The sequence below is a fragment of the Cynocephalus volans genome, chromosome 12 (assembly GCF_027409185.1).
Source record: "Cynocephalus volans isolate mCynVol1 chromosome 12, mCynVol1.pri, whole genome shotgun sequence".
Taxonomy (NCBI): domain Eukaryota; kingdom Metazoa; phylum Chordata; class Mammalia; order Dermoptera; family Cynocephalidae; genus Cynocephalus; species Cynocephalus volans.
The window spans coordinates 62,314,356-62,454,972 of NC_084471.1; the positions used below are offsets into that span (position 1 = coordinate 62,314,356).

Genomic DNA, 140,617 nt, shown 5'->3' on the forward strand with positions numbered 1-140,617 from the left:
AGGACCACTGTAATTCCTGTTTCTGGCAAAAGACTGTCAAAATATGCCTTACAGTTCTCCAGTACCCAGCCACCCACCCACACCCCATTATTCAAAAGAGAAATACGGCCATGTGTTATTAATTTTAGTTAACGAGGCCAGAAGCAGTGTGCATACCACTGCAGAGAGCCTTCAAAGCATTCTACAGACACAAACAAATGAACCTACTTTTTCCAGACAACTCTTAAGTTTGAATCAATAATCCCTCCAGAGGAATCCACGTAGTCTAAGTACTGTACTCTAAAAGTTCCAGGGTAAAAGCATAGTCCAAAGTGCCCCAAAGCAAAAGCATAACAAGAAAGTTCTATGTCATAGAAGGAGTAAGATGAAAAGTGTGAGGTAGAAATTAAAGGGACACCATAATAAATCTATATTGAAGGGAACAGTAGAATTATTGATGCCTGTTCTCTCAGACACTGTCAGTCACATAAAGTCCACCTGTTGTTTTCTAAAACCTGTCATAAGTAAGGCACAAGAGAGATAATGCAAACAAGGAAAAAATTCTACTCTCTTTATTATATAATTATTTTATTTAATAATTTTACCCATGAAGTACATAATTACAAACTCAAATGAAAAACAAATTTTGAGTCTGAAGAGGCTTAAGAAATAACTTCTTTTTGTAATGTCCAGAACTACAAATAAACATCTCCTGGGCCAAAAGTCTCTGGAAACTATTAAGCCTCTGCTTCTTCACTTTCTCCACATTCAAACCGCACAAAGTCTACTACAGCCACCCCCTGGGGCTGCACATATTGTCCCAACGTGATGGAGGGATCCAGCAAGTATGGTTGGGACAGCATCTTGGTTTCTGCCTCTCCCCCAGGCTCATCATCCAGGGAGCCAACAGAGAGAGGGGCCATGCCCACTACATGCTGCCCAAGGCGGCGGCCAAGGTCTTCAAGGTTTGCATTCTGCTCAGATGTCTCGCAGATGACCAGGGCCCCATACTTCCCCAGCACCAGGTTGTGGAGTGAAGGACTGTGCACTGCTCCATGGACATAAGAGCCAACGTAGAATCCAGATGGCACCTTCACCCATGCAGCTCGTTTAAGGATCATGTTTTCTCCCAGCTTCCCTATAAAAAAGCAAAAACAAAAACCCAACACGCCACCAGAATATAATGGCTGTGGTGATACCAAAATATGCACAGAAGAGGCCAAGTTTAGAAGACAGACTTCTGTATTTACTCTGGATTTGCAATAAGGATACCATTTTCAGTTTTTGTTTAAAGAGGAAAAGGGGTGTGTGGGGAGAGGGTAGGGGTGGGGAAAATGGGGAGCACCTTTTTGGAGCACCAACAATGTGCCAAGCACTCTGGTATTTAAAAACATGGGCTATGGTGTCATAAAGGCTCAGGTCTCAGTTCTGACTCTTACTGGCTATGTGACCTTGGTTGGGCAAGTGACTTAATGACATAACCTCATTTACTAATTTATCAAGTCTTAGTTTCCTCATCTATAAAATGGAGATGATACCACCTACCTTTCAAGGTTATCGGGAAAAACAGATAATACATGTAGAAGCAATTGTTATGGTATCTGACACATAGTGAGCACTAAAATGCTAGCTGTTATTATTACATTAATCTTAGGCTTAGAAAGCTCAAGTAACCCACCCAATCATACATGGCAGAGCTGGAATTAAAACTCAGCTCTGACTCCACAGCAATTAAGTGCTTTTTCCCACCAAATTACCATCCCTCCCAAATACCACCTTAATGGACACAGACAACTCCTAATCACCCATTGTATCAGGACAAAGTCCACAACTAAAAGTCCCACAAAACCCAAAACCCCACATGATCTGATAGTTTCAACTTCCTCTCATCAAAATAAAAAGATAACATTTTCAGAGTCGTTTATGAGAAGCAAAAACAAATTCCAGTTTTTCCCCTTTCTCTCAGGATGCCATTCCCTTCTAACAAAAGTCCAAATAAGCCAAAAGGTACGAAGGGGTGGGAGAATAAACAAAGGGGTCTGGATAAATATGCCTGCATTAGTCATAGTTATATCTAAAAGTCATGAAAAGGGAGAATCTAGAAATCAAAACAAATTTTAAAATAGCTCAAAGCATCTACCCAATAGTTAATTCCCAGAAACTGATGAGACTGAAACACCCAGTTCTTCCAGAATTTCTTAATAAGACCATACATAGCTGTCTGCTGGTTTGTCATCCATGACTCACTGAAATATCACAGGTATTACGAGATGACCCAATAAACACAGAATTGATGACTTCAGTGGAAACTTCACATGAGCAGTAAATTCCCAGCAAGCTCCAACCCCAGCCCTACTTCCCTCTCTCCATCAAGCACACATAGGAAGAAAGTTAAATCCCCATTAGTCCAACCATAACGATCCAGATACGGTTCCTATAGCCAGCGGGCTCTAAAAGAACGTACCTTCACAAATTCAGAACCATATATTTTGAAAAGAGAAATCAAATTCCTAAAACTAACAGCCCTATATTTTCCTGGATCCCTTTATAAAGAAGACAAAACGACCCTTAACATAGTATTTTTCCCTATTGCATATACAGATGTAGTCAACTGGAAGTCAAAGGGCCATCTCTGCCTAAAGACACACTTTGTTTTGTCAGCACAGTGATGAAAATCATTTTAATTAGTTGCAAACAGCTAAAAACCTAAAATGTTTGCACATAAATCTAAATTTTTTTTTTATTGGATCATAATTGATTATACATATTTTGGGGGTTCAATGTTGACATATGTTGATCAAATCAATATTACTAGTATATATATTGTTACAAATTGTACTTATTCTTTATGCCCCTTGTCCAATCTCTCCCTATCCTCCTCTCCCTCCCCCCTCCCACCACTGATAACCCTAGATTTCTTCTACACTGGGACTCCATTTCCCCCAATATAACAATTGGCTAGGGCTTGGTAGTGGCACTCCCTTCAGCACAGTATGAGCTCTTCAGGATGCCTGCTGCTCCCTAACATCTAATATACAACCCACTTCTCACATTCATACTGTCTGACCCTTGTAGGCACATGAGCTTACAATTCTTGATTTAGCTTTGAGGAACAGCAAAGATACCAAGAGATCCAATCCTTAATTTCCAGTTTCCAGAATTCTTACAAATACTCACCAACTGCTAAGGCCAACTGATCCTTCAGAGAGCCTTCTTTGTCAGGCCCAGCTGGAAGTCCAGAAAGCTCAGAGGAATTCAGAAAGCCCTAAGTGCACAAAGCAAACAAATATGAACCAGTTCCACACTATCCAAATTATCAAAAGAATAGGCAAAAATAGCCTATTTCTAAGAAAATGACTTAAGACAACTAAGTGTAATTTGGTGATATTTTCCTAAGCCAAGGATATTAAAAATTGGTAACAGTTCCATTTTCACAAATATTTTATTCTATCACTGCACCACCTCCAATTCCATTCCACTCCTCCTCCAGTCTAACTTCTTAAATATAATTTCCTAGAAATCAGAAACAATATTTTCATACAATCATAAAATGTTAAAGCTAGGAGACTTGCAAATTGTTGGTGGGAATGCAAAATGGTGCAAATCCAATGTAGGGGAATTGGACAATATTTAATAAAGCTGCATATACACTTATTTTTTGATCTTACAATCCTACTTCTAGGAATCTACCTTGATGATACACTTCCAACAATACGAAAGTGCATATGCACAAGATTACTCATTGAGCAATTATTTCTAATCATAAAATTTTGTAACACCCTAAATGCCCAAACACAGGCGGAAGGAGACTGGTTGAATAAACAATGGCACATCCACACAACAGAATACTAAGCATCTGGAAAAAAGATTTCCATGAGCTGCTATGGAGTATTTTCAGGATATATTATTAAGCAAAAAAATCAAATTACACATACCACCATTTATGTAAGAAAGAAGTATTTGTATATGCAAGAAGAAATACTGAAAGGATAACCACAATCCAATGAAGTTGGTTATCTACAGGAATGGAATAGAATGCGGTAGAAGGTAGAGAAGAGGGTACCTTTCTTTTTTAGATGTTTTAACTTTTGGAATTTTGTTAATATTCATTTTTGAATACATTAATATTTAACATATTCAAAATAAAATTAAATCAACAAAGATTTAGGGTGAAAACGAAAACTGACTAAACAGAAACATAAGACTCTAACTGTATTTCAAACAAATAACATAACCTCACAAAGGAAAACAAAAAAATCCAAATAATTTTCAGTACAGTCCTTTGACCACATAACTTCAATGTAAAGACAAAAAGAACTACAAAGAAATCTTGAACTTCTTAGTAGGTTTGTTATTTGTGGTGATTGGATGTAGCAACTCTGAAACAATTTTGTATATATTGTAACATCAAGTAAATAAGTAGAAATAAGTAAATATATTAAAGTTATTAGGAGCCGGTGTTCTCAATATGAAAGGAAAATATAAATATAGACTGGTGGAAGGAAAGGAAAAACCTTATGGTGCTGCATTAGAACTTAAAAGATAAGGGCTGGCCCGTGGCTCACTCGGGAGAGTGCGGTGCTGAGAACACCAAGGCCACGGGTTCGGATCTTATATAGGGATGGCCAGTTAGCTCACTGGCTGAGCGTGGTGCTGACAACACCAAGCCAAGGGTTAAGATACCCTTACCGGTCATCTTTTAAAAAAACTTAAAAGAACACACACACACACACACACACACACACACACACACACACACACACACACACACACACACACACACACACACACACACACACACACACACACACACACACACACACACACACACACACACACACACACACACACACACACACACACACACACACACACACACACACACACACACACACACACACACACGTCATCTTTTAAAAAAACTTAAAAGATACACATAGACACACACACACACTCTCTCTCTCACTCATAGCTCTGTCTGCTCAAAGAACAGAGAAACAATGACATCACAGTAGAAATAAGCCTATCTAATGCCCAGATCTTGGTTTCAAAAAACCATTCCCCCACTAAAAAGGACCAGGACTCCTCGGAGAAGTGGACAATTTCATGGTTTGGGCAAGTATGACATAATTCCAGAATATCTTCTTATGCTAAAATGTAAGGAAATACTCAGAAAACAATAAGGACATATCGAAAGGACACTACAGCCCACATGCACAGGCTCAGTTTGCACAGGTCAAATCCACAGATAATTTGGGCATCAAAATGAGTAATGGATTTTATAATGAATCGTAATCTATTGTATAAAATAAGAATCCATGAGTCAATGTTGATACTAAATAAAGGCGGAAGGGAAATGTCTTTCTAACAGTAAAATACCAATTAATAAAACAAAGTTATGCGTCACTTAACAACAGGAATAAATTCTGAGAAATGCATCATCAGGCAATTTCACAAAGTGTACACAAACGTAGATGGTATTGCCATCTACACTCCTGGTATATATGGTATAGCCATTATAATCTTATGGGACCGCCACTGCATATGCAGTCCTTCATTGACTGAAATGTCATTAGATCATGACTGTACACATAAAAGAAATTATAAGAGAAAAATGGGCCGACCTGTGGCTCACTTGGGAGAGTGTGGTGCTGATAACACCAAGGCCACGGGTTCGGATCCCTACATAAGTGTTTTAGTCCGTTTAGTGTTGCTAAAACAGAATTACCTGAGACTGGGTAATTTATAAAGAAGAGAGGTTTATTTGGCTTACAATTCTGGGACAGCTGCGTCTGGCACGGGCCTCAAGCTGCTTCTACTCATGGCAGAAAATGGCAGGCAGCTGGTGGGTACAAGCAGATCACATGGCCAGAGGAAGCGAGAGAGAGAGACAAGGTGCCAGGGTCTTTTTAAGCAACGAGCTCTCGTGGGAACTAATAGAGCGAGAACTCATTCATTAATCTCCCCTCCCCCAGGAAGAGCATTAATCCATCCATAAGGGATCTGCCCCCATGACTCAATCAGTTTCCAGCACTGCCACGCTGGGGATCAAATTTCCACATGAATTTTGGAGGGGACAACACATCCAAACTCCATCAATAGGGATGGTCGGTTAGCTCAATTAGGAGAGCATGGTGCTGACAACACCAAGTCAAGGGTTAAGATCCCCTTACCAGCCATCTTTTTATAAAAAAAAAAAAGAGAGAGAGAAAAACAACCATTACGCAACAATCACGGTAATAGCTGATCCTGATAAGAATCACCAATGAATGCTAAAACTTGCAGAGAATCATCAATGGATTCTAAAAGTAGGCAAAAGTTTTGGGGGGAACTGGATGTTTACAGAGCCACAAAGAATCTCCCACACAGATTAATTGCTAATTACAAACAGGAACATGGCAACTTCACAGTGAAGAAACCTGGCAAATATTACCTTAACGAAGAGATCAAAATTAGCATCATCAATAATGGGACCAACAGTCATCATGTGCCTCCTCATGTGATGTTCTGAGAAAAATACTATTTAATATTCCTATAAAAAATACTGAGCCTTGGGCCGAGCCCGTGGCGCACTCGGTAGAGTGCTGCGCTGGGAGCGCGGCGACGCTCCCGCCGCGGGTTCGGATCCTATATAGGAATGGCCGGTGCACTCACTGGCTGAGTGCCGGTCACGAAAAAAAAAAAAAAAAATACTGAGCCTAATTATGAAGAAACCTCAGATAAACTCAAGCTGAAGGATGTTCTACAAAACTGCCTTGTACTCTTCCAAAATGCCAATGTAATGAAACACAAAAAAAGGCTGAGGAACAAAGAAAAAAGGCTAAACAGACATGACAACTAAATGCAACACATGACACTAGATTGGATCCTGGATCAGAAGGAAAATTGCTAGCTGGCAAAATATGAATACTCATATATACTGAGTATTATATAAATAAAAATATAAAAATATTGTATCAAATGTTAAAATTCCTAAATGTAGTCACTATACCATGGTTATTTAAGAGAATATCCTTGTTTTTAGGAGATACATGCTGAAGGAATAAACAGTCCTGATGTCCACAACATACAAAATGATTTTAAAAAAAAATAGGAGTGATAATATGTACATAAAAAGTGGTAAAGCAAATGCAGCAAAATGTTAACAAATGGTGAATCTGGATGAAGAGTACACTGGAATTTATTGCAGAATACTAGCAACTTTTCTGTAAGTTTGAATTTTTTACAAAATAAAAGTTAAAAATTTTAAACTAAAAACCAAAAGGGATAAAAATAAATAAACAAAGCTAAAAGGGACCAAAGTCCCTTGTTACAGATAATGAAACAGAGGCCCAAGAAAGTAAGTGAATGGCTCAGGGTTACAAATGCAGTCACTGGCAAAATCAAGATTAGAATTTCTAGTTCAAGTGACTCTTCTACTCAACACAATTCTAAAAAATAATCAACACAGTTTCCACATAATATGACTATTAAATGCCAGTAATAATTAACATTTACCATGGGATCTCAAGAAGATAAACGAGAAAAAAGATGGGAATAAGCACAAAAAAAAAAGGGAGTGATTGGTTCATTTTTGCCTTGATAATAAGGCTGAATCAAAGGCAAACATATAATTCCTTCTTTGATCCTCCTATGGACAAAATATGCTTATTCTCCTAAGTTACCTTCTCCAATTTTTCTATTCAGAAATCTTTTCCTCAGGCCATTCCAGATTTCTGAACAGGAAGCCTTAGTTGGCTTCACTTGGTTTGGCTGACTCCAGCCCACTGGCATTCATTCAACAAAGATTTATTAAACCCCAACTAAAAGCTGAGCCCAATTCTCTTTCACCAGAACTATAATAGTGAAAAGACAGATTCCGTGCCTCATGAAGCTTACATTCTATTGGGGAAGACACACAATACACAAATAAGTAACAATGTAATATATAACCACTATAATAAAAAAAAATTAAATGAAGCAGAATAAGGGGATAAAACAACAGGAGAAAGGGTACTCCTCCAAGGAGACAACACTTAAGCAGAGATGTGAAGTAACAGAATGAAACATGAGAATGACTGGAAAAAAGGAACAGCAAAGACCCTAAGGGGTGACAAATTCAGCACGCTGGAGATACCCCCAAACTCACTTTACTGTACGTGGAGAGTTGATCCTTTAAGCTCTGACAATGCAACATGGTTCCCAGGGCTACTTGCTGAACCAATTGTTGAAATTTTAAATTTCTGGAAACAAAATCTGTCTCACAGTTTACCTGTGGGAACAAATTGATGCTGCAGTTTACTGACAGTTTCCAAAAGTGCCTTAGGTTGGAGAATAAACCAAAATATCAACAGAACAAGCTGAGGACTGAACACAAAAAAATGACCCTAGTATTTTATTTTATTTATTTATTTATTTATTTTTATTTTGTTTATTTTTTTTTATTAAAGATGACCGGTAAGGGGATCTTAACCCTTGACTTGGTGTTGTCAGCACCACGCTCAGCCAGTGAGCGAACCGGCCATCCCTATATGGGATCCGAACCCGGGGCCTTGGTGTTATCAGCACCGCACTCTCCCGAGTGAGCCACGGCCCGGCCCGACCCTAGTATTTTAAAGCTACAGTTCCTCTCCTATCTTGAGGCCAGAAACTGAATTAAATGATTCCTGCTGTGCCAGTGAGTTAGCAATAGCCTTCACATTCGGAAGATGGTTCCATAATGTCCTGAAGGACTTACAAGTTTACCACTTGCCCTGTGGCTGCACACAATAATCACCTCATTCTCCAGCATCCTCCAACTCCAAACCACTTTTCTTATCACCTTGCTTATTTACTTCTCTCACTCTAACCCACATCTGATTCTTCACAAATTATGGCCTCCAAACCTCCTCTAAAACAGCTACTCTCTGTCCACCAATTAATTAATTCATTACTAGCTTTAAAATCTAACTGTTGCAAGAAACAATCATGACAAGATGTAAGGCTGCGCTAGACCCAGTTAGGAGTAATATTCTAGACTGCTAGGCCATTTCTCATCAACATGCCTGTGCATTTCTATATTTAAATGAATTTACAGCTAATAACTGAGGTTTGACAAGTTTACCTCCAACTACCCTTTATGGTTCTCAAACAGACCTCTTCCTTAAGAATGCAAAGGGTTGGGCCGGCCCTGGCTCACTTGGGAGAGTGTGGTGCTGATAACACCAAGGCCACAGTTTTGGATCCCTATATAGGGATAGCTAGTTGGCTCACTTGGAAGAGGGTGGTGCTGACAACAAGGGTTGTCAACAAGTCAAGGGTTAAGATCCCCTTACCGGTCACCTTTAAAAAAAAAAAAAAAGAATGCAAAAGGTCTACCACAGGCCTTACACTCAAGAAACAGCTGTTCCTGGTATCTGGAATTTCCAACAACTCACCTCTACTAATACAGTTGTGTTTCCTTCCTGCAGCAGCCCAATCAGGCCTTCTTTAGTCTTTCTCCCATGGAGCTTGGCAGCCTTGCTCCAGCCCTCCTGCTGGGCCTCCTTGTGGAGCCAGATCTCTGCCTAGAAATTGAAAAGAAAAAGAGCAGATAACAAAGTCACAGAATTTAGAACTGAATGGGGCTCCAAGATATGTTTAGGTTCCCTGATTCTTTCTGCTTTCCCTAAATTCTATAGTAGAAACTAAAGTAATATATCATTTACTGGCGGTCTTACCACTAAATGCCAAATACCATACATTGTAACTGGTGGTTTGGAAAAGTTTAGTCTTCACAATAACCCATGGAGCAGACAGTATTTTTCATTATAGAGACAAGAATGACACAATTTTGAAAGATTAAGATGTCCAAGGTCACAGGGTTGGTGTGAGAGCACCACGATTAGAGTCCTGGTGGGTCTGACTCCAAAACTCACACAAACCCTTTCAGCTCTAAGCAACAGGAAACGTCATAGCCGTCTTGCATGGTACACGGTTTGTAAACCTTGGGATCCTGAATCAACTGCTTCCAAATAAGACAACGTCAAAGGCTAAAGTTGTCATTTAAGCCAGAATCCCATCTAAGGCTCTGCCATTATAGATCACTGGGCAGCAGGTCTGACTTCTACGCTCCCCAGAATGGCCTCCCCAAGAGTCTGGTGTCTGGCCCTAGTACCCCGCCCTGCACCCCCTCCCCACCTGTTTGAGATCCCCGCCACAAGTCTCCAGAGCTTTCTTGCAGTTTACAAAGGAGTAGCCTGTTTTCCGCCGCAGCTTCATGAGGAGCTCCTTCCTGGAGGCCGAGGAAGACAGCCAGGGACCAACGTGAAAAGTGTGCCAAGGTCTGGGAGACAGAAGCAGAAAGGACCCCACCTGGAGGGAGTAAGAAGAGAAAGGGATGAGAAGCAGGAAGCAGCGACGAACTCCGGGGGGCGGAGAGCACATGGGCAGGGAGGTGATCTCAGGGTTTTGGAGGTATGGAAAGCAGGGCAAGGAGGCCGGACTGCGAAGCGACACTGCAGTCGGGGAAGGATGGGAAGGAGTGGAACGGGGGTCGGGGGAGGGAAGGAAAGGGTGCGCTCCAACGCACGGGACAGCTGCAAGGAAGGCAGGTCGGTGCTGTGGCCAGGACTCTCACCGGGCGGCTCCCGGTCCCCGCGACCAGGCAGAGGCGAAGTGACCGCAACAGCGACATCTCTCCCGCCGCCGTACACGCCAGCCGGCTGGCGAACCGGGGAGGCTACAGGCCTACGGCGTAGCGGAAGGGCCAAAACTCTCCCCGGAACGCGCCAAACAGGATAGCACCACCTGCTGGCCGAAGGGACATAGTCGCCTCCCCTATTTGGCTTATGAGACTACATTTCGCACGGGAATCACCCGCCTCAGGTACAATAACGGAAACCAATAGATGAAGTTGTCACAAAATACCAATACAAGACATGTAGGTAACACTTTATGTTTTTTATTTCCAATGCGCTTTCATATTCATTATTCATTAACGACTTGGGACAAACTTGTGAGGGAGATGGGTGGGTTCAGAAATTTGCCCAAGGTTACCTAAGGAGGTAGAAGTGGAGTCCCTTCAACAAACTGAGTAAATATTTGTTGAATGAACAAAGTATTTGTTGAACACCTACTGTGTGCCAGGAACTGTGCTAGGCTTCAGGGAATTAGAGTTGAGTAAACCACAGCCCTATCCGCCAAGGTAATCTAGTGTGAGAAAACAAAGATAAGACAAAAGTCCACATGAGACAGAGTAAGGTCCTGTAAGCTGAACAAACAGGGTCTCGGGGAGAAAGAAAGCACATCCAAACAACAGGCTCAGGAAAAGCTTTTTTCAGGCAAGAAGTAAAGAGTAATGAATATTTTGACAGGTAGCAATAGCCCTTCCAGACAGGGGATCTTCAGAAAGAATGGATGAAGAAGTAAGAAATCTTGGTGTGGGTTTAGAGAAGAAAGAGTAGACCTTCTGTAATTTGACCAGTGGTCCAATACATGTAGGAAAGGAGTAGGAAATGAAGTAGAAAGGTAATTTGGGATCATATGAGGATATACTGAGTACCAAACAGAGGAGCTTATTCTTGTTTATATAGGCAGTGAAGCTAATCAGAGCTGATTTTGGAAGATCACAGAGTGTGCAGAATTGAAGGAAAGAGAATGGCAGCAAAGAGTCCAGAGGAGGTGACTATGTGCCTAAGCAATAAGTAAAGAGAGCCCCAACTAGAAGTGCCACAGTGTGAAGAGAAAATAGGTGAAGGCAAAACACATTAGGAAGGAAGGACTGATGGAGCTTGAAAAACTAAAGAAAAAGCAAAGATGAGAAGAGCCTAGTAGTCAGTCCAGTATTCTTTTTGCATGGCATATATTTTGTCATCAGGGCTCCAATTCCAAAAAGGATGAAGAAGCTATAGTCCAAAGGACAGCTCTGCTGCCCATCCCCAGCTTCAAGGCTGGGAGGAGGACTTGACCCAGTTAGAGCCAGGGTCCTACCAGACTCTTGTCTCTAGAAGCAAGACACAGTGGCATGGGCTGCTTCCTCTTCAGCCCCCCTGGCAAAAACTGAGTACTTTGGATGCAGAAAAGATCTTTAATGCTCATTTCTTTCCCTTTAAAAAATTCCATAGAATTTGGTTTTTTAAAAAAATCTATTCTGTATCTATTCTGTATAAACAGACAACAGCAGGACTGGAAGTGATCAGTGACAGTCTCTGCAGCCACTGCTCCCATATTCCATTTACCTCCCTTACCCCTAAAAATCCTGGATGCCCTCCCATCCCCCTCCCCTGAGAGCAGGAGCTGGGAGCTTCCATCATGCTCTAACACTAGCGCTGCTAGGGCTCTAGGATTCCTAGCAAGCAGGCACCTCTCTGCATCTGCCCAAAAGTATCTGGGGGAACAAAGAGGAAGAGAAGGAGGAAAGAGAGGGATACCAGGGAAATCCATACTTTTTAGTCCTCACATTTATGGCTCTGGAGATATGGCTTTGGAGATATGCAGTTCCTTCATTGGGACAAGAGGTTGAGAAGAACAGAAGGAGTGATGTCAAGAAGGTCTTGGTTCCCTGTGCCTGGCCCTATAGATGTTGACGTTCTTATCCTCATCCCGCTGGGCCAGCTCCAGTTGGAAATGCTGGGGCAGGAAGTGCTGAAAGAAGCTCTCTGTCCCGTGCTCTTTTCTCATCTTGGAGGCCAGATAGATGGTGCCATGGGGCCCGCACAGATGTTGAAGGGTCCCCAGCAGCAGTGGGAAGGTGGACTCCAGATACACGATATCAGCCCCCAGCACCAGGTCATAGTCTCCAGGGAAGACATGCTGGTCAATCCCCCAAGACAAGGCACGGACCTGGGCCCGGCCTCCAGCTGGCACATTGGCCTGAACGTTGCCCTGGATCTGTTCTAGGGCCAGGGGTAGGTCAGTGATGGTAACATCCCCCCCTGAGAGAGAGGAAGGAGGAGAAATGCAAGTCAGAGGGACCAACCAAGGGCTCTTGGCTCCTGCCTGGAATGTCCAGAAACCTCAGGACCTAGAGGACAATGTCTTGACAGCCTGAGACCCACACACTGGTTTTTAGTTGCCCTACCCTCCATCTCACCCACTGCTATTCTCATTACTCTACATTCTACAAAATTAACATTCTCTCTGAGCTAATATTCAACCTCTCTTCTGCCAACACACAACAATCAGATGTCAGCAGAAGGCTGGGCAAGACTAAGCTGGAGATGGTCTATGCACCCACCCCCACTGACACATGCCTACCTTCAGGGGTCTGGAAAGCTTCCCAGAAGACATGACCTCAACTGAGCTCTAAAGGACAAGTTAAGAGTTAGTCAGGTGGAGCTTTCCAAGAAGAGCACAGTAAGTACAGAGGCCTGACAGTGACAGAGCATGGCATATTCAAGGTAGAAAAGTGTCGAGACATGAGAAAAGAGGAAAGTGATTATGACGTGCTAAGGGGATTCAGCTTTGATCCTGAGGGTGATAGGTTTTAAGGGTCAAGGCAGGGGTGAAGATAATTAGATTAGCATTTCAGAAGGCTTCACTCATGCAATAAATATGTATTGAGCACCTACTAAGTGCTGGGGATACAGCAATGAGCAAGACAAAACCTCATACTTCCTTGAGTTTCATTCTAGAGACAAAGACACACTAGGTACTGCAAAAGTAACTGTTTAATCATAATAATGTTGACTATTATAGAAAGAGAAACAGGAAGTACTAAGAATTCATTCATTCATTAATATTTATTGTGTACCTATATGCCAGGTGCTGAGAATACAGCAGTGAACCAAGCAGATGAGAATCCACACCCACTCACCCCCATGGAGCTTATAGTCCAGTGGCAAGAAACAGATGACAACAACAAACAAATAAAATACACGTACATTTAGATGGTAATAAGTTCAAAGGTGAACACTAAGCAGGGAAGAGGGCTAAGAGTTGCCTGAGGGATTGGGCAGGGAATTAGTTTTAAATGGGTGGTTGGGGAAAGCCTCACTAAGCAGATTATGTTTGGACAAAGACATGAAGGAAGGGTCAGCCCGTGGCTCACTCAGGAGAGTGCGGTGCTGATAACACCAAGGCACCAAGGCCGCAGGTTCAGATCCTATACAGGGATGGCGAACCCTATACAGGGATGGCCGGTTAGCTCACTGACTAAGTGTGGTGCTGACAACACCAAGCTAAGGGTTAAGATCCCCTTACCAGTCATCTTTAAAAAAGAAAAAAAAAAAAAGACATGAAGGAAGCTGTGGAGCAAACCACGTGGATCTCTCAGGCTAAAGTCTACCAAATGACAGAGCAGCAAGTATAAAGACATTGAGGCAGGAGTGTTTCCAACAAGTCTGAGGAACAGCAGGAAGGCCAGAGGCTGGAGCAGTGTGAGTGAGGGGGATAATATTAAGGATTTGGATCAAAATCAACACCTTGTAAGGAGACAGAGAAATCGGGCTTTTAGTTTGAGTGATATGGGAAGCTATGGGAGAAATATAAATGGAAGAATGGCATACACTGACTTATGCTTTAAGAGCAGCACTCTGGCTGCTGTGATGAGAAAAGAGTGCAGAAGGGCAAGGTGAGAAGCAAAGAGACCAGTTAGGAGGTGGCTGCAGTAACTCAGGTAAGAGATGATGATGGTTTGAACCAGGGCAGTAGCAATGGCTAAGAAGTGGCTAAATCCTGAATATATTTTGAAGGTAGAGTCAACAGTTTTTGCCAACAGATTGGATATGAAATATTAGAGAGAGAGAGAAGCTCAGGTGGTTCCCGGATGTTTGGCTGGCCAACTGGGAGACCAAATTGCCATTTGTTTAGATGAGGAAGGTTGCCGGAGGAGCAGGTTTAGACAGGAAGAACATGAGTTCATTTCTGGACACATTAAATTTGAGGTCTCCATCACACAACCACATGAAGATATTGAGTAAGCATTAGGTTATGCAAATAAGTCTGGAGATAGAAATGGGAGAGTCACCAAAAAAACAGGAAAAAAAACTAAAAAAAGAGAAAAATGAAACAGAAAAAAAAATTTTAACTAAAAAAAAAAAGGAAAGAAACCGGAGAGTCACAGAGTCATCAGCATAAAATTGGCATTTAAAGCCATGAGGTGATGGGATTGCTCAGGACTAAGTGTAAGCAGAAAAAGGAAGGGGTCAAAGGGACTGCTCCTGAGTCCTAGGACACTCAAAATTTCAGTTGTGAAGATGAAAAGGAACCAACAAAAGAGAATGAAAAAAAGTGCCAGTCAGGTAAGCAGAAACCAGAAGTCTGGTGCCCTGGAAACCAAAGGAAGTGTTTCAAAGAGGAAGGAGTCTCAGTGTCAAATGCAAAGTCACCTAAGGTGGGCTGAGAACTGACTCCTGTGTTTAACAACATGGATTTGGAAATGACCTCACAACCTTAACTACAACAACTGGAAAGAAGGGGGGGGCATGGTGGAGCAAAAGTCTGATTGGAATGGATTGAGGAAAGAGTAGGAGGAGAGGAAATAGAGACGGTGAGTATTAACTCTTTTGAGGAGTTTTGCTTTAAAGTGGAGCAGAAATGGGGTGATACCAGGAGACATAGTATCAAGAGTTTTTTCTGAGACAGGACAAATTATAGCATATCTATATGCATATTTATATCCTGTATATATACGGAATGATCCAGAGAGAAGGAAAAATTGATAATGCAGGAGAGAAGGGAGTGGGGGTGGGGGATTGCTGAAACAATATCTTTGAGGTGGGAAGGCCTGGGGTCTTGTGACAGACAAGTGGAGGGCTTGACCTTAGCTGGCACAGTGTTCATCCATGGTAACAGGAGGGAAAGCAGTGCATACAGACACAGATGCAATTACATGGGTAGATGTTGTGATAGGAACATGGGAGAAAATAGAAGCAGAAGAGATAAGAAACAGAGTCATCAGCTGAGGGTGAAGATAGTGGAGGAGGCACTTGGAGGTTTGAAGAACAAGAAAATAAGAAAATGATGTTTAGGAGAATAGAGGAATAAGTGGACAAAGGAAGTGTAATAGGCTGGCTGGGTGGCCCTTAGGACCCACCTGAGGTCAGTGATAGCGAACTTAAAATGAGACCGATCAGCATAGTTGTACATACACTAGGAGGGCCTAAGGAGGCCTTCCCTTGGAAGTGATGTTAAGCCTGAGTAATGACGGATGTATATACATTAACCAGGTGGTAAAAGGGTTTCAGGGATTGTCTGGTTAGCTCAGTTGGTTAGAGCACAGCCTTATAACACCAAGGTCATAGGTTCAGATCCTGCACAGGCCTGCCACCAAGCAAAAAAGGGCAGGCAGGGGGCAGGGTTTCAGACAGAAAGTATAGGGCTGGCTGGTTAGCTAAACTGGTTAGAGCATTGTGCTGATAACACCATCTTGTACCGGCGATCCTCCAAAAAAAAGAAAGAAACGAAAAAGAAAGTACAGCCTGTGTGAAGTCCCTATGAAAGGGAACATCAAAAGAGGCTTGAAGAAGTGACAGAAGGGCAATAGGCAGCACAAGGAGGACAGGAGGAGAAGAGGCTCAGAAAGAGGCTGAAGAGGGAGGCCATGCTCAAGGTGTTGGTTCTATCCTGAATGCAATGAGAAGTTACTGAAAGATATGGGGCGAGTGGGTGTGATTACAGTTGCATTTTGAAAAGATCACTCTGACCACTGGGTGGAGTGCACAGAGGTCTAGGTGGGGGCAAGGAGTCAACACACGAAGACCATTTTGACTAACTGTAGCAATTCAGGCAAGTGATGGTTGTGGCTTGGACTGGGGTGCTGTCAGTGGAGATGGAAAAACATGAGAAGATTTAAGAGATTTTTTAGGGAGTAAAATCAACAGGGCTTGAATAATGGACATGGGGTTGAGAAACAGGGACATATCAAAGGCAATGTCTAAGTTTCCCAATGGGTGGATGGTGGTTTGATTCACTGCGATGGGGGAGCCTGAGGAAGAAACAGGTTTGGTCAGGGAAGACCATTAGATCTAGTGTGGGCATGCCAAACTTCCCTATTGGGAAGCTTGAAGCCTCTTCTGAAAATCCAGGCAAGAGCGGCAGTGGCCCAACCTAGGAGTAGACAATTGGAGAAGTATTAAGGACCTACAGGACTGGCTAATTGCTGGGATGTGAGAGGATAGAGCGAGGGACAAGATAACACCCAGATTTCTGACTTGGCAGCTGAATAGGGAGCAAAGGGGGAGAAAGCAATCTGGGAGCAAGTGAAGGCAATTGTTCCCATCCATATTACATGCCTTTTCACCCCTTTTTGGCATAACTGCCTACCTCTCATCCACCCATCCTTCATGGAAAAACTGCTGTTGACACCCCCTTCATTCTTTCTGTGTCTGCTGTGTTCACGCTGTTCACATCCTTCTCACCTGACAGAACTTCACCTTGATGGATTCCAGGGAGTCAAGGTAGACACGGCCAGCGCATGTCCACTGGCTCTACGCACACCTCACCATAGTTCTTATACTGTAACATCTTCTCCTGCCTCCCCCACTAGACCATAAGCTCCTTGGGGAGGGAAAATCTGTCTTATTCATTGTTGAATCCCCAATACCTAGCATGATTCTTGGCACATAGGGGACTTGGAATACATGTTGGTTGAATGAATAGCAGAATGAATGCCTGCCTCTGGGAAGACTTCCCTTAATGTGACGTAGTTCTGTCCTTATGAACAGGATATTTGCATTACTAGGGAGATGACTTAGTAAGAGTTTTTAAATGAGTGTTTTCAGTGTGGGATTTTGTCTACCCATTAGATTATAAGTTAAGAAACTGTTTCCATTGTAGTTTTTGATTCTTGACAAAACTAAAGCAAAATTTTCTTCACCTTTTTCTTTCCCAAGTATGTGTTACCTAATTCCTACCCCTGCTTCCCACAAAACACACTCTAACCCTCAGAAACTCAGTAGCTTGTTTCTCCTAGCAATAAAATCCCAAAGAATCTAAAATATATTCATAGTGAAGTTATAAAGCACTCATGAGGTTTAATACCCAAAGGTCGCCTCCTCTGCAGGGCACCCTAATGTATGCATTTTCACAGAAGACCGTGTTTAAAGCAAAGTGGATTTTAGGTGACAGTGTTCTCCACAAAAATCACAAAAAGCAAAAAGGTATGGGCCGGCCCGTGGCTCACTCCGGAGAGTGCGGTGCTGAGAACACCAAGGCCCCGGGTTCGGATCCCATATACGGATGGCCGGTTCGCTCACTGGCTGAGCTTGGTGCTCACAACACCAAGTCAAGGGTTAAGATCCCCTTACCGGTCATCTTTAAAAAAAAAAAAAAAAAAAAAAAGCAAAAAGGTAGAAACAACTCCCTCCACAAGGCCTGCCGATTTTTATTTCTTGCCCCTAAATCAACCATCCTGGGTGCTTTGAAAGCCAATTAGCGCTGTCTGGCGCACAGAAGCAGCCTCAAAAACAAACAAAAAAAGTCTGTTAAAAGGAAGGGTCTGGGCTGGGCCCAAAGCACGCCCCTCTCCCAAGAGTCCACGAAGTGGCCCTTTCTCCAGACCGCCGTCCCCTCACCCGCTCCCACCGCAAAGCCAGCTCACGCACCCTGCAGCGCTGCCAAGATCCCCACGATGCCCGTCCCCGCGCCCAGTTCGATCACCTTCTTGCCTCGGAAATCCACATTTTGTCTCTCGAAGTAGTTGCACAGGCTCAGAGCCTACGGAAGAAAAGAAAGAATAAAGACTGTGGCGGGGATGGCTCCATATGGGAGAGGCGGAGTCCGTGGTCTCGATCTCCCACGGACCCTCGCCCGGTGCACCCCACTCCTCACCGCGTCCCACACGCGCGCTGCCACCCCGAGACGGGACCCGAAGTTCTGCGTGATGATCAGCACATGCCCACAGAAGCAGAACCGGCTCCTCTCCGAGTAAGAGTCTGCGAAAAGCCCGACCTCCCGCGGGAACACCGATTCGGGCTCTGATTCAGGATCTGGGCCAGGGTCTGCCATCTGGCCGAGAGAGTGGCGGGACACCACGGCCCGCGCTCGGATCCGGGATCTGTGGTGGGGTAGAGGCTGGGGGCCGCGGGCCGTCTCGGCTTCCCGATGGCACCGAGCCCCGCCCCCCGCCCCCCCGAGTTTGCCCTCCTTCCTCCAGTTGGACTTCCTGGAGGTGGAATGAGGAGCTGCCCCTCCCGCCCGCGTCCCTAGCACACACCCGGCAGGATCCACGCGGGACCACACAGGTCAGATCGGGCAGACTGGTACGTGGGAGAGGGAGGAAGAACGAGGATTCATTCTACTGTAGGAGGCGGGATCCCCAGATCCCTCTCACCTATGGGCTGCACAGGTGCCTGCGACCAGTATGGTAACCCAGACCAGGCAAGAAGCCCGCTGAGGGAAGAGGTCGTGTGCCTAGATCTGACCTCGCCACCCCAGCTAGGGACTAGCACTGCGGAGACGCCCTCCTGCCTAGCCCCTCACGGTTCTCCCCGCCCAACCCAGCCATATTTATTCTTGGGTCTTTAAGGGGCGGGATCTGCTCGCCACGTGCACGACTGCGTCATTATTGTGCGCCTCCGGTCTCCACGTGGGGTTGGGTGAAGAAAGCCGGGACTGGGGGTCATGGCGGGCGCCGAGAGTGGGAACGCGACTGGAGCTGAGGCCCCGCAGCCCCAGAAGCGCTACTACCGGCAACGTGCTCACTCCAACCCCATGGCGGACCATACGCTGCGCTAGTGAGTGAGCGGGGCAGGGGGAGGAAAGGAGGGCGGGATTCTCACTGTGCTGGGATGGTTGGGAGGATTTGGGATAGACCAGGGAGGATTGGCTGGGTGACGTCAGTTTGGGGCTGGGTCCGGGACATTTGACAGAGGGCGGAGTTGGACAGTTTGTAGGGGGCATGGCGTTCTGGCCTTGGTTTGGGGAGCGGTGCCAAGTCTGGGAAGAGAAAGAAGTTGTTACTGATAGAGGCGGAGTGTGTTTACCATATTTCGGTTTTGTTTGTGGGATCTAATAAGAAAATAAACATGTACGCAATCCTGCCCTCGCCTTAGTCCATCCTCTCCCCCACAGAGCGCATAAACAGAGTAGGATCCCAGTGCCTCAGGCAGCCAGTCTCTGAGAGAAGGGGAAGTTGTGCCCCAGAAAGAAGACTTCTTGGCCAGAGTCACATTAACCCACAGAATCAGGGGCCTCGTGATGGGCCTGTGATTCACACTGAGAGTAAAGGGTGGTTTCCATTGTGCCTCCTAGAGGTCACAGGGCCCACTATTACAGAATTTTTAAGAAATCCTCCTCCCATCTACCTCCCACTCTCACCCACCCCCGAACACGCAGTACCACTTCTGCAGTTCAACCTCATGTTTCTTATGTCTTCTTTCCCATAGCCCTGTGAAGCCGGAGGAGATGGACTGGTCTGAGCTATACCCAGAGTTCTTCACTCCACTCACTCAAAATGGTAGCCATGATGATCCAAAGGATAAGAAAGAAAAGAGAGCTCAGGCTCAAGTGGAGTTTGCAGACATAGGCTGTGGCTATGGTGGACTGTTAGGTAACACTCTGGCATTTTCTCTGAGGGGAGGAGGGGCCTAGGTTCTGCCACCTCAGCAGGTTTGGTGCGGGCCATAGTTGGCCTTTCCCCTTCAGACCAAACACTCATGATGTCAGCGTGGAGAGCCTCCACCTTCCCTCTACTCTGGGTCTGTGGCCTTTGCTCTGGAGAAGGGAGGGGGCTGCCTCAAATGCCTCTTAGTACCTAGGTTGTCCTGTCTGGCCCCAGTCCCTAAGTGAGCCATTTCACCTACCAGGTGCTGGGTCAGTGAGCTGGTCAGCACAAGGGTCAGAGATTAGCCACTGTGCCAGTGATCCTGAACTGTCTTTCTCAGGGATTCCACCACCTCGCCTCTCCCTCCCTGCCCCCTCACAAGAACTCATTCCTTCTGCTTTACTCTATTGTTTTTTGAATTCCTCTGGTCTATATTGCCCCAACCTTGCATGCCAAGCCACTTCACTATTTTTAGATCTTCCTATACAGATAACAGTCTGACAGAGAGGAAGAGCATGGTATTTGGAGGAAAAAACTTTGATTCAAATTCCAGCTCTACCCCTTCTTAGCCCTGTGATCTTGGGCATTTCTGACCCTGTTTCCTCACCATCACAATTTACCACAGAGTGTTATAAGGATTAAATGAGACAATGTGTGAAAACTCTAAAGCAATTGCAAATATACATGTATGCTCAGCCCTCCCATTCCAGTCCTGGTGACAGTTTTCATATCTCCCCCATGGTCTTCAACAAAGAACTGTATCCGTATAGGTGTCTTTGTCCTGACTTGCCACTCCTGACGTTGATAGTTGCAGATTGAGGCTTCCTTTCCTGTGTTGACCCCTTTGCACTTCCTGCAAGTATGAGGTTGATGAATCTATTGCTATTTCTGTGTCCAGTGGAACTGTCACCGCTGTTCCCAGACACGCTGATTCTGGGTCTGGAGATCCGGGTGAAGGTCTCAGACTATGTACAAGACAGGATTCGGGCCCTACGCGCAGCTCCTGGAGGTGGCTTCCAGAACATCGCCTGTCTTCGTAGTAATGCCATGAAGCACCTTCCTAACTTCTTCCACAAGGGCCAGGTGGGGAGGGGCCCTGGTGGGTTAGGCTGGTAGGCAGGCGGGGCATGGAGGCCAGGCTCTCACAGCCCTGTCTATGCCTGTCTGTCTCACAGCTGACAAAGATGTTCTTCCTCTTCCCTGATCCACATTTCAAGCGGACAAAGCACAAGTGGCGAATCATCAGTCCCACACTGCTGGCAGAATATGCCTACGTGCTGAGAGTTGGGGTGAGTCAAGTGTGGGAGGGAAGTCGGGGTGAATCGCTTACTCAGGGACCCTTTGCTAAGAATTCAGAGGGGGTGCATTTAGGACACCATTCCCATCATCTTGCTGCTCAATTGCATGCAGCCCTCTGTCTGGGGTGACTTTTGCCTATGCAGGGGCTGGTATATACCATAACTGATGTGCTGGAGCTACACAACTGGATGTGCACCCATTTTGAAGGGCACCCCCTGTTTGAGCGTGTGCCTCTAGAGGAGCTGGTAAGTAGGGGGCATAAGGGAAATTGCCAAGGTGCAGGCCTTTTCCACAGTGGTTCTGTATTCTTTGAACTCAGCTCAGTGCCAGGAGGATGGGGTGAGAGTCTAGGGGACAGGGACAGTCTGAATGATGGACAAGGATTTATTGGACCCTTTCTTCTCCCAGAGTGAAGACCCCATTGTGGAACATCTAGGCACCTCAACGGAGGAGGGAAAGAAAGTGCTACGCAATGGAGGAAAGAATTTCCCAGCCATCTTTCGAAGAATACAGGATCCCACCTTCCAGGCAGTGACCCCCAATCCTACCCTGCCTGGCCACTGACTGCTTACCCTGCCTTAGCTGGACCCCACCTTCCAGGGATTGCAAAGAAGATCAGACCCCCCTTGGGCTTCCCAGCCAAGACTGCTAGGGCTGAGAGGCAGTGATCTCTCAAAGAAGTTGGGGCACTGCCTAGGGCAGAACCCTGATGTTCACAACTACCCCCGGCTCCTCTAACCTTCCTGTCCCTCCACTGCCAGCAAAAAGCAAAAGAAGCTGACTAGGAAGGTGAAAGGACCTTGGACCAGAGGGGATCTTTGGAAGGGTGTGGGGTCTTGCTCTTCCTTAGCACACCCTTTTCCTGTGGGATCTCTCTTCAGCTGAAGTGAGGAGTGCAGTGCTCCCCTGTCTGTTTAAACTGCCTGCGAGACTCAAGTCACCCGTTCACTTGTGTTTACCCTGTGGTCCTGGGATAATGTGTATGTGTGTGCACGTGCCCATGCTACTGTTTCTCAGCAAAGCCTGGAGTGTGTATCACGTGCCTTCTCCCATCCTCCCATCCACCCCCTGTCTGAGCCCTGACCTGGGGAATCTGTGCTCACTTTACAATTGCTGTCTCTGGAGAGTCCCTGGAAGGGTATGGGGGTGGAAACCCTCCCTTTTCATGTTGACCTTTGATTCTAGAACTTCAGAGCTGTCTGGCACGAGCCAGATAGGGGTGGGATTGGGAGGGGAGAGTGATGAGGAGCAGAGAGCAAAACTGGAGGATTCTGAGGCTAAAAGTAGGAAGGGGCTGCTGACCAGAAAGCCTCCCAGAGGAGACTAGTCAAGGCCAGTCCTTAGTTCCTGCTCCTCAAGCCCCCAATTCCCATGGCTTGACCTAAGAGACCCCCTTCCCTGGAGTCATTTAACATATTAACCCACCTGCCGTCTGCCCAGCATGTGTTAGGTACAGGAGGAAGGGGAGATGTGCCTAGGGCAGGAAAATTCTCACGAGAAAATGCAGCCCAGTGAGCCAAGAGGTGCAGTTACAGCTGCACCTCTTCCCTGATTCTCTCCATGCTTCCCTTCCGGGAGGATCTGGAAGATGGGGAATTCCTGAGGATGGCCTGAAGGGGCTTGGTTCCCTGGGGAAATGGTGGGACTACCAGGAACTGACTTGGTCACCTAGTCCATACTAAATAACCTTTCCCAGGAAGAGATCTTTAGGCTGCTGGACTAGGGCACTAACCCAGGAGGGGAAACTGAGACAAGCCTCCCCTCCCATGTGGGTCATTGCAACATGAGACCTAGGGGAACCCAGACGTCAGCCCCAGCTCCGCCTACTGTTTCTGGGTGCTAATCTCCAGCACAGACCACTCAGAAGGGATTGGCTGAGGAGCTTGGTGAAGGGGCGTCGCCACCGCCTCAAGGGTTAAATAGGGGTTCAGACATGCAGGCAAGGTGCTCCAGAGAAGTGCTCTCTTTAGCAGGCTCTCTGAACCAGGCCATGACCCAGACCCTCAAGCTCCTTTCCAGAGTTTTCCATCATGTACGCTGGGCTCCTGAACTGGGAACCTCACTGGGCTCCCAAGGCTCCAACTCAGCACCCCGGAGTTTAACAGACATCCCAGGCCCCTCCACGCCCAGATTCCTGGCCGAACTTTTCTGCAAGGGGGGACTGTCGAGGCTACATGAGCTGCAGGTAGGAGGGGATGTGGTTCCCGGGACTGAGAGCAGGGGAAACGCTTCGATAATGCCAGAGAGGAAAGATTAGTACAGAACATAGGCGGGAGGTCCAGTGAGAATCGATGCCAATGAATTATGAAAAAGGCAAGTTAGGACTGGGGGTGGTGACTCGACACCCAGCCAAGGAGAGCACTCAGCACTTTCTTGCTGTGCAGATGTCGGGAGATCGTGGAGGTCCAGGAGGAGTGCTTGGAGGCAGAAGCGCATGGTAGCTTCAGCTGGCTTTCGGCTTAAAGCTACACAAGCTCTTTTTCATTCACTGGGGCTGCCACTGAGAAGGATAGTCTAGATGTGGAACCACTGGAGACATCTGCGACTTGGCTCCACCCAGGTGGTTACCAAGACCCCAAAGGTCCATTTGTTCACTGCTCAATAGCCAATAATTGAAAGACAAGAGTTAGTGTAAGATAGCCTTTAGTCAGGAAGCTCGCAGCCTGAGCAAATGGTGGACTTAAATCTCAAAGACCGTCTCTGCCTCTCCCAGATTTGCCAAAGGGTTTCATAGGGGTCTGTGGTAGAAAGCTGATTCATGGTAACCAAGCTGGGACGTGCAGACATGCTTGAGTTTTCAGACAATCATCAAGGAACCTCCCAGGTGGGAGTTGAGCAGGGTCATACTTTGTTCTCCGTGGGTTCAGTTCCTGTTATTCTCAAATAAGATCAGGGTAGTAAGTTAATAAAGAATGGCCATCTGGGCTGATAATTTTTTTTCTAATTATTTGCATACCATGTGAGTGCAAGAGTTACTGTGTTCTGGCAATTAGCTGCAGGCTAGGTGGTCGGGGTTACAGGAGAGAACGAGTTTTTAAATTCAAAGGTTTAAGAAAACAGAGTCACTTCGGTTCAGGCTGTTACAAGATGACCAAAGAGAGGTCCTGAATGTCTGCTTTGTGCAAAATTCCTCCTTTTTGCCCATCACTCTTAAACTTTCTAGGGATGGGAAATGCGAACAAGATGAGTTAGCATCAGGGCCATACACTAGCTGGGCACTCAAAAAAAAGCAGAAGCTCTCCTATTCCAACGCCAAAAGCGTTGGCACAAGCCAAGCTTAGAGTCCCTGGCCAGGTCCCCAAGTGTCCACTGCGCCCGTTCTCCTAGGTGCAGGGCGCCGCGCGCTTCGGCCCTGTGTGGTTGGCCAGCTTCGGGAGGGTTCGCACAGTGTATGTGGCCGCCCCTACACTCGTCGAGCAGCTGCTGCGGCAGGAGGGGCCCCGGCCCGAGCGCTGCAGCTTCTCGCCCTGGGCTGAGCACCGTCGCCGCCACCAGCGGGCTTGTGGACTGCTCACCGCGTGAGTCCTCCCGGCCCCCAAACCGGACGACCCCCAGCGACCCTCCACTTCGGCTGGTCCCGAAACAATCTGGCTGAGGTCGTGGAGGTCGGCCGTTTCCTCCAACCTTCTGGGGTCTCAGGGCTCCCAACCCAGTCAGTTTAACCCAAACTCGAGTTGAGCGCCGCCCTCGCCCCCCACCCACCTCCTTATCCTCTGAGGCCAGAATCCTGGGAACCGAGGGAACTGGCGGAATGGACTAAGGTACCAGGATCTGGATGGAATGTGAGATTCTGTGACTCAGGGGAACCCAGGCGCCCCCAGGGCAGGAAATAAGTACAAGGAAGGGGGATGAAAGGCGCAGGCGGGGGCAGGTTTCTAGACCCCGAGCAAACAGTGGCAGTCCCTCTCCTAGCCACCCCAGCCGAACGCGCTCTTTCTCCCCAGCAGCCAGCCCCGCTGTCTCCACACACACTCCCCATCTCCCTGATGCGTCCTCTCCCCGCACCCCCGCAGGGAAGGTGAGGAATGGCAGAAGCTCCGCAGTCTCCTGGCCCCGCTCCTCCTCCGGCCTCAAGCGGCCGCCGGCTATGCTGCGACCCTGGACAACGTAGTCCGGGACCTTGTGCGGCGACTGAGGCGCCAGCGGGGACGTGGCACCGGGCCACCCGCGCTGGTTCGGGACGTGGCGGGAGAGTTTTACAAGTTTGGATTAGAAAGTGAGTCCCAAGACAAGAGTTAGGGGAAGGCATAGGAAGCACCTACCCGGGGTGCCCGGGTGCCCTGACAGCGCCCCCTCCTGGTCAGGCATAGCCGCCGTGCTGCTGGGTTCGCGTCTGGGATGCTTGGAGGCCGAAGTGCCACCCGACACAGAGACCTTCATCCGAGCCGTGGGCTCGGTGTTTGTGTCCACGCTGTTGACCATGGCGATGCCCAACTGGCTACACCGCCTTGTGCCCGGGCCCTGGGTCCGCCTCTGCCGAGACTGGGACCAGATGTTTGCATTTGGTAAGGCACAGAAACGAGGTGGGAATGGTGGAGCCTAAAGCTGTCTAGGGGTAGTGAGGCATTCACGTGCCTTCTCCCCATCCAGCCCAGCAGCACGTGGAGAGGCGAGAGGCCGAGGTAGCCATGAGAAACCGGGGAAAGCCTGAGAAGGACATGGAATCTGGGGTGCACCTGACCTACTTCCTGTTCCGGGAACAGCTGACTGCCCAGTCCATCCTGGGGAATGTGACAGAGCTGCTACTGGCTGGAGTGGACACGGTGAGATTCTCCCTCTATGTGGTGAGCCCCACCTCCAGAGCTTAGCCTCCCTGGTCTGGGGGGGCCACTTTCCTGCTGCAGAGGATCCACTCTGGCCATGCAGACCAGCCGGGTTCACCTCCTTGGACCCAGACTGTCCCATATTCTGGCCCCACACCCAACACCTCTGTTGCTTTCACTTGCCCCTCAGGTGTCCAACACGCTCTCCTGGACTCTGTATGAGCTCTCCCGGCATCCTGAAGTCCAGACGGCACTCTACTCCGAGATCACAGCTGCCCTGGGCCCTGGTTCCTGTGTACACCCCCCAGCCTCTGCTCTGTCCCAGCTGCCCCTGCTGAAGGCTGTGGTCAAGGAAGTGCTAAGGTGAGGGGGAAAGGAGAGGAGGAACTAGAGAAAATCCTGGGGAAGTGGATGGAAGCAGGGAGAGAGGACAGAAAAGAACAGTACTCTACTCCCAGCCAAAAATGGGTTTGGAAGTTCCAGATGATGAGAAAGAGGCTACAGCCCCCAGCCTCACCTTGCTGTCTCCATCTTGTGCTTTGCAACCTAGACTGTACCCTGTGGTACCTGGAAATTCCCGTGTCCCAGACAAAGACATTCATGTGGGTGACTATATTATCCCCCAAAATGTGAGTAGAGCCTATGGGCCCCTTTTGCTGAGCCATTCCTCACTCTCTTGAGCCCCAGCCCTGTACTCAAACCCTTGCCCTGGCCCAAATGCCTCTCTCTAGGATGTGATGCGGCAATGGAAAAGTTCCAAATGTAGCCCTGCTAACTTTCCTGTCGCCAGTCAGGGCCTGCCTTTGTCCCAGTCAATATATCCTCTTCTGCATGTCCCCACCACCACCCCAGGCCCAAACTAACAAGTTTGTGTTCCTCCCCCACCAGACGCTGGTCACTCTGTGTCACTATGCCACATCAAGGGACCCTGCCCAGTTCCCAGAGCCAAATTCTTTTCGTCCAGCTCGCTGGCTGGGGGAGGGTCCAGCACCCCACCCATTTGCATCTCTTCCCTTTGGCTTTGGCAAGCGCAGCTGCATGGGGAGACGCCTGGCAGAGCTTGAACTGCAAATGGCTTTGGCCCAGGTGAGTTATCTAGACCTTATACCTACCCCAGACTGGAGAGCCCTAACCCTCTAATGCTGGGAGCTCTTGTTTTCTGACAAGCATAGGAAAACATATGAGACCTGGTATACCTAATTCTCTGAAATATGACAATCCCATTACAGGCCTATAGTGTAAGTGAGGATATTCAGACTATCTTTTCCCCTACCGTAATCCCTTACCCTCATTAACCAAGAAGCTCCCTACTGGCCACCCCAACACTGACCATTCTAACACTAATAATACCCTTCACCAATCAATCTCACCATTGTAGACCCCTCCCACAGTGATAGCCTTCTTCCTCCCTTTCCAGATCTTGACCCATTTTGAGGTGCAGCCTGAACCAGGTGCTGCCCCAGTCAGACCCATGACCCGGACTGTCCTGGTACCTGAGAGGAGCATCAACCTACAGTTTGTGGACAGATAGTCATGTGGAAGGAGGCTGTTATTATTACCCTTTCTCTCATTGTAGGAGTTTATTAGGCACAAGATCAAAAGATACATCTACTCTGAGGCCTATCTGGCCAAACTGGACAGGATGACCATAGCAAAGTGCTTGAGGCAGCCTGACAAATGTTTGAAGTATGCACTTAGCCTGACTCTATAGGCCCCGATTGAACCATGGTCCCGCCACCTGCTCAGCCCTGCTCCTGGTCATATACACATTCTTCAAAGGTCAGCTCAGATTTTAACTAACAATGCTGGGGGGGCTGAGGAAAGACTCAACCACTGCTTCCTCAGTGTTCATTGATGCTGCTGGCTAAGCATTTACCATGGGATGAGCTAAGTAATGGTGCATCTGGTCTACACCTGGTTGGTCCTTCCTCTTTGCATGTGAGCTCTTTGAGAGGAATGATGAGGCCCTATTTGGTCTTTATATTCCCTGCCAAGGCCTATCCCTGAGTAGGTGAAACCATACACATTCTCAGATTGAATCCAGACCATGTGGCAGAAAGGATAAGCAGTTTACCAGGCTCCATCTACCCCCTTCCTTCTTCATCTTGCCCCTAGAAAGGTGAATCTGCCCTAGCCTGGTTTATGATTTTTTCTTCCTCTCTCTTTTGCTCAGACTTTTCTGAGGGATGGTTTATGATTTTTTAAAAACTCTTCTTGGTTCTCTGGTCACTATTAAGTGGATTTGTCTCACCACTTAGTTCTCAGGCAGAGACATCTTTGGGACTGCCCCTGTCCAGGCCTCTGCCTTCATTTTGATATAGAAATTTAAAAATATTTAGGTTTAGGGCCAGCCCGTGGCTCACTCGGGAGAGTGCGGTGCTGATAATACCAAGGCCACGGGTTCGGATCCTACATAGGGATGGCCAGTTAGCTCACTGGCTGAGCGTGGTGCTGACAACACCAAGCCAAGGGTTGAGATCCCCTTACCAAGTCATCCTTTAAAAAAATATATATATATATAATATATTCTTTAGTTTTGAAATAAAACATTCAATGTTCCACTGTGACTTTTGACTTCTCTCCCACTCCCACTTCCTACAAGACCCCATCTCTCACCTTGGTTTCTCAGGTCCTGGAAGTGACCCCCATAACAATGGGAGGTTTGGATTCCTGGAGGAATGGTTTGCAACACAAACCCAGACATGTTTCTGTCTGTAGTGGGAACAGCCAATTCTAGTCTGGCTCCCTGTAAGAGGTTAAGGGAGTGGTGGTGAAAAGGAACTGCAGGGGCTAAGTCGTAAGATGGGTCAGGGAGCTAGGGATTTGCAGAGATGGGTGGAGGCTGTTGACTCTTTGGTAAGAGAAGTACTTTTGGAACCTGGACTGCCAGGATTGAAGGAAGTCCTAGAATGGCCTCTTTGCCTTCTCTGGAAAAGTTCCTCCAAGATAATTTCCTTCAGAGAAAGACAAGGATATAGTCAGAGAAGTGGAGTAAGACAGAATGAAAGCTGAGTGTGGGGGTGGCCAGAAGCCCTGGGGCACTGAGGCGGGAGAAGGAGGGTGGGCAGAGGGAGCCTCTGTTTCCCTGAGTCAGCACTCTTTGGCCCCCCCAGAGGCTGGGCACAGCTCTCGCCTTGTGATGTATACAGATTAACTCATCTTCCATCCAAATAAATCTCTCAGGACACTCCATGCAGCTCCCTCTGCATCCCAAATTACTCTCCCCACGTCAGGACTTGCCCTCCTTCCCCAGCCCCTGACCCCCACCCCATTCCAATTAGTTGGGTGTAGATGGAGATTTCACTTCACACTTCTTCCTCCTCTGCACCTCCTCAGCCCCATGACCTAGACATGGTTCCCTGACCACACAAACTCCATTAGCCACCAGGCTTTCTGGGGGTGGGAGGATCTAATCATGCAAGATCTACAGAAGGGCAGGTCATAACCAAAGCATTGTGCAGAGACCAAAGTTTTTGTGCATTTACTGCCCCTCTTTTCAACTCCCTCTCTGCTGTACACTCAGTCTCCACCCCTGCTTCCCATCACTAAGCTCAATTTGATCCTAAATGATCTGATTTTTAGCAAATTTGAGCTTTGAGCTTTGAGGGAGAATAAAGCCCCGTTTGCTGTCAGAGCCCTTCTCCTGGAACAGTGATGAGAATTCTACTCACTCACACTCCCCACTTGAGGAGGGCAGCAGTTCCTATGATCCCTTTCCTGGACAGGATCTCTTTAAGTTGGAAAAGGGAAGGAGAGGAGAACCTACTGACTGCCTGGTTTTAGGATCCAGAGTGGAAATAAAGACAGTGTGTTCATGTGTCTCTGTTCTTGGATATGTCTAAGCTTCCATTTGGAGCCACCACAGGGGAAAGCCCAGGCTTGGCACATAAAGCTCCACCTGTGTCATGTCTACCTGAGCCCTATCCACCAGTATAAGTATTAATAGTCACTCTGAGGTGCTGTCTCCCATCTGGTCCCCATCAGCTCTTCTGTGAACAGCAAATTAGTAAAAGTCTGGCCTTTCGGTCTCACCAGGTGGGGAGTATAGAGGGTTATCTCTCTGGGGAAAGTTTCCCACTGGGAAGATGGAGGGCTCAGCCTCAGCTCCCTATCCACTGTGATCCCCTCAGAAGTTGGAAGTGATATGTGTCCACACTTCAAGGTGACTCAGATCCCAGTGGTGCTTTGGTTCCTACACCCCCGGGAGAATCTGGGTGCCAGCACCATGGATAGCAGCCAAGATCCCTTTTGGAGTGGGGCAGAGGATCAAGGTTTCCTGGGCAAGGATATCTGGACCTTCAAAAGAGAAGCATTTTGTCCTAAACATCCCCAGAGAGGAGGCAGAGCAGAACCTTCCCTGAGAGAAGGACCAATAATAAGAAAGGCCTCTGGATCTGACTTTAGCAATGTATGAAGGAATTATTTTAATTGCTGATGAATAGTTCACTTAAAAGACACCATCATTCATATAATACACAGCCCCAAGGCCTCAGGAGAAAGGGACTAGGTTTCAGGCTAACCCACATTTTAACCAGTCCTTCCCAAATCTTTTCTCTATAAACAACAGTCCTCTATGCACTGCCTCCAAGCACAATACTGTCCAGTTAATACCACTAGGTGGGCACAACAGGATCAGACCTTTGCAGGTCTATTCTTGAACCGCCATAGGAAATAACTTAAAATGGGGTTGGAGACTCAAACCATTAGGGGATTCCCTCCATCACTCCAAATGAGTCCAAATTCACTTCACACCACTTTTCTGGGTGAGCACAGTACCTGGGAAGAACTAATAGAACCCAGATGATCTCCAGAACAAGACAGATGGCTCCAACCTTCCCCAGCTCCCAGCCCCAATGTTTAGAGGATTGGAGAAGTTCTCATTTTTACAAACAACCACCATCCTTCACATTTGCAATGTCAATTTCTCCTCATATTTCCATATCTATTATGTTACTCAACATAAAATTGCAAGGTTTTGTGCAACTCCAGATGAAAAACACATATTAAAAGTTGTTATAGGGCCGACCCCGTGGTGCACTCGGGAGAATGCGGCGCTGGGAGCACAGCAGCGCTCCCGCCGCGGGTTCAGATCCTATATAGGGATGGCCGGTGCGCTCACTGGCTGAGCGCGGTGCGGCCGGTCACAAAAAAAGACCAAAAAAAAAAAAAAAAAAGAGTTGTTATACCAGCTACTATTTGAAATAAATGGACTATCAACTAGTCTACAAATCTTTTTCATGCCATTATTGATTTTCTTTGCAATGGCATCCAAACTGTCTCTTGTTAATCCTCATTCCAACCCTATGAGGTAGACAGGACAACCATAGCGGAGAGGTTTTTCTTCCTAAATCACAAATCACAGGAGGCAGGTCCACCCCTTAGATAACTCTGTGCACTGCCACCTAGCAGGCAGAGTGAGTTATTCACCAGCAAGTGGGAGTCACATCTCCAATTCAGAACACACTGCTGCATCTGGGATTTGCAACCTGTGTGGAGAAACCTCCCCACACCTCCCAACCTTCCAGAAAAGCCCCAGATGAGAAAGGAGTCTCCACGTGCATATAAATGATTCTTTATGCCCTTCCCCCATGCAATAGGGGGTGGAGCAGGAGGAAGTCCCCCGCCCTCATGCAGGGAAACGGGAGGTCAATGTATAATAGTCTTATTGCCAGATGCCCTGTGGCCATGGGTGGGGAATGGGGGTCTACAGACCCTTTGTTCTGGCATTGGTCCCACTTCACCAAGTCACCATGGTGGAGCTGGGGGGCTGGAGGCCCTAGGAGCTGAGGTAAAGACGGTTCTCTCCAGGGAAGAAAAGCTGCTCTCCCCACCTGCCCACTGGCCATCTCAAGATGAGTGTGAGGAGTTGTCAGTGGGGGCTGGAACATCATCCAGGTGTCTCCACCCAGTGGGCAGTAGAGGCCAGACAATGACTCCAGCTTGAGGCTGCCCACAGAGATCCTCAGTGGTGGGGGAAGTGTGCCCCAAACACCTTGTCCAGGTGGTACCTCCAGCAGCCAGGAGAGCTCATCTCTGGCTAATGCACTGACTCAAGATCCCTGCTCCTGGAGTCCAGTTCAGACCGTGGTGACCCTCATGACAACCTCTCGACCAGAATGGGAACTGGAACGGGCATCTGGTGGCCTCAGCTGTCCAAGGAGATGCAGGATTGTGTAACCACAGCGCTGAGGCAAGAGCGTCCGCATGCGCTGGGCGGCTGGGGGACGGCTGGTGGTTGCAGAGGGGGGGCCCGTCCGTGAGGTCCTGGGGCCTGGCTTCCCTGCCACCCCTCCCCCTGCATCTCCTCCTATGTCCTTGGTCTTGTCATAATTCAGGACCTTCCACTGCTGGTTCACTGCCTGCCAGCGCTTGAAAATGCGGTAGACAGAGGAGCCTTCATGGACGATGAGGCCTGAGCAAGAAGGATAAGAAAGCCAGGGTCAACGTCTGCCCAGACCTAGGACAGAAGTACTTAAGCTAGCATTTCTGCAGAGTGAGGAGATACAGCTACAAAGGGCCCTGGAAAAGCAGGGAAGGGAAGGGCACCGGGATGGCCCCAAAGACCCCCAGGAAGTATGGCCATGAAACTGAAAGGATGGGCAGGGAAGCTAAGTGCATAAGTAAGAAGAAGATGATGAGCACATAAGTAGGAGAAAGGTGCCCTCACCTATGCAGACAACATCCATGAAGCCGTACATGCCATAGCAGATCTGAAAGAGCAGATCCTGCCGTTGCCACTTGGCTGAAGGGCTGAGTGAGGACCAGATGAGCCAGGAGATGCTGGCGACGAGGAAGAGGGAGCCCAGAACTATGGCAGCAATCTGGACCTTCTCGATGACCGTCAGGGAGATGGCCTGCCACTGTGTGGGAGAAAGGGCTCCAAAAAGTCACATAAGGGATGGAGAGCTAGGTGACGGGTGGCCCTGAAGAGAAGAATGCTCCAGGAGCCTTCCCTAAACCCTTCAAGCAGGATTAACATCTTCTCTGTGCCCTGATCAAACGTAGAATGTGTCACCTGTCTGACACTGTCTTACTGTAGAAAGGCAGGCCAGGCATGTGCTCTAAAGCCAAAACACCTAGGTTTGAATCCTAGATCTTTTTTTTTTTTTTTTTTAAAGATGGCCGGTAAGGGGATCTTAACCCTTGACTTGGTGTTGTCAGCACCACGCTCTCCCAGATGAGCTAACCAGCCATCCCTGTATAGGGATCCGAACCCTTGGCCTTCGTGTTATCAGCTCCACACTCTCCCAAGTGAGCCATTGGTCGGCCCCTTGAATCCTAGTTCTTAACTCCATCACTTACTGGCTGAGTAACCTTGGGCAAGTGTTTCAGTCTCTTCATGCATCAGTGTCCTGATCTGTAAAACTGGGATAATAATGGTTTCTAACTAACAGGATTATTATTAAAAGAGTTAATACACACCAAAACTTGACACACAGAAAACACGTTTGCTATCAACATTCTCATTTTTTCCCTTTTTGTTGTCTCAATGCCTAGAACAATGCCTGGAATACAAGTGGCATCCAATAAATGTGTTTGTGAATAAATGAAGGAAGGAAGGAAGGTTTACAGACACACAGGAGACTGTGGTAATGGTGCGGAAGGGTGGCTTGGGGAAAAGAGGAAATGAGAAGAAACAGCCTCCCTGGAGAGTCCCTGATTCCGTTGGTTGAAAGTCTCTCGCTCAGTCTAAGAGTCCTCTCTTTGCATCTCACCTGCAGTGGGTTCTTGGTGCTGATTGCCAGGACCTGGTACTTGAAGTAGCAGAGCTCACAGCTCCAGGAACCCCTCTCGCTGATCCAGCGGATGAGGCAGGGCTGGTGTGTGCAGCGCACCGAGCCGTCGCAGCGGCAGGGGCTCAGAAGCTCCCCCTAGAGGAAGAGTGGGGAGGGGTCCTGTCAGCCATCACCACCCAGACCCCACTCTGCCGCGCTCCGGGATAGAGAAACCTCCTCTTCAGGTCATTCTCCCACCTTTAAAAACTCAGGCCTTTCGCCCCAAACAGGGCAAGAGACTACGGCTGCAGCAGAAAAGAAAGAAGTTAGAGCTCATGGGAAAGTTCTCATACCAAAGAGATGGATGGAAAGGGCTGGGGGCAGAAGGAATGGGTCTTCTTTTTTCTTAGAATTTGGGAAGGGTGGTTTCTAAGACTTTCCAGAGGGAAGTCTTCCCCTTAGGATCTGGAAGAGTCAGAGCTTCTGAGCCATGCCTTCCTTCCCTCACTCCATCACTGTAAAGTATTTCAGACATCTAGTGCAGACTGGGATTGGGTTACCGGTAAGGAAGAAATCCTGAGGGTGAGAGTGGAGGAAGTTCCCCTCTAATTAAGGAATCATTCCTCACTGCAGAGAGACACCCCCTGGCACTAACCCGGAGACCGCATTGGCCATAAAATTTTAACAAAGAATACTCTTTGGAATGAGATGGAAAGTTGTGGAACTGGAAGTGAAGAAAAGTGCCCCACGGGGAGAAATACTGAGTTAGGCAAGGACGCCGGCTGGGCCCCTCCCTTCAAGGTGAGAACAGAAGCATTCTTCTTTCTGCCCACCTCCAAGAGAATAGGTCTCCTCAGCCTACGGTGACCCTGGGTTGAGAGGAGCAGGAGAGAAGGCTGTCCCCGTCAATGGGTGACAGGGATTGTTATCCCTCCGAGGAAAAAACTCCACCTCTTCCTGGGGACCCCTTATCCTCCCAACCCATACACGCGCTCCCGGAGTCTCCAACCAGCCCCCAAGCCTCACACCGTTCCGACTCCGGCTCCTGGGTCCCGCCCAGCCGCCTCAGGCCCCGCCCCCTGGTCACCGTCTCCCCGGACGCCCCAGGTGCGCGCCCCCACCCCTCCCCGCCCGGCCAGGTGCCCAGGCCTGACCTGCTCCGGGCCCTGAAAACAGATCCGGCACTGGGGTGTTCGGAGCCCGCTGTCCAGGCTGCTGCTGAGCGACAGGGCGTCCAGTGCGCCCGGGGGCGGCGGCGGTGGCGCGGGCGGCGGCGGCGGTCCGGCCCGCGGCTCCTTGTCGCCGGCCAGGCCACGGGCCCGCGGCTCCGACCCGTAGTACTCCTCCTCGTCGCCGTCGCTGTCCCGGGTGGAGCAGCCGGCGAAGGGCGTCCAGCCGCAGCCGCCTCCCCCGCCCCCCCGGGGCTGCGGCTCGGCCTGGGGCCGCCCCCCGCCCGTCAGCACCAGCAGCTTCAGCTCGTTCAGGAACATGCGGAGCCGAGACTTGAGCATCGTCCGGGCGCCGGGGGGCGGGGGGCAGCGTGCGAGGGGGGCTCTAGGGCGGCGGGGGGAAGGGAGAGGACAAGGCCGGGAAGGGGCGCGCGCTGGAAAGCCGAGCCGGGGTCTTCGAGGCCTGAGAGCGCTGTTCACTGCTGCCACCGCCGGGGTTTCGGGGTTCGCGGGGCCAAGGAGGCTGGCGGCCCGGGGGCGACGGGGTGGGCAGCCATGGCCGGGGCAAGGGGCGGGGAGGGGGGCTCAGGGTGCCGCGCCCCGCGGGTCCGGGTCCGGAGCGGGCTGGGCCCCCGGGGTTACGCGCCCGGGTCCTCCTGCGGCGGGGCCGTCCCCCATGGCCGTGTTCCCGGCTCCAGTCCCGCTCCGGCTCCCGGATCCAGCTCGGCTCGGCCCGTGCGCTCGGCGGTAGAAAATGGCAGCTCCTTCCGGCGGCGGCGGCGGCGGAGACCCTCCCGGAGCGGCGGGCGGGCGGGGCGGGAGCCGGGGAGCCGGTGAGGGATGGAGGGAGGGGCGGGGCGGGGAGGGGGTGAGGAGAAGGGGCCGCGGCTGCGCATCCCCGCCCTGCCCCGCACGAGCAGGTGTCCCCAGGGGCGGGGGCGAGTGTGCGATCCGGGGAGGGTGGAGGGAGGGGCGTGGCTAAGGAAGAGGAGTATGCACACGGGTAGGAGAATAGGTGTGTGGATGCGGGTGGGAGTAAACGGGGGAGGATGGAAAGTGAGTGGTCAAAGGACGCAGGTGTACCAGGGAGGGAGAGGTTTGTGCAAAATGGGCGAGTGCAAAGAAAGTTGTTCAAGGGCCCGAGGTGTGAGGGAGATGAGTGGGCAAGGGATGGACTCAAGCAATAAACACTTTTGCACAACAGACTAAAATGTGCTCGATGTGGGACTGTGAAAGAGAGGCGAGTGTGTAAGGAATGGAATCAGATTGTACAAGAAACAGAAGCGCATGATTTTAATGTATGAGGGAGATGAGTGAGCAAGGGAGACAGGAGTGCTAAAGGGATGGGAGTGTCTTTCCTGGTACTCTCCTGCCCTTACCTGCACTACACTGAAATGAACACCACAGACACATGTTTAGCTCTTTTATGGGAGCCTTGACCCTGAGAACCAGTTCTAACCTCCCCATCTCATTTTTTTCTGCCTTACACTTACATCCTCCCTCTCTTCCCCTTTGCAAAGCTGAGGGAAAAGGAATTCCAGAAGAGCCCATTGGGTCAGACACGCTGAGGAAAAATTAATTAGTAAAAGAGTAATTAACAGGAAAAGGGAGGAGATGGAGCCTGGGACAGACTGCCAAGTTAAGGCTCCTCAATAGAAAGTGATAGAAGAGAGACAGCAACAGTCTCATAAAGCATTCAAATGTTTCGGATGAACAAATGAATGAATCAGGAAAAGGGGCTGGGACCCAAGTAGACATAAATTATGGCTTCTGTTCTAAAGACAGTAAGCTGTGGTGGGCTTATGTGGAAGGCAAGGTTTACATAGAGACTGCTGGCATAGAAAAGGAGTTTGACAAACTCACAGACACTTATCTTGGCCTTCCCGAGGGCTTACAATCCAACAAGCCCTAGCAAGGAAGCCAATGAAACATTCACCTCTCGAGCCCCTTAGCCAGTTCAGACTTGGAGATTTTTCTTACTAGTGTCTCAGCTGCTCTTGCCAGTAAGGGCCCAGAGCTACAAGTATCAGGATGGAAAAAGGAAGAATTTGTACTGACATGTCTTCCATTTTGCCCTGGATCATGGTTTATAGTGACCTTCAAGTCTGAACTCTTATATTCTCAGCCAGATGGCTAATGGGAATAGAAGTTAGGATGGAAGGAATGGCAAATAAGGTAATAAAATGATTTCGGATTTTAGACAGTTTTTCACAAATGAGATACTGATCCCTTCCCTCTCTTACTCCCATACCCTGAAAGGGCTGAGAGATAAAGAAGTTGGAGCCAAAAAGACAAGAGAAGCCAGAGAAATTACCTGTCTGTGGGCAGTGTTCTGGGCAGGGATAAAGGATAAGAGCTAAAAAAAAAAAAAAAAAAAAAGCTGTATTGGGGGGAAAGAGGGAAGTGCAATGACCCCAGATGAGGAGTTATAAGATTTACAAAAGGGCACAAGTCATTCTCATGCAACGCAGTGGTCAGGGGTGGTGGCAGTGGTGGTAAGTTCTTTGCACATGCTCACTCCTATTATCTATCTGTCCACATATGACAGGAATACTATCACATACACACACACACACACACACACACACACACACACACATCACAGAATCATTGAATCTTAGTGCTGAAAAGAACCTTAAAGATCAAGTATTCCTGTCATCAATAACTTCTCTGCCAGATGGCATCTGGTCCCAGGGACGTTCGGCAGTTGGGAAGAAGGGAGGGCATTACTCCGGTTCCTCCTGTTGGATTTACTGCCTTCTGTCTGTCCTTTAAATCCTAGTTTTGCACTCAGATGTCGTCTACTCCTTTTATAAAACCACACTTTTGGCTGCATCTTTATGGGAAGTAGATAGCTTTATCACTACTTTAAAGGTCTAGTGACTGAGACACCAAAACAAAACAAAACAAAAACCCCACTGGAAAAAAAAACACCGGAAACAAGCAGTAATATTTTGTTGAATGAATGAGTGAAACAAAGACACAAATGAGAACATGTTTTCCGATGTTGGTGGAGCGAAAAGGTGACAGCACCATTTCTCAGACGCCGACCCCCCTGCCCCCAATACGGAGTCTGAGAGACACGCAGTGAGACTGGAGATGCGCTCAGGCTCGGCTTTCAGCTGGGAGCTGGGATCTGGGTGGCCCAGGTTGCCATGGCATCGCCTTGGGCTCCACCCTCTCTCGCCCCCCTTGAAGCCAGGATTAAGGCAGCTGATCACGTGCCCCGCCGCGTAACCACACCTCTGCTCCTCAGAGCAATGTCAATCGGTCACGTGTGATAGCAACAGATCACGTGGCTGCCGTTGCTCCTCTGCCCTCCTCCCCTCACCGCTACCCTCCCAGTCAAAGCCGCTCCCGGCCGCCCCTCTGCGCAAGGGTGGCGGTCACGTGCCCCGAACGTCCGGCGTTAGCCCCGCCCCCCCAGTTTCCGCGCGCCTCTTTGGCAGCTGGTCACATGGTGAGGGTGGGGGTGAGGGGGCCTCTCTAGCCTGCGGCCTGTGTCTGTGGTCGGACCCGTAGCGTCCAGCTGCACGGGACCGAGGCTGGGTGTATGGCGCCACCCGAACCGGCTCCGGGGCCCCGATAACGGCCCGCCCCCGCAGCTCCCGGTCTGGTGTGAGGTAAGTGCAGCCCCTTCCCAGGAATGGGGTCCAGTCCCCGCCCCCCACGGCTTCCCACGTGTGCGTTTCGCTGATTAGTTATGGAAGGGTCGCTCAAGGGCGGGAAGTGGGGCCTTTGTGGTGGAGGGGGAGGTGGAATTTTAGAGACTGGGGTGTAGGATCTTATATGCAAGGCGTGTGTCATGTGTGATCTCCTTTGTGCAGGGCGCGATAGAGCCAAAGGAAAAGGCATTTTTTTATTCTAGGGCTTCACGTGGCTGGAGAAGTTGGTATTAGAGTCATTGTGTTAGCTGAGGGGCCGACCCCGTGGAAGGTTGGAGAGAGAAAGGGATGCTGGTGGTGGTGTCTTTGTGCTGTCTTTTGTGGGAGTGACTTTGTTGCTGCAGGCTCATACCATCGTAACTCTGGAAAGGAATTTTGGTGGTAGGAGTCTCTGTGATTGTAGGGTCTCCCCTGATCTAAGAATGGCTACCTCTCGATATGAGCCAGTGGCTGAAATTGGCGTCGGTGCCTATGGGACGGTATACAAGGCCCGTGATCCCCACAGTGGCCACTTTGTGGCCCTCAAGAGTGTGCGAGTCCCCAGTGGAGGAGGAGCTGGAGGGGGCCTTCCCATCAGCACAGTTCGTGAAGTGGCCTTGTTGAGGCGGCTGGAGGCTTTTGAGCATCCCAATGTTGTCAGGTGAGAAAGTAGAAGGTCGGGAGTAGAAAGTAATGGGGAAAAGACAATCTGTAGGTGGGGTGTGGGGACTCTGAGAAAATATGGGAGGCCATGTTGGGCCAAAGAGCATTGACTAGTGAGTGACCATTTATTCTGTCCAGGCTGATGGATGTCTGTGCCACATCCCGAACTGACCGGGAGATTAAGGTGACCCTGGTATTTGAGCATGTGGACCAAGACCTAAGGACATATCTGGACAAGGCACCCCCACCAGGATTGCCAGTGGAGACCATCAAGGTGAGTCGGGTGGGTAGACATTGAGAGGTGGATTGGGACCTTTGTAGTAGAACCTTTTGGGATTTCCATATGGTACCTAGCTTCCAGTATGTCTGTACTTCTCCCTTCCAAACCAGGATCTGATGCGCCAGTTTCTAAGAGGCCTAGATTTCCTTCATGCCAACTGCATCGTTCATCGGGACCTGAAGCCAGAGAACATTCTGGTGACAAGTGGTGGGACAGTCAAGCTGGCTGACTTTGGCCTGGCCAGAATCTACAGCTACCAGATGGCACTCACACCCGTGGTCAGTTTGGTAGCTAAAATGGGTTCTGGTTGAGGGTAGGAGAATGAGTGTGTATATCAACTGAGTGGTCATGTGCTTCTTCAGTCTAGCAGTTGTGCTTCATGGTAACCCATAGGGCCCTCACTCTTATTCCCTATAGGTTGTTACACTCTGGTACCGAGCTCCTGAAGTTCTTCTGCAGTCTACATACGCAACACCTGTGGACATGTGGAGCGTTGGCTGTATCTTTGCAGAGATGTTTCGTCGAAAGTATGGGACACAAGTACCCTGAACCACCTTAAATCCCCAAGTCTCTTATTCATAAACCACATCCATACCTGCCCATTGTTTTACTTGAGTACTACTGACTCCCTTGCCCATAATAGCCAGAAGCTCTGAAATGTCCTGGATGTAGGAACTTCATATTCATTTATTCTTCATATGCTTTATTTTGAGCCACTAAGTTGCAGTCATTCCACTATGGTATCTTTGAAAATGACTCCTTCCTGTGTCCCTTCTCACTTTAGGCCTCTCTTCTGTGGAAACTCTGAAGCTGACCAGTTGGGCAAGATCTTTGAGTAAGTGACCAGCACAGGGGAAAAGAATTTTCCATTCTGAGTTAGTTCTCTTTCTGCTGAGCCCTTGATGGCAACTAGCTCTGTCCCTGGGGATGGGAGCTGGAGACGGACCTTCCTGACCAGAGTTTTTCTGTCCCCCATAGCCTGATTGGGCTGCCTCAAGAGGATGAGTGGCCCCGAGATGTGTCTCTACCCCGAGGGGCCTTTCTCCCCCGAGGGCCCCGCCCAGTGCAGTCGGTGGTGCCCGAGATGGAGGAGTCTGGAGCACAGCTGCTGCTGGTACTAGGCATGGGCATGGGGTGAGACTGGGGTGGAAAATGAAGCAGTACATAAGGGCCCAGACCACTGTGGTTTAATAAGACTTGGTTGGTGGACGTGCTGCAGTTTTTATTGGTGCTGTGAATGACCATCCACAGAGAGGGATATTGAAAATAGAGAGCCCATCCCAGGTATTGTTGGGAGTGGGCAGAATTGGTTTTTTCCCCCATAGTTTTCTGACCTTAGCCTCTCTCCTTAGGAAATGCTGACTTTTAACCCACACAAGAGAATCTCTGCCTTCCGAGCCCTGCAGCACTCTTATCTACATAAGGAAGAAAGTAACCCGGAATGAGCAACGGCTGCCACAGAAGGAAGAGAAGCAGCTGTTTCCCTTCTTCTGGACGCTTGAGTGGAGAGAAGCCCACTGAGAAGGCGATCTCTGCCTTTATTTTTGAGGGTGTGGAGCTTCCTCCAACTTTTTACAGAGAATATTTTGCTGCCTTAATGATATTCCCTTCCCACCCCCCTCCTTTTGAGGGTTATCCTTCTCCTGCCCCCTATTTCTCTACACTAAGGGGTATGTCCCCTCTTATCCCTTTCCTTACCTTGATATTGGGGTCTTTTTTTATACAGGAAAAAAAAAAAAAAGAAAGAAACAAGACAAGATATGGTCTTTTTTTTAATGTTTCTTCCTCAGGCTGGCTTTGCCATTGGGAAATTTGGAAAAACCACTTGGAAGAAGGAACTTCCATGCAGAACCTCCTTAAGGTTCTTTAACTCTCTGTGTTTAGGCAGTCAGTGGAGCCCCTTGACTGGCAAAGATTAGAAAGGAACTTAGGTTGCTTCTTTGAATGTGGAGTTAAAATGGCTTTTATTTTTATATTCACTTAATTTTTTCAAGTGGGGTCCAAGAAAGAGTTCTTGGTGGTTTTCTCCTTGGCTCTGTTCCTGATTTACCCTTGGAGCCAAGCCAGGGTATGTTGAGGTGGTCCAGCATGTAGAAGGGGGAAGAGGGGAATCAGCAAGGAATGACTCCAACTCCTATCCCTTGTACTCCCAGGGGCTTCTCATATCCACTTGGGAGAGGAAAGAAGTTTTTCTTTCTATTCCCTATAGTCTTGCTCCCACCAAAATACGTCGAGGCATAAATCCTAGCTATTCAATGTTTTAGGAGATGTGGCAAAGGGCCTCTCCTTTTTTTCAAACAAAAAAGGGCTATAGACCCTAGGTTTTCCCTAAGAGAGGAAGAAAAGGCTTGGAGCAGAGAGCAGGACAGAAGTCAGAAGGATCCAAAGTCTCATAGAAAGGCACTGGGGTTGGCTCGAGGATCTTTCTGATTTCTAAATCTCATTGCTAGCCAAACACCAAGGATCTGTAGGAACAAAGGGAGAGAAATAAGCATCAATCAATTCTGAATCTCTGGGGTTTAGACTTGTAGAGAAATGGTATGTGAGGGAACTGGAGAATTACCTCTGTAAAGCTAAAGAAGAGTCCAACACCCCCCAGGATTTTCAGGGCTTCATCTGAATGCTTAAGAAACTTCTCTCCACACATCTGACATGTGGGGCTCCGGCTCTTGCAGATCTGAGGATAAAACATTTTGTGTGTGTCTGTGGAGGATTCAAACTTGCTAAGCTGCCCTATCTCAATACCTAAGGTGAATGTCCTTAAGAACTACTTACTAGTATCTTATCAGTATCCAACAGACTGAAGTCCCACTTGGCTGAATTAGCCATCCTCTGCATCCATTCCTCCCTACCCCCACCAATACACATAACCATACAAGAGAGCTGCTAGAGAGAGAGAGGCAATGACATTTAAAGAATCGGCAATTTGGGCATTGTCTTTACCCAGTTTCCTACCTCTCCCCTGCTGCCCCTCTCCTCCCCACTCACTGCAGTGCAGAAAGCGTAATCTTGTTGATACAAGGTTGTGAAGTTGAACAAGCCACAACAATCAAAACTTCTTTCCAGTTCATCCCGGGTCTTGTTGCTCATGACCCACCAAGAAGCATTGATGACGTCTGTCTGGAGGATACAGGCAGAGGGAAATTAATCTTACATCGTCATCTCAGTTCAAGTGACCCAACTTCTCTATTCTAGCAAAGGGAGTCAAAATCACTTGGAAGCATGATGATATGTCACAATTATAGACACATTGATAAATACCCACTTTCTCAGGTTCTCTCTCTAGATCATCCTCATGGAAAGTTAACCAGACATCTCAAAGGAAGCAATTGGCTCAAGAGTGTGGAAGTCGTGTACCTAAGGATGATCTTTGGGTAGTTAGGACCAGACTGAGAGGAGAGAGTTAGAGATGTGGGGGGGGGGGGGGGGAGAGCAATTGAAAGGGCATCCCCTTACCTGTGTGCTTCGGTTAATAGCCAGACATGAGCAAGAGATTCCAAACTGGAAGATGAAGACCAAACCAAGGATGATCATATACTGAGAGGAAGAGTTATAGGAAAAAGTCCTACATTTCCTTATGTTCCATCTATAATAATCATCTGGTCTCATCTATTCATAGAACTTACACAACCATGTCAAGTTGAAAACAACAAAATCATCTGCTCTTGTTTTGTAGATTATAGTATGAGGCAGGGCAAGGAGATATATACCCAAGATCCTTGAGGTCTCTTACCCTTCTAACTTCTTCCTAGACCACTTAGCCCTCTCAAGAGTCCAGGTGCCCCCATCACTTCAGATCAGGATACAAAGAATAACAGGACTTGGTGGTGGTTGACAGCACCCACCAGTCCAGCTACTGCAATGAGGAGAAGGAAGACTCCCACAGCGATGACGCCTCCGATGATGTGGATGCTGGACACCAGACCCAGGCCCTTACCCCAGGCAGCCACTCCAATGAGCAACAAGCCCACCAGCTACAGAAAACAGATCAGGATACATCTCAAAAGAATTCAAGTACGCAGCACGGCCAAAGGCCATTACGAGAGAGCTTGGGCAAAAAAAGGAGAATGGAGTTGTGTGTGAATGAGGAGATGGGTATGGTGTTAGCGGAACCAGCAGCGTCCTTGGGCGCTCCTCCCAAAAGAGTTCAGAGTGGCTGGGATGGGGGTAGGTGGTGGCAGGGATGGTAGTCTCTGAATATAAAAACAGAACCCTTAGCTTAGTCCATCACTTCTTTCTATTTTGGGAGAAACATTCACAGGAGGGATAGGACTTTATGCCCACAGCCTTTAGTTCATCCCTCCTACTCCCAGACAAATTCCCTGATCACCGGAAGTCTCTCGTCTTCCACGGAAGTCCCCAGGAATTCCCTCTTCGCCGGAAGTTCCTGGGAATCTTCCTGGAACCCCCAGTACACCCCTCTCCCCACCGGAAGTCCCCTAGAGATTCTCCCCACTCGCCTTTCCGCCCTGAAGCCTTACCCCCACTTCCAAAACCTCACCATGTAGACCACGTTGAGAGCGCACAGCGCATTCTTGGAGCAGGCAAAGCCGCCGCAAACCATCTCCCCAGCTCTGGGGACCGAAGTGGTCCCAAGGACTTGGGGGGAGGTTATTTGGGACCGTCTTCTAGGACCCCCGACAGCTTCTGTCTCTTTAAATCAAGGCCAGCCAAACCCAAATCTCTACGCCTGCACCGTCCCACCCCTCCCTCTAGATTGGCAAACTCGTGGCTAATCCAGGACGTAGATGGCCTGAATGCCAATCAATCTGCATTACGTCACTGACCCGCCTCCCGGCTCCTCCTTTAGGTTCATCATTGGATGAAACTTAGAACTGGGGGCAGGGTTTCTAGAGCTTCTCATGGAGACCAGAGCCTAAACTTCGAAAGCCCGGATTGAAAGTGGAGCTTGCTGTGGTCAGAGTTGGGAGAGGGCTAATCTGAGGGAGGAGGCTGTGGAGAAACTCAAGTGAAAAGAGAGAAAGAAGGAGACGGGTTTCGGGAGCTGGGAGGAAAGGGCTCCACCCCTCGAAGGAGTGCCCTTCCCCTCCCCTTTCTCCTTGTCCTGCAGTGACCTCATGATGACGCCATTGTTTTGTTGTTATTGCGTCATACTCGGGAACACTGAAAGGAGCCAAATATTGAGCTATTTAGCCCTGCCACAGTGGTCCTGAGGTTGGGCACAGAAACATCTAGCAAATCCTAACACGTTTGTAAATGTGTCTACTAGTATACATGCCCTGTTCCATATCCCCTCCTAACCGGGTGTGAATATGCCAGAAAATTCAGTGTGGAGAACAGCAGCTTGAGGCCAGCACATTTCTGTTTGTGACAAAGCCACAGGTGCACACACAGGTGTGGTCGGCACCTTCAGTGCACATTCCTGATCCAAGGCTTGAAAAAAATGACAAAGGGAGAAGTCTGCTATATGAATAAACATGAGGGGAAGGAGGAGTCTCCACATTTTCACTCTGGGGGTGGGCATAGTGGTTTATCAATAACTGTTAATTATTAAATAAGTGCTTTGACACACCGTCATTTTCATGGAAGTGGGGAAATCCCTCTCTTCCCCAGGAGAAAGAAGCAGCCTTAATAGGAACAAAGAAAACCCTCTGTCAACTCTCAAAATGATTTGTTTGTGTGTACTTAGATCCTATGGCTGCCTTACCAGTATAGTCTTAGTACAAGAATCGGACTGCATGAGTTCCAGCTTTTCCACTTACTGGCTGTGTAACTTTTGGCCAGGTACTTAAACTCTTGGTAAATGTTTCTTCATCTGTAAAATGGGGATTAGTAACAATACACCTACCTCTTGGGTTGTTGTGAGGATTAAAGTAGTTAATCTTTGTAGAATGCTTAAAACAGTACCTGGCACATAGTAAACACTCAATGTTAGTTGTTACTGTTCAGGCCATTTTACAGATTCCAGTGGGTAATCTCAACCGTAATTCCCTTATTTCCAACTATGCAAATATTCACATAGTTATAATCTCCTATCCTTCATAAATTAATAGCAAGAAGATATGCAGGAGAAGAGACATTTGGCAGGACCGGAGAGGTTTGAGTCTTGAAACAAAGTAATTAGGTCAAACTACGCCCCACCTCCCCTCCATCCCCTTCTCACTTCAACCCCCTTCCCATCCCCAACCCCCATCTTCATTCTCTCCTTCCACTCCTCATCCACCACTTCTCTTTCAGGTCTTAAATCAAGGGCAGGACAGTGGTATTAGGGAGAATGGGAACTGGCTGGCAAGCATCTTAATTGTGCGGTGTAGCAAAAAGGGTATCAAAATGATAATCAGAAGACCTAGATCCATGTCTTTGTTTCACCTCTTACTGTCCTCTCTGAGCCTCGGTTTCCTTTTCTTTTCTTTTCTTTTTTTTTTTTTTTTTTTTCTCAGTTTCCTTTTCTGCAGAATAGGGATAAATAATTCTACACCTCGGGCCTGTCATGAAGACAATATATATGAAAGTGTGTGGTAAACTATTAAATGTTATAGACATGTTAATTATTATGAAAGTAATTGAACATAGAACATGGCAGTTTTATCTGGTTATAGGTTACTTTCCTCCTCTATAACTCATTCTCCCCATAACTACCTAGGCCTTCTTTTTTCTTTTTTGGCTGCTGGCCTGTACAGGGATCTGAACCCTTGACCTTGGTGTTATAGCACCACGCTCTAACCAACTGAGCTAACAGGCTAGCGCTATTTGGGTCTTTTAAAGGGTGGTCACAGTGGGCAGCTGACTGAGAAAGGGTTACATTGCAACATGTAAGTATACAGGGCTCTTGCAATGTGTAGAGAGGGTGGTAAGTACACTTGACACTAGAATGCAGGGCTGTGAGGCTGACTGACCTGTGTGGATTCCTGTAAGAGTTTGAAACAACACAAATCTGCAAGTCACCAAAAGTTTGGGATAACACTTGGGATCTGGCTTGCCACATTCTCCCGGAACCAACACCCATCTTAATTAGCCAACTCCCACAGGAGGCCCTGGGACGCTTCTTAATAAGGTCTCTCTATACACCTGGCTGAGGAATCATAGTAGGGGCTGGCTGGCAGGGCTGATGGGCCAACGCTAGAGGGGGTGGGAGGTGCAAGAGGTAGTGCTGTCCCAGGCTGTGGGTTTGAAACTCACCAGTCAGGAAGTGAGACCGACAGACGGAAGGGCGGGCAGGGGCGGGGAGTTCTGGGGCACAGCAGAAGGGGCCTTCTGGAGTTTGGGGGCTGCGGGGCCATGGGCTTCAGGGCCTGAGGTTGCTGTTAGCCTGGCCAGACAAGTCTGGGCAACATGCATGCCCAGAGGCAGTTGACTGTAGCTGCAGTGAGAGCAGAAGTCAGACGACATGAGGTGGCCAAGCAGGCACTAAGCCGTCTCAGAAAGCTGGCAGAAAGAGTGGGCAACCCCGAGCTTCGGGACAGCATCCAGGCCTCACTGAACAGCATACAAGGTAAGAGAAGGGTCAGCTCCAAACTTGAGTGTATCAGGGACCAGCAAGGGCATAGAAGGACTAGCTGTGTCATATATTACTTCCCAATCAAGCTACTTCCTAGTCCCCAAGATGGAGCTGGGGCTCTGGGGAAGAATATATTAGGAGAGGATAGAAAAAAAAACATAGGAGGTGTCAATCTTTCTCTTTCCTCAACTCTGATCCTTCTCCCAAGAGATAAAAATACAGGTCACTGGTGAACTGACCTTCTTGGCAATGGAGAAGTGGATGAGCATGGGGAAGACAGGCTGTGATAAACCCATGGTAGACTTAGTCCCTGCTTGGGGAGTCCAGAGCAGGAAGCAGTCTGGGGCAGGAGGTTCTGGGACTGGATAATGTGTTCATTCCCAGGACCCACTACGGATCAGTGACCACTTGTTCTCCAGCTGTAGAGAGAAACACACCCACCCACATTTAAATACACCATGCAGAGAATCTCAGGCTCGGAAGCAGAGTCTCTTGGAATCCGGGGCACATACTAACACACTTTGCTCTGCACAGCCATACTGCAAAGAAGTCCCCAGCACTATGCTTGGTCCCCTCTCCTCCCCATGCTCCTGTTCCTGCCTTCCCCCCACACACCTTCCGCTCTACCTCCCTAGTGCCATTAGAGCAAGTGATGACAACACAGGGAGGAAGTGCTGCCATGGCAACACCATCGCCACATCCTCCTGCCCACCCCAGCCTTCAGTCCTGTGGTGGGGCCCTGGCAGGAACAGCTTGTCTCCATCCACAGGCCCCACCATTAAGGAACTGGTGGAACTGGAGGTCATTTCCAGCTTGCTCTCATCTATTCACCTCTGAGGTAGCAAAGAGCTAATAAAAGCAGATTTTTCTGCTCATGAAAGGTGCTGGCAGAAGCACATCTTCCATCATATCCTGATATCTTCCAGCCACTTCAGTCCTCTTCATTCCTAGCTGCCTACTTACAGGGGTCAAGAGACCATTCTTTCCATCAAGGACAGCTCCTGCCAGATCTCTCTGATAGTAGAGGCCACCAGCACATAACTCGGGGAAGGAAAAATTTGGTTTGGGTTCCTAGTGGGACAGACAGTCTGATTCCCTTCCCATGCCTCCCCTTTCCCATGCCCTTTGAAGCTACTGCCCTTCTCACCTCCTGTCTCCCACCCTTTGCCAGGAACTACACCTGACACCTTCCCTGACAGCCTTAGTGGTTGAAAAGGCAGGCCTAGGGCGAGTGACCCATGGAAGAGAGAGGTTTTAGGGCAGGTGGAAGAGCTCTGCTTAGCTCTCAAGGAGGAAGTGAGGATGAGTAGAGGTTGGAATCCCTGAGAAGACTCCACTCCTGATAAGCAATTTGTTCTACTCCTTCCCTAAGAGTTAAGATTCTGTTCCCATTGGACATAAAGGAAAACTGAGGCCATCAAAGGAAGGAAGATTAAACCAGAGCCAACAATTTTCCTTCACCCTCTCCTTCAAAAAAAATGACTACTTTAGGGTCTTCTGTTCTGGAGATGGTGTTATCCTGGTTCTGCAGCGAGTGGGGAAGAAGCTGCTGACCACTGGGACAGGACCTCAGAGGGACTAGGCACAGGCCTCTGGGAGAACAAAGGGATCCCCGCATTCTGGTTCACCCCCCCCCCCTTTACCCCTTACCAGGCCGAGCATGCAGCTAGCTCCTGCCTCCAAGAGCCGCCCACGGCGGCAGCACTTATTATAGTCTCTGCTGCGTCAAGAGGGTGGGCCGCCAAATCAGAGGACTGCTGAGACCCCCCCAAGTCCTGGGGCAGGCTTTCCAAGGCTGCAGGGAGACCATCTCCCTCCCATCCCACCAGCACAGCGTCTCAGCCTTCTGTGGTGGGCCTAACAGCTTCACACTTCTCAACGTGGCTAGAGGACAGAGCCCTGAACCATGGCTCCTGGAGGGGTGGGAGACACAGCAGATGGTTTCCATTAACTCTGCCTACCTTCTCTTTAACCTTCTAAAAGAGCCCCACCCTGCAAACCTCAGGAGACTGAATGGGAACCCAAAAAAGGGCGGCTCCAGCTGCCTCGACTGAGGGAGTCCTTATATTCGGGGAGCGGAATCCCCCACACGTGGGTAATCAGGTGTGAGGGTGGTGCCTCCGCTAACCTAACATCCCCTGGCAGGTCCCCCACCCACCATATACACCGATCCCTCCCCTCTCTGGTTATCCCGCTGTTTCTGAGGTACTCTTGGAACTACAGTTGCTATGGAGACTGGATGCATTTTGGTGTGGGGGGGTTGTCAATCTGTAGAGGTATTCCTTCTCCCTCTGCCTCCAGCTGGAACCTTTGACTCACGGGGCAGCCAAGGCTCCTCAAGCTCTCAGATCTGTCCTCTCCCAGGACACACCCCTCTTTCCTACTTTGCTAAGTTCCATGTTTGTCCCCATCCCTGGGGAACACTTTCCAAGTTCACTTTGGGACAGCCGGGCTGAAGTCGTGGCCCTGTCAAATTATTACGTGTGGGGGTGTGGGTGGGAGAGGGAGCTGGGTCATGAGGAAGGGGAAGCATTCAGGTACCTGGGGGAGGGGAGGAGGCCTGGGAAAGGGATTTCAAGGCATCCCTACTTTCCCACTTCAGCTTCCCCAGAATTGACCGTGACCCCGAGTTCGCTCTGTTCGCTGTGGCCTGTCAACCCTCAATAGATCGATTTTAACCCTTTTCCTAAATGTCGCACCCCACAGTCGCGCTCCCTAATCTTGCTGTGCTAGAGGAGGGGGCTAGGTTGTTGGAGGATGTGAGTCCAAGTCCCAGTAAATCCAGCCCAGGATTTGGGAGGGAAATCCAGTCCTGGATTTTGCACCGCCCTCGCAGACAGCGGTGCTGGTGGAGAAGGTGGGGGGAGGTAGGGTGGGGGGGTTGGGGGCCTCCTCCTCCTCAATGTGAGGGGAGCGCCCGGACACAGCGCGCATCCGGACCCAGCCGAGCCCGGCGAGGCCCCCGGACTCTTCGCCCGGATCTCACGCCCCTCCCCTCCCAGACCCCAGACCCTTGGGTTCCCACCCCGCTCCCGTTCCCTCCTTTCTCCCCTGCCGCCTCCTGTATCTCCATCTCCAGCATCCTCCCCGCGCCCCTGCGAATCCCCCCGCACGGCCAGTCCCACTAGCTTCCCACCCTGCTCAAGACCCCCTCTTCGACCGCATCCGCGGCCCCCGTTCCTTGAGTCGCCACTCCCCGCCCCTGCCTCCCCCGCACCAGTTTTTCTTCACCCCAGCCTCCAGTCCCCTTTTTTGCCCCCTTTTCCTCCCTCTCCCCCATTTGCCCCTACTACTGTCCTCCCCACCCTCCCCCGCCCATCTCAGCTTCCCCACCCAGGCTGGGGTGCACGGTCCAGCGCGCCTCCCTGGAGCAGCACCAAGGTCCCAGGGCTCCAAGGGGGTGGGGGCGCAGGGCGGGGAGCATGGGGAGGGGGCGCCCCATGTGATGGGAGGGGGGCGCAGGCGGAGGCGGCGGAGGCGGCGGCGACAGCGGAGCCGGGCCGGGGGCTCAGCGGGGTCTGGGGGCTGGGGGCAGCGAGCAGGGCGGCCCCATGGCCGGGCCCCCCTGAGGCCGTCCGGGGGAGTCCCCTCCCCTCCCCAGCTCGGGGGTCTCTGGGCTCCATGAGCCGGGGCGCGGGCGCGCTTCAGCGCCGGACAACGACCTACCTCATCTCGCTGACCCTGGTAAAGCTCGAGTCGGTGCCTCCGCCGCCGCCTTCTCCGTCTGCGGCCGCAGCTGGCGCCCCGGCGGCCAGAGGCTCTGAGACCGGGGATCCTGGCAGCCCCCGAGGCGCGGAGGAGCCGGGCAAGAAGCGGCACGAGCGTCTCTTCCACCGGCAGGATGCGCTGTGGATCAGCACCAGCAGCGCGGGCGCAGGGGGCGCGGAGCCCCCCGCCCTGTCCCCGGCTCCAGCCAGTCCGGCCCGCCCCGTCTCCCCAGCTCCAGGCCGCCGCCTCTCCCTCTGGGCCGCCCCTCCAGGACCCCAGCTCTCCGGGGGGCTGAGCCCCGACCCCAAGCCCGGGGTCGCCCCCACCTCATCCCGGCGCCCCCTACTCAGCAGCCCTAGCTGGGGGGGCCCGGAACCCGAAGGCCGGGCGGGCGGCGGCGTCCCCGGCTCTTCTTCCCCACACCCTGGCACCGGCAGTCGGAGGCTCAAGGTGGCACCTCCTCCGCCGGCTCCCAAGCCTTGCAAGACCGTGACTACGAGTGGAGCCAAAGCCGGCGGTGGCAAGGGCGCGGGTAGCCGCCTGTCATGGCCGGAAAGCGAGGGCAAGCCCAGGGTCAAGGGGTCAAAGAGCAGCGCTGGAACTGGAGCTTCTGCCTCTGCTGCTGCCGCCACCGCCGGCGTTGCCGGGGGTGGGGGCGCTGCATCCGCGACCTCTGGTGGGGTCGGGGCTGGGGCCGCAGCCCGAGGGAAGCTGTCCCCTCGGAAAGGCAAGAGTAAGACCTTGGACAACAGTGATTTGCACCCAGGACCGCCTGCCGGTTCTCCTCCTCCGCTAACCGTCCCAGCAACCCCAGCTCCAGCCGCTGCTGTCCCCGCCGCCTCCGCGCAGTCCCCCGGGCCTGCACCTCCAATCACTCTGGAGCCTCCAGCTCCGGGGCTGAAAAGAGGCCGGGAGGGGGGCCGAGCTTCGACTCGTGACCGCAAGATGCTCAAGTTTATCAGCGGCATCTTCACCAAAAGCACAGGGGGGCCTCCTGGCTCCGGACCCCTTCCCGGACCCCCAGGCCTGTCTTCTGGCAGCGGGTCCAGGGAGCTGCTGGGCGCAGAGCTCCGCGCCTCCCCTAGTGAGTAGGGTCAGGGCCTAAGAACAGGGAGGGGTGGGCACCTGGAATGCTTAACTTGGGGCGGGGGAGCGATGTGCAGGAAACCAGGGAAGATTTTCTCCTGGGTGGGCAGTTGAACCAGGCTCACTCCTCTGCCAAGGACTGGGGCAAAAGCATAGGATGTCCTGAAGAGGGGTGAGTAGCTACATTGTGCGACATGCGAGATGACTTGATTTCAGGGGGACTTAGAGAGCCTCGGAGCTTTCTGGGAAAATAATGTCCTTGCTCAGAGTGACTGTGGGAAATTGTTCCCAGAGAAGCCCCAGGCCCCACTTTCAGCCTAAGCCGGACTCTGGGAGCATGGAAACACGGCTTTGCCATATCTAGAGGGACGTTGTAGGTAAAGAGGATGCCTCAGTTTCCCCAGAGCACGTGGGGCAGGTGGCATGACAGTGACCTTGCAGGCAGCTCCTCGCCAGGGACAGGTCTTCCCCCAGGCTGAGAGCAGCCTAGGGATGTTTTCCGTGCATTGAAGGCGGCTTGGGCTGTACGCGAGTGCGCGGGGGCTGGAACGTGCTGAATATTTAAAAGTGAAGTGAGAGGGGCGGATAGGAAGCCTCACTTCTCCCACTGCCCACCCCCGCCCAAGAACGGTGCTGAAACCCGTCAGAGGCTCAACCCGGAGTGAACCGGGGGCGAAAATGCCGCAACGGCAATTCTTACCCCCGCAGAGTTGGGAGGCGGTATGGGGAAGGGAGAGTTTTTGCTTTTGTTTTTGTTTTTGTTTTTGTTTTTCCCTGAGGGGTGTCTTTATTTATTTATGTATTTATTTACTGGAGGAGATAGGCAGGGGACTCTTGGTTAGGCTCCCAGTCCCCGAGGGGAGGGTGGGTCCGGGAGCGGGGGCGGCCCCCGGGGTTTGGCTCCGGAGCGGGCGGGAGCAGATGGCTCCGGATCCCAGAGTTCCCGCCACAGCTGCGGCGCTCCGGGAACGTCCGGCAGTGTCAGGCGCGGGGGCTGGAGCCGGCGGGCAGAAGGAGCATCCTTTCCCTCAGGCCTGTGGTTTCTCTCGGCCAGGGGATGGAGCCCTTCCCCACAGCTCTTTCGGAGGGCGCTTGTGGGGGTACGGGAGCGGCAGACATAGGAAAATCCAAGCTCTATCCCTTGGATTGTGGGGAGGGGTCAGGGCCATCGTGCTGTTGACCTTGAAAAAGGGAAGGGAAATCCCTCACCTCATTTCTCTCCTGTGAAATGGAGATTGAGGAAGACCCGCTCCCGTCCACGTCCCAGCACCTCCTCCCAGGGTCTGCCTTGGGAATCCCGTAGGTTAAGGAGGAGCCTCTCTTCTGTTCTTCCAGAGCGGAGAAGCCAACACTGTCAGAACCTTGGTCTCCTGGTCTGGGGCAGAGACCCAGGTTTGGGATGTGTTTTAAGGGAGATGCCAACTGAAGTATTTTTGTCTTGCTAGCTCCGTTGCTAAGCAACCACTGAGCGGCAGCAACAGCTGTGGGGAAAGCGGCTGGGATGGGGAGGACTGGGGACCTCTCGCAAACCTATGTGTTCCACACACCTTTCCAGTGCAGGCAGGGTCCTGGGGGTTAAGAGAAGCCACGAAGGGAGGAAGGGTGCTGTGGGTTGAGAGGGCCTTGGAGCCTCTCCTCTTACTGCCCTTCTCCCATTACAGAGGCCGTGGTCAATAGCCAGGAATGGACTCTGAGCCGCTCCATTCCTGAACTGCGCCTGGTAGGTATCCAGTCCGCTTGCCTGCAGGGAAGGCTAAGTCCCCTCCACTGCTCTCAGCTCTCTCTCTTCACCTCTCCCCTTCCCTCTGTGTCTGTGGCTCTGTCTCTCTCTGTGAGAATGGGAAGTCGTTTTCCACCTCTCCTGAGAGTCTACTTTCACAGCACCCTTCTCACAACTTTTTCTTCTCTAGTCTTTATGATCCCGTCCTCCTTTTCCTGTTTGTCCGTGGTCCTCTTCCAGGCTTCTCATTTCTAGCATCTGCCTTTTGGCCCTGCACGTTCTATTACCTAGAATTGGGTACAACTTTCCAACAAGTGCCTAGGCTGTGACATGCCACACACACACACACACACACACACACACACACACACACACACACACACACACACACACACACACACACACACACACACACACACACACACACACACACCAAGTATGTTTCCTAAACAGCACAACACAAAAAAATTGGTACTGAATTGCTGACATTCTTCAGCTTGTAGTCCACTTCAAGCTTGGGATCATTTCTTACCACATTCATGCTCTGATCCTCCCAAACGTTCTATCCCGACTGGCTATCATCCAGGCCCTGTAGGACTCTACTTGGATGACTGAACTCTTTGGATTCTCTGGAGTGTCCAGAGCCCAGCATCCTGCCTCCTCTTAATTCTCACCATCTCTGCCCCACAACCTTACCTCAGGGTGTGCTGGGTGACACCAGGAGTGGGAAGTCATCGCTCATCCACCGATTCCTGACTGGTTCATACCAGGTGCTGGAGAAGACAGAGAGTAAGTTCCCAGTAGACACAGTAAGCTAAGGATTGGGGTCAGGGATCCAGATGAAAGATCAATATAGGACAAAAGGAGGTATGGAAACTAGGAGGAAGGATGAGGCCACAATAGCTAAAATGGTGTATGGGGAGGTTTGGTGACCTGCCACCTCTGACCTATTATCCCTTCCAACTCTTCTGGACAGGTGAGCAGTACAAGAAAGAGATGTTGGTGGATGGACAGACCCATCTGGTGCTAATCCGAGAGGAAGCTGGGGCACCTGATGCCAAGGTGAGGGGTGGAGCCGTTGGGGTGGGTAGTCTGGCTGGGGTCAGCACTGGCCAAGGAAGAGAGGGCTGTGCTTCCACAGGTCTCCCTCTGGATAGTGTCCAGAGGAGTGGACCTGTCTAACTCTCCACTTGCTTCCTCCCCCTTCCCCCCCCCCCCCCGCAAGTTCTCAGGCTGGGCAGATGCTGTGATCTTCGTCTTCAGCCTGGAGGATGAGAATAGTTTCCAGGCTGTGAGCCGTCTCCATGGGCAGCTGAGCTCCCTTCGGGGGGAGGGACGAGGAGGCCTGGCCCTGGCACTGGTAGGGACACAAGGTAAGGAGGTGTTGGGGAAGCACTGTTTTCAGGGGCAGTCCTGACGAGGCCACTGGGGTATTGCCCAACAGGGGTGAGAGCTTGGTAGGGTATGGGAATGGCCACTTGGATTCTAGTTACCCTCTGGAGGGAGCATGGTCTCCAAATAAGGGAGTCATGAAACCAAACACAAACTTTCCAAGGTCTGAGCAGAGAAAAGGAGACCTCTGGGGAGAAAAGGGCAGCTATAGTAGTCATCTCCATTCCTCTCCTGAGATGTCACCTACTTTGTGTTCTCATACTGCCATTTCCCAGTGCGACCACCATGAAATGCACAGAAAAATCTCAAGTTCTAGTGTGAATAGAAAGCTTTTTCCATCTTCACCTTGGAACAGTTGGGTCAGGCTAACACCTTTTAGAAGAACTTATCTAAAAACAAAGAGAAAACATAAAGGAAATGATGGAGAAAACAAGAGGGCAGAAATCCTTTTAGTTCTCAAAGTAGTGAATCAGAGGCTCTCGGACTCTCCACCAGGGCAAGGAAGAGCTTTTTCTGTACCCACTGTGTCAAGCTGGCAGGACTTTCTGTGTGCATGCCTGTTCTGCAGGTGCCTGCCTCCACCTGTTGCTTGCCTCCTGGTTTCTCACTGCAGAGCAAGCAGTTCACCTGTTACCCATGGACATCTAACCTTTTCCTAGTTCACACACTGGGTGTTCTGCCACTCAGTTCAGTGTTCAATGGATTTTCAGGGCAGGGTGATTTTCACTCATGAGTCTCAGACATTTCAGGCCTTGTCAGGAAGCTCCACTCATCTCTGGAGTATTCTTTGAACACACACAGAACTCACCCAGCCTGCTATGCTGCTGGGCATGTGAGCTGGATCCAGCATTCAGAAAGGGCTTATACCCTCCCATTACACTCCCGCAGCTCCCCAAGCTACTCTCCAAGTCACAGGAGGGGTGTTTTCTCACACCCTGTCCCTAGTGGGCCCAGCCAAGCTTGGAGCACAAGAGAAAGAGAATCATAAAAAGTGGGGAAGGGCCGCTCATTCAATCCTGCCCCCTTTCTGTCCCCTCAGACAGAATCAGTGCTTCTTCTCCCCGGGTGGTGGGTGATGCTCGTGCCAGAGCTCTGTGCTCAGACATGAAACGCTGCAGCTACTATGAGACTTGTGCAACGTATGGACTCAATGTGGATCGGGTCTTCCAGGAGGGTGAGTGTGATGATCCCCAGCATATGTGGGAAGCGAGGAGCTAGGGGCCTGGGATATTCTTATAGGGCGGGCATCCAGGCCTCTCTCTGTGAGTGACAGGAAATTAACCTCTGTGAGATCAGAGATCAGAGAGGCTAGAGAAGGTTTGCTTAATAGTCACAAGGTCTTTTTGGGGTAGAGGAGCTGGCAAGACCACAAATGGCACAAAGGCCACAGTGACAAGGAAGTTGGGGCCCATGTTATCTCCTGTGGATTTCTCAAAGATGGGCATGGGAGCCAACCCGTGGCTCACTTGGGAGAGTGCGGTGCTGATATCACCAAGGCCACAGGTTCAGATCCCTATAACACCAAGTCAAGGGTTAAGATCCCCTTACCAGTCATCTTAAAAAAAAAAAAAAAAAAAAAAAGATGGGCATGGAAGGGTGGTCTCGGGTATCTGACCTACTCATGCCTCCTCCCTCACTCTCTCCCCTAAGTTGCCCAAAAGGTGGTGACCTTGCGCAAACAGCAACAGCTTCTGGCTGCCTGCAAGTCCCTGCCCAGCTCCCCAAGCCACTCAGCTGCTTCCACCCCTGTAGCTGGGCAGGTGAGTTGGGGTTTCAGATCCACAGAGAGGCTGGTAAGATGCAGAGGAGGGTCTGGGGATCCAAGGACAGGTACAGAGTACCCAAGTAGGTTGGGGGAATGGGGGCAGACGGAAATGGTAGTGACACTATTTGTAGAAAGAGCATTGGACTGGAAATCAACCAGGTTTGAGACACTGTTTACAATGTCCTTGAGCAAGTCACCTAACCTCCCAAGGTTATCAGGATGATTGCATGTCATAGTACTTGTGAAGTCAACCTTTGCAAAATTTAAAGCACTGGAACAATTCTAGTGAGGATTTTTATTATTAATGATAATATAAACACATGGTGATGAGATCAAGGAATGTCTCAGACTCCTCATAACTAGATGTAAGTGTGGCTTGATGGGATAGGGGCATCTCAGCTCTGCTGACTCCTCCATATGCCCACAGGCTAGTAACGGGGGCCATACTAGCGACTACTCTTCTTCCCTCCCGTCCTCACCCAATGTTGGTCACCGGGAGCTCCGAGCTGAGGCAGCTGCAGTGGCTGGATTGAGCACTCCAGGGTCCCTGCACCGGGCAGCCAAGCGCAGGACCAGCCTTTTTGCGGTATTAGACATGCTGACCACCCTATCCTCCTGTCCCTTGATACCTGTCTTCCCTAGTCCCTAGAACCCTCTATTGGGCCCTTCATCTGTCTTCCTCATCCTCCCATCAGTGTATCCTTCTATCCATCCTCTAATTGATTCCAATAACCATTCCAGAATCGTCGAGGTAGTGACTCTGAGAAGCGGAGCTTGGACAGTCGGGGAGAGACCACAGGGAGTGGGCGAGCCATCCCCATCAAACAGGTGAGTGGTCCAGGAGCTGGAGGCAGGCTGGTGGCAGCTGATCTTACCTGGCTTTTCTCCCACATGTGTCTTTCCATACTCCAGAGCTTCCTACTAAAGCGAAGTGGCAATTCCTTGAACAAAGAATGGAAGAAGAAATATGTGACCCTGTCCAGTAATGGCTTCCTACTCTACCACCCCAGCATTAACGTGAGTGGCACAGACTGGGCCACACTGACCAGCTTTGGGTTCCCTTCCAGCTCTACCTGTCTGCCTCTGCCTGACAAGCACTAGCAACATTTCTGGGAACTCTAGTCCTACTCTTTTAAGTTTAGCAAGCATGTGTTTAAAGCTCATCATGTGCCCATGCTGGGAGGTAAAGGTAAATACATCTCCCTGGGAACTTGCAGTTTAGTGGGAGAGCAGCCAGGAAGGGCCTCTCCCTGGCCTGCCATTCAGGGAATGCTTTCTGGAGGGGACAATGCTGGGCTGAGTCTGATGGGCCCATCCCCTAGAAGCTCACCCCAACCCAGTCAGGTCCCATGGCCCCCTCTCCAGTTTCTCTCCGTCCCATACTAGTGATTGCTTCCCACCACAACCAAGGACCCCAACCTTCCCTACACTCTCAATCCCTTTCCTGCCTCCAGGATTACATCCATAGTACACATGGCAAGGAGATGGACTTGCTACGAACAACAGTCAAAGTCCCGGGCAAGCGTCCCCCAAGGGCCATCTCTGCTTTTGGCCCGTCAGCCAGCATCAATGGGCTGGTCAAGGACATGAGCACTGTCCAGATGGGTGAAGGCCCTGGTAAGTGGGGCCAAGGCTGGAAAAAAAGGAAGGGCAAGAGGGAAGTGGGGGGTGCCACTGCATAGCTGGAAGGTGAGTGATAAAGAGGGACCATATAAGGAATGGGACTGAGAGACATAGAGGCTTACTGAGGTTTTATCTTCCCTTTCCGACAGAAGCCACTACTCCCATGCCAAGCCCAAGCCCCAGCCCCAGTTCCCTGCAGCCACCACCAGACCAGACATCCAAGCACCTGCTGAAGCCAGACCGGAATTTGGCCCGAGCCCTCAGCACCGGTTAGTGAGGACCACCCTCCATCCACTGTCTTCCAGATCCAAATGGGATGTGGGTGGGAAATGAAATCGGGGCAGAGGCTGGAATACATGCATGAGTGAGCACACGCAGCATCTACTGGGTGCCAGGCACCACGCTCAACCATGCTGTGCCTGTCATAATGATTAAGACAAGTGGGCTCTAGAGCCAAACTGCCTGAGCTCCATTCCTGGCTTGCCTTGTGAGTGAGCAAGTTACTTGACCGCTCCATGCCTCAGTTTCCTCATCTGTAAAATGGAAATAATAGTTTCTACCTCAGAGGGTTGCTCTGAAGCTTAAAAAAACTGAGAACATTGTCCAGCACATAGTCAGCCATCAGTGTTTGGAATGTTTAGCAGTGTGTGTGTGTACCTACTGTATATGTATACATGCACACGTATTTCCAAACATTCCAAACATATGTATAGATACATATTTATATGTATGTTTATATATATGCATGTGTGTGGAATGTTTATGAATATATATTATATATTTTTGAATAGCAAGTGTCATTGTAATTAATGATCCTCACAAAAATCTTGTCAGGTCAAGATTATTATCCCCATTTTAGGGATGAAGAGGCTGAGGCTCAGAAGATTAAGTGGGCTTGATTAAGGTCTCAAGGCTAGTAAGTGGCAGAGCCAGGATCTGAGCACAGGTCTGACTCTAAACCACTCATCTGCCCACCTCCCCAGGAATGACCAAAGGGGACCTCCTGGAGAGGGACAGCCTAGAAGGGGCATCCTAAAATGTCAAAGCTAGTTCAGGGGAGGAGACAGGCTATGGAGAAATCAGGAAATCTGTGGAGAGGCAACTGAGGCAGCTGTGTCCTCCTCCCTAAGATTGTACCCCATCTGGAGATCTGAGCCCCCTGAGTCGGGAACCTCCTCCTTCTCCCATGGTAAAGAAGCAGAGGAGGAAAAAATTGACAACACCATCCAAGACTGAAGGCTCAGCTGGGCAGGCTGAAGGTGAGGCTCTAGTGGGCAGTTCCATTCCTGCCCTGGACCCTTGTCCCCAACATCAGATCCCTGGCCTAGCTCCTGCAGCAGGAGAAAAAGTGCCTGAGCTGAGTGCTTGACTGTCATTACCACTGCACATAATTTAGTGAAAAAATGGATAGACATTCCCTAGTCCCTGTCCTTCCCCTGTTCCCTAGCCAATGCCTTTTTCCCCAGTCGTCTTCAGCCCCTGTTCTTAATGACACCCAGAAGTCTGTAGCTCCTACTCCTTTTCCTAATGACCTTCTAGTTCCTATTCCTGCCCTCGACTCCACATATCACCCCAGTCCTTGCACCCAGAAGCCCACCTGACTCCCAGGGGCTCAGCCCCTGACCTCAGTGTCCTCTATTGACTTCCCAGCTCCCGGACCCTGTGACCACCCAGCCCCTGCTCCCAGTAAATTTTGGTGATTGCAACACTCCCCCAACAACCCTTGACCACAGTGATCCCAATTCAAGTCCCCCAGTGATTGCCAGCCCCCAACCCGAAGGCCCTGGTGACTCTTCTGGCCCCAGGGCCCTCTCATCCCAGCCCTGTGACCTAGCTTCTGTTCCCTACCCCCTTGTTCACTCAGCTCCTAACCCTCCCTCCCCCTTCCAGAGACTGGGTTCTTCTCTGGTCATAACTCACCCCCACCACCCCTGCTCTCTGCCAGGGGGCTCAGACCCAGGTTCCAGATCTGCCTCCTCTCATGGCTCTTGGCTTCCGCTCCACTCTGCTCTGGGGCCACTGACTTTAGTTCTGCTTTCTCTCCCCATCTGTCTGTCCTGCTTTGTCTCTGGCACTCTCTGTCACTATCTCTCTCCATCTCTCCATCCACCTCTCTTTTTCTCCTCCTTTCTTGGTCTCTTTCTCTGTTCTGCAATCCATTCTATCTCTATTACCTCCGCTTCGGGAAACCAGCCAAGCGCAAAATGTGGAAACTAAAATCCTTTGGTAGTTTAAGAAATATTTATAAAGCAGGTAACAAGTGGGGATCCTGGAGGGGCGCTCGGCTGGGGTGCAGAGGGGTGGGGGTGCCCCTGCCTTCCCCTGCATGTGCTCGGGCTTCCCGCTCTACCCCACCCTCTGCTTCCCCTACCCCACTGCCCCACTCCCAGGGGCTTGGGATGGATGTCATGGAGGACGGGTCTGGGGAAGGCAGCCCCTGCCTGAACTCTGTCCCTCATGAACTCATCCCTTCACCCAGAGGAAAACTTCGAGTTCCTGATCGTGTCCAGCACTGGTCAGACATGGCACTTTGAGGCAGCCAGTTTTGAGGAGCGGGATGCCTGGGTCCAGGCCATTGAGAGTCAGATCCTAGCCAGTCTGCAATGCTGTGAGAGCAGCAAGGTCAAGGTAAGGGTTTGGAGGAGGGGTGGGTGGGAGGAGAGCAGAAGTGTCAGAGGAAACAGGGAGAGATGCTCAGAGTCCCTGCTAACCCCAACCCTCCCTGCAGCTGCGCACAGACAGTCAAAGTGAAGCCGTGGCCATCCAGGCCATCCGGAACGCCAAGGGGAACTCTATTTGTGTGGACTGCGGGGCCCCCAGTGAGTGCAAGGGGGCAGCTGAGGGGCCTGGGAGGTGGTATGGCGGGCTAGGTAGGAAGTGTGGTTCGCTGGAGGGGGTAAATGTTGGGGTGTCCATGCTGCCTGGCCAGGAGCCGACCTGTGCACTCTGTCTCCAGACCCCACGTGGGCCAGCTTGAACCTGGGCGCACTCATCTGTATCGAGTGTTCTGGCATCCACCGGAACCTAGGCACACACCTGTCCCGCGTTCGCTCACTCGACTTGGACGACTGGCCGCGGGAGCTGACCCTGGTGCTGACGGCCATTGGCAACGATATGGCCAACCGCGTGTGGGAGAGCGACACGCGAGGCCGCGCCAAGCCCACGCGGGACTCTTCGCGGTAAGTGTGAGGGAACAGAGCGGGGGACGGTGCTGAGTACGTGCGGCTCCTGAGAGGGTCCCTTGTGCAGGGGTAGAGCTCCTGGTTAGAGGTCCCTAGAGCCTTTCCCGTTGGTCCCTGGTCTTACAGGGAGGAGCGTGAGTCGTGGATTCGCGCCAAGTATGAGCAGCTGCTGTTCCTGGCGCCGCTGGGCACCACCGAAGAGCCGCTGGGCCGCCAGCTGTGGGCCGCGGTGCAGGCCCAGGACGTGGCCGCCGTTCTCCTGCTTCTGGCCCACGCGCGACACGGACCGCTGGACACCAGCGTAGAGGACCCGCAGCTCCGCTCCCCACTTCACCTGGCGGCCGAGCTCGCCCACGTCGTCATCACGCAACTGCTGCTGTGGGTACGTGAGTGGGGGTAGGTAAAAGGGTCTTTGAGGCTCCGTCTGGGAAAAAGCCTGGCACGGGAGAGCCCGGTATTCCTACAGGGACCCGGGGAGAGGGCTGGGCATCTCGGGGAGGCGGCGTGCGTGCGGGCGGGGGCCCCGCGGGGACGCGCGGTCACGCAGCTGTTTCCGCCCTCCAGTACGGCGCCGACGTGGCGGCCCGCGACGCGCAGGGTCGCACGGCGCTGTTCTACGCCCGCCAGGCCGGGAGCCAGCTGTGCGCCGACATCCTCCTCCAGCACGGCTGCCCAGGGGAGGGCGGCAGCACAGCCACCCCGCCCGGCACGGCCACCACCCCCAGCATTACCGCCACGCCCAGCCCCCGTCGCCGGAGCAGCGCCGCCAGCGTGGGCCGCGCCGACGCCCCCGTCGCGCTGGTATAGTTGCCCAGCGGGAGAGACACCCCCACCCCCGCGCGGGACGGGCACGACCACACCGGGTGGACCGCTGGACCGATGCACCCACTCACCTCTCTAATGCACACCCTGCCCCACGGGAGCACTTCCTACCCCACGAGGGCACAGCCCGCACGCCTCCCAGAAGACACAAACTCACCTCCCTCTCCCCGACGAGGCATGGAGACCCCAGCTCAACACGCCCCCCTCCACCGCTTCCACGTGCGGATGCTCTGGGTCTATCCGCTGGGTGTTTGCGGAAGGGGAAGCCCCCGCCGCGGTACGGGCTCCTGGGCGCTTGGACATGCCCGCTCGCGCCCCCTAGGGACGGGAAAAAGACCCAGTCCGGTCTGTGCTCAAGGATCCAACCGCGGGAGCCCATACCCAGGCTGGCTCCTGGGGCGACGCCAAGCCAGAGGGAGGGGTTAGTACGTGGGAGTGCTAGCCCTGGGACTTGGGGCCAATATGGGGACCCTACCTCTTCCATGCTGATCTCACTGCCCGGTGAAAGGGGGAAGGACAGCGAGGGGCAGGACCCCTGCTGCCCATGGGGGTGGGGGGGTCCCAAACCCTTTCCGTGAAAGGGACCATGAGGAGTGGAAATCAGGACATCCCCCAACACCTACCCGTAGATGGAAGCTAAAGGTCCAGGGGGAGCCAAGATCCTGGGTCCCTCCTCACTACTATCTTAGGAGGGAGAAGGGATGGAGCAGGAGCAGGCTAAGGGGGGGAGGGCCTTGTAATTTATTACTTTGTTCCGCAACATGGGGGCGGGAGCGGGTAGGGGCGTGGGGAGGGCGTTTTGGGGTAGGGGAAGCCAAGGGTGGGCAGGGGGTGGGGTGGGGTGGGGGTGCTCTCGGGTTTTGTCTGTGACCGTGACTGCGTACCTGTGACTGTGCAGCGCCCGTGGTGATCTGGGGTAGGGGGCACTCCTACAATGGGACCCCTCCCCCATTATTCTTCCTGTCCAGCCCCTCCCTCCCACTGGAGCAACTCCAGACCCGACCCTCAACCTCGTGATCCCTCCCGGCTAGGGCCGAGAGGTAGCTGGGAGGGTTTCCAGGCCCCTACCCCATCCCCAGAAAGGGAGTGGTGGGGTGTACTTACCTGGCCCAGCCCTGCCTCCCTCAATCAATCCAGCCCTTGGGCCATCTGTGTCAGTGGTTTCCGGTCTTTTTTTTTTTTTTTTGCCTAAAATATTTGGCAAAGGACCAGGTAATTGGGGAGGGGAGGGGGGGATGGGGCAGGGGGAAATGCCCTCCCCGCATCTCCTTGGAGGCAGGTGATGTGAATCTTCTTCAATAGCAATTAAAGAGGAAGTGATTTTGTCTAGGGGGTGAGCTGCTGGTCTGTTCTTGAAGAGGCAGGACAGGGTATGGCCTTGGTCAAGGTGGGGAACTGGGGGTGGGAGACGACCAGGCAGAAGCGGCTCCTGCTGGTGCTGTTGGCACGGCAGTACCCATGGGCTTGGAGATGGTGCCATCATGTACAACAGTTGGGGTTCATGTGATGGAAGGAGATGGGCAGGTCAGAGCAATGGTGGGGACCCTGGGAGCAAGAAGTCACTGGCTCCCAAGATGGAGCTCATTCTGGGAAAGAGTTGGGGTGTGGTGCTTAGAGGAGGAGAGGTCAGGCCTCTGGAGAGGGTGAGAAGACGGGGTCACTTTGGTTAAGAGCAGGAACTTTGTTTTTTGTTTTTTTTGTTTTTTATAAAAGATGACCAGTAAGGGGATCTTAACCCTTGACTTGGTGTTGTCAGCACCACTCTCACCCAGTGAGCTAACTGACCATCCGTATATGGGATCCGAACCCATGGCCTTGGTGTTATCAGCACCGCACTCTCCCCAGTGAGCCACAGGCCGGCCCCAAGAGCAGGAACTTTGGAAAGCTGGCCTTCCACTTCATAGCTAGGTGACCTTGGGCAGGTGACCTCAGTGGCATCTGTTTATTTATAATGTGAACAATATCTGTTCAGAGGGCACCTGGTAAATGCTCCAGCCCTGGGGAGGGCTGCCCCAGGCTGGCCTGCTCAACTTGTGCACCAGTACCAGAGTAGAGCTTATAATAGGGGTCCCTCTCCTGGCCCCAGTCAGGGGGTGCTCCAGAGAGGAGTGAAGATCCCGGAAAGATTTCCCAGCCAGCTGCAGAGGTCTCTGTTGTCCACGGACTCCATGCCAGCTGATACAGGCATTTGCCCACCTCTGGGTCAACAGTGCCACCAAGGCCCGGGATCAGCACCACCTCCATGAGCTGCAGTACCACTCAGCTCAGCAGGTAACCAGTCCCACCATTTTTTGTGTAAAGGTGAAAGTGTTTGTCCCACTAGAGGTGCTGGGCAGGGTGGTGTTGCGCCAGTGCAGGTTGGGCACAGCCACCACATATTGCCATCCATCTCAAGGAATCAGTTGGTGGCACCAGCATCTTTAGGTAGAGTTGGCTCCAATCTTCAGCACCCTCCAGCACCAAGACGCTGAGCTGCAGGTGTGCCACCAAGCTGACAAACAAGGTGTGGTTGCAGCACCGTGCCTGGGGCCGATTCACATGGAGGCTACTGCTCTGCAGGGTCCTGTGCTGGGTGACCCAGGGACAGATTCAGGGTGTAGGTGCAGTGACAGGAACAGATGCAAGTGTGTGGTGTGGGCAAAGCGAGAGGAAGGGGGAAGTAGCAAAGAAGACTGGAGGACCTGGCCCTTATCCCCCTCAGCTCAGAGACTCTGGATGCCCTCGCTTCATCTCCACTTTCCTCAGAAGCTTGGAAGTGTGAGGAAATATAGGAAGGAAACAAGGACCCTGGAGAGAATGAAGTTACCTGCAAAGGGAACCGCAGTCCAGTGGGAAGTTCTTTTTATCTCCAACCAGCGAAAAATGGTCAAGGTGTCAGCAAACCCCACAGCAAATCCCAACACCAAGGAATCCACTTGATTCTTTTTTTAATGGGCTGCATTTTTGGTCTTGTGGGAAGATGTAAAGGGAAGATGTGGGTGGTAGTGGAGGGACGACAAAACATCAAGGCCTCCAGATTATGGCAGAATAGGATTCTAGAAGGGGACTTCCTGGTTGGGTAAGAGTGCTGCCCCCTGTGCACCCATGCCACGCTCCCAGCTTGCCTTGGGCTGCCTCACTCAGGTTCCTGTTGCCACCTGCCAGCTCTCTCCCTACCCCCCTGCTTGCCATCTGCCACACACCCTGCTCTCCTCCTCTTGTTTGCCTAAGCACAGCTGGAGCAGACCGACCTTCTCCATGGGAGTTTTGCCAAAAGCCAAAGGAAAGTAAAAAGGAATTTATTATGAAAAGTACAAAATGATTAAATATAGTGAGATTTCCAGAACTCAGTTTTCTGATGATGCTGACTCCATCCCCATCAAAGCAAAAATAACCCTCCTGCCTCAGCCTCTCCCCACTTCCCAATCTAAAACATTCTACTATATCTTCTGATCAGCTTTAGGGATTCCTTCTAAGACACTTTGACTCCAAATAATCTAGTCTCCAGAATTCAGGAGCTGGTTCATAATGATAAAAAGTTAGTGAGCACTTACCATGGGCCAGGTACTGTGCTAAGAGCATGACACACACTGTATCTCATTCAATCCTCACAGCCACGCTACAAGGTCAGTACTATTATCCACAATTTACCAACGAGGAAATAGCATTCGAAAAGTCAAATAACTTGTTCAACGCCACAATGATGGTAGAGGGAGGTTGGGGATCTGAACCCAGCATTCTGATTACAGCTGCCCTCAAGGCAGTTGTTACGCTCTTGTCCAGCTGAAGTCTCCCTCCCTTCAAGATACACAAATGGGTCTGGGGAAGTAGGACTTTATAAGTCTATCCATTTACCTTTCAAAATAAAACAATTTAAGCATAACACTAGTGCACAACTAGCACTAGTCCACATTCAGCAAGAATAGGGTCAGTCTCATACAACTTTCTTCAGCAAGAACTGCATCCCTCACTTTCCACTTCTGGAGACCTGGGAGTTCCACACCCTCTATCCCTTTTCTCATCTTGTGAGCCCGTGGTGTCTTCAGCAGAAAGGCTGTGTACACTTCAGAGCTGGGGAGCCAGAGTTTCTCTGTCCATCTCTGCCTTTAGCGTCCTCTGCACAGGGGGGAGGGAGGGAGGGAGGATGTGGGGGCATCCACACCTGTGCTTGACAATGAGCAAGGGATGGAGACAGCAGGCCTACCTACCCTTGGCACACTAAGAAGCTTGTGTGTGTGAGCAGCAGGCCTCCCTCTGGGCGTGGCCAAAGGTGGAGGTCTTTTCTGGGAAATGTTGAAAAGCCAGGCAGGTATGGGGTGTGGTGGCAAACGGAATCTGGAGCATACTGCAGGGAGAGTTTGGCAGAAGGCAGATCTCTGTCGGGTGGGGGTGTAGCTCCATGGTGTGCATTTTGGCTTTCAGGGTGCAAAGGGGAAAGGACAGAGAAGGAATTGGTGCTAAGGAAGAGAAGGAATAAAAACGGACAGATGATGAGGAGGGATGACAGTACTACAGGTATTTATTTCAGTCCTGATAGTCCAGTGGGCTTTGTTAGCCATCCTGGCCTATTCTTGCACACCCAAGCTCCCACTGATAACACCTGGGAGGTGTGGGATAAAGAAGAGGATCAGTGAATGTGCCCTCCACTCTGAAAAGAACACCAAGCCTCCTCCTTGCCTGAGTCCCCACCCCACCTACCCCCTCTCCCCCCAAAAGGTTGACGGGTTGACAGTCCAGTTCTTTATTTAGAAACCTGATTGTTTGAGAACATGGTGGGTGGTTCCATACCCCACCCTTTTCACTGGAATTGTGTCAGAGGTAATGGGCAACGTTCTCCCATTTCCTCAGTAACAGAGGTGAAGGCTCCTCAACTCAGAAGCACAGATTGTAGGGAACAGTGTGGACAGGCAAAGAGAGAGGAAAATCCCAAGGCAATCCAGGGGAAGGGGGTAAGAGACTCCACACAGCAACAGGGGCAGGGGTGGGGGAGCATGCCTTCTTCTGAGCTACTCCCCTCAAAAGATCCTACTTATTCTTTAGGTAGGGAGGAGGAAAGAATCAACAAGTTAGGGGATGACAGCAGGAAAAGCCAAGGAGGAGAGGAAAGGGATGTGGGGGATGCCTGGGAAAGCCAAATCCGCAGGCCTGGTGAGGTCGGAGGGGGGCTCTCAGCAGCTGCAGCAGCACTCGCCCCATGGCCTCTGTACCCCATGTTGGGCCCATGAAGTCCACAGCTCAGTTCCATTCTGCTGGTTTGCCTTCAGGGGTGCTGGGGGTGGGGAGGCGGGGAGCACTCTGGACTCCTTGGAGGGCCATTGCAGAAGTGGTCTCAGAAGTCAAACTCATCCAGGTCCCCCGTGCCCTCCCCATTTTGAGAGCCCCACACCCGGCGGTAATTGCTCTCCAGATCTTTCTGCCGTTGGCGCTCTTTCTGGGCCTCTTCAGCCCCCTGCACCTAGGGGGAAAGGCGGGGTGAGCTGGAGTTGTTGACTGAGCCAAGGGAAGCACTGGGTGCCTGAGGATCCAGGGAGTCCTGGGGCTGGCAGCCGGGGGAGGGTAGGGCTTGAGGACACACACCCTTTAGGGGCTCTTCCTGAGTGGGAGCTCATGAGCCCCCAGAATACTAGCCTGGCCTTATAGATGAGGAAAGGAAAGCTTGGCAAGTGGCAAGGCTGGGACATGCCTGAGCATGCTGGGCGATAGGGATGGGAGGTCCAGGACCAGGGGCAGGATGCCTCTCACCAAGATATTGAAGAAAATCTCCTTGAGGTTTTTTGTGTCCTCGTCAGTCAGCCAACGTGCATCCTCATCAGTCCCTTCAGCCCCTGGTCGGACGATTTTGATCTCAATTTTTCCTGGAAAGCAGCAGCACAGTAGTAAGAAAGGACCCCTGCCCCCCAAGTCCTCAGCCGAGGTCTCTAGTCCACCGTGACCCAGCCCCTCCGCTTCAAGGCAAGCCCTGCTCTCAGTCCAGCCCCACCCTCCAGGGCCCACCTTCAGCTGTGAGTCCCTCCCTCTCCAGCAGTTCTGTCACCAGCCCCTCGATTTGTTTCAGCTGTGGGTTTTCCCGTTTCATCTCGAGGACAGTCAGATCCTGATTGGGGCCTCTGTGACGGAGCTTGGTGACCCGGACCCGGACTCTGTGCTCAGGATCCTCCTCTTAGAGGTGGGGGACACACAGGGAGACACAAAGCACGGCCATGACTCCAGGGCTGGGGCTATGGTGGTCACCTCTCCCTAAGCAATCAATTGGTTTTGGCTGTCTCAACACGTATATGAGCCAGGGCTCAAAAAAATTAGTGCCTTCACCCCCAATTCCAGTCTAGAGAGTTCCCTCCACTAATTGCAGCCTTCCTTCTTCCCACCCTACCCAATAATTCAGCCCATCACCAGTGTTTTCTGAAGCAAAACTCAGGCCACCTGTACCAACAAAGAAGCTTTGTTTTAAGAAGCAGGTTGGAAAACTGTGGTTTGGTCCTCCACATGTTGGTACTTTAAAGACATTTCAATGTTTATAGAGAGAGTGGGATGGAAGGTCTGAAACTGGAACATTCCACTTGGAATATCTGTTCTCCACACTCATTGGACCCTGTGGAATGGACAAGAGGGGATGCGAAAAGAGGGAATAATTTAGTCTGTCCAGGCCGTTGGCTCACGTATTGCTGGGCTTGCCTGTTCATACCCTGAGAGCTGGGGCCTCTCTCAGTACAAAGTCCTAATTGTTGACAGGTTGCATCCTTCACAGATGTACAATTTTCATCACATAGCCTCATGTCTCATAGTCATTCAATTAATATCTACTGATCACCCACTAGTGTCAGGCAGGGTGGTAGGCACTGGGTGTACAGCAGCAAACGAGAAAACAAGACAGACAGGCTCTAAAAGCTGCTTTCCAAAAGGATGAATAGGAGGACACCATGCGATTGGATGAAGGTGCTGGGAAGAAGGCAAGAACAGTGTTCCAGAAAGAGGAAAGAGAATGAGCTCTCTCAGAAGAGAAAGAAAAGAACTTGGTGCCCTCTGGGAGCAACACCAGCTGAGGCATAAAGACAACTGACTTGGCTGCTCTTTCTTGTCTGACCACTCTCACCTGTTGGTTGGGGTGATGGGGGAGGCTTTTTGGGTACAACCCTCCTTTTCTTGTGCTTCTGCACCAGCTCTGGACTCTGTTTGTCCTCCAGCCTTTTGATCAGCTTGTTCAGAGTGGATGTCAGAGCCAGCATTGCCCGATCACGCTCTGACTCCTTCTTCAGCCCATCTGGGTCCAGCTCCTTCTCTGTCTGGGTAGCCAAGAGCAGGTGGAGAGTGAAGGGTCTGGGGAGTGGAGGTGGCCAGTTGGCCATGGTCTACAGGGCAGTCTCACATCTAAGTCTTGTCCCTCACCTTAATCCTCCTTCCCTGCCATCTCCCTTTTAATTAAGTCAATGGCTACCATTTCAGAGCGCCCTGTCCTGCGCCCCACGCTGCACTAGGTGCTGCCCTCTGTTCTCCTTGAGCCTCTTGGCCTGTCCTACGCCCACAGGAGCTGGCAGCTACAGAAGCAGCAGGAGTGAGTGCTGGCCGTACCTCCTGCCTGATATTCTCCAGCTCCTGCTCCATGCCAGCCTTCACCTCTGAACGGAGCCGCTCACGGTCTGATGGGAGCAGTATTCCTTCCAGCTCCTTCTCAAATTCTCCTAGTAACTGCCGCTCATCCTCATCTTCATCTTCATCTTCATCGTCATCCTCCTCTTCTCCCGCATCACTCTGATGTTCTGTGGCACCCTTTCCCTTCGCCTCTGGTTCCCTTTGAGGGGCTTCTGTGGCATCATCTGCAGGCTGCTCCTGGCCTGCATTTGGCTTCCCCTGGGTGGGTGGGGATTGGGGAAACAGAAGTAGACAGTCAGGGCTTCAGTCAAGACAAACAGCAGCAGGGGTGTGGAGGCAGGGAACTCAGGAGGAGCAGGAGTGAAGGAGGGGTTAGCTCTGTTGGGCCCAGTTCAGGCCTAGGTCAGGGAGGCAGGCTTCACACCCCCTCGAGCAGGACCCATACCTTTTTTGTTCCACCTTTCAGCTCCTCTATCAATCGAATCAAGTCTGCAGGACTCCGAATGACTTTGACCTGCACATTGTTCTGAAAATCTGAGATGAAAGATTAGGTGTGGACCTGTTGTGTTCTAAATTCTCTTTTGATTCCTAAGAAGAGGTGACAAGAGACCAAGGAAAGACATGGTCCCTGCCTCCAGGAGCTACCTGTCTGGTCAGAGAGACAGGAGCAACACACCCCTACAGAGAGCACTGGCCTAGGGTGGACTCACTGGTGGGAGAGATGGATGCTAACAAGCTGCTAGGTCCACCACTCTTCCATGCACTTCTGAGGCAATCACTCCAGTTTCTAGAACCACAGTGGAGCCTCTGGGGCCAAGGGTTCTTCTTTCCTGGATCTTTTTTTTTTTTTAAAGATGACTGGTAAGGGGATCTTAACCCTTGACTTGGTGCTGTCAGCACCATGCTCACCCAGTGAGCAAACCGGCCAACCCTATATGGGATCCGAACACATGGCTTTGGTGTTATCAGCACCACTCTCCCGAGTGAGCCACGGGCCAGCCCCCTTCTTTCTGGATCTTATTCTCCACTTTCCACAAATATAAACTACTTATTATCTACTCATTCCAAGCATTCTACTACAAATTATGGATTCATTCTCATTTCCTCTCACAACAACCCTCTAAGGTAGGGCTTATTACCCGTGTTTTATGGTTAAGGAAACCGAGGTTAAGTGGAATTGTCCAGGATTACAAAGTCGGAAAGTGATGAAGCCACTGTGTTCTGCTGCCTCCCTAAAATTGCATTGTTGTTTACATGGAATATAACTCCTGCAAAAGTGAAATTGCTGCTGGCCCAGCCTCCCACCCAGTATTTACCTGTACCCTCCACCCCCACCCTTGCCAACCCTAAAACACACTCAGGAAAGGAAACATGGAGGGTCGACTCACCCTCGGGAGAGCCTAGAACTGGATCTGCTGCCTCAAGGTTTGAGTCCTGCTCCTGATGAGGAGAAAAGACCAGAGTCAAGTATGAAAGCTTGTGCATGCCACTCATACTCTTAAGGCAGTGGTTCTGGGGATATCCTTGCATCCCTTGATAGATGTAAGCTCCTCATAATGACCTCCCCCGTAATCCAAGGCCCAGATCCAGCATCATCAGGGAAGCGGCTGGGAAGTTGGCTCTCACTTCAGCCTGTGCCTCATCCCCTCCTGGGGCCTGGTCCTCTGGCTCATGAAGCATCTTCCAGAAATCTGATTCCTTACTGTCCTCCTTGGTTGGGCTTGCACCTGGGGTACAGAGAACAGAAGAAATCTGAAAGGAGGGGAAAAACAGATGGGAGCATTTAGGATGGGGCACATTCCCCTCCTCTATTACTAAGGGGTTAGGGTCCTTGGTACTTTCCCCCCCACCCCCACCAGTCAGTAGGACAACAAGATTAGGAGAAGGGAAGAAATGGAGGCAATTTTCATGAAACAGGTGTAACAAGGACCTACCTGCTTTCTTTGGTGGTACCACCCCAGACTTGGTCTCACTCCACATTTGGGGGTCCAGGTCTCGCAGCTCCTCTATGATTTTATCTCCATATTGCTTTGGGTCTACTGAAAAACAGTGTGCAAGCAGGATAGGGACACATTTCTCCGGGGTATGCAATACTTGATCTTCTGCCTGTCGCTCCACATCTCTCCTTCCTCTCCTTGCTCTTCTAATTACTCACCAGCTTGCCTCTGAATGTAGGCCATGTACTCCTCAGGCTGCAGGGAAGGGTGACAGAGAATGGCCTGGGGAGCGGCACTGGGTGGGGGCCGGAGAAGAGGGTGGGGGCAGAGCCGAGGAGTCCGAATGGTTAGCACGTAAGAGCAGGACAAGGGCTCATCCACACGATCAATGTAGTCCCCAGAAATCCCTGCACCCTCATCACAGAGGAACTGCCAGGACAGAAAGGATGAATACATTGTAATTACTACCAATAATTAGCTTTAGTTCTTAGAGCAGCTATCTTTTATTAAGCACTTACTATGTGTCAGGCACTGTGCATACACTGTGTATATGGAACTTTACATAGATTAGCTCATTTAAATATCACAAAAACCCAGGGAGAGAACTATTAGTATCTCAACTTTGTGGTTCAAGAAACTTGGGTTTGGGCTGGCCAGTTAGCTCACTTGATTAGAGCATGGTCACATACTGTCCAGCTGCCAAAAAAAATTTTAAAAGAAACTTAGGTTAGATGCAATTAAGGCACTTGTTCAGGCTGAACAGCTTGTAAGTGGTAAAATAAGGAACCAAACTCAGGCAGCTTAACTGTAGGTAACCAGGTAGTTTTTGTCTCACATTCTTGCTCTTTATAAATATAGTATATATAACTTATATATATTTGCTTTATATATTCTTTTTTATGTGTATATGTATACATATATTTTAAAATATGTGCATATGGTAAAAAAAAAAAAAACTTCAAACACTTGTTCTTATATCATTCAGAAAGAGAGTAAAGATATTGATTAATGATGGCCCTGGATAAATTAAGCATGCACCATTGTAATTTCTAAAGTAACTATTAAAAGTAAAAGAAAAAGAAGCCCTATTTCTGAAATAATAGCATGAGAGATTTTGCAGACCCACTCCCTAATGAAACTCCATAACTGGTGAAAATCTAAAAAACAAAACAAACCATTTAAAGTCTTTGGAAATTTTCCTAAGAGCATACAACAAATGAAGAAACATTTATTCAAGAAAATCTACTAATCTTAAACAGTGAGAGTTTGTGGCACTTGAACCATGACCTGCTCCCTCCCTCTATGTCCCCAACCCCCACCCCACAGCTTAGTTTGACAGAAGCTCCACTCCATGTGAGTGTAGTTAAAAAGGTGGGGTGGTGGGGACTACCTAGTCTCTCAATATCCAGTTGCAGGATATGGTATTTCATAGGCAGGGGCAGCCTGCCAACATTTTTCAGTGCCTCCCCAGCTCCGAGTTGCAGAGACTAAATTCCTGGCAAATATGGTCAAGAGATCAAGGGCTCCCTTCCTCCACCCAGCCCCATTCAAAAGGCAGAGGCCTTACCTCAAGTGCAGCAGGACAAGAATATTGGGGTCTCAGTTGCCCTCACCTGAGCTCCTCATACAGTAGAGGTTTTACAAAAGGAGATGCAAACTGAGAAGACCAGAGGCTATCCTCCCTGCCAAGCTCCCTGCTCATAAAGCAGGAATGTCACTCCAAGAAATGCAAACCACTGTCCCTGACACCAGCACCAAAGCAGGGTCTCAAAGATTTTTCCCAGGGAGAAAGGCAGTCTGTAAGAACAGAGAGCTCCAAAACTCTCTCCAAAGGACTTGACTTTATGTGAAACAGAGTATGAGGAAGTTCAAGCCTAAGAGCACTCTCAAAAAAATGGAGATTTTGGTAGTAAGCAATTAAGAGGAGGCTGGTTGCTTCATTAGAGCAAAAGGCTAAACCACAGGTTAGCTAGTTTTAGCAGAGAGAACCAAGGAAAGACAGCAACTAAGAGTCCTCCTGGGATCAGAACAAACCTAAAAGATTTGCCATAAAAACTATCCCTGCAAAGGAGCCCACGTTTAATTGGATCAGACCAGGGAAAAACTTATGCCCCACATGTCAAAAACAATAAAGCAATCAGCTGGCAATTAGTAGAGCCTAATAGCTGGGTGTGATACGAACAGAGGCAGACAGCTTAACAGATTGGCAAAGGAAGTCAAAGAGGGCCCTGCTGAAACCACTACTGTCCATGGTGACTGTAAGCATTGTCAAGACTGTGTCCTCTGAGCAGAGACAGCAGAGACTTCATGTTGCAAGGGACAGTGACTTCACTAAAGTAGTCCAGCAAAGTTACTAAAGAAACAAGCAAACAACAAAAACAAGTTATGGAGTGAAAGAGCAGGAATCAGTATCCAGAGTTGCTATAGTATATTACCTAAAATGTCCAGTTTTCAACAAAAAGTTATGAAACATGCAAAGAAACAGCAAAGTGCAATGTGTATATAGGAAAAAAAAATGAAGGCAACAGAAACCACATGCGAGAGGGCCCAGATGTTGGATTTCACAAGGACTTAAAAGTAGCCATTATAAATATGTTCAAGATACCTGTTCCCCAATGTTCATTGCAGCACTCTTTACAATAGCCAAGAGTTGGAACCAGCCCAAATGTCCATCATCAGATGAGTGGATACAGAAAATGTGGTACATCTACACAATGGACTACTACTCAGCTATAAAAACGAATGAAATACTGCCATTTGCAACAACATGGATGGACCTTGAGAGAATTATATTAAGTGAAACAAGTCAGGCACAGAAAGAGAAATACCACATGTTCTCACTTATTGGTGGGAGCTAAAAATTAATATATAAATTCACACACACACACACACACACACACACACACACACACACAAAAACCGGGGGGGGGGGGAAGAAGATATAACAACCACAATTACTTGAAGTGGATACGACAAGCTAACAGAAAGGACATTGTTGGGGGGAAGGGGGGGAGGGAGAAGGGAGGGAGGTTTTGGTGATAGGGAGCAATAATCAGCCACAATGTATATCGACAAAATAAAATTTAAAAAAAAAAAAAAAAACAAAGGAGCTAACTCAATAAATACAAAAGAAAATAAATAAATAAATATGTTCAAGGAAGTGGAAATTTAAATCATACAAAGTATGTTCTCTGACCACAATGTAATGAAATTAGAAATGAATACCATAAAGAAATTTTGGAAATTCACAAATATGTAGAAATTAAACACTCCTAAGGAACCAATGAGTCAAAGAAGAAATCACAAGAAAATTAGAGAATACCTTGAAATGAATGAAAATGAAGAAAGATACCAAAACTTATAGAACATAACTGAAGCAGTGCTTAGAGGGAAATTTATAGCTGTAAACATCAAAATTTTTAGAAAAGGAAATGTCAAATCAATAAACTACTCTTCTATCTTAAGAAACTAGGAGAAAAAATAACTAAACCCAGAGCAAGCAGAGGGAAGGAAATAATACAGATTAGAACAGAAATAAATAAAATAGGGAATAAGAAAACAAAAGACAAAAATCAATAAAACAGAGTTAATTTTTTGAAAAGATCAACAAAAGTGACAAAACTTTAGCTAGACTGATCAAGAAAAAATAGAGAATTCTTAAATTAGTGCAATCAGGAATGAAAGAAGGGACACTACTACCAACCTTACAGAAATAAAAATGATAGTAAAGGAATACTATGAACACCCATATATCAACAAATCAGATAACATCAACAAAACAGACAAATTCCTAGAGAGATATAAACTACTAAAACTGATGCAAGAAGAAAAGTAAAGAGATAAAATTAGTAATAAAAAATTACCGACACAGAAAAGTCCAGATGGGTCCATTGGTGAATTCCACTAAATATTTAAAAAATAATAAAACCATTTCTTTTTACGCTCTTCCAAAAAATAGGAGAGGAGGCAACATTCTTCAACTCATTCTTTGAGGCCAGTATGATTACCCTAATGCCAAATCCAGACTAAGACATCACAAGAAAAGAAAACCCCAGACCAAGAGATCAAGGAAATATTCAAGATACCTCTTTTGAATTCAGACCCTCAAATCCTTCACAAAATACTAAACAAATTCAGCAATATATAAAAAGGATTATATACCATGACCAAGAGGGATTTGTTTCAGTAGTACAGGTTGGGTTAACATAAAAAATAAATTGTTACACAGCTTACCAATAGAATAAAGGACAGAACTCACATGATTATCTCAGTGAATACAACAAAAAGCATTTAACAGAATTCAACACACCTTCATGATCAAAACATTTAGCAAATTAGGAATAGAAGGAGACTTCATTAAGTGGATAAAAGGCATCTATGAAAAACTCACAGCTAATATCACACTTAATGGTAAAAACTGAATGCCCTCCCGCTAAGATAAGGAACAAGACAAGTATGTCTGCTTACACCACTTCTATTCAACACTGTACTGGAGATTCTAACCAGTGCAATTAGACAAGAAAATGTAGTAAAAGCCATACAGATTGGAAATAAAAAAGTAAAACTATCTCTATTTGCAGATGACTTGATCTTACATAGAAAATCCTTTAAAATCCACCAAAATAACCATTAGAACTAATAAACAAGTTCAACAAGGTTGCAAGATACAAGAATCAATTGTACTTCTATACACGTGAACAATTCAGAAATGAAAGTAAGAAAATAATTCCATTTGCAGTAGTATCAAAAAGAATTTAATAATTAGGAATAAGTATAGCAAAAGAAGAGCAAAGCTTATACTCAGAAAACTACAAAACACTGCTGAAAGTAATTAAGATGGAAAGATATCCATGCTCAAAGATTAAAAGACATAATATTGTTAAGATGGCAATACTTTTCAAATTGATCTTTAGATTAATCATAATTCCCATTAAAATGCCTGCTGGCTTCTTTGCAGAGATTAATAAAGTGATCTTAAAATTCATATGACAACTCAAAGTACTCTAACTAGTCAAAACAATCTTGAAAAAGAAGAACAAAGTTGGTGGACTCACACTTCCTTATTTCCAAAACTTACTCAAAGCTACAATAATCAAGACAATGTGTAACTGACATAAGGAAAGGCATATAGACCAATGAAACAGAATTGAGAATCTATAAATTAACCTTCACTTTTATAATAATTTGATTTTTGACAAGGTTGCCAAGACAAATCAACAGGAATGGGCTTTTCAACAAATGATGCTGGGTTAACTGGATATCTACATGCAAAGGAATGAAGTTGGACACCTACCTCATACCATATACCAAAATGAGCTCAAATGGATAAAAGACCTAAATGTAAAACTATAAAACTCCTCGATGAAAACATAGGTGTAAGTCTTTGTGGTCTTAGATGAGGCTAAGGGTTATTATATACGATATCAAAAGCAGAAGTAACAAAAGAACAAAATAGACAAATTGGACTTCATCAAAATTGAAACCATCAAGAATGTGACTTTATAATACACAGAATAGGAGAAAATATTTGCAAATCACATATCTCTTAAGGAACTTAAATCGAGAATATATAAAGAATTCTTACATCTCAATAATAAAAAGACAACTCCCAATTTAAAAATTGGCAAAAGATCTGAACAAACATTCTACAGAGAAGATAAACAAATTGTTAATAAGCACATAAAAAGATGCTCCACATCTTTAGCCATCAGAGAAATGCAAATCAAAAACCACAATGAGATGCCACTTTGCACTCACCAGGATGGCTACAATCAACAAGATAATAACAAGTGTTGATCAGGATGTAGAGAAACTGAAATCCTCATATACTACTGGTATTACTGATTGGTAAAATGGTGCTCCTACTTCCTCAAAAGGTAAACAAAGATTCAGCAATTTTACTCCTTGGTATATACCAAAAGAAATGAAAACATATGTTCACACAAAAACTCATTCACAAATGTTAAAAGCTAGAGCAATATTTTCCTTAAGGACACTGTCAGACTGATTAAAAATACTATATGCTGTTTATAGAATACATTTAATACATAAAAATTTAGAAAGAATAATAATAAATGAATAAAAAATAATAAACACATAGTAACTCAATGAAAGGTGTTACAGCTGTATTAATATCACACAAAAGACTTTAAGTAAAAAAAATACTAAAGATAAAGAACTTCTCAATGTTAAAAGATACAATTTGTGAGGAAGATAATTTTAAATTGTATGCAATTCTTCATCTTGCTATTGTATGTCTCTTCTAACTACAGCAGGGATTTTTGTCTGTTTTGTTCACTAAAATATTCGCTGCCTGGCACACAGAAGCATTTAATAAATATTTGTTAAAATAAATAGCCCAAAGATACAAAAAGCAACAATTGGTAGAATAAATTGAAAGACTAATAAAGAATAATACACAAATCCCTAATTACAGCACGACACAAATCAGTAAGGACGTGAAAGATCTGAGTAGCACAATTAACAACCATGACCTAAAATACATACAGAATACACGGGAGCCAATAATAGAGTACAGGTTCTTTTGAGGCACAAAGAAACAGTCACAGAAATTGATGTATACGGGACCATACAACAAGTCTCAACAAATCTAAAAGGAATCAAATTAAATGGTACAATTTCTCTGATCACAGTGTAATTAAGCTAGAAATCGACAATAAAAAGATAACCAGAATAAACCCAAATGTTTGAAAAAAAAGAAACTTTTGAAAAACCCATGGTTCAAAGTAGAAATAATCAACATTTAGAATTGAACGATAATATGCACAAAGGTGGGAGAAGCTACGATGAGAAAGAAAGAACCGCTCTGAACATTTCAAGCCCTGGCTACGTTAAGGCTGGAGCTGGTGAGCACAGGGAGCAAGAGCCGGCAAAAGCCGCAGCTGTGCCTTTCGGATGAAGTTGCTTGGAGGCTGCAGGGGAGAAAAGGGCCTCAGTGGCCCCCAAGGCCAGCAAGACTACGAATAGGGTTCCCGTGGACCCATGTAGGAGTGAGGAGCCAAAACAACTGATAAAAAAGGAGCCACTCAAATGCTGGTGAGTCACCGCAGGGAACCGGCCCATGGCCTGCCCCATGGGAAGTGTTTGTAGCATAGGCAGTAGGGGAGACAGGCCCACCAGGAGAACACTGGGGCGCAGCAAGGACAGCTGATCTGCCCCCCAATCAGCATAGAACCACTCAGTGGAGACTGGTCAGGAATATAGAACTGCAGGGGGTGCAGTTTGCTGAAAAGACTCAGGCCCAGACCAGAATTTCTGTACAACTCAGGTATGCCAGAATTCACAAGTTCTGGAAGTACCTATAAAGTCAACCATTAAAACCTGAGCTGCACAAAAAGCCTTCCCCAGGGAATTAGCAGTAAAGCAACAATTTAGCTCAACCACAGAGCTCAAGTACTGGTCGCCACAGGAAGATCCCCCATTTTAGAAGTAAGCAAAAGACAACAAATTAGTTCCAGTGCAGAGTTTAAGTGGTAGGAACAGTGAATAATCCAACATAGAACTAAAAGAAAAAATAAAATACACACAGACTAGAGACAAAGTTTGATATTAACTAGTAAAGGTCTCTCATCACCAAAGAATATCTATAAAACCTAGAAAGACCAGAAGCCCCCTGGGATACCAAGCCAGGGAGCGGGGAGGACTGGGGGCCTCAGCCACGCACCCCCCCAACACCCACAACCAGCCCAGCAACAACCACCTAGCTGCTGCAGGAAGCACCTAGGGCTCCCAAGCAGGGGCGATGGGGGTCAAGGGCTTCAGCCACACCCCTCCGACATCTCCACCTAACCTAGCAATGACCAAGCCACCAAGTGGAAGCCCCCTGGTCTCCCATGCAGGAATGAAGGGGGTGCCACAGGCCTCAACCCTGCCCCTCCACCTTCCTCCTCCCACCCCACTTCCTTACCCCTTCTTTTACCCCTCCCCCCAGCTGTTCTGCAACATCATAAAATGTAAAAAAAAAAAAAAAGTAATATTAATAAATAAGCTTAAGAAAAAAAAAACTTGTGGAACCAAAAAAAAAAAAAAGAAAGAAAGAAAAGATATCTGAATCGGATCAAGCCCCCAGATCTAACTACCAATTTACAGAAAACAGAGGGGGACAAAGAAATACATTAAATGACACCCTGGAGATATAATCAGCAAAATCAGACTAAAACCAAGCAAACAAGCAGTTTTTTTTCAACACATAAATTACAAGGGCTGGCCCATGGCTCACTCGAGAGAGTGTGGTGCTGCTAACACCAAGGCCACATGTTTGGATCCCATACAGGGATGGCCAGTTAGCTCACTGGGTGAGCGTGATGCTGACAACACCAAGTCAAGGGTTAAGATCCCCTTACCGGTCATCTTTTTTAAAAAATAAATAAATAAAAATAAATAAATTACAAGGAAATAAAAAGAGGGAGGAGCTATCCATAGATTAAAGGAGACTTAAGAGCCATAACAACCAAATGTACTATATGGACCTTATTTAGATCATGATTCAAATAAGCCAACCACATATACTCATATATGAGATATGAGAAAGTCAGGGAAACTTAAAAATATTGAATATTTGATGATCCTAAGAAACTACTGTTAATTTTTTAGTGTGATATGGTATGTAGTTATGTTTTTAAAGGCGCTCTTATCTTTCAAGGGTAAATATAGAATTATTTATGGGTGAAATAATATGATGTCTGTGATTCCCTTACAAAATCATCTCGGAGTAGGGGTGGTAGTAAAGGGAGGTGGGCTAGGGGGCAGATGAAATGGCCTGGCCATATGTGTTGAAGCTAGGTGATACACAGGGGGTCATTGTACAATTCTCTCTGATTTTGTATGTTTTAAATTTTCTATAATTAAAAAGCTTCAAAAAAGATAATCTTTAAATATACATAACTGGCACCGAGCAATTATACTTTTAAGATATATTTACACATGCACATATGTACAATGTAGTAATCTTTTGTAATAACAAAAGATTGGGGGGAAAAACTATTTCAATCAGTACCATAATCGTCAGAAAAAAATGGTACATAAGTATGACAGAATATTATGCAGCTGTAAAAACAAAAAAAAAGAAAGTTCTAGATGTACTGATATTGAAAGATCTCTAAAAATTATCAAGGAAAATAAAAACAATGTAGAGCAGTGTGTTTAATATACTATATATTGTATGTAAATAAAGGAAAAAAGAAGTAAGAATTTCTATTCATCATTGCTTGTAAACATGCAAAGGCAGGCTGAAAGGATATGGGAAAAACCAAGAGCAGGGATTACCTGTGGGGCGGGAGGCAGGAGGGCAGGAGGAGAAATGAGCATATGGGAGACAAGTATGGGAGGAGACTTTTCATTGTACAGATTTTTACACTTTCTGGGTTTTGTATCATGGTGAAGTATTATCTAATAATTAGATATAGAATTTTAAAAAGCCATTAAAAAACTTGTGAGAGATACATAGATGTACTTGGAGAGAAATTTATAAGAGATATATTATAAAAGAGGAAAAGCTGAAAATGAATGAGGTAGGCATTCATTTCAAGAAGTTGAATAAATAACAGCAAAATAAACCCAGAAAGTGAAGGAAGGTAGATAAAGATTAGAGTAGAAATTAATGAAATAGAAAACAAATACAATAGAGAAGCTAAACAGAGCCAAAAGTTGGTTTTCTTGAAGACTAACAAAAGTGATTAACCTCTGATGAGACTGACCAATAACAAATGAGCAAGGCCAAAATAACCCATAAGGAATGAAAAGAGGAGCTTAATTCCATATGCTACAGAGATTAAAAGTATATCATCAACAATTCTATGCCAATAAATCTGAAAAATCAGAAGAAATGAAAAAATTCCTAAAAAATATAACTTACTAAAACTAACCCAAGTAGAAATGGAAAACTTTGAATATTCCTAAAACTACTAAAGAAAATGAGCCTGTAGTTTAAAATCTTCCCACAAAGAAAGCCAAGCCAAGATCATTTTACAGGTGAATTCAAGCAAACATTCAAGGAATAAAAAAATTCCAATCTTACATAGCATTCAGAGTACAGAAAAAGTGAGAGCATTTTTGAACTTACTTTTTGAGGTTTGCATAACCTTGTTAACAAAACATCATAAGGGGAGTACTATGAAGCAAAATTACAGGTCAATATCACTTATGAACATACAAACAAAAGTCTTTTTAAAAAATTAACGAATTGAATCCAGTGAGGTATAAAACGGATAGTCAAGGATAATATACATGACCAAATTTGGGTTCATCTCAGGAATACAAAATTGGTACAGCATTAGAAAACTATAAATCATTTAATTTCAAATTAAACATAGCCTCAAAGCATATGAAAAAAATTAATGAAATTGCCAAATACACCATCACAGCGGGAATTTTAACACACCCCTTTCAGTAATTATCAGTCAAGTTTGACATAAAATTAGTAGAAAATTTGAACAATACAATTAGAGTCTGGAACTGAATAATATGCTTTCAAACACAAACATTCCATTTTTAAAAATTCACCAAAGAAAAATCATTGACACATAGCATAAAATTAGAAATCAATACCAATCATCTAAAAAAAAAAAAAAAAAGCAAAACACATTTAGTTAGAAATAGATTATAAGCATAATTCTAAATAAGTTCTGAAGCAAAGTATAATGAAAATGGAAACACCACATATCAAAACTTGAGGGATCCAACCAAAATAGACTCAGAGTGAAATATATAGCTTTAAATGCTTTAAATGTACAGCTTTAAAAAATCAGGAAAGAAGAAGGACTGAAAATTAGTGAGTTAATCATCCTGCTCAAGAAGTTACAAGAATAGTTGTAACTCATCAGGGACAAAAGGGTGATCTCTGTAATACACAAAGAGCTCTTACACAGTGAGCAGAAAAAGACCAACAAGCCATTAGGAAAATGAGCTAAGAGTTTGGCTGGCTGAAAGAAAAGAGTAAAGAAGGAAAGAGAGACAAACAGCTCTTAAATGTGAGTAAAATTAATTACATATTTTTTTCTTAAGAGAAATGCAAATTAAAACCACACTAAAAAACTATTTTTTATCTGATGCCTAGCTGGTGATTGGCCAAAATCCAAAAGTTAAAAAATATACTGGTTGGCATGGCTGTAGAGAAATCAGCATTCTGATACATCACTAGAGGAAAAGTAATTTACCTACACAGGGTAATTTGGCAGTGCATATCAAAATTACAACCAGGAACTTAATCTACATGTACTCTGTAGATACAAGATTATTCATTTCAGTACTTCTGTGTGAATAAAAGATTTAAAACAACCTAAAAGTCCATCAACAGGGAACTATTTAGATAAATGATGGTACAAGCTGTATAATAGGACGACAGCAACTACATACAAGAACAGGCAAGCTTTTTATACATTAATTTTTTTTTTTTTTTTTTTTTTGTCTTTTTGTGACCGGACGCACCGCACTCAGCCAGCGAGCGAACCGGCCATCCCTATATAGGATCTGAACCCGCGGCAGGAGCACTGCCGCGCTCCCAGCACCGCACTCTCCCGAGTGTGCCACAGGGTCAGCCCTTTTATACATTAATTTGGAAAGAGCTCAAAGATATATGCTTGTAAGTGCATTTTAAAAAAATCTCTGAGAGTATAAAGAGAAACTAATCACGCACCGCGGGACCGAGTGAGCAGCCCGAGGCGACAACGCGGAGGCAGAGAGAGAGTTGCCCGGCCCAGCCCAGCCCCGTGAGTGACCCCCAGCCCGGCCCTGCTGGGGGGGGGGTGGACACCCGCCCCGCTTCCGCCTGCCACACCCGGCCACTCACCGGCCCCAGGGCTGCCTCCATTTTCTCAGTTGGTGGTGGCTCTGGCCCGGCTTAGCCAGGCCTGTCCTCCTCCCCCGGCTCGGCTCCTCACTGAGCCTTCCCACTTGCTTGCCCTGGCGCGGGGCTTCCCGGGGCCTGTGGGCAGGCCTCCCCTCCCACTCCCTCTGCGGTTCTCTGGCGGGGCTGGTGGCATGGGGCGTCCCCAGCCAGTATCGGGAGGGCAAGGAAGTACGGGCTGGGCCGACTGTCACTCCACCACACCCTGGGCTCTGGCCCCCGGTAAACTTCCCGTTACCGGGAGGCAGATACCATCTCTGCGGCCACCAGTTCGGAAAAACGCCTAACCGATTTCTGGTTAGGAATAGTGTGGTCCGAGCATTCCCGAGTTCGCTTGAACCTGCCGGAGAGCTGACTGTGGGTGGGTGTGGGTGGGCACCAGAGTCTATCCGCGCCGGGGGGGGGATTCAAAGGTGAACCGTGTGCTGCAGGCTCCTCTCCCGAGGAGCCTACGCTCTGGTGTGGGAGATAAGACAAGTACACAAATAACCGTGATACCAGGAGGAAGGTGATAACTCCCAAGAAAGATCTACACAGTGCTACAAAGGCACCCAGAGGGACCGGTCGTCTGCGCCTAGCAGAAACCTGTAGACTTCCTGGGCAAGGCGGTGCCGAGCAGGGTCTTGAAGGCCCGGCTGATAGACGAGGGTTGCAGAAGACACGTCCCAGCCCAGCCCAGTGCGCACACAGCAGGGAGACGTCCGGCTAGGGAGGCGGAGACTCGGCAGAAAACACACACCCTGTGGGGCCACCACTGCGTGATGCAGCAGCCCGGGCCAGAGCGCATGGAACAGTGAGAAGTCCTGCACGGGAAGTGGAAGCTCAGCAGAGACCACACACCCTGCAGTACCGCCCCGTGATCCAGCAACCCAGCAGAGTCCAAGCTGACCAGAGAGGTGGCCCCCTGGAGAGGCCCAAGGCAACCACACACACAAGGCACTAGAGGCCACCTGAGCAGTCACGGAGGTAGCCATACCAAACTGGCAACCACAGCAACATCTTAGTCAATAGTCTCAAACCAGTGGACTGAGAAACCCCCTGCCACAATGAATAAACATCAAAAAAAAGATACCAGAAATACAAAAAATCATGAAAGTACACCACCAAAAGTTAATAAATCTCAAACTCTAGATCCTATAGAGCAAGAAGCCCTTGAAATGACTGACAAGGAATTTCGAGTGATAATTCTAAGGAAACTGAATGAGATACAAGAAAACTCAGCTAGACATCATGATGAAACGAGGAAAAGTATACAGGACCTGAAAGGGGAAATGTACAAGGAAATCAATGTCCTGAAAAAAAATGTAGCAGAACTTGCCTAACTGAAGAAGTTATTCAGCGAAATAAAAAACACAACGGAGAGTTTAACCAGCAGGCTTGTCGAAGTTGAAGAGAGAACCTCTGAACTTGAAGATGGGCTGTTTGAAATAACACAAGCAGACAAAAAAAAAAGAAAAAAGAAAGACATTGAAGAAAATCTGAGAGAGAAATCAGACAACCTTAAGCGCTCAAATATCCAAGTCATGGGTATTCCAGAAGGGGAGGAAAACGGAGATTGCATTGAAAACATATTCAACAAAATAGTGGCAGAAAACTTCCCAGGTATAGGAAAAATCACAGATCTTCAGAACCAGGAGCTCAACGATCTCCAAACGTATTCAACCCAAAAAGGCCTTCTCCAAGACATGTTATAGTCAAACTGGCAAAACTCAGAGACAAAGAGAGAATCTTAAAAGCTGCAAGAGAGAAGCGTCAAATCACCTATAAGGGAGCCCCAATCAGGCTAACATCAGACTTTTCATCACAAACCCTAAAAGCTAGAAAGGAATGGGATGATATATTCAAAATACTAAAAGACAAAGATTGCCAGCCAAGAATACTCTACCCTGCAAGACTATGCTTCCGAAATGAAGGGCAAATGGTATATTTCTCAAACAAACAAAAACTGCGGGAGTTCACTACCACACGACCACCCTTACAAGAAATCCTCAAGGGAGTACTGCGTTTGGTTCCTGAAAAATAACTACCACTGCCATAAAAACCCAAGAAAAATCAAAACCCACTAGTATAATAAAAATGGCATTCATGAAGAGAAAACAAACAAAAACACTATCTACAACCTAAGGAACCAACAAACACAGAAACCAAACAGTAAATCAGAAAGCAAGGAACAAAAGACACCTAAGACAACCAAACAACCAAGAAAATGGTAGGAATAAATCAACACCTTTCAATAACAACTCTTAATGTAAAAGGCTTAAATTCCCCAATCAAAAGACACAGACTAGCTGACTGGATTAAAAAGGAGGACCCAACTATATGCTGCCTACAAGAGACCCACCTCACCCATAAAGATTCACACAGACTAAGAGTGAAAGGATGGAAAAAGATTTACCATGCAAACCGAAATGAAAAACGAGCTGGAGTAGCTATTCTTATATCTGACAAAATAGACTTTAAACTAAAAACCATAGAAAGAGACAATGAGGGACACTACTTAATCATAAAAGGACTGATGCATCAAGAAGACATAACAATCATAAATAATGTACGCACCCAATGTTGGAGCAGCCAGATTTATAAAACAAACTCTTTTAGACCTAAAGAAGGAAATAGACACTAATACCATAATAGCAGGGGACCTGAACACCCCACTGTCAATATTAGACAGATCATCTAGGCAAAGAATCAGTAGAGAAACACAGGATCTAAACAAGACTCTAGACCAATTTGAATTGGCAGATATCTACAGAACATTCCATCCAACAACCTCAGAATATTCATTCTTCTCATCAGCACATGGATCATTCTCCAAGATAGATCACATATTAGGTCACAAATCAAGTCTCAATAAATTCAAAAAAATTGGAATTATCCCATGTATTTTCTCAGACCACAATGGATTAAAACTAGAAATTAATAACAAACGAAACTCTGGAAACTATACAAACACATGGAAATTAAACAGCATTCTACTTAATGACATATGGGTCCAAGAAGAAATCAAGCAGGAAATCAAAAAATTTATTGAAACTAATGAAAACAATGATACATCATACCAAAACCTGTGGGATACTGCAAAAGCAGTATTAAGAGGGAAATTTATTGCATTAAATGCTCACCTCAGAAGAATGGAAACATGGCAAGTGAACAACCTAACACTTCACCTTAAAGAACTAGAAAAACAAGAACAATCCAAACCTAAAGTTAGCAGACGGAAAGAAATCATTAAGATCAGAGCAGAACTAATGAAATTGAAACCCAAAAAACAATACAAAAGATCAATGAATCAAAAAGTTGGTTTTTTGAAAAGATAAATAAAACTCATTCTATGAAGCAAACATCATCCTGATACCAAAACCAGGTAAAGATATAACCAAAAAAGAAAACTACAGGCTGATATCCTTGATGAATATAGATGCAAAAATCCCCACTAAAATACTAGCAAACAGAATACAGCAACACATATGTAAAATTATTCACCACGATCAAGTGGGATTCATCCCAGGGATGCAAGGTTGGTTCAACATACGCAAATCAATAAATGTGATACACCATATTAATAAACTCAAACACAAGGACCATATGATTATCTCTATAGATGCTGAAAAAGCATTTGATAAAATTCGGCACTCATTCATGACAAAGATCCTCTATAAGTTAGGTATAGAAGGAAAGTATCTCAACATAATTAAAGCCATATATGACAAACCCACTGCCAATATCATCCTGAATGGGGAAAAGCTGAAAGCTTTTCCTTTAAGAACAGGAACTAGACAAGGATGCCCACTCTCACCACTCCTATTCAACACAGTGTTGGAAGTTCTAGCCAGAGCAATCAGAGAAGAGAAGGAAATAAAGGGCATCCAGATCGGAAAAGATGAAGTCAAACTGTCCCTGTTTGCAGATGACATGATCCTATATATCGAACAGCCTAAAACCTCTACAAAAAAACTCTTGGAATTGATAAATAATTTCAGTACAGCAGCAGGATACAAAATCAACACACAAAAATCAGTAGCATTTCTTTTCTCCAATAGTGAACATGCAGAACAAGAAATCAAGAAAGCCTGCCCATTTACAATAGCCACCAAAAAAATACAATACTTAGGAATTGAGTTAACCAAGGATGTGAAAAATCTCTATAATGAGAATTACAAAACACTGCTGAGAGAAATTAGAGAGGATACAAGAAGATGGAAAGATATCCCATGCTCTTGGATTGGAAGAATCAAAATAGTGAAAATGTCCATACTACCAAAGTAATATACAAATTCAATGCAATCCCCATCAAAATTCCAAAGACATTTTTCTCAGAAATGGAAAGAACTATCCAGACATTTATATGGAATAATAAAAGACCACGTGTAGCCAAAGCAATGCTGAGCAAAAAAAATAAAGCTGGAGGCATAACACTACCTGACTTTAAGCTATACTACAAAGCTATAATAACCAAAACAGTATGGTACTGTCATAAAAACAGACACACTGATCGATGGAATAGAATAGAGAATCCAGAAATCAACCCACACACTTACTGCCATCTGATCTTTGACAAAGGCACCAAGCCTATTCACTGGGGAAGGGACTGCCTCTTCAGCAAATGGTGCTGGGATAACTGGATATCCATATGCAGGAGAATGAAACTAGACCCATACCTCTCACCATATACTAAAATCAACTCAAAATGGATTAAGGATTTAAATATACACCCTGAAACAATAAAACTTCTTAAAGAAAACATAGGAGAAACACTTCAGGAAATAGGACTGGGCACAGACTTCATGAATACGACCCCAAAAGCACGGGCAACCAAAGGAAAAATAAACAAATGGGATTATATCAAACTAAAAAGTTTCTGCACAGCAAAAGAAACAATTAACAGAGTTAAAAGACAACCAACAGAGTGGGAGAAAATATTTGCAAAATATACATCTGACAAAGGATTAATATCCAGAATATATAAGGAACTCAAGCACCTTTACAAGAAAAAAACAAGCAACCCAATTAAAAAATGGGCAAAAGAGCTAAGTAGGCATTTCTCTAAGGAAGATATACAAATGGCCAACAGACATATGAAAAAATGCTCAACATTACTCAGCATCCGGGAAATGCAAATCAAAACCACACTGAGATACCATCTAACCCCAGTTAGGATGGCTAAAATCCAAAAGACTCTGAACGATAAATTCTGGCAAGGTTGCGGAGAAAAAGGAACTCTCATACATTGTTGGTGGGACTGCAAAATGGTGCAGCCTCTATGGAAAATGGTATGGAGGTTCCTCAAACAATTGCAGATAGATCTGCCATATGACCCAGCTATCCCACTGCTGGGAATATACCCAGAGGAATGGAAATCATCAAGTCGAAGGTATACCTGTTCCCCAATGTTCACTGCAGCACTCTTTACAATAGCCAAGAGTTGGAACCAGCCCAAATGTCCATCATTGGATGAGTGGATACGGAAAATGTGGTACATTTACACAATGGAATACTACTCAGCTATAAAAACGAATGAAATACTGCCATTTGCAACAACATGGATGGACCTTGAGAGAATTATATTAAGTGAAACAAGTCAGGCACAGAAAGAGAAATACCACATGTTCTCACTTATTGGTGGGAGCTAAAAATTAATATATAAATTCACACACAGACACACACATAAAAAAACCGGGGGGGGGTGGTGGAGAAGATATAACAACTACAATTACTTGAAGTTGATACAACAAGCAAACAGAAAGGACATTGTTGAGGGGGAAGGAGGAGAGGGAGGAGGGAGGGAGGTTTTGGTAAGGGGCAACAATAATCAGCCACAATGTATATCGACAAAATAAAATTAAAAAATAAAATAAAATAAGATAAAAAATAAAATAAATAAATAAATTTTTTTAAAAAGAGAAACTAATCACACTTACGTTTCTAATAGAGATAGAAGGAGGCTGGTGAGGGACAAGGTATGTTAAGACGTTTCTCTGTATACTTTTAAAGCATTGTTATATTTGAGCTATGTGAATGTAATACTTATTTGAAAAATAAAATATAGAATTTTTTAAGTGCTAAAAAGAATCCAAGAAGTTAGAAAGAGAACAGAATAAACACAATAAAGGAGAAGAGAATAATAAAGATAAAATAATGAAAATGTTAAAGAAATAGTAAACAGACAATAGAATAAACAAAACCAAAAGTTGGCTCTTGGACTAATAAAACAGACAAGCCTCTGACAACACAGATCAACAAAAAAGAGAAAAGGCAAAATTAGGGCTGGCCTGTGGCTCACTTGGGAGAGTGTGGTGCTGATAACACCAAAGCCAAGGGTTTGGATCCCTATATAGGGATGGCTGGTTAGCTCACTTGGGAGAGTGTGATACTGACAACACCGAGTCAAGGGTTAAGATCCCCTTACCAGTCATCTTTAAAAAAAAAAAAAAAGATATTTTCTGATTGATTGTTTCTGGTGTATGGTCACATTATTAGTTTCATGTATTGATCTTATATTCAGCAACTTTGCTGAACTCTTTCATTTCTAGTAGCTTGCAGATTCTCATGGATTTTCTATGTGGATAATCATGTCATCTGCAAAGAGGGACAGTTTTGGTTTCTTCCTGTCTAATACTTACATATTTCATTTTTCTTGTAAATCCAGTGCAATAGAAGTGGTGATGGTGGGCATCCTTGAGTTGTTCTTGACTTTAAAGGGAATGCTCCTGAGGTTTCACTGTTAGCATGATGTTTTCTGCTTTTTTGTAGATACCCTTTATCAGGTGAATGAATTTCCATTCTATTCCTAGTTAGCTGAATATTTTCACCATGGATATGTGTGGAATTTTAATACATGTTTTTTCTCTGTCTATTGAGGTGGTTATATGGTTTTTCATCTTTAAATTTTTTAATATAGTGAATTAAATGGATTCATTTTCTAAGGTTTTTTTTATCCTTGAATTTCTGGGATTATCCATGGGCATGAAGTACTTTTAACATATTGCTATATTCAGTATCCTAATATTTTAATTGACTTTTACAGGTATTTTCATAATTGAATTGGTCTGTAATTTTCTTTTCTTGTATTGTTCTTATCTTGTTTTGGTATCAGGTTATATTAGCTTCATAAAATGCTTTGAGGAGCTTCCCTCTTTTTTTTGTTAGAACACTGTAAAGATTGAACACTTGAGCTAACCGGCCATCCCTATATAGGGATCCAAACCTGTGGCCTTGGTGTTATCAGCTCTCTAAAGTGAGAGAGCTCCCAAGTGAGCCACAGGCCAGCCCAGAAAATATCTTTTTTAAAAGGTGCCATTTATAATGGCATCCAAAACTATATGGTATATATGTATGTATGTTTGAAACATACACACACAAGACAGAAATAAACAAAACCTATAAGGTATCTAGGACTAATTTCACATAAGTTGTATAAGAGCTTTGTAAAGAAAATTAAAACCTTACTAAAGTACAGGACAATAAGTAAATGGAAATAAATATCAAGTTCATGGTGTATGAAGATGCAATATCATAAAATATCAATTCTGTCCAAATTAATCTAAAATTCAATGTAATTCTAATCAAAAGCCCCAAAAAAGTTTTTTTTTTTTTTTAAAAGATGACTGGTAAGGGGATCTCAACCCTTGGCTTGGTGTTGTCAGCACCACGCTCAGCCAGTGAGCCAACCAGCAATCCCTATATAGGATCCAAACCTGTGGCCTTTGTGTTATCAGCACCACACTCTCCCGAGTGAGCCACGGGCCGGCCCCCAAAAAGGTTTTTAATAGAACTTGACCAGTAATAGCCCAGAGAGTTTTGAAGAACAAAGAGGAATGTATCCTATCATGTACCAAGATTTACTAAAATGGTATAGTAATTAAAACAATGTGGTATTAACTTAGGAAGAGACAGCCTTTTGGAACACAGGAGAAACATCTGTTTCTCTAAGAAGAAAATGCACATATATATATGTGCGAACTTGGTAAATGACTGAGGTAGGACTGTAAGTCAGGAGAGAAAGTATGAACTATTCAATAAGTGGTGCTGGGAACACTGGTTATCCAGACGGAAAATCGGTATATTTAGGTCTCAGCCTTATACCATACATTAAGGTAAGTTTTTATTGGATTGTAGTCCCAAGTATGAGAAGCAAAACTCTAAAATATGGACAAAAATAATAATAAGTGAATAGAAAATGGGTAAGGATTAAATAAAAGATATAAGATATATTAGCTATAAAGAAAAAATTGATGAATTGGAATATACTAGAACTTAAAAAAATTTTGTTTAAATTAAAAGTACATTTAAGTCACTATAAACAAAAGAAAAAGATAAGCTATAGGTAGAGAGAATGTAAGTAACAAAGGAATTAAATCTGGAATGTATAAAATTGTGTTCCTAACTCATTCTGTGAGGCCAGCATTACCCTGATACCAAAGCCAGACAAAGATACAAGAGAACTATAAACCAATATCCCTTATGAATATAGATGCAAAATTCCTCAACTGAATAGTAGCCACCCAAATTTAGCAGCATATTAAAAGGACTATACATCATGATTTATGTTGGATTCATTCCAAGAATGCAAGGATGGTCCAACATGTGAAAATCAATCAACATAATATACCACATTAATAGGATGAAGCAAAAAACCCCACATGATCATCTCAATCATGTTAAAAAATACTGAATAAACTAGCAATAGGAGTGAACGTCCTCAACTGTTGATGAATTTCACATAAGGAAAACCACAGCTAACATCATACTCAATGGTTAAACAGTGAAAGCTTTTCCCCTAAGATTAGGAATAAGACAAGGATGCTTCTGCCACTTCTATTCAATATAGTACTGGCAGTTTTAGTTAGAGCAATTAGGAAAGAAAAAGAAATAAAAGGCATCCAAATTGGGAAGGAAGAAGTAAAATTATCTCTGTTCACAGATGACATGATACTATACATAGAAAATCCAAAAGAACACACAAAATTATTAGAGCTAATAAATGAATTTAGCAAAGTTACAGAATATAAAATGAGCACACAAAAATCAGTTTTGTTCCTATACACTTGCAATGAACAACCCAAAAAAGGAAATTAATTTTTTTTCATTTATAATAGCATCAAAAAGAATAAAATACTTAGGATAAATTTAACCAAGGAGGTAAAAGACTTGTACACTGAAAACTATAAAACACTTCTGAAAGAATTAAAGACAATACAATAAATAGAAGACAACCTGTGATCATGGACTGGAAAGCTTAATATTAAGATGACAATACTATACACATTAATCTACAAATTCAATGCAATCCCCATCAAAAACCCCAATGGTGTTTTTTATAGAAATAAAAAGAATCCTAAAATTCACATAGAATTTCAAGTGATCCCAAACAGTCAAAACAATCTTAAAAAAGGAAGAACAAAGTTAGTGGATTCACACTGACTTCAAAACTTAATACAAAGCTACTATAATCAAAACAATGTGGTACTGGCATAAGAATAGACATATAGACCAATGGAATAGAACAGAGAGGCCAGAAATAAACCTTCACATATATGGTCAATTGATTTTGACAAGGGTACCAAGAACATTCAACAGGGAAAGAAGAGTCTTTTCAACAAATGGTGCCAGGAGAAATGGATATCTATATATAAAAGAATGAAGTTGGACCATATATAAAAATTAACTCAAAATGGATCTAAGATCTAAAACTAAGAGCTAAAACTGTAAAACTCTAAGAAGAAAAAACAGATAAAAATCTTCATGACCTTGGATTAGACAATGATTTCTTAAGTATAACACCAAAAGCACAAGCAATACAAGAAAAAATAGATAAATTAGATTTCATCAAAATTAAAAACTTTTATGCATCAAAAGACACTATCAAGAGAGTAAAAAGGCAACCACATGTTACAGGCCAGCAGCTAAAAAAAAAAAAAAAAGGTAACCACAGAATGAGAGAAAATATTTACAAATTATTTATCTGATAAGGGATATATCCAAAATATATTATTTAAAGAATTTCCACAACTCAACAAAACAATCCAATTCAAAAATGGGCGAAAGAACTTGAATAAACATTTCTCCAAAGATATAATAAGCACATGAAAAGAAAAGATGCTCAACATCTTTAGTCATTAGGGAGATGCAAATCAAAATCACAATGAGATACCACTTCACACCCATTAGGATGGCTATTATTAAAAAACAAAAAAAAAAAAACAGAAAGTAAGTGCTGCAGAGGGTGTGGAGAAATTGGAACCCTTGTGCATTATTAGTAGGAATGTAAAATGATACAGCTGCTGTGGAAAACAGTTTGGCAGTTCCTCAAAAAGCTAAACATAGAATTACCATAGGGCATATTCCACTCCTAGGTATAGACCCAAAAGAATTGAAATAGGAAATCAAACAGGTAATTGCACACCAACGTTCATTGCAGCATTATTCACAATAGTCTAAAGGTGGAAACAACCTAAATGACCATCCATTAACAGATGAATAGGTAAACAAAATTTGATATATACATGCAATGGAATATTATTAAACCATAGAAAGGAATAAAATTCTGACATATGCTACAACACGAGTGAACCTTCAAAACATTACACTAAGTGAATAAGTCAAAGAACAAATACTGTGATTCCACTTATGTAAGGTACCTAGAACAGAGGCTGGGAGGAGGGGAAAAGAGGGAGTTATTGCTTAATGAGTAGAGTTTCTGTCTGGGATGATAAAAATGTCCTGGAAATAGATAGTGGTGATGGTTATACAGCATTGGAAATGTACTTAATGCCATTGAATTATACATTTAAAAACTGTTAGAATGGGGCTGGCCAGTTAGCTCAGTTGGTTAGAGCATGGTGTCGTAACAGCAAGGTCAAGGGTATAGATCCCCATACCTGCCAGCCACCAAAAAAATTAAATAAATAAATAAAACAAAACTGTTAGAATTGTAACTTTTATGTTACATATATTTCTGTAATTTAAAAAATAATAAACGAACACCTATATGTCAAAAAGACATTGAATAAATGGGCAATGAACCAAATTCACCAATAAAATATGCATTCCTGTAACCTAATGATTCTAGTTCTAGGTATTTACCTAAAGAAATTTTTGCACATTGACAATGAGACCTACATTGCAGCACTATGTATAAGAGCATTAGAGTTGAATCCAACTGTTTAACAACAGGGGAAAGGGTAAGTAAACAATGAAACATAATGCAGCCATTAAAATCACCAAACTAGATCTCCATATCATGTCATGGAATGGCAAAAACATTGATTAGTGGAAAAGCAAGTTGATACCACTGATATACAATTTTAAAACACAAAAAGCAATATATATCATCTATGATATATGTATCAGTAATAAAAATACAAAACAAGCTTGGGGATGGTTGTGGTTGTTTCTGGAGAGAAGAGAGAGGGAAGAAATGAGAGGGAGGGCTCTAACTATATCATTGACATTTATGCAGCCAACATCATGTCCTTGACTCTCCTTGATATGCCCTTCTTGGGTCCCATGTCACTGTAGTCTCCTCTCTGGCCCTTCTTCTTGGCAAAGCCCACTTCTGCTCATGCTCTCAATGATGGCTTCCTCAAAGTTCTGTCCCACTTTTCTCCCCAGATACTGTTTCTCTGGGGGATTTCATCCATACCCATGGCTTCAATTATAACTGAAACAGTGATGACTTCCAGCCTCTGGCTTCAATTCAGATCTCTCTCTGAGCTCCAGACTCACAGATCCACAGCCTCCTTGGAAATCTCTACTTGGATGTCTGACAGCCACTAAAATCATCATATTCAAAACCAAACTCGTCCTTTTCCTTCACCAAACTTATTCCTTTCTCCTCCCACTGTAACTATCTCAATAACATGAATCACCACCTATCCAGTTGCTCAACACAGAAACCCAGGAATCATTCTTGACTCCTCCCTCTTACTCTATTGATTTTGCCCCCTAAATCTCTCTCCAAAAATTCACATTCTTCATCTCCAGGCCACCTTTATTTCTCACCTGGATTACTGCAGGTAATCCTAATTGATCTCTCAATCATTTGCTATATTACTGCCAGAGTGAGCCTTCAAAACCAAAACTAAATGCCATCATTCTGCTTAAAATACTTCATTGGCTCCCCATTGTCCCTTGGATTGTTCAAACTCAACACAGCTGCAGAGACCTTCGTGACCTGTGACTTGTCCCCTAACAAGTGCCCAGCTTCATCTCCCATACTCCCTGCCCATGCGTCTCACCTCTAACAACTGTGAATATCTAACAATTCCTGGGATAGGCCAACGCCTCTTGCTTCCAGGCCTTTTGCACTTGCTGCATCTTCCATCTGGAAGCCCTCTTCTTCCCATCCCCAGCCCTCTGTATCTGCTAGTCTAACTCCTCATCCTCCAATTGTCAGTTCCAAGGTAACTTTTTCCAAGAAGCCTCCCCTTTACACTGAGTCGGTTAATTCCTTTATTGTGTGCTCCCCTATGGTACGTATTTCACCTGTCATAGAACTTACCCTATTTCTTGTAGCTGTTTATTTAACATCTGTCTCCTGAAAGCAGGACTAGTTCTCTTGGTTACCATTTTATCCTCAGTTTCTATTACAGGACTTGGCACAGGGCATATGTTCCATAGATATGAAGATGATGCAGTCTTTGCCCTCAGTTCTTGGCCTACTGAAGGTACAAACACCCAAAGAAATACTCAGAATACAGTGAAGTAAGTGCTGTAACAGACTGCATATGTGTGTGGATGCTTGTGGGTGGATGTGGATGTGGATGTGAATGCATGCACAGGAATTGCGGAAGGAACACGACTGGCTTTCTAGGTTAGTCCAGAAAGGTGATATTTGAACCAGCTTATTGTTTGTTTCATTCATTCAATAAATAATTTCTGGGCATATACTTGGCGCCAGGCACTGTTCCAGGCAATGGGAACACAACAGATAACAAGACAGACATTGTCCCTGCCTTTCTGAAACTTACTTCAGTGGGGGTAGACAGAGACAGATATTAAACAAATAACTTTAGGTAATGATTCATGCTTTGAAGAATGTAAAACACTGTAGATGTTTACCAGGAGGAGCAACGTGTGTGTGTGTGTGTGTGTGTGTGCGTGTGTGTGTGTGTGTGTGTGTGTGTGCGCGCGCCATTTAAAGATCTGTGGGAAGACTGTTCCAGGCAGAGAGAGAGAGAGAGAGAGAGAGAGAGAGAGAGAGAGAGAGTGTGTGTGTGTGTGTGTGTGTGTGTGTGTGTGTGTGTGTGCGCGCGCCATTTAAAGATCTGTGGGAAGACTGTTCCAGGCAGAGAGAGAGAGAGAGAGAGAGAGAGAGAGAGAGAGAGAGAGAGAGAGTGTGTGTGTGTGTGTGTGTGTGTGTGTGTGTGTGTGTGTGTGTGTGTGTGTGCGCGTGCGCGTGCGCCATTTAAAGATCTGTGGGAAGACTGTTCCAGGCAGAGGGAACAATGAGACCCACTGGTTCAAAGGACAGAAAGAAGGCCAGTGTGACAGAAACACAATGAGCATTTATATCTCCATCCCAGAACTCATCCTTGAATTCCAGAATCACAGAGCCAACTACCAACTGATATAACTACTAGCATCTTGACCTTATGTCCAAAACCAACATTTCCTCCCCCAAATCTGCTTCTTTACACCTCAGTAAATGACAATTCTATTGTTCAAGCTGCTCAAGTTAAAAACCTCAGAGTCATCCTTAATTCTAAACCACATCCAATCCATCAACAAATCTTGTTGGCTCTACCTTCAAAATATATCGAGAATTCGGCTGTTTCTCACCACCTCCACTGCCACCACTCTGGTCTGTGCTGAAACATTTGGATCTTATCCTTTATACAAGGCAAAATCATTGAAGGTTTTCCAAAACTGGGCAGAGAAGAGACATATGCTGACAGTGGTGTGTTAAAATCAACTCACACCAGCTCACAAGAGCCAATTGGTAAGTTTTTGGGAATGTTGCAAGATGGCTAACATCACACTGATAGCTTGACTTAAGCATGGTGAGAATATTTGTACCACAGATACTGCAAACATTACAAATCAGGGCTTCTTCCCCTCCAGGGATCTGGGTATTCAACACTCACCAGAACACAATTGCAGGTGCAAATCTGTATTACAAAAAGATAATTCTGGCAGGTGGCATGTGGTTCTCTACAGGTGCATATATTTGTGAATATATTAGAATCACCTGAGGAACTTTTTCCACTCTACACGTGCCTACCTGCCTGCCTCAATTCAGCAACAGACCACGAGATGAGGAGCACTTGGTAAGAGGCTTTTGGCAGTGATGCAGGTGAGAGATAAAGGTACCAACCACAGGAAAGAAGAGAGTTTTGAGATATCTAGAAGTAGAATGCATGGGCTTTGTTATTTACTCAGAGAGAACTAGGTTCCTTTCCTTCATCTCATTTCTTAGTTAGTAATCATGGACTCATTTCTGTGTCTCTCTTGTTAATATCTATCTTCCCTCTGGACCATGCCTTCCATGAGGGCGGGGGTTGCACGTCTGCTCGCCACTGGATCCCCTGAGCCAAGCCTGATGCCACGGTGCCTAGAACACAGCAAGACCTCACTGAAGAGGCAGTTAAGTGAAAAAAGGAGGGACAATGTGAAGAAGGAAGGAAGAGCAAGAGATGACACTAAGGTTTATAGCTTAGGTGACAGAGAAATGTGGGGAAAAAAATCTAGTTGTGGGTATGAAAAGGAAGATCTGGGAAATGTAGACTTGAAGTACTTCTAAATATCCAGGCAGTGACATCCAGCTGACAGCTGCAAGTATGTTTTAAACTTTGGGTTTAGGATTTGGGAGAGGGTCTCTTGACTATAAGATGCAAACCAATCCTCTTCCCTTATAACCTGAATTGTCATTGAGGGAGTGTCAACTTCCTTTTCTCAAAACTCACCCGGACCTCAGCCTCCCGGGGTCTCCCGTTGAGGTCACACTTGGACCCATTGCCATACGTCTGGCTGTGGTAGCGTTTCAGGCGATGCTGTTTGGAGGCCTGGAGAAGACATCAGGCAGGAGGGAGGGGGAATAAGAAAGATAGCAAGGAGGAAGAATGGCACTGTGCCCCACAGGGACCTTGAGACCTCAGGAATCCAGGACCCAGGAGACCTTGTCCTAATGGCCGCCAAGCGCCAAGAAACACATCAGCTAATCCTGACCCTCCCCTTCTTGGCAGGACCCTCCGTCTGCAGCCAGGACCCCTGCTTCTCCCAATCCCGCACCCCTGCCACCTTGGCTGTTTCATCATCCCAGTCGAAGGCCGATTGGTAGTAGCCAAGATAGAGGACTTCACCTTTGATCTCTGAATCTGCAAGAGAAGCCAGAGTAAAGCACCATTATTCCCTTTTAAGAGTACTAGCAGGGAGCTGGGGAGGCAAGCCACCTTCCATAATATGATGCTGAGGGTTTAGGGAAAATGTAGGAGTGAGTCACCTTCCATGTGGTACTGCTGGATGTGGCGTCCATAACAGAATTCATATGTCCACCAGTCCTTGGTCTGACAATTAAAAAATAAACTATCAGGGGGACGGAGTGCAGATATCTCTTCTTGGAACCAGAGTCTCCTGGCTCTAAGACACATAACCCCTCATCTACTCCTCATCACCCTCCACTTCCACACTCAATCTCCAGACTGTCAGTAAGGAAGGGGAGCTGTTTTCCTTCTGTGACTCAGAGAGAAAATCTCTAAAGAATGTTTTCCACCTGTGGTCTTTCCCTCCTCTCTAGATTTTTGAAAACCTTTCTTTGTCCTCCATAAACATAAGCACTTCTTGAAGCGCTCAGACCAGGGAAACATAGAAAATCCCAAACCAAATATTAATTGAACTTCTACAACATTCCTTGCACTGTTCTGGCCACTGGGGATACAGCTGTGAACAAGATCAATTCTCTGAGTTCATGGAGCTTACATTCTAGTGCTGGGACTCAGATCCAAAATAAACTGATTCCACTAATAAGATGATTTCAGATCATGAAAACTGCCATGATGAGAATAAAATAGGATACTGGGGCAAAGAGTGATAGAGGCACAGGGTGACTTTACCAGGTAAGTTTCTCTAAGGAAGTACCCCTCCTGCCCCACACTGACCCTCTTTAGGCATCTCAATCTTGGTTTAACCCTATTCTGAGATTTTATATCCTAATCCTCCACTACATTCAGCAAAGTGTCATCAGTGGTAGAAGGCATCTTTGCTTCTTTCCTGTCTGTATAATATGTCCACTCCTTCAATGGCCTTCTTAACCCCTACAAGTCCCCTAGATCCCTCAAGTCTCCCAGATCCTACAAGTCCCTCATTCTCCGGCACTCCAGTTCTCAGAAGGGCTGCTAGTTCCCAAGTCCTCATACCATCCATCCCAGTCCCTTTCACCTTCAGCAGGCAGGGAGCATCTCTCATTGGGCTCAACAACTCAGGGATCCCAGGCCCTTGGTAAGCAGGTGCTTCATCCTCCCTTTCACGCTGGAAGTGAATAGCTCCAGCAGGCAGGCGACACTCATAGCGCTGTTTGTACTTAGAGGAGACAATCACCACGTCCGAAGCTTGGCTCTGGGAAAGAAGGGAGGGTTGAGGGGCAGGGAGGCAAAGAGAGGCTGGGATCTGGGAGAACAGCGAGATCCCTCTTCAGACCCTGGGGAAGAGCCCAGCCAACGAATGAGCCACAAGTCGTCCAGCTGTATTTGGTGGGTGAGGGGAAAGGGCTCTCCTACTTCTCCACCGGGGCGGAGTCTGGGTGTTTCGATCGTGAACTGGGACCTGGAGGCTGACAGCAGGAAGCCCCACCCCTCCCAGTCCTTGGGCCCCAGGGAATGGGTCTCAGTCTGTGATCCCTAGGAGTCACCGTAAAAGCCCTACCTTCCCCTCAGGCTCCTGCCCCAGACTGACCTTCCTCTTCTGCCCCGGACCCTCGTCCCCAATACGCCTCCTCACCTGTCCTCCCATGACAGGCAAAGGCAGGATCTGGATGCCATAACGCATCTCACTCAGCTCCTCCAGGTTCAGACTCCCGACACCTCCGGTCAGACTTGCGGGTAACAGGAGCCCCAGAAGCAACAGCCCCAACAGACTGGACAGCACCGTTTCCGCCGCCATCTTTCGTTCCCCTCCTTATCCAAAGAAGCTCCTTCCGCCCTAAACCTGGTAGTGGCCTCACCCGCCCCTTAGCGCCCAGGATCTCATTGGCTGCACGATCTGTCTCTCTCACGTACCCTATTCCCATTTGTAAACGTGACTCCAAAGCCCCCCCGAGAGGTGGATCTCGATGACTAGCAAATCAATCGCTGTCCTTGATTGGAAAGAGAGACCAACCAATCACCGACAAGATCACACCCCCCTCCCACCCCCTTCCCAATTCCAGAGAGGCGTGGTCTATGCGCTAGGCCTTTTTAAGCAGTTTTTCTGTCTCGGCCCAGCTGTCACGCGCACTTTACTACTTTTTGAGACGATTCTTGCATTGCATCGCTCCATTCGTGGGCGAAATATTGAGGCGGATGGAGGTGTTTGTTCGATACCCCTGAAAGTTACTTAATACCTGTTGCAAGATAAACAATTATTACACAGAAACGTTTCTTTTTATATATTTAGAGCAATCAGATAATTTGTGTCAAACGATCCTGCAGTTGTCCTCTAATAGAATTATCTTAAAGTAAAAATGGAGGCTTCCAGTTAAATCCGGGGCGAGGGGGGGCGGTATGCACATATTATTCTTCAGGCCATAAGGTATAAACCTGTAAGAACAAAGAGAATGGCAAAGGAGACAACGACAGCAACATTTTGGAAGCTGGAAGCGACCGGAAGAATGGTAACTGGTTTAGCAAACCTAAGAAAATTGATTCCTAAAGATAAACAAGAGCATGACTATACCTTTGGAAAATCATCTCTGAGGAATCTCACCAGCCCAAAAGAAAAATCCCAAAGATACTCTCATCAGGGTTCTCTTAATGAAATAGACAATTAGAATTAATCCTACAATTAAGCCCTTGGCTTACATGCCCCAGCCCTCAAACGAATTTTTCAATAAGCTTTTTAATGTTCTCACTCTTAGATATAAGCAGACAGCCAAGGATCATTAGACATCTAAGGAAAGTCCTTAGTATACAAGAAAAAAAAAAAAAAAGCAAGAAGAAAAAAAATAGAACAGAAATTGCAACGGAGAAAAAAATTAAAAATCAAAAATTTTTAAAAATCCATCATTAATATCTTCACAGAGAAAATAGAATGCATGCCTAAAATAACAACAGGAAGCTGTTTAAAAGTAACTACTATTAGGGCCGAGCCGTGGCGCACTTGGTAGAGTGCTGCGCTGGCAGCGCGGCGACGCTCCCGCCGCGGGTTCGGATCCTATATAGGACTGACCGGTGCACTCACTGGCTGAGTGCCGGTCACGAAAAAACGACAAAAAAAATAAAAATAAATAAAAGTAACTACTATTAGATAAGCACAAAGAGCTCTTGGAAATCAAAACCATGATAGCAGAAATAAAAATTCAGTAGAAAGACTGGAGGATAAAGTTGAAGACGCTCAAATTTGCTCTACTTTAGGAGAAAACTTTTTTTATTTTTTATTTATTTATTTATTTATTATTTTATTTTGTTGATATACATTGTGGCTGATTATTGTTGCCCATCACCAAAACCTCCCTCCCTCCACCCTCCCCCTCCCCCCCACCGATGTCCCCTCTGTTTGCTTGTTGTATCAACTTCAAGTAATTGTGGTTGTTATATCTTCTTCCCCCCCCCCACCCCCCGGTTTTGTGTGTGTGTGTGTGTGTGTGTGTGTGTGTGTGTGTGTGTGTGTGTGTGTGTGTGAATTTATATATTAATTTTTAGCTCCCACCAATAAGTGAGAACATGTGGTATTTCTCTTTCTGTGCCTGACTTGTTTCACTTAATATAATTCTCTCAAGGTCCATCCATGTTGTTGAAAATGGCAGTATTTCATTCGTTTTTATAGCTGAGTAGTATTCCATTGTGTAGATATACCACATTTTCTGTATCCACTCATCTGATGATGGACATTTGAGCTGGTTCCAACTCTTGGCTATTGTAAAGAGTGCTGCAGTGAACATTGGGGAACAGGTATACCTTCGACTTGATGATTTCCATTCCTCTGGGTATATTCCCAGCAGTGGGATAGCTGGGTCATATGGCAGATCTATCTGCAATTGTTTGAGGAACCTCCATACCATTTTCCATAGAGGCTGCACCATTTTGCAGTCCCACCAACAATGTATGAGAGTTCCTTTTTCTCCGCAACCTCACCAGCATTTATCGTTCAGAGTCTTTTGGATTTTAGCCATCCTAACTGGGGTTAGATGGTATCTCAGTGTGGTTTAGATTTGCATTTCCCTGATGCTGAGTGATGTTGAGCATTTTTTCATATGTCTGTTGGCCATTTGTATATCTTCCTTAGAGAAATGCCTACTTAGCTCTTTTGCCCAATTTTTAATTGGGTTGCTTGTTTTTTTCTTGTAAAGTTGTTTGAGTTCATTATATATTCTGGATATTAATCCTTTGTCAGATGTATATTTTGCAAATATTTTCTCCCACTCTGTTGGTTGTCTTTTAACTCTGTTAATTGTTTCTTTTGCTGTGCAGAAACTTTTTAGTTTGATATAATCCCATTTGTTTATTTTTCCTTTGGTTGCCCATGCTTTTGGGGTCGTATTCATGAAGTCTGTTTCCAGTCCTACTTCCTGAAGTGTTTCTCCTATGTTTTCTTTAAGAAGTTTTATTGTTTCAGGGTGTATATTTAAATCCTTAATCCATTTTGAGTTGATTTTAGTATATGGTGAGAGGTATGGGTCTAGTTTCTACTTTAGGAGAAAATTTTTAAAAATTAGAGAATCAGTCCAGAAGGTCGACCATCTAAATAATGAGAGTTCCAGAAAGAGAACAGAGAGTCAGAAGGAAAGAAATCATCAAAGAAGTTATTTTAAAGTATTTCCCTGAACTAAAGAACTGAGTCTCCAAATTGAAAGGGGACACTTCGTATCTAACACAACAAATCAAACGCACATCAAGATACATCAGTAGAGAATTTTAGAAGAATGGACACAGAGAAACAATCCTAAAAGCTTCCAGAGAGAAGGAACAAGTTGTGCACGATGGATCAAAAATCAGAACAGTACAAGGCTTATCAACTCATCAGCACCTTGGGAGCTAGAAGACAGTAGAAAATGCCTTCAAATTTTCTAGGGAAATTATTTCCAGCCTAGGATTCTACACTCAGCTGAACTATGATTTAATCATGTGTCCAGAATAAAGATTATTTCAAATAGGCAAGGTCTCAAAATATTGTGATACTCCATTCATTATTTTTCAGAAAGACAGGAGAGGATTTATTACACCAAAACAAACCAATAAGTCAAAAAAGAGAAAGCATGGAATCCGAGAAATAGGATCTAGCACAAAAAAAGAGACAAAATTAATCCCCAGGGGCAATGGTGAAGGGAGATACCAAGTTGTAAGCAGGGGTAGAGCTCAGTTCATCAAAATTAGAATTCAGAAGGGTTTGGGAGCAATTTCTACAAGAAACAAAATTGGTAGAATACTTAATGTATTTGAACTTCTGGAGAAGAGATTAGCATAACTGTTGGAATGAGCAGTACTGAAACCATGTTGGGACCTAAAGCTGCCTGGGCTGCAGAATGGGGGAGAATTTTTAAAAGGACCGTTCTTTTCTCTCCACTCTTGCTTCCTATCCCCTGACTTTCTTATCTCGCTCGCTAAGTAGGAAAACAGGCTGAGAAGCTAATTGGTACTTTGCAAAGCTAACAGTTCTTTCTTTGAGATTTGTAGAGTTTTGAGACATGATCAAGGCCAAACGACTGGAAGCTGACCTTGGGCCTGTGGACCTGAACCCCTTCTCCCACCCTTAAATATTAACTGACTAGCTTTTCTGCTTCTGTAATTAGCTTGCGCAAGGTTTTACAAGCCCCTGAGGGTGGGACTTTCTGGTAAGGGCAGATAAAGGACTTCCCAAACCGCCCAAAGTTCAGCCAGTTCCGGGAAGGGCCTAACCACACAAGGGGTGGGCTGCTGGGCAATTCCCCAGTTCCTCGTCTGTATACCACCCCACTGAAAGCCACCAATGAATTTAAAAGTCACCTCAGGTGACCAATAAGCTGTATACAACTCATCCTGTTGCCAAAGTCTGCCTACCAAACTGTATAAAAAGTGCTTGTGTTAAGAGCTCAGGGCCACTTCTGTCCTGAAGACAGAGCGACCCCAGCATGCTGGAAATAAAAAAACCTCTTGCTTGATTGCAACAATCTCTGTCACCTGGTCTTTGCAAGATGAGCCTTCCCAACAAGTAAGATTCGCACTTTCGGGCCAGTCTTACAGGCCAAGTACACTGGCGCAAATCAAAATCTTGCAGGGTCCTGAGATAACAGCGAAGATGAGAACAGAAACTAGATGAGGCTTTGGCGAGACCTTGTACCTGACTCACAGACATGGACCTCTCGTAACTCACATTTCCTGCTCTCCTGCTTTTCACCTCCCACATTCCATTCCCTCAACCCTTCCTTTAAAAAACCCCTCATTAAATGTAAATCTTTGAGATGGGGTAGCTTACCATCTCCTTCAGCTGAATACATCTGCTTTTCTAACACCAACCATTTGACCTCTGAGGTTTTTTTTTTTCTTTCCTTTTCAAAGGGGCAGGCAGCCAGACCTGAATCCGGTAACATAACCAGAGGAGAGTTTGGGGATATATTAGTGATGAGTAGATAGAAGCTAAGTGGGGGGAAAGACACTTATTAATTCTAATGAAAATAAAAAGTGCTGTAAAAGCTAAACAGATTTCTGTTTTCTTCAATATGTTGGGTTATCAATAGATCCTCCCACTAAAAACAAACAAAAAATGCTGGGAAAATGGAAATATTTTCCTAAAAGCATGGTAGAACCAACAAGACAGTAAAGAATTAACAGGCCCTTATTTAAATGAAGTCAGAAACCTAGAGAGGTATTCATAACACTGAAGTCACATTTGCCAGACTTGCAGACTTGAGCTTTGTTTGTTTCTGGAGGAAAGAACTGAAGACCCACCTGAGGTGGAGAGTCTGAAAGGAGATCCTTACTGGAGTGACCCTTTCCTCATCTCCCCGTTCCCAGGGGACTGCGATGAAAGTTGCCTGGGTGTCAAACAAAGCAGGCAGGGTGTGACCACAAGCAGGCCTTTAAAGAAATTTGCAGTCTAATTTCAGACTTGGGTAGTTTAAGCTGGCTGGTTACCCCAGTTGGTTAGAGCATGGTGCTAGCGCCAAGGTCCAAGGTTCATTCCCCAACCACCAAACAAAGAAACAAAAGATTCGGTAGCTTAAAAAAGAACAAAAAACTCAATCTGTAAATTTAATTTAAAGAGATTCTGAAGAGGATAATGTAATACCCCCAGGCACTTGGTAGAAACAAATGCAAATCCACTCTGGAAACCAAAGAACTAGGAATCCTTTCCCAAGGAAAAGTAATAGCTCATAATAAAATAAGTAAGTAAATACACAAGGAGACAAGACACCATGAATGAGGACCAAAAGAAATAACAGCAGAACTGGGCCCAAATGACATCAGATATTGTAATTATCTGACACAGATTATAAAATAATTATGCTTACTCTATTGAAAGAAATAAAAGAGAAACTTGGAAATATATTGGGAAACAGGAAACTCTAAAAAATAATCTAGCATATTTAAAATTAGAGGCTCTAGAAATGAAAAATATAAAGTTTTAAATTAAAAACTGAAGAGATAAAGTAACTAAATAGTTTAAGAAGCAATTATTCTTCATAGAATTCCAGCTAATAAATACAGAAAGAATAATAATTGCCATCATTTTATAATCCTCATAAAATAAATGATCTAGGCAACAGTCATCAACAACCACCAAAAACATTAGTTAACGGGCTTATGGGTGAATCCAGCTGACACTATGTGAATACACTGATAAAACCACATCATGAGAAAAGGAACAACCAGTGCTTTTTGATGTTATTCATAGGAAGTATCCAGCATTATCTCTGAAGGATTCTGGACACACACACACACAAAAAAACAAGACTGTAAATGTAACTACCAGTTTACAGGAAATATGAGAAATTAAAGAATATTTTGTATTCTTTTATATTACTACAGGAATGTAATCAGTAACAAACAGAATCAATGCTCCAGTTTCTTCAACAAATATATAACGGCCGGTAATGCTCAGTTGGTTAAAGCACAGCGCTGATAACACCAGTGTCCAGGGTTCCATTCCCTGCACCAGCGAGCTGCCCAAAAAACAAACAAAAAAATCCATTGCAAGAGGGAAAATGGGTGGCCCGTGACTCACTTGGGAGAGCGTGGTGCTGACAACAGCAAGTCAAGGGTTAAGATCCCCTTACCAGTCATCTTTTTAAAAAAAAGAGGGAAAATGGGGAAGGAGAACTGTTGTTGATTAAAAGGGACCTATGAGACATATCAACCAAATGCAGTGTATAAATCTTCTTTGGGTCCTGAATCAAACTATCTATATAAATACTTTTATGAGTCTATTAGGGAAATCTGGACACTGACTGAATACTAAATGATATTAAGAAAATCCTAATTTTGTTAGATGTAATAATAGTATTACGGTTATGTTTTTAAAAAATGGTCCTTAACACTTAGAGATACATATTCATGTATTTACCAATGTAAAGGTATAATGTCTGGGATTTGCATTAAATTAATCCTGTGGGAGTCTGGAGGGAAATGGTAAGAGTATAGATGAAACAAAATTGAACATATTTTATAATTGTTGAAGTAGAAGGATAGGTACATGCGGGTTCATTACACTTTTGTGTGTGTGTGTGTGTGTGTTTGAAATTTTCCATTTAAATTTTCTTTTAAAAAACTCAAAAAGCAGTTTAGATTTAGGGGATGATAGAATTAATGAACTAGAAGACAGATCATAAGAAATTATCCAGAATGAAACAGAGAGCAACAAAGAGAGGAGTTTGAGAGACAAAATAAGACGTATGAGTAGCAGAGTGAAAAAATCTAACTAACTGGAGTTCTGGAAGGAGAAGAAAGAATGAAGCAAAGGTAATGGTTGAGGATTTTCCGGAACTAATGAAAGATACAAACCAACACAAATTCATGAGGCCCAACAAATTTCAAGCAGGACAGATTAAAAAAAGAAGCCTATAAATACATGGACATACCACAATGTAAACTGAGTAACAGTGAAGGAAAATGGCAGATCTTAAAAGCAGCCAGATTGTGGGTTTCGTGGGTGTATGCTTTTGTCAAAACTCACTGACCTATAACATGTAAGGTCTATACATTTCACTGCATGTAAATTTTACCACAATAAAAAATAAATAAAATTAAAAGCAGCCAGAGAAACAGACTTCCTTCAAAGGAGCAGCAGTTAGACTGACTGAGAACTGACTTCTCAATGGCAGCAACAAAAACCAGAAGACAATAGACGATATCTCTAATGTGATGAAAGAAAACAACTTCCACTGAAAATTTTATGACTAATGAAAATCTATTTCAAGATGAGGGTGAAATGCAAATATTTGCAGACAAAACACAAATACCAAAAAGCAAAAAACAAATAAAACCCAAACCCAGGAGGGTTTGCAGCCAGCAGACTCTCACTAAGAAAACTCTAAAGGATGTGCTTCAGACAAAAAGACAGTGATCCTAGATGGATGGTCAGAAATGGAATAATGAATAAAGAATAACAAAAATGGAGAATAGGTAAAAGTCCTACATGATTATTGAACAGCAACAACCTTAATGTCTTCTGGGTTAAGTAATAACGTAGAATTAAAACACACCAAAACAATAACATATACATTGGGAGGTGGGTAAATAAAGTTAAATTGTTCTAGGCTTCCTGTATTGTCTTCAAGGAGAGTGGGCTGGTTATCAAACTATGTCTTTCAGATTCAAATTCACCCTTCTATACACCACTATGACGTTGGGGCTGGAATTCTACAAACCACATCTAATTTTTTTTCTTTTAAATAGACTTCATTTTTTACAGCAGTTTTATGTTCACAACAAAATTGAGTGGAAAGTACAGAGAGTTCCCAAACACCCAGTACCCCCACACATGCACAGCCTCCCACTATCAACATCCCACACCACAGTGACACATCTGTTACAACTGATGAACCTACATTGATGCATAGTTGTTACCCAAGGTCTGTAGTTTACACTAGGGTTCACTCCTGGTGTTGTACATACTTCCTGTTTTGACAAATGTATAATGACGTGTGTCCACCATTATGGCATCAGATTATAGAATAGTTTCACTGCCCTAAAAATCCTCTGTGCTCCACCTATTCATCCCTCCCTTCCCCTAATCCCTGGCAACCACTAATCTTTTTACTGTCTCCATAGTTTTGCCTTTCCAGAATGTCACATAGTTGGAATCATACAGTATGTAGCCTTTTCAGATTGGCTTCTTTCACTTAGTAATGCATATTACTAAGTTTCCTCCATGTCTTTTCATGCCTTAGTAGCCTATTTCTTAACCCTGAATAATATTCCATGTCTGGACATATCACAGTTTATTTACCCATTTGTTGTTGGAGGAGAGGGTGTGGGGAGGTCAGGTACCTGATCTCAACCCTGTCCCCTACCAGGTTCTTGACTCCACAGCAGGAATGAATTCAAGAGCAGAATCAAGGTAGAAATTGAAAATAAGTTTAATGCCAAGAGTAGGAAATACACACTTCACAGGCCAAGTATGGGCTGGCTCAAGAGTGAGTGGCAGCCCTGCTTTTTCCCGGATTCTACTTTTTAGTTGGCTATCTATACATACTCATGCTATCTATGAATATTCAACTAAAGGGTTAGTTCCCAGTTATGTAACTCTTGCTTCCTCATGCTCTGTTTGTTTCTTTTGTCGCCTGCTCAGTGGTCAAATTCCCACATATACTCTGACTATGCTTAAAATATACTCAGTGCTCTCTGGCGCCTCCAGTGGAGGGTCATTCAAGGCCAAACTCCTTTTTATTGCTCATTCTTGAACACTGAAATTGATCAAGCCTGACTCCTGCATCTCTGTGTCCTCCTGTTGTGCTGAGAAAAGGTGCAACATGCAATAGTAACTGTCTCCTAGCTCAGGGCACAGAGGAGGGGCCTGAACTCCCAGGGAGGGATTTGAGACTCAGGGTAGTAGCCTGAGATCCAGACTCTGAGAAACTGAGCATCTCCTATCTCACATTCACCTACAGATAAACATCTAGGTTGCTTCCAAGTTTTGGCAATTAAGGGTAAAGCTGCTATAAACATCCATGTGCAGGTTTTTGTGTGGATATAAGTCTTCAACTCATTTGTGTACATACCAAGAGGCATGATAGCTGAATCATGTGGTAAGAGTATGTTTAGTATTGTAAGAAATTGACAAACTGTCTTCCAAAATGGCTGTACCATTTGGCATTCCCACCACAATGAATGAAGAGTTACTGTTGGTCTACATCACTGCCAACATTTGGTGTTCTCATTGTCCTGGATTTTGGCCATACTAATAGGTATGTGAAGTTGCAGTTCCCTAAAGACATATGATGTGGAACATCTTTTCATATGTTTGTTTACATGTTTATTTGCCATCTTCATTGGTGAGGTGTCTGTTTAGGTCTTTTGCCCATTTTTAATTGGGTTGTTCATTTTCTTATTGTGAATTTAATTTTATGTGTCAACTTGACTGGGCTAAGGGATGCCCAGATCACTGGTAAACATTATTTCTGGGTGTTTCTGTGAGGGTGTTTCCAAAAGCATTTGAATCAGTAGACTGAGTAAAGAAAACCACCCTCACCAATGGGAGTGGGCATCATCTAATCCATTGATGGCCTGAACTGAACAAAAAGGTAGAGGAAGGGTATATTTTCTCTTTCCTTGAGCTGGGACATCCAACATTTCCTGCCTTGGGATGTCAGTGCTCCTGACTCCTGGGCCTTTGAATTCAGACTGAGACATACATCAATGGCTCTCCTGGTTCACAGGCCTTCAGGTTTGGACTGGACTTATAGCACCAATTTCCTGGACCTCCAGCTTGCAGACAGAAAAGTGTGGGATTTAATAATTGTGTGAACTGTAGAAAAAAAATATAACTTTAACATGCTTAATTTGCTTCTGTATTAAATGCTTGCTAAAGATGGGAAAACATAACTAACACCATTTTAAGTAAGGCAGGCCCAGACACATTAAATTCCAGGAAGGGAGTAAAGCACCACCCGGTTCCAGAAACTGACTGACCAGTTCCTTATCTAAAAGCCACCTGGAAGATAAACGATTGGGAAATACACTATTCCTTATCAGTGTGCCAGCCCGCTAAAGCCCACCAATAAATCCAAAGGTCACCTCTGATAACCTGTAAACAGTAAACAACTCATCCTATTGTGAAAGTCTGTCTAAAAAACTGTATAAAAAGCTCTTGTGTTAAAGGCTCAGGGTCGCTTTTGTCTTGAATGCTGAGTGACCCCAGTATGCTGGAATATACTCCTCTTGCTTGATTGCACCGGTCTCTGTCTCATGGTCTTTGTGAGGTGAGCCATCCGGTTTGTGCACGGTGCACAGATCTTACAGAACCAATACCTTAAAATAAATCTCTTTGTACATATCTCTATATGTGCTTTTGGTCCTGTTTCTTCGGAGAATCCTAATACACTTATTGTTGAGTTTTAAGAGTTCTTTGCATATTTTGGACACCAGTTCATTTTAAGATACCTTCTTTTTTTGGTGGTTGGCTGGTAAGGGGATTCAAACCCTTGACTTTGGTGTTTTCAGCACCGTGCTTTAACCAAGTGAGCTAACTGGCCAGCCCACATAAGTCTTTTGCAACAATTTTCTCCCAGGCTGGGGGTTGTCTCCTCATTCTCTAGACAGTCTTTCACAAGGCAAAAGTTTTTAATTTTAACAAAGTCCAGCTTATCAATTCTTCCTTTCATGGATTGTGCCCTAGTGGTGCATCTAAAAAGTCATTGCCATACCCAAAGTCATCTAGATTTTCTCCTATGTTACATTCTAAGATTTTTATAGTTTTGTATTTTATATTTAGGTCTATGATCTATTTTGAGTTCATTTTTGTAAAGGTTTAAGGTCTGTGTGTAGATTTTTTTTTGCATGTAAATGTCCAGTTGCTCCAGCACCATTTGTAGAAAAGACTATCTTTTTTCCATTGTATTGCCTTTGCTTCTTTGTCAAAGATCAGTTAACTATATTTATGTGGGTCTATTTATGGGTTTTCTATTCTGTTCCATTGGTCTATTTGTCTATTCTTTTGCCAATACCTCACTGTCTTAATTACTGTAGCTTTACAGCAAGTCTTGAAGTCAGGTAGTGTCAGTCCTCCACCTTTTTTCTTCTCCTTCAGTTTTGTGTTGGGTATTCTGGGTCTTTTGCCTCTCCGTATAAATTTTAGAACCAGTTTATGAATATCCACAAACAACTTTCTTGGATTTTTATTAAGTTTGCATTGAATGAATGGATCAAGTTGGATAGAACTGACATCTTGACAATATCAAGTCTTCCTTTCAGTGAACATAGAATATCTCTCCTTTTATTTAGTCCTTGATTGATTTCCTTCATCGGAGTTTTGTAGTTTTCCTGATGTAGATCTTGTATATATATTGTTAGGTTTTTACCTAAGTATTTTACGTAAGTATTTTGGGGGATATTGTCAGGGGTTTTCTTGTTTTGGGTTTTTTGTTTGTTTGTTTGTTTGTTTTGCAGCTGGCCAGTATGGGGATCTGAAACCCGATATTGTGTTTTCAATTACAAATCCTACTTGTTCATTAAAGATATATAGGAAAGCAATTGGCTTTTGTATATTAACCTTGTATCCTGTAATCTTAGCACAATCACTATTAGTTCCAGGAGGGGTTTTTTTTGGCTGATTCTTTTGGATTTTCCACATAGACAATCATATCATCTGTGAACAAAGACAATTTTATTCACATTTCTCTTTTGTCAGCTGTTCTCTCTTAGTATCTATGAACAGGAGTTCTACAGGAAGACTGGAAAGCTGGAAGACGAAAAAGGGACTTTCTTGTTCCTGTTTGCTTACTATGCCTATGAGTGCTCCAGCAGCAGAAGTTAGTTCAGCCTCAAGTTTCTTTCATCTCTCCCAGAACCAGCTTCCCTGTGCCCCGGTGAAGTCCAGCACCAGCCAAAAACCATCCCGTCCTCAGAGGTCTGAGCTTCAGCTCTCCCAAGTCCTTTCTCTGACCTCTAGTTCTGACAACTGGGGCCTCTTTCCTTTGTTCCCCCAGATCCAGAGATGGCAGCTTCTCTCTGTAGATTTTACCTTCATGTGACCTCAGTAACCCTTTTTACTTTTTCATTCCTCCAACACTTACTTAATCAACTCTCTACATTCTCTGTTGAAGCATCTAATGTGGTTTTTGCTTTCTTGAATGAATCCTCAGAGACACAAACAATCCTATTAACTTTATATTTTTATAAGTTAAGTGTTTATGTTATAGGTAAGCTGTAAATATATAGAAATAGCAAATATAATTTCCAAATTAATAAAAAGAAAAAAATGAAATGAGAAAAAATACCAAAGCTACAATGCCACTGACTTCAAGAAAAACTATTACTGTATCTGCCCAAAAGGATCTCATATTGCCAATTAGTCCATGGCATACTATTAATTATAAGATGCATCCCAATTTCAGAGGTGTTAAAGTATGATAAATGTGTGTTAGACTCAATGTATATTTATATGCTGGTCACAAGGAGTAATATCTAAAATGTAAGGATACAAAATGATTACAAATAAAAAGGTAGAAAAGATAAAATGCCTTTACCAACACCCAGTACTTAGTTGGGGCCATGTGATTGAGTTCTGGCCAGTGAAATGTGGGCAGAAGTGGTGACCATCACTTCCATGCCTGGCTCCTAAAATGTCTGTACTTTCTTCCACACTCTCTTTCAGCCCCCATTTGCAGGCTGGATAACAAATCCCAAGGAGACCTTGGCTACCACATGTTGAAGATGGTAGACCTCTGTCAGTTGGGTCCCTGAAGGAATACATGGAGCAGCACATGCTATCACCATCACCTCCAACACATGATGGACTCTACAATGAGCAAGGAACAAAATTTGTTAATTCACTGATTCAGGGAATTGTGGTTAGCATGACTAATCCTAACAAATATAAATATCGATAGGGGAAGTGGAATGTTGCTTAACAAAAACCAAAATGTATGGCACTAGCTTAGCAATCAGGTGGCAGGAAATGAGAAACTTTTTAATGGAGGCTCAAAGGATGGCAATCAGTCTGTGTCAGTAAGCAAGACTGTAAACATAATTTCTGTTAAGAAAACAAACATTTCTAGGTATTTCAAACAGAGGAAATTTAATACAGATAATCATCTGCAAAAGTGTCACAATGAGGGCTGGCCAGTTAGTTCAGTTGGTAAGGGTATGATGCTGAAACACCAAGGTCCAGGGTTCAATCCCTGAACTGGCCAGCTGCCAAAAAAAAAAAGTGTCACAATGGATGGAGTAGCAGAAGGTGGAAGATAAGATTGCCCAAGATTGGTAAAAGCAGAAAGTCACTAACTATAAGGCCAGTGGAGCAAAAAGGGAAATGGTGCTGTCCAGTTGCTGTGCTGCTGAGATTGCTGCTATTGAACCTGAGCTGCCTGAACAGGAACCAAAGATCCCATTGTTACTGCCACCACCACTGCAGCTCCTACCACCATTGTCAGTACCTAACAGGAAACCAGCTGGTTAGGAAGTGTGAGAAATATAATTAAGGGATTCCCACCTGACAGTAGGGAAGATGTACTGAAAGAGTAAGTGTGAAATCGAGAGACCACAGACTCTATCTGGAACATCATGTTACATAATGACAAAATATTTGGAAGCTGGTGCCTGTAATAATTTGAAAGCATACCATATGCTATTGAGCTTGGAGCTTTAGGGAAATGGGTGGGAAAGAACCAAATGACCAGCATGTACTGGCAAATTTTGGCTGCATTAATAAAAAAGAGAAGAGATGAATCCAGGAGAGAATTGGACTTTTCCTGCCAACAAAAACGAAAGGGAATCACGTGTCCAGAAACTTTGGACCTTGAAGTGTTGAAAATTCAAGTGCTTCAAGACCCAAAATAGTGGAAAATAAAATCAAGAACATCTTTGACCAAAAAGGCTAATATCCAGACTTGTGGCGAGGAATTGATTATGTCTTCTCTTAAGAGAGAGCAGCATGGAAATGGAGAAGCAAAGAAATAAGGCAGATTTAAGAACCTGCCTTATAGGTTAGGAAAGAACTCTGGTTATGGTTATTAGCAGTAAATGAAAGTCACTAAAGTATCCCAGAAGCTGGGGGGGGGGGGGGTGTTTGTTTTTAACAACCTTATGTAGGCATAATTGCCTTACAACAAACTACGCATAATTAATGTTTACTGTTTGAGTTTTAGCATATATATACACCTATGAAACCATCACCACAATCAAGGTAATGACAGATCCATAACTCCCAAAATTTCCTCTAAGTTTTTGAAGTATTACGTTGCAAAGAAACCACAAGCCAGTACTAAATATGTCTTTGACAACTGAAATGTAAAACAACCATAATGCTTCTGTGATGGTTAATTTTATGTGTCAACTTAACTGTGCTAAGGCACGCCCAACAGCTGGTAAGATGTTATTCCTGCGTGTGTCTGTGCGAGTGCTTCTGGAAGACACGAGTGTCTGAATTAGTGGGCTGAGTAAAGCGGTGGGCCCTCACCAATGTGGATAAGCGTCATCCGATCCACTGAGGGCCCGTGTAGAACACAAAAGATGGAGGAAAGGGGAAGTTGCTTTCTCTTCTTGAACTGGAATATTCATCTTCTCCAGCCCTGGGATGTCAGTGCTCCTAGTTCTTGGGCCTTCAGACTCAGAAGAGGACTTAACACCAGTGGCTTCCCTAATTCTCAAGACTTTGGGTTTAGACTGGAACTACACCACTAGCTTCCCTAGGCCTCCAGCTTGCAGATGGCAGATCAGGGAACTTCTCAGCCTCCGTAACTGTATGAATAGCCTCATAATCAATCTCGTTCTATATATCTCAATATGTGCTTTTGGTCTGTTTCTCTGGAGAACCCTGACTAACACAGCTTCCAAATTTTCACACACAGGAAGTGGGCTCTACATCCCCTAAGGAGGGACTATTCTCTAATGTTCACTTGAGATATGATCAATGAGCATAGGGAATAAGGAAGCCCCGGCCCACACCAAGATTGAATCCATGGGTCATGGAGAAAATAGACAACAATGTTTATTCAAATAATAGAACCAGAGACTAATCAGAGTACTTCTCCACTACACAAGGAGACTTCACCATGCCTGCCCTGCAAGATGCCAGTGTCATTATGAGTTACTGACTGTAGTGGTCTCCATTCTTGCCTTCTCTGAGTTTGATTTTTATTGCCACTGTTCTGCACCTGCTCTGTCATGTACTGGGTGTGAGGGGGAAGAGAAAGAGAGGAATCACATCTGGAGCTGAAGAATAGAACTTTAAATCACTGATTTTGGTTTGAAAGTGGTGCAAGGACTACACGCAAATTTGAGTTCTCTTCCCTTGGAGTGAGTGTGTTATATACATGTGAGTAAAACTAAAATAGCAGAGACTCTGGAGAAGCCCATATTATGTGTTCACCTTTTCACATTTCACTTCATTTTCCTCCTGATCGTAGAGCTAAACTACATTTCCCAGTCTCTGCTGTGGTTAAATGGAGCCATGGGACTGAGTTTTGTCCAATCGTGGCTGGAGTGATGTACCCCACTTTCAGGCATGCGCTATAAATATCTTTTGTGATCATCCAAGTTGTCTCTTTTCCTCTGTTTATTGACACACGGGTTGACTTTGGGACCACCAATGGAAGACAGAAAAGTTGTCATCTGGGCTCAACCCACCACAAATCACCTGGCTTTAGACTTTGACACAGGAAGAAATTTGTATGTAAGCCTCTGAGAATTAGGGATATTTTTTCCATCATGGCGTTTCCTTTGCTATTATGTAATATTAATATAGGTATGTGCTGCTAGATTATCTACATAAATATCAGACAAAATACGTTAAAGGCAAATGGCACTACTGGAGATAGGATGATTTCCCAATATTAATATGTTCTATTTGCTAGCAAATATATTTTAAGTTTGCATGCATTTAATAATATAACTTAAAAATATATAAGGCAAGGAATAGACATACTACAAAGAAAAGGAGACAAATATATAATCAAAGTGGGTAACTCAAATTGTCAAAAAGTGGGGGGATGATGGCAAAGCATAGAGTTGGTTTTGGTTCTTTCTTTTTTCTTAGATATCAAAGTTAAGTTGTTATTAGTTTTAAGTAATCTGTTATAACTATAATGTGTTTTTTGTAAGCCTCCTGGTAACCATAACACAAAGACTTATAAGAGACATACTGAAAATAAATAGTGAGAAATCAAAATATACTGCTAGAGAAAGATGGCTTCACTACTGAATTCTTTTCTTTTTTAAGATGACTGCTAAGGAGATCTTAACCCTTGGCTTGGTGTTGTCAGCACCACACTCAGCCAGTGAGCGAACTGACCATCCCTATATAGGATCCAAACCCATGGCCTTGGTGTTATCAGCACAGCACTCTCCCAAGTGAGCCACGGGCTGGCCTTTCACTACTGAATTCTTTTTTTTTTTTTTTAAAGATGACCGGTAAGGGGATCTTAACCCTTGACTTGGTGTTGTCAGCACCACGCTCAGCCAGTGAGCAAACCGGCCATCCGTATATGGGATCCGAACCCGGGGCCTTGGTGTTATCAGCACCACACTCTCCCGAGTGAGCCACGGGCCGGCCCACACTACTGAATTCTAACAAACATTTAAAGAATAATGAAAACTAATTCTTCTCAAATTCTTCCAAAAAACCAAAGAGGAGGGCATACTCCCAAACTCATTCTACAAGGCCAAAATTAGTCTTATACCAAAATCAGAAAATGATACAACAACAAAAAGGAAAACTACAAACCAATATCCCTAATGAACACAGGTGTGAAGATTCTCAACAAAATACTAGCAATCAGAACCCCAAAACATTAAAAAGATCATTCACCATGATTAAGTGAGATTCGTCCCAGAGATGCAAGGATGGTTCAACATACACAAATCAATAAACTTGATTCATCACATTAACAGAACAAAGCGGGGAAAAGTGATCATTTCAATAGATGCAGAAAAAGCATTTGATAAAATCCAACACCCCTTCAAGATAAAAATATTCAACAAACTAGATGTAGAAGAAATGTGCCTCAACACAATAAAGGCCATATACAACAAACCCTCAGCTAATATCATACTGAATGGATAAAAATTGGAGGCTTTTCCTCTAAGATCTGAAATGCGAAAAGGATGCTCACTTCCCCCACTTTTATTTAACATAGTACTGGAGGTTCTAGCCAGCACAGAAGGCAAGAGAAAACAATAAAGGTCATCCATATCAGAAAGGAGGAAATCAAACTATCCCTATTTGCAGAAGACATGATCATATACATACAAAACCCTAAAAACTCCACCAAAAAATTAATGGAACTAATAAATGAATTCAGTATACTGGCAGGATACAAAATCAAAACACAAAAATAAATAGCTTTCCTACACACCAATAACAAAATAGCTGGAGAAGAAATCAAGAAAGTAATCCTATTCACAAGAGCTACCCAAAATATGAAATACCTAGGAGTAAATTTAACCAGGGAGGTTAAAGACCTCTACAATGAAAACTATAAAACATTGGTGAAAAAATTTGAAGAATACACACATAATTGGAAAGATACCCCATGTTCATGGGTTGGAAGAATTAACATCATAAAAAATGTCCATATTATCCAAAGCAATCTATGCATTCAGCGCAATCCCTATCAAAATACCAATGGCATTCTTCACAGAAATAGAAAAAACAATCTTAAAATTTATATGGAACTACAAAAGATCCCACATAGCTAAAGCAATCTTGAACAAAAAGAACAAAGTAGGAGGCATCACTCTTCCTGACTTCAAAATATGCTATAAAGTTAAAGTAACCAAACAGCATGATACTGGCATAAAAATAGACAAACCAAAGAATAGAATAGAGAGCCCAGAAACAAATCCACACACTTACAGGCAACTCGTTTTCAACAAAGGTGCCAAGAATATACAGAGGGGAAAGGACAGCCTCTTCAATAAATGGTGCTGGGAAAACTGGATATCCACATGCAGAAAATTGATACTAGACACCTGCTGATGGAGTTTGGATGTGTTGTCCCCTCCAAAACTCATGTGGAAATTTGATCTCCAATGTGGCAGTTTCGGAAACTGATTGAGTCATGGGGACAGATCCTTCACGAATGGATTAATGTTCTCCCTGGGGGAGTGGGGATTAATGAGTGTTGCTATTAGTTCCCACGAGAGCTTGTTGCATATAGGACCCTGGCACCTCCTCTCTCTCTCTTGCTTCCTCTCTCGCATGTGATCTGCTTGTACCTGCCAGGTGCCTGCCACTTTTCCACCATGTGTAGAGGCAGCCTGAGGCCCATGCCAGATGCAGCTGTCCCAGAATCATAAGCCAAATAAACCTCTGTTCTTTATAAATCACCCAGTCTCAGGTATTTCTGTTACTGCAACACAAAACGGACTAAAACACCTGCACTCCCAATCATTGTGCAGTATATGATGTACTGAAATCACACATGTACTCCACAAAAATAAATATAAATAAAATGGAAAAAAGTATTATGTCCTGTGTAAAAAATAAGCAACACCAGATGATAACTTGAATCCACAGGAGCAATGGAAAAGAAATAGAAATGATAAATAACTAGGTTAATACAACAAATGCAATGAATATATACTTGCTCTCCTTTCTTCTTTCAGCCTCCTTAAAAGAATGCAGAATTGCGTGGAGTGCAGTTTGATGAAAAAACTCAGGCTCAGATCAGAGTTTCTACACAACCCAGGTGCACAGGGTCTCTGCAGAGCCAGAAGTACCTATAAGGTCAACCATTAAACCCTGAGCTGCACAAAAAGCCTTCCCTAGGGAAATAGCAGCAAAGCAGCAATTTAGCTCAACCACCCAGCTCAAATACTGGTTCCCACAGGAAGTTCCCCCATTTTAGAAGTAAGCAAAGGACAAAAAATTAGTTCTCGCCCAGGCACACCACCAGACCCTTGGGGTCTGCCTGGGAATCAGAGGCTTGGAGCCAGGGACCAGACCCCCCTCCCACAACCAGGCACACTGTGCCAGTGCATCAGGACCTGCCCAGTGACCCGAGGCATGGAGAAGGGGACTGGACCCCCCCCACACACAACCAGGCACACCGCACCAGTGCCTCAAGACCTGCCTGGGAACCTGAGTCATGGAGAAGGGGACTGGACCCCCCTCCCACAACCAGGCACACCACGAGCGCCAAGGAACATGCCAAAAACATCACTTTCATGTGGGTGGCCTACCACAGCCAACACAATAACCATGGCTGCCACAAAAGCAGTTACACACCACAACCACCACACAGATGGTCCGCCAACCACTGGAGTGCATTGACACAAGGAGAGTCACCAGCAGAGATAAAGAAAGAAGAGGATGTCTTTTCAAAGCCCATTTCGGAGTGACAGAAGAAGCATCTGCTCTATTATAATATTGGGGGACCTGATCACAACTCTCAGTATTAGACAGATCATCTAGGCAACAAATCAACAGAGCAACCATTATTCTTTCAGAAGGAGAGAAGAAATCTAGGATAATTAGGGGGGAGGGGGGAGGAAGAAGGGGAAAAGGAGAAATTTGACAAGGGGCATAAAGAATAATTTTGATTTGTAACAATACATATGCTAGTAATATTGATTTGATCAACATATCTCAATGTTGAACCCCCAAAATACGTGTAATCAATTTTGATTCAATAAATAAAATAAATTAAAATTTAAAAAATAAAAAATAAAATAAAGTGAGATTGAAACTAAAAAAAAAAGATATAAAATTCCATAAATTAATAATCATGATGGTGTATTTTTGGGTCAGTAACATATATGGATGTTGTTATATACATAACAATAATAGCACAAAAGGGGGGAAATTTCATAGAGCTATATGGGATTAACATTTCTGTATCTTGCTGGAATTAAGTTAGTATAAATCTGAAGTATATTTGAATAAGGTAAATTGTATATGGTAATCCCTAGAGCAACTAAGGAAATAACCGAAAAATATAGTGAAAAATAATTAAAGTAATTAAATGTTACATTAGAAAATATTCACTTAATGCAAAATAAAGTCGTAGAAGAATAGAGGAACAAAGAAGACAAAGTAAAAGTGGCAGACACAAATCTAACTATTTCAATAGCAACATTAAATGGGAACAGATTAAACAATCCATCAAAAAGGCAGAGATTGTTAGACTAGATTTAAAAAAAACCAAAATCCAACTATATGTTGCCTATCCCAGAAACACTTTAGATTCAAAGACACAAATAGATTGAAAGTAAAAGTATATAAAGAGATATATCATATGAACAGCAACATAAAAAATCTTAAGTGGCTATATTAAGACCAGACAAAATAGACTTGAAATCAAAATATATTACTAGAGGTAAGGAGGAATATTTTATGATAAAATGGTCAATCCTATGGGAAGATATATACACCTAACAACAGAGCTCCGAAATGAGTGAAGCAAAAACTGACAGAATTGAATGGAGAAAAAGACAACTCAATGATAAGCATTGCAGATTTAAGTATTTGACTTTTTTTTTTTAAAGATGACCAGTAAGGGAATCTTAACCCTTGACTTGGTGTTGTCAGCACCACGCTCACCCAAGTGAACTGACCGACCATCCCTATATAGGGATCTGAACCCATGGTCTAGTGTTATCAGCACTACACTGTCCCAAGTGAGACACAGGCTGGTCCCTAAATACTCAACTTTTAACACTGGGTAAACTAAGGCAGAAGATCATCAAGGAAACAAAAGACTTAAAAACATTATAAACCAACTAGACTTAACAAACGTATATATAACATACCACACAGCAGAATATACATTCTTCTTAAATGCACGTGGAATATTCTCCAAGACAGATCATATGCTAGGCAGTAAAACAGGGCTTAATCAATTTTTTTAAAATTAAAAGAATATTTAATATTTGTAAGAAAATGCTATTGGACCACAGTGGAATGAAATTAGAAATCAATAACATAAAAATTGGGAAAATTCACAAATATGTGGAAATTAAACAACTGTACTAGTCCATTTTGTGTTGTTTATAACAAAATACTTGGAACTGGGTGATTTATAAAGAAAAATAGAATTTATTGCTTACAGTTTCTGAGGCCAGGAAGTCCAAAGTCCATCTGGTGGTGGCAACAGTGACCCAGGGGTCTCACATTGCAAGATGGTGGAAGCAGAGAGAGAGAGAGACAAACTCTCCTTTTAGAGCCCTCAGAACCACACCTCTGACCACCATTTTTTATCCATTCACTACTGCATGATCCTACAATCCAATCACCTCTTCAAGGCTCCACCTTTCAATTACCATAACAGGATTTCCCATCCTCTTAACAGTCACAATGGGGGCTAAGTTTCTAATACATAAACTTGGGGGACACAATTCAAGCTTCAGTGAGTTTTGGGAGGACATAAGTCAGTCCATTACAACAACATACTCATAAATAACCATGGACCAAATAAGAAATCATAATAAAACTAGAAAATACCTTCAGACCAATGAAAATGAAGGCAGAACACACCAAAATTTATGGGATGCAGCTAAAGCAGTGCCTAGAGGGATATTTATAGCTGTAAAAAGAAAGAAAAATCAATAACCTAACCTTCCATCTTAAGAAACTAGAAAAATAAGAGCTAATTAAACCCAAAGCAAGAAAGAAGAAAATAATAAAAACTAGAACAAAAATAAATGAAATAGAGAAAAATAAATTAAACCAGAAGTCGATTCTTTCGGAAAAAACAACAAAATTGAAAAACCTTTGGCTAGACCGACCAAGGGAAAAAAGAGAGAAGACTCAAATTACTACAATCAGGAATGAAAGAGGAAGCATTACAACGGACCTTACAGAAATAAAAAGGACTATAAAGAAATACTACAAACAACTGTATGCCAGCAAATTAGATGACCTAGGTGAAATGCACAAATTCCTAGAAAAACACAAACTACCAAAACTGCCTCAAGAAGAAACAGAAAATCTGTATAGACCTATAATGAGCAAAGAGTTTGAATTATTAATCAAAAACTCTCCATGAAGAAAAGCTCAGGCTATATGGCTTCACTGTTTGGTGAAGTCTACCAAACATTTTTTTAATGATAAAATTAATCATTATTAATTAATTAATTGATACCATTAATACCATTCTTCACAAGCTTTTCCAAAAAATAGAAGGAACACTCCCAAACATACTCTATGAGGCCAGTACTACCCTAATACCAAAACCAGACAAGCAAGCATAAGAAAACCACACACCAATATCTCTTATGAACATAGACCCAAAAATCCTCTACAAAATACTATGAATCCAACAACATATAAGTAGGATTACATGCCATGACCAAGTGGGATTTATCCCAGAAGTGCAAGATTGGGTTAACATAAAAAATAAATGAATGTAATACCGTAGTCTTTCCTTATCCACGGGGGATTCATTCCAAGACCCTCCAGTGGATGTCTGAAGCCAGGGACATGACTGAACCCTGTATGTGCAGTACATCTTATCCATAAAATAAAAGACAAAAACCACATGATCATCTCAACAGACATAGAAAAGACACTTGACAAAATTCAACACCTCTTCACGATCAAAACATTTAACAAACTAAGAATAGAAGACTTAACCTGATAAAAGTCATCAGGCATCTACCAAAAACCTACAAGTAACATCATACTTAATGGTAAAAAACTGGAAGGTTTCCCCAGTAATATGAGGAACATGACAAGAATGTCTGCTCTCACCTCTTCTTTTTGACATTGTACTATACATTCAAACCAGTGTAAGTAGGCAAGAAAATGAAGTAAAAGCCATACAGATTGAAAAGGGAAAATTAAAACTATTTCTATTTGCAGATGACCTGAGCTAATACATAAAAATCCTTTAAAATCCACTAAAAAACTATCAGAACTAATAAACAAGTTCAATAGGGTTGCAGGATACAAAAATCAATTGTACTTCCACATACTTGCAATAAATAATTAAAAAATGAAATTAAGAAAATAATTCCATTTGTAATAGCATCAAAAAGAATAAGATAATTCAGAATACACATAGCAAAAAAAGTACAAAACTTATATCCTGAAAACTACAAAACATTGCTGAAAGAAATTAAAGAAGATGAAAATAAATGGAAAGACATCTATGTTCATGAATTGGAAGCTTCAATATTGTTAAGATGACAATATTCCCCAAATTGATCTTCAGATTCAATGTAATCCCCATCAAAATTCTAGCTGGCTTCTTTTCAGAAATTAAAAAACTGATTCTAAAACTCATATGAAAATTCAAAGGACCCCAAACAATCTTGAGGAAGAAGAGGAAAGTTGGAGGACTCACACTTTCTTGTTTCGAAACTTACTACAAAGCTACAACAATCAAGACAGTGTGGTTCTGACACAGGGGTAGAAATATAGACCATTAAATAAAATTAAGAGTCTATAATTAAATATAATTAATTAAATAAAATATAATTATTTACAATATAATAAATAAATATGCAATATAAATATATATAATACAACAAATAAATATAATTAAATTATCAATTCTTTTCCTACCAGGTTGCCAAAACAACTCAACGGGAAAAGAATAGTTTTCAAAAAACTGTGCTGGGACAACTGGACATCCACATGCCAAAGGATGAAGTTGGACCTCTACTTCCCAACACATGCTAAAATCAACCCAAAAATGAACCAAAGGTCTAAATGTAAAAGCTAACACTATAAAACTCTTAAATATTACATCAAAAGCACAAGTAACAAATGCAAAAGAAAAAAATTAATTGGGCTCCATTAAAGTTAAAAACTTTTGTGCTACAAAGAACACCATCAAAAATATGAAAAGATGCTGCCAGTTAGCTCAGTTGGTTAAACCAGTGCTTGTAACACCAAGGTCCAGGGTTCAATCCCTGTATCAGCCAGCCAAAAAAAAAAAAAGTCGGAAAGACAACCCACAGAATGGAAAGAAATATTTGCAAGTCACATGTCTGATAAGGAACTTCTATTATATAAAGACCTCTTACAACTCAATAATAAAAGGCTCAATTTGTTTTAAATGAACAAAAGACTTGAATAGACATTTCTCAAAAAAAGATAGACAAATTACTGATAAACACATGAAAAGATCATCATTTGTAATCAGGGAAATGCAAATTAAAACCACAATGTAATATCATTTCACCCCCAACAGGACAGCTATGGTCAAAAGGAAAGATACTATCAAGAGTTTGTGAGAATGTTGAAACCCTTATCCAGTACTAGAGGATTTCAAATAGAGTGGCTGCTTTGGAAAACAGTCTGGCAGTTCCTCAAAAGGTTAAAGATAGAGTTGCCATATAACCCAGCAATTCCACTCCTCAGTACACCCAAAAGAAATGAAAATATATGCCCATACAAAACTTTTACACAAATGTTTATTATTATTAGCAGCATTATTCATAATAACCAAAAAGTGGAAACAACCCAAATGTCCATAAAATGGATAAATGAATGAATAAAATATGTGTAACCATTCAATGGAATATTATTCAGCAATAAAATGGAATGAAGCACTGGCGTAAAGTTCACACAGATAATACTTGAAAACATTCTAAGTGAACAAAGCTAGTCTCAAAAACCACATATTGTATGATTCCATTTTTATGAAATGTCTAGAATAGGTAAATCTATAGAGAGAAGGTAGATTACCTAGAGCTGGGGGCAGGGGGGTCACTGAAGATTGGGAAATAGGGAGTGACTACTAACGCATACAGACTTTCTTTTGGGGTGATAAAAATATTCTAAAGCTGATTGTGGTGCACAACTCTGTGAATATACTAAAAACCATTCGAATCTACACTTTAAATGGGTGAATTGTGTGGTATGTAAATTATATCTTGATAATACTGCTATTTTAAAAAAAGAAAAACACTGCCAAACTGCTTAAAATTTTAAAAATGTAACTATATGCTATCTAGAAACATTAAAACACAGGAATACAGAAAGTTGAAAAGAAAAAATAAAAAAGTATTTTTAAAACAATAATAACTCAATATGAGTTGTTATAAAGAAATATTAACATCACACTAATTAGAGTTTACATTAAAAAATTTTAAAGATAAAGATGGTTACTTTAGAATGTTCAAAGATTCCATTTTAAGAAAGATAGAAATTTCAAAATTGCAGTTATTTATCTTGTTTATAGTCCAACTCTCCCAACTAGAGCAGAAATTTTTGTCTGTTTGACTCACTGCTGTATCCCCTAGCAACTAGAATAGTGTCTGGCACATAGAAGACACCCAATAAATATTTGTTGAATAAATGAATAAATAACTCCAAGATACATAACACAGCAAGTGACAGAATAATAAGGTATATACACAAATCCATAATTGTAGTGGGAAACATACGAGTCAGTAAGGATATAAAAGATTTGAATAGCACAATTAACAATCATGACCTAAGAGACATACAGAAAACATGGTAGCCAACAAAAGAGTATACTGTCGTTTCAAACACAAAGAAACCTTCACAGAAATTGACATATACTAGGCCATATGAATTTAAAAGGACTCAAACTAAATGGAACAAGTTCTCTGACCACAATGTAATTAAGCAAGAAATCAGTAATAAAGAGATAACTTGCAAAAATGCAAATGTTTGGAAAAGAAATTTCTGAAAACCCCATGGTTCAAAGTAGAAAACATAATTTAATTAGAACATATATAAAACAATGAAATAATATTCTGTCATCTGGATGTACTACAGTTCATTTATTCATTCACCTACAGGAGGACATCTTGTTTCCTTCCAAGTTTTGGCAATTAAGGATAGAACCTCTATTAACATCTGCATGCAAGTTTTGTGTGGACATCAGTTTCAATTCATTTGAAGCATGATTGCTAGATCATATGGTAAGTGTATGTTTACCATTTTGCATTCCCTCCAGCAATGAATGGGACTTCCTGTTGTTCCACAATCTTGCCAGCATTTGGTATTGTCAGTGTTTTGAATTTTGGTCATTCTAATAAGTGTATAGTGATGTCTCATTGTTTTAATTTGCAGCTCCCTAAGGACATATGATATAGAGCATCTTCTTATATGTTTATTTGTCATCTGTATATTTTCTTTAGTGAGGTGTCTGTTCAAGTCTGGTATTAGTCTTTTTCTGTTGCTTATAACAAAATACTTGGAACTGAGTGATTTATAAACAGAATGAAATTTATTGCTTATAGTTTCCGAGGCTAGGAAGTCCAAAGTCCATCTTGTGGTGGTGACAGTGACTCAGGGGTCTCACATTGCAAGATGATGGAAGCAGTGGGCCAGCCCGTGGCTCACTCGGGAGAGTGTGGTGCTGATAACACCAAGGCCACGGGTTCAGATCCCATATAGGGATGGCCAGTTCACTCACTGGGTGAGCGTGGTGCTGACAATACCAAGTCAAGGGTTAAGATCCCCTTACCGGTCATCTTTAAAAAAAAAAAAAAAAAAAGATGATGGAAGCAGAGAGAGCAGAGCGAGAGACAGACTCTCCTCTTCTTTTAAAGCCCTCAGAACCACACCCCTGACCACCATTTTTAATCCATTCAATGCAGCATGGTCCTACAATCCAATCACCTCTTCCAGGACCCACCTTTAATTACTATAATAGGATTTCCCACCCTCTCAACGGTCACAGTGGGGGCTAAGTTTCTAACACATGAAATTTGGGGGACTCAATTCAAGCTTCGGTGAGTTTTGGGGGGACATAATTCAATCCACTACAGGTCTTTTGCTCATTTTTTAATTGGGTCGTTTGTTTGCTTATTATTGAGTTTTAAGTTTCTTGTATATTTTGGATACCAGTCCTTTACAAGATAAGTCTTTTGTAAATATTTTCTCCCCATCTGTGGCTTGTCTTCTCATTCTCTTGAAGGGCTCAATATTTTTAGGATAGCAATTCTCCCTAGATTGATCTATATAGATTCAGTGCAATCTATATCAAAATCCCGGAAAGATTCTTTGTAGAAATTGACAAGGTTACCCTAAAATTTATGTGGAAATGCAAAGGTCCCATAACAGCCAAAATGATTTTGAAAAAGAAAGTCAAGTGATTTATCCCATGCCATTTCACAACTTAGTATAAAGCCTCAATAATCAAAAGATTATGGTACTGGGGTAAAACTAGTCATATAGATTAACAAAACAGATTTGAGAGTCTAGAAATAAATCATTATAATTATGTCAATTGATTTTCCACAAAAGTGCCAAAGCATATCAGTGGGGGAAAGGATAGTCATCAATACATGGTGCTGGGATATTCATAAGCAAAATTTAGACCCTTGTCACACACAAAAATTAACTCAAAGAAGATCACAGACCTAAATGTAAAGGCTAAAACTATAAAACTTCGGGGCCGGCCCGTGGCTCACTCAGGAGAGTGTGGTGCTGATAACACCAAGGCCACGGGTTCGGATCCCATATACGGATGGCCGGTTCGCTCACTGGCTGAGCGTGGTGCTGACAACACCAAGTCAAGGGTTAAGATCCCCTTACCGGTCATCTTTTAAAAAAATAAATAAATAAAAAATAAAACTATAAAACTTCTAGAAAAAATTCTTCATGTCTTGGGTAAAGAATTCTTTTTTTGTTTGTTTGTTTTTGATGGCTGGCTGGTACAGGGATCAAATCCTGGAGGTAGAATTCTTAGACATGACACCAAAACATAACCCATAAAATTAAAAATAAATTGGAGTATATAAAAATTAAAAATTTTTGTGCAGGACAGTTCTCCAGGTGATCTTAGACTAACCCAGTTCCCCCCTTTTCTTGTTTGTAATTCTCAAGAACAACTGTGGAATGTGCTGGGTATGAAGTATCCTGAGATAGGAAGGAACTGCCTGAAAAAGCCCAGGCCTTATTCCTGTCCCTCCCAGGAGATGTAACATCTTGCTTCAGGAAGGAACTGTCAGGGATAGCCCTGGAAGCAGGATGTCCTTCAAAGCTTTGACTGGTGAGTCACGCGACTGCTGAGGTATATACACCAGGGCAGGCAGCCTTTGGGGTCCCTCAGCTGTGGTGCAAGTGGGACACACAGAGTTAAGACTCCATCTGCCTTGTGCAGCTTTCTTTGAGGCGTGGGAAGCCAGCTCACAATGAATCCTAGGCTTTTTTGCCCCTTGCTGCCTGTCTGTTTAGTAGTAAATCTGTTTTATGTAATTTGTTGCATGTGAGTGTATTCTGTCTCACCAGACTCACAGAAGTTGGTAACCAGTGCACAGTGAACTGCTTCACAAAATTAGCACAGTGAACAGGTTCCTGTCTGACAGAATCTTGGCTTATTGTTGAAGTGAGGAGTGTTGGGAAAATAGAATAGTTTGGCCAGGGCCCTCGCCTTGGTCCGTTGGGTGTGGTTTAGCACATCCATGATAAGCAAATTGTGTGTGCGTGTGTGCAGTTAGTGCGCATATGCACCAATGTATCTTTTTAGTTTTGTTGCTATTCTTGTGTTCTTCAGAGAGAGAGAGAGAGAGACAAAGAGAGAGAGAGAAAGGAGTTTTAGTGAAGCAGGTGGGCAGGCGTTGGCCTTGGGCGTCCACTCCGTGCAGCCATGCTTTCCAACCTATGGCTCCAGGACCTTTTGGCTGGTTACCTAGCTCATAAACCTGCGTGTGAGGGGTCTGGTGACCCAGCCCGGTATGTGAAGGTTCTGGGGACCCAGCCTGGCATATGAAGGGTTTGTGACCCAGTCTGTGAATGGGCTTGAGGGGTCTGTGAGCTCCAGACCAAGCCCTAGTGCAACAGTCGGCCCAGTCGGCAGGATTACCGGCAGGTAAAAGAGCCCGACAACCAGCGTGGTCGAGTAGCTTTACAATTGGAATCAGGAACAGGATTAAGAGCACTACAATTGGCAATATGTTGACAGGGTTCCAGGCCTTAGCCTAGCCAGACAAATTGGCTCAGTCTGCGACAGGATTCTGAGCAGGTACAGGAGCTGAGAGCCCTTGGAGGAGGGAGGAAATGTGGCTACTTTTGAATATGCTCTGCCCTATGGCCACCTTCCTGTTCACCAGGATCTGGTTGCTGCACACTGTACTGCAAGGCAGCATAGACCAGGCACTATGGCAAAAAACCCCTCGGGAGGGGGAGGAAATGTGGCTGTCCTTGAGCATGTGGTGCCCGGTGGCCACTTTTCTGCTGACCGGAGCCTGGCTGCTGCTCACTACACTGCAAACTGACTGAGATTTGCGGCAGAAAGCAGAGTCAATGTCCTGGAGGATGACGTGTAGCGACTGGCCACTCCTGCCTCTCACACCAGGGAAGACGACCAACCCAGTGGTGAGTTGGGGAAAACTGTGTCTCTAGGCACGACCTGTTGTGCATGAGAAATTGAGACAGTAAAGCAGCCGAAACAGGGAGAGCCCCTAGTGGCTGCAACTATGAGATCTAGGGGTGGATGGTGTAACATGCTTTAGAGACTATGTAGTAAATGCATGTTGCATTTGTCTGAAGGCAAAAGGCTCAGAGAGTGCCACTTAAACCTGATGGCTGGCCGGGTGCTGTAAAACCTCAGAAAAGAGTGTCACATGCAGATGGGCAGATGATCCGAGGACGGGTGCCCCTGCAGAATTTCAAGTATGTTTTCACCTGGTGAAAACGTAGAAAAGTTAGTCTCCGTTACTACACGCCTGTCTCTGAGGCAGTGGCTGTAGAAATGGCTGCAGATATGCCCAGGGACAGGGCAGCCACACCTTGATGTACTGGGAAAATGCAGCTGTTTGAACTGTGTGGGCGAATACTGCAAAAAGCTTCCTGAGACTGAGTAGCCAGTGTAAGCAGAGCTGATTGAAGTAATTCAAAAGCCAGAATTTAAAAGAGAAGCAGAGAGCAGGAGAAAAACGCAAGGGTGAAGCAGATAAACTGTTTTGCTAAAGACATTATCTTGGAAGTGAGGCAGCCAGATGCTAAAAACCAGGACAATAGGAAATTGCCCCAAAGGCATTTGAGAAGTCTGGAAGGGAGCCCCACCCATCACAGGCCCTGAGGCCTAGAAGGACTGAGTTGTCCTGGAGGACAGACCTGAGGTGTCATTGCCCTCAGCAAACTGCTCCCTGCATCCTAGCCGCTCTGGCTAGAGCAATCCTGCCTCAGCACCTCCGAAGAAAAAAGGGAAAACCTTCATGGCATTCACGTTGTGTTAAGTTTGCAGACCAGCAGTATGTGAGAGCAGTGGAGGCGTGGCAGCCTCCACCTAGATTTCGGAAGATGTATGAATATGCTGGGGGACTCAGGCGGAGACCTGCTGCAGGGGTGGAGCTGCTGTGGAGGTCATCTACGGAGCTGTCGGAGCAAAGTTGCCCAACGCTTTAGGGGTCCAGGTGCCCAAGTGTGCTTAATATTTGCCCTGTTTGGGTTTTGGATTTGTTTGGGGACTGTTTTTCCTTTCTATTCCTCCCTTCTGGAATGGGAATGTGTACGCAGTGTCTGTCCCACTGTATCTTGGAAGTAGATAAACTTGTTTTTGACTCTTTACAGGTTCACAGCTGGAAGGACTTTTGCCTTTGGTCTGGGAGGAGACTTTGGACTTTGGACTTTTAAGTTGGTGCTGCAGCAAGCTAAAGACTTTTGGGACTGAGATGGAATGTTCAGTATGTAAATGTAAGGGTCATTTATCCTCTAATGCAGAAGGTTCTGAACATGTAGATTGTATGGTGAGGACCCTGAAGGGATGGATTGTTGGGAAAATAGAATAGTTTGGCCAGGGCCCTTGCCTTGAGTCCCGTTGGGTGTGGCTTAGCACATCCATTATAAGCAAATTGTGTGTGTGTGTGTGGAGTTAGTGTGCATGTGTGCCAATGTATCTTTTTATTTTGTTGCTATTCTTGTGTTCTTCAGAGAAAGAGACAGAGGAATTTTAGTGAAGCAGGCAGGTGGGCGTCAGCCTCAGGCGTCCACTCCCCGCAGCCATGCTTTCCAACCTATGGCTCCAGGGACCTTTTGGCTGGTTACCTAGTTCATAGACCTGCGTGAAGGGGTCTGGTGACCCAGCCTGGTATGTGAAGGGTCTGGGGACCCAGCCTGGCATGTGAAGGGTTTGTGACCCAGTCTGTGAATGGGCTTGAGGGGTCTGTGAGCTCCAGACCAAGCCCTAGTGCAACAGTCGGTCCCGTCGGCAGGATTACCGGCAGGTAAAAGAGCCCGACAACTAGCGTGGTCGAGTAGCTTTACAATTGGCATCAGGAACAGGATTAAGAGCGCTACAATTGTGATGTCGACAGGGTTCCAGGCCTTAGCCTAGCCAGACAGAGGAGTGATACCCCCAGTACCCGGCCCAGGGTCGAGGCATCAGCCTGGAGGTGCAGGGGCCAGACATGCAGTTGGATGATTTATGGAGAGGGAAGGATAATAAGTGGGACATAGGTCTCTCTCCTCTCTCTCTCTCTCTCTCTCTCTCTCTCTCTCACATACACACACACATGCACACACACACACACACACACGCACACACACACACACCTGCAGGTATGAATGAGCTGGCTACATGGACAGAGGCAGAGGGAAAGCAATGTGGAAACTGGAGCAAGGCACATGTTCCCTTGGTTGTTGGGCATTTATGTGATTGTTAATTACCTGGGCCTGAGAGCTTGGGAAGTGGGTACTAAGATGGACCCTGAGGCATCTGAGAGGGTGTTGGATGGAGGTGCTCAGATGGTCCCTGAGGCGTCTGAGGGAACCAGCATGAGCAATGTGGGCCTCTGCAGAAAGAGAGACTATCAGGATGGATGTAGAGAAAGGCCATGGAAGTCTTATTCAGCCTGGTTGGTGTGTTTATTTCACAAAGGGACATTGCAGATGCAAAAGTCTCAGGCCAAATGTTGCAGTTAGGAATGGGGACAAGGTCTACAGGTCCTTATTCATGTTAAGATAATAAGGGAAAAGAAGGGAAATTTAGACTTTTCTTGGATATTAGAGCCCACATGACAATATTTCCAGGTCCCCGTAGGGGAAAAAATGAAATTGATGATATGAGGAGGATGAACAGTGACCCATGGTGTTATCCACTTCTGGGTGGGGCCCTTTGGGCCATTTTAAGTGCTGGTGACTGTGGTTCTCACCACTGAGTTTATAGGCATTCACATTTTGGCTGTTTGTGGCATAAAATGTCACTGCTGCCTGAGGGGGCAAGCCCTCTCATAACTAAGAATTCCAGCCATAACAGTGGGACATATCCACTCCTGCCTGCTACCTAAGCTACCCAAGCCCCAACTGGTTATTCAACAAAAGCAGAATTGCATAATAAAAGGAAAATAGGACATTACTTGGTTAATCCAAAACTTGCTACAGATAAAAATGTTACAAACTACCTTGTCACAATGTAACAGCCCAGTTTGGCTAGTCAAAAAAGGCCTTCCCTACTATCACAGGCTGAATGCCAAGGTCACCCGTGCTGAAAACCAAAAAAGTATTCCAGATACAGCCAAACAAAAAATTTTAAACCTAGTGGCACCCATTAATAAAAAGGAGGCTCAAAAGCTGGTAGGCCCCTTTGGGTACCAAAGACAACACGTACCCTTACCTGGGTGTTCTTTTAGCTCCCTTAGTCAAGGTAACCACCAAAGCTACCAACTTTGAATGGGGCCCTTTGCAGCATCAAACCTTGGGAACCATTTGATAAGTGGTGGCCCAGGCACTGCCTTTAAAACCTTTGGAGGCTGCTAGCGCGATGGAGTTACAGCTGTCTACACCCTCTGTATTAGTCAGTTTCTGTTGCTTATAACAAAATACCTGCAACTAGGTGATTTATAAAAAAAAACAAAATTTATTGTTTACAATTTATTTCATTTTATTTTTTTGACTGGTAAGGGGATCATAACCCTCGGGCACGGTGTGGTCTGCACCACGCTCAGCCAGCGAGCGCACCGGCCATCCCTATATAGGATCCGAACCCACGGCCTCAGCGCTACCAGCGCCACACTCTCCCAAGTGAGCCACAGAGCCAGCCCTATTGTTTACAATTTCTGAGGCTGGGAAGTCCAAAGTCCATCTGCTGGTGGTGACAGTGACACAGGGTTCTCACATTCAAGATGGTGGAAGCAGAGAGAGCAGAGAGAGAGAGACAGACTCTCTTCTTCTTTTAAAGCCCTCAGAACCATGCCCTGACCAGCACTTTTAATCCATTCACTACTGCAGGGTCCTACAATCCAATCACCTCTTCAAGGCTCCACCTTTCAATTACCATAATAGGATTTCCCACCCTCTTAACAGTCACAGTGGAGGCTAAGTTTCTAATACATAAAACTTGTGGGACACAATTCAAGTTTCAGTGAGTTTGGGGGGGACATAATTCAATCCACTACACTCTCCATGTGTGCTGACGGGAGTCTGTGGCAACAGAAAACTGCCACTGAGGTGCACCAGCCTCTCAAATTGTAGACTCATAAGTTGCTTGAGGAAGTCATCAGATGTAACCGTTTTAAATGGCAACTCATTGCTTGCTATTAGGTGGAGATTGATCTTATGGCTGGGTTGTCACACTTGACACTGCAGCCTGAACTGCTCATTCTCACGTGGGCACTCAAAAACCTCACTAATAAAATTGGACAGGCTCAAGAGAGCTCAATTATCAAATGGAAAGGGTATATTCAAGATTGGGTCCACCCAAGACCCCAGGGGACAGTAGGCTCCATGAAAATATGCCTAACTTGCCAGAAGGGACCAAGTGACATAGATGATGCTTTAGTTCCTACCTGAACAAAAGTTTTTGTGGCTACCTGAAGCCCAAGACTCAAAGACATGCCTACCAACAGTACAGCATGGTTTACTGACAGCTTTGTGAAACAACAATCAGAGGGAGTCCGCCAGGCAGCAACTGTCATCAGGCCCCTGGATGGCTCTCTTTTGACTGAGACTGAACATGGATATTCTGCTCAATGAGTCAAACTCCATGCAGTGGTGATGGCCATGCAGGCCACCCCTACCACCATATTTTACTACATTTTCACTGACTCATGGGCCATTGCCAATAGCCTAGCCATCTGGCTAGGGGCATGGCAACTGAGTGACTGGACTATTAAAAACCCCCTCGTGTGGGGACAAGGACTATGGCAACAGCTTGCTGCTTGGAAGGGACAAATATATGTTACTCGTGGATGCTGGTTCTACTATGGGGGTCCTTGAGAGGAACCTATGCCATGTTTTAGATACCCCATGGGACTCCACTCTGATCAAGAAACACTTTTCACTGCTTAAGCAACATGATAATGGGCACACTCTTGTGAAATACAATAGACCTTCTTTCCATACACCTTGTCATCCACAGGCCAAGTGTGCCTTTGAATGATGGTACATCAAGCTCACACAGCAACTGAAGAAAGAACATCAAGACAATGTGCTAATGGGAGGGTACCCCTGTCTGACAGTACTGACACTGAACACTGCACTTCAGTCGGAGGGAAACGTGGCCCTGAGAAACACTGCACTTGGTGAGGGTGGAGGTGAACTAGGCAGCCACCTGATTAGGCTGTGCCTGCAAAATCCCAATCTCAGTGTTCCCAACCATTCTTTTTGCTTTTTCCCTTTTCAATGCTGGGGATGGTTTGCAGTTCAGGCCACCATAGTACCCCAGACAGGGGCCCCTGTCTAATCTGGAGGTGACATTTCCTCCTGGTGACTTCCCTCTGTGGGATCCCACAGAGGTGGGGGATCGGATCAAGGAATACAAGAATGCTGGGACCCCTCTAGTGGTTCTGGGGATGCCTGATGCTTCTATTCAGGTGCAGAACATTATTAGACATGTCAAGTTTGTACAGGATGTGACCTCCCTTCTTGGACTGGACGACTGAGGCTGAATGGTCTGGGTTAAGCAATAAGGGAAATGGGTGTCCACAGAGGTATTAACCTCAGGACAGGGACAGACTGACTGGGTCACTACACCAACTCAGCCCAACTCCTACCTGACAAGTAGGGAATACCTGAGACCTCGAGAGGATGGAGGGTGGGGCACTAACTTGTCAATCTGCTTTTTCCACAAAGATGTGACAACAGAGGCCTGGAAGAATAATGCCTTTCTTAGGCCCTCCAAACCACCACAGGTAACTGGATGAAGTGCTGGACCTGCCATCTCGGAGCTCATTTCTCACTGACCAGAACAACCCTCTCATCCTGCCATTGGTAAACTACACAAGCATTCCTAATGCCACATTGTACACCAACAGAACCCGAGCCCTGGCTTCTCGAGGGGGATCTGGCACCCATTGCATGGGAAGGAGCTGGAAGTGCCCTATTTAACTGACTCTGGCAATTGTCATGACCACAACTAACAAAACCTTGGTGGGCTGGTACTTTGACTACATGGATGAGAAGTGTCCCAGAGGCAATGACAAAGACAAGGACTGGACGAATGCTAGCCCATTGTGAAGGAGCTTCATGAACGATATTGTATGGAGGAAACTGAGCTCACGCAACTGTGCCATTAATGACACTTGGCTGGTGAACACCAATGCTTCTATACCCATGAACAGGTCACTGGAATAAAATGAGGGAAGGGGGGCAGAGTGCACCTGAGGGCTACATCTTTCTCTGCAGCTGGTCATGGGTGACCCAATTATAGGATGGGCAATGTCATGCCTGGAAAGCTGGCAGATGGTGGGATCTTGCACATTGGGGGGTGCCCCTAACTATCACCTCTGGGAATAAGATGCACAGTTGGGCCAGCAGCCTAAAGCTCTATACCAGGCTTACTAGGGACCTTCCAGAAGGTGGGACTGATTCTGGGTTTATGTCCTTTATATCATCTTTGGTTCCATACGTAGAAGCCAGTCCTTATGGAAAATGATAAGAACCCTGTCCTTGACCGTGACAGTTATTGTCTCTTCCACCGCCACTGCCTTGATTGCCCAACAGAAATCTCTCAATTCCCTCAGGAAAGTTGTTTTAAACAATAAAATTGCTCTACACTTTCAACCCAACTGGGAGGAGTGTGTGTGATTGTCAACACCTGCTATTCCTGGATAAACACCTCAGGTATTATGGAAACACAAGTAGAAGAGATCTGGAAGCAGGCCCTCTGTCTACAGACAGTGGGGCAAACTGAACAATCATTCTTTGACATCTTTAGCAACTTCCTACCTGGGACCCTGGGCTAAGTGATTGCTTCAGGTACGTCTGGCTGTCCTGCTGGTGGTGGTACTCCACCCGGGCCCAGTAAAATATATTCTGGCTATGACTCAATGATGTTGCCCTGATATTTCATCCGTCAAGGTTGATCTGACAAGACAAACCTCCACCTCCAGACCAGGAAGGTGGGTGGACATATGAAATGAACTAGGTTTGCCAAAGGGGATATCTGGGTCAGGTGGCCTAGAACCAACCCCATTCTCCTGGCTTTCTTGACTTAGTTCTCAAGAATATCTGTAAATGTGCTGGGAATGCAGTATCCTGAAATAGGGAGGAATTGTCTGAAACAGGCTGGGCTTTGTTCCTTTCTCCCCTGGAAGCAAGATGCCCTTCAAAGCTTTAGCCTAGTGAGTCACATGGTCTCAGGTATATAACCCAGGGCGAGCTGCCTTTCAGGGTCCCTCAGCTGTGGTGTAAGAGGGACATGCACAGTCAGGACTCCATCCACCCTGGCAGCTTTCTTGAGCCTTGGGAGACCAGAGCACAATGAACTAGACTTCTGTCATTCCTTGCTGCCTATCTGTAAGGAATAAATCTGCTTCATATAACTTGTTGCATATGAGTGTGTTCTGTCTCTCCAGATTCACACAGGTTGGTAACCAGTGCACAGTGAAAGTACTTCACATTTTGCATTTCAAAAGTCACCATTGGAGCTGGCTGGTTATGCAGCAGGTGCAGCATAGCCTTGTATGACCAAGGTCAGGGGTTCGATCCCCATACTGGCCAGGCAAAACAACAAAAAAGTCACCATTAAGAAAATGACAAGAAAGGAGAACTTCCAGTCCAGATGGCAGAATAGACGGTCCCCAGCATCACTCTCTCCCACAAATCAACCAATTTACAACTGTATAAAAAAACCAACGACAGCCAAGCTGGGGCTGCTAGAGCTCAGGGGAAGAGGAGGAGAGACCTATGGACTGCATGAAGGTGGGAGAAGCCACAATAAGAGAAAGAAAAAACTGCTCTGACCATTTCGTGCTGCAGCTGCTTTAAGGCTGGAGCTCCTGAGTGCAGGGAGGGGGAGCTGGCAAAAGCCACAATTGTACCCTTAGGATGGAGTTGCTTGGAGGTGGCAGGGGAGAAGAGGGCCTTGGTGGCCCCCAGGCCAGCAAGACCACTAATAGGGTTCCCGTGGACCCACGCAGGAGCGAGGAGCCAGAACAGTTGAAAAAATGGAGTCACTCAGAGGCTGGTGAGTCACTGCAAGGGACTGGCCCATCCCACAGGAAGTTTTTGCAGCACAGGCAGTGGGGGAGATGGGCCCACTGGGAGAACACTGGGACACAGCAAGGACAGCTGATCTGTCCCCCATCCAGCAAAGGACCACTCAGAGCAGACTGGTCAGGAATATAGAATTGCATGGAGTGCAGTTTGATGAAAAGACTCAGGCCCAGATCAGAGTCACTGCACCAAGTCTCTGGAGAGCCAGAAGTACCTATAAAGTCAACCGTCATACCTGTGTTGCACAAAAAGTCCTCCCTAGGGAAGCAGCAGCAAAGCAGCAATTTACCTAAACCACAGAGCTCAAGCACTGGTTCTCAACAGGAAGTTCCCCCACTTTAGAAGTAAGCAAAGGACAAAAAATTAGTTCTGGCTCAGACACACAGGAGCGCCTTGGGTTCACCCCAGGATGTGAGGCATGGAGCTGAGACCAGACCCCTCTCCCACAACCAGGCACACTGCCAAAAACATCACCATCACCTCCATGTGGGTGGCCCACCACAGCCTCCACAATAACCACAGCTGCCGCAAAAGCGGCTAGATGCCACAACCACCATGTAGATGGTCCGCCAACCACTGGAGTGCATTGACACAAGGAGAGTCACCAGTAGAGACCAAAGAAAAGAGGATGTCTCTCTCCACAAAGTCCATTCCAGAGTGACAGAACAAGCATCTGCTCTACGATAATATTGGAGGACCTGATCATACCTCTCAGCATTGGACAAATCATCTAGGCAACAAATCAACAGAGTAACCATTATTCTTTCAGAAGGAGAGAAGAAATCTAGGGTAATTAGAGGGGGGAGGGAGAGGCAGATGGGGCAAGATTGGACAAGGGGCATAAAGAATAATTACGATTTGTAACAATATATATGCTAGTAATATTGATCTGATGAACATATCTCAACATTGAACCCCCAAAATATGTATAATCAATTTTCATTCAATAAAAATGTTAAAAAAAAAAAAAAAGAAAGCACAAATGAGTGCTATTCTGTGAACCTCCCCAAGGCATTTTAAGGTGACTTTGGACAGACAGTGATAACCACTTCAAGGTCTAAGAACAGTCACCCACGGTTCTCAACACACCTCTATTTACATCTAATTCCCACACCTGAATTTCAGAAGGATTCAAATTCAATTTTTAGCAGAGACAATTTTTAATGATTCTGGAAAGGTGGGAGTAAATTACATTTTCATAAGTTAAATTATTTCTGCCTTTAAAAAAAAAGAAAATGACAAGAAAGCTTGGGAGAGCATATTTACAAACCATATATTTAATATAGGTCTTGTAACCAAAAGATATAAAAATATATTCTTTGAACTCAATAATAAGAAGATAAACAGCTCAATTTACAAATGGGCAAACAATTTGGATAGATATTTCCCCCAAAAAGATAAACAAATGGCTAATAAGCACATGGAATGATCATGAATGACTAGGGAAATGCAAATTCAAAAGCACAAGAGGTCCCAGTATATACCCACTAGCATGACTATAATGAAAAGGACACAATAACAAATACTGGCAAGGGAATAAAGAAACTGGGGCCCTCATACCTTTCTGGTGGGAATGTAAAATGGCACAACCACTTTGGAAAGTGACACTTTCTTAAAAAGTTGAATTTACCATACAAACCACTAAATTTTCTCTTAGGTATCTAGGCACTAGAAATGGAAAAATATGTCCATACAAAGACTTGAAAGTGAATGTTTATAGCAGCATTATTCATAACAACCAAAAACTAGAAACAATCCAAATGTCCATCAACAGATGAATGGATAAACAAAATGTAGTATATCCATAATATGGAATATTATTCATCAATAAAAAGGAAAGAGCCTCTGATGCATGCTACGACATTTGTTAACCTCAAACTTACAAAACTGAAAGTCAGATACAAAAGACTGCATATTTCATGATTTTGTTTACATGAAATGTCCAGAGAAAGCAAATCTATAGAGAAAGGAAGATCAAGGGCTGCCTGGGGCTGGAGTG

The 140,617-nt window shown here is 45.4% G+C and overlaps 9 protein-coding genes across 19 annotated transcripts; 4 read left to right on the forward strand and 5 right to left on the reverse strand.

Annotated features, from left to right (window-relative positions):
• Positions 1–550: 550 nt before the first annotated feature.
• Positions 551–10,638, reverse strand: TSFM (Ts translation elongation factor, mitochondrial). 2 transcript variants are annotated; one of them, XM_063075945.1, is made up of 6 exons: positions 10,556–10,638; positions 10,117–10,290; positions 9,375–9,503; positions 8,108–8,230; positions 3,157–3,244; positions 551–1,117 (listed from the first exon to the last, which is right to left on the reverse strand). In XM_063075945.1, the coding sequence occupies exons 1-6, from the start codon at positions 10,610–10,612 to the stop codon at positions 717–719; spliced, it is 972 nt and encodes a 323-aa protein (XP_062932015.1). In that variant the 5' UTR covers positions 10,613–10,638; the 3' UTR covers positions 551–716. The 2 variants fall into 2 exon arrangements, with proteins under 2 accessions (XP_062932015.1, XP_062932013.1); XM_063075943.1 differs by having other exon boundaries at positions 10,508–10,638.
• A 1,821-nt stretch (positions 10,639–12,459) lies between these two features.
• Positions 12,460–18,864, reverse strand: EEF1AKMT3 (EEF1A lysine methyltransferase 3). The gene is made up of 3 exons (XM_063076403.1): positions 18,688–18,864; positions 18,462–18,573; positions 12,460–12,851 (listed from the first exon to the last, which is right to left on the reverse strand). The coding sequence occupies exons 1-3, from the start codon at positions 18,862–18,864 to the stop codon at positions 12,460–12,462; spliced, it is 681 nt and encodes a 226-aa protein (XP_062932473.1).
• Positions 18,865–19,449: 585 nt separating this feature from the next.
• METTL1 (methyltransferase 1, tRNA methylguanosine) lies at positions 19,450–22,810 on the forward strand. Of its 2 annotated transcripts, XM_063075990.1 has the most exons (6): positions 19,450–19,592; positions 20,244–20,407; positions 21,300–21,484; positions 21,577–21,690; positions 21,844–21,945; positions 22,109–22,810. In XM_063075990.1, exons 1-6 carry the CDS (start codon positions 19,480–19,482, stop codon positions 22,262–22,264), a joined length of 834 nt encoding a protein of 277 aa, XP_062932060.1. In that variant the 5' UTR covers positions 19,450–19,479; the 3' UTR covers positions 22,265–22,810. The 2 variants fall into 2 exon arrangements, with proteins under 2 accessions (XP_062932060.1, XP_062932061.1); XM_063075991.1 differs by lacking the exon at positions 21,844–21,945.
• An 89-nt stretch (positions 22,811–22,899) lies between these two features.
• LOC134361066 (25-hydroxyvitamin D-1 alpha hydroxylase, mitochondrial) lies at positions 22,900–28,928 on the forward strand. Its single transcript, XM_063075988.1, has 9 exons — positions 22,900–23,885; positions 25,028–25,218; positions 25,714–25,916; positions 26,005–26,205; positions 26,291–26,463; positions 26,654–26,826; positions 27,014–27,092; positions 27,352–27,549; positions 27,881–28,928. Exons 1-9 carry the CDS (start codon positions 23,634–23,636, stop codon positions 27,992–27,994), a joined length of 1,584 nt encoding a protein of 527 aa, XP_062932058.1. The 5' UTR covers positions 22,900–23,633; the 3' UTR covers positions 27,995–28,928.
• Positions 28,929–32,019: 3,091 nt separating this feature from the next.
• On the reverse strand, positions 32,020–36,200 carry MARCHF9 (membrane associated ring-CH-type finger 9). The gene is made up of 4 exons (XM_063075732.1): positions 35,333–36,200; positions 34,179–34,334; positions 33,131–33,323; positions 32,020–32,875 (listed from the first exon to the last, which is right to left on the reverse strand). Exons 1-4 carry the CDS (start codon positions 35,687–35,689, stop codon positions 32,541–32,543), a joined length of 1,041 nt encoding a protein of 346 aa, XP_062931802.1. The 5' UTR covers positions 35,690–36,200; the 3' UTR covers positions 32,020–32,540.
• Positions 36,201–38,777: 2,577 nt separating this feature from the next.
• On the forward strand, positions 38,778–41,691 carry CDK4 (cyclin dependent kinase 4). Its single transcript, XM_063074891.1, has 8 exons — positions 38,778–38,970; positions 39,416–39,652; positions 39,793–39,928; positions 40,045–40,212; positions 40,352–40,461; positions 40,719–40,769; positions 40,913–41,048; positions 41,287–41,691. Exons 2-8 carry the CDS (start codon positions 39,435–39,437, stop codon positions 41,377–41,379), a joined length of 912 nt encoding a protein of 303 aa, XP_062930961.1. The 5' UTR covers positions 38,778–38,970; positions 39,416–39,434; the 3' UTR covers positions 41,380–41,691.
• Positions 41,692–41,881: 190 nt separating this feature from the next.
• On the reverse strand, positions 41,882–44,645 carry TSPAN31 (tetraspanin 31). Its single transcript, XM_063074892.1, has 6 exons — positions 44,436–44,645; positions 43,741–43,908; positions 43,391–43,471; positions 42,923–43,054; positions 42,498–42,611; positions 41,882–42,399 (listed from the first exon to the last, which is right to left on the reverse strand). The coding sequence occupies exons 1-6, from the start codon at positions 44,496–44,498 to the stop codon at positions 42,325–42,327; spliced, it is 633 nt and encodes a 210-aa protein (XP_062930962.1). The 5' UTR covers positions 44,499–44,645; the 3' UTR covers positions 41,882–42,324.
• Positions 44,646–47,227: 2,582 nt separating this feature from the next.
• Positions 47,228–62,888, forward strand: AGAP2 (ArfGAP with GTPase domain, ankyrin repeat and PH domain 2). 2 transcript variants are annotated; one of them, XM_063075118.1, is made up of 19 exons: positions 51,015–52,185; positions 53,849–53,907; positions 54,609–54,696; positions 54,884–54,969; positions 55,133–55,280; positions 56,339–56,473; positions 56,950–57,059; positions 57,492–57,650; positions 57,806–57,892; positions 57,977–58,081; positions 58,519–58,681; positions 58,837–58,956; positions 59,818–59,946; positions 60,881–60,940; positions 61,167–61,315; positions 61,416–61,506; positions 61,644–61,866; positions 61,996–62,251; positions 62,434–62,888. In XM_063075118.1, the coding sequence occupies exons 1-19, from the start codon at positions 51,015–51,017 to the stop codon at positions 62,674–62,676; spliced, it is 3,582 nt and encodes a 1,193-aa protein (XP_062931188.1). In that variant the 3' UTR covers positions 62,677–62,888. The 2 variants fall into 2 exon arrangements, with proteins under 2 accessions (XP_062931189.1, XP_062931188.1); XM_063075119.1 differs by lacking the exons at positions 51,015–52,185; positions 60,881–60,940 and adding an exon at positions 47,228–47,387.
• Positions 62,889–67,395: 4,507 nt separating this feature from the next.
• OS9 (OS9 endoplasmic reticulum lectin) lies at positions 67,396–101,161 on the reverse strand. Of its 8 annotated transcripts, none has more exons than XM_063075460.1 (15): positions 100,990–101,161; positions 100,432–100,608; positions 99,497–99,560; positions 99,295–99,371; positions 98,961–99,059; positions 72,413–72,623; positions 72,192–72,293; positions 71,884–71,984; positions 71,646–71,697; positions 70,703–70,791; positions 70,237–70,515; positions 69,761–69,950; positions 68,665–68,829; positions 68,413–68,525; positions 67,396–68,125 (listed from the first exon to the last, which is right to left on the reverse strand). In XM_063075460.1, exons 1-15 carry the CDS (start codon positions 101,149–101,151, stop codon positions 68,000–68,002), a joined length of 2,007 nt encoding a protein of 668 aa, XP_062931530.1. In that variant the 5' UTR covers positions 101,152–101,161; the 3' UTR covers positions 67,396–67,999. The 8 variants fall into 8 exon arrangements, with proteins under 8 accessions (XP_062931530.1, XP_062931529.1, XP_062931528.1 ...); XM_063075459.1 differs by having other exon boundaries at positions 72,192–72,296; XM_063075458.1 differs by having other exon boundaries at positions 99,286–99,371.
• Between the last annotated feature and the right edge of the window lie 39,456 nt (positions 101,162–140,617).

Coding starts and splice junctions, on each gene's coding strand:
- TSPAN31 (XM_063074892.1), bottom strand. CDS start 44,498: ATGGTTTGCGGCGGCTTTGCCTGCTCCAAGAATGCGCTGTGCGCTCTC. Junction 43,472..43,740: donor ACCAAGTCCTGTTATTCTTT/GTATCCTGATCT, acceptor TCTTCCTCTCAG/TATATGATCATCCTTGGTTT. Junction 43,055..43,390: donor CTATTAACCGAAGCACACAG/GTAAGGGGATGC, acceptor TGTATCCTCCAG/ACAGACGTCATCAATGCTTC.
- EEF1AKMT3 (XM_063076403.1), bottom strand. CDS start 18,864: ATGGCAGACCCTGGCCCAGATCCTGAATCAGAGCCCGAATCGGTGTTC. Junction 18,574..18,687: donor CAGCGCGCGTGTGGGACGCG/GTGAGGAGTGGG, acceptor TTTCTTCCGTAG/GCTCTGAGCCTGTGCAACTA. Junction 12,852..18,461: donor GATCTTGGCAGCGCTGCAGG/GTGCGTGAGCTG, acceptor CCTCTCTCTCAG/GGGGGGATGTTACCATCACT.
- METTL1 (XM_063075990.1), top strand. CDS start 19,480: ATGGCGGGCGCCGAGAGTGGGAACGCGACTGGAGCTGAGGCCCCGCAG. Junction 21,485..21,576: donor ACTTCTTCCACAAGGGCCAG/GTGGGGAGGGGC, acceptor TCTGTCTCACAG/CTGACAAAGATGTTCTTCCT. Junction 21,946..22,108: donor GTGTGCCTCTAGAGGAGCTG/GTAAGTAGGGGG, acceptor TTCTTCTCCCAG/AGTGAAGACCCCATTGTGGA.
- MARCHF9 (XM_063075732.1), bottom strand. CDS start 35,689: ATGCTCAAGTCTCGGCTCCGCATGTTCCTGAACGAGCTGAAGCTGCTG. Junction 34,335..35,332: donor GTTTTCAGGGCCCGGAGCAG/GTCAGGCCTGGG, acceptor CTCTTCCTCTAG/GGGGAGCTTCTGAGCCCCTG. Junction 32,876..33,130: donor CATGGATGTTGTCTGCATAG/GTGAGGGCACCT, acceptor CTTCTTGCTCAG/GCCTCATCGTCCATGAAGGC.
- OS9 (XM_063075457.1), bottom strand. CDS start 101,151: ATGGCGGCGGAAACGGTGCTGTCCAGTCTGTTGGGGCTGTTGCTTCTG. Junction 71,985..72,191: donor GGTACCACCAAAGAAAGCAG/GTAGGTCCTTGT, acceptor TCTGTACCCCAG/GTGCAAGCCCAACCAAGGAG. Junction 71,698..71,883: donor GGGATGAGGCACAGGCTGAA/GTGAGAGCCAAC, acceptor TCTCCTCATCAG/GAGCAGGACTCAAACCTTGA.
- CDK4 (XM_063074891.1), top strand. CDS start 39,435: ATGGCTACCTCTCGATATGAGCCAGTGGCTGAAATTGGCGTCGGTGCC. Junction 39,653..39,792: donor GAGCATCCCAATGTTGTCAG/GTGAGAAAGTAG, acceptor TATTCTGTCCAG/GCTGATGGATGTCTGTGCCA. Junction 39,929..40,044: donor TGCCAGTGGAGACCATCAAG/GTGAGTCGGGTG, acceptor CTTCCAAACCAG/GATCTGATGCGCCAGTTTCT.
- AGAP2 (XM_063075118.1), top strand. CDS start 51,015: ATGAGCCGGGGCGCGGGCGCGCTTCAGCGCCGGACAACGACCTACCTC. Junction 57,651..57,805: donor GCAGGACCAGCCTTTTTGCG/GTATTAGACATG, acceptor TAACCATTCCAG/AATCGTCGAGGTAGTGACTC. Junction 62,252..62,433: donor TCACGCAACTGCTGCTGTGG/GTACGTGAGTGG, acceptor TCCGCCCTCCAG/TACGGCGCCGACGTGGCGGC.
- TSFM (XM_063075943.1), bottom strand. CDS start 10,612: ATGTCGCTGTTGCGGTCACTTCGCCTCTGCCTGGTCGCGGGGACCGGG. Junction 10,291..10,507: donor GCCTTCCTTGCAGCTGTCCC/GTGCGTTGGAGC, acceptor TACTCCCTCCAG/GTGGGGTCCTTTCTGCTTCT. Junction 9,504..10,116: donor GTGGCGGGGATCTCAAACAG/GTGGGGAGGGGG, acceptor TTCAATTTCTAG/GCAGAGATCTGGCTCCACAA.
- LOC134361066 (XM_063075988.1), top strand. CDS start 23,634: ATGCAGGCAAGGTGCTCCAGAGAAGTGCTCTCTTTAGCAGGCTCTCTG. Junction 25,917..26,004: donor TTACAAGTTTGGATTAGAAA/GTGAGTCCCAAG, acceptor CCTCCTGGTCAG/GCATAGCCGCCGTGCTGCTG. Junction 26,464..26,653: donor TACTGGCTGGAGTGGACACG/GTGAGATTCTCC, acceptor CTTGCCCCTCAG/GTGTCCAACACGCTCTCCTG.